The sequence below is a fragment of the Cavia porcellus genome, unplaced genomic scaffold (genome assembly GCF_034190915.1).
Source record: "Cavia porcellus strain 051 isolate PalLab524CR breed Dunkin Hartley unplaced genomic scaffold, mCavPor4.1 scaffold_39, whole genome shotgun sequence".
Taxonomy (NCBI): Eukaryota; Metazoa; Chordata; class Mammalia; order Rodentia; family Caviidae; genus Cavia; species Cavia porcellus.
This window is the reverse complement of record NW_026947522.1, coordinates 1,602,926-1,747,104: the sequence shown is the minus strand read 5'-3', so window position 1 is coordinate 1,747,104 and position 144,179 is coordinate 1,602,926. Positions and strand designations below refer to the sequence as shown.

The following is a 144,179-nucleotide window of genomic DNA, read 5'->3' as shown; positions in this document are numbered from 1 at the left end:
AAGGATGTAGATTGAGGACAGCTGATGCTTTGCTCTACAGGTTTGCATCCGCATGAAGGACCCACTGCTGGCCAGGTAGAGCGTGTCCTCCCTGTGTGAGGTTTTTCATCAGTTGCTCTTTTTTTCCCACATGTCTGAATATATTTTCTTGCTTTGTGTTTTGTTTACAGATTATTGCATATTTTTATTAGTACCTATATACCGTGTATGCTGATTACATTGGTGATAGGTCCATTGCAAATGTGATGCATAGAATGGAAATTAGGCCCCATCTTGTGCACAGTGGTACAATCCAACAACCAGTGACTGTTCTCAAAGTTTTGTGCATTGAGCACACATATCAGGAATAAGACATCGGCAACACAAGGTGCTGCTTTGTCTTGATTGTCCTTTCTTTATGACCAATACAGTGGGTAATGATACAATATTTGGGAACTTAGCCCAACCCTAACCTTAAAAGTCTAGCTAAACCCTAAAGCTAACTCTAACCCTAGAATGTCATTACCAGCATTCTCTGGCCAAATTGAACTTTATGGCACTGATGTGGGAAATGTAATATAGGTTAATTATGAGAATATACAAACTGTGGTGGCTGGGATGATGCAAGAGGGGAAAGAAAAGAAAACACCGTTGTGTAAACATTTGAAGTATACATTCTGGAAGTGGACCTTGGGGAAATTAGCTTCAAATTGAGAATGCACTGAATGCCAGCAAGCTGATTATTTTAAACAACATTAAAATCTTAAATTTTATCTACGTTTGTTCTATCACTAACATATCTCTGGTAAATAAGTGTAGCAGTGAATACAGTAATAAGTAAATCTGGAAAAGAGGGGAATGGAAGGTGTGGTTCAAGAGCTGCCCACAGGTAGACCTCAAGAGATAACTCCTGAGTGGAGGCACCAGGAGGCTTAGATCTCCAGCTGATGGACAAAGGAATCCAGGTGCTGGCTCTTGCTCTGGGATCACAGCTGGTGAGGGAGTTGCAGGTGAAGCTGGCACAAGGTCTGCAGGTGCAACTTCTGCATGGGCTAAACCTGGCCCTGTAGATGCAGGAGGTGAAAAGATCGCCAACTGTCCATGGGCTTCCTGAGCAAAACACTCCCACTGACTGTCCAGGCAGCCATGTGCACCAATACAGCCCCAGCAAAGCCTCCCTGACTGTATTCACACATTGACTGCTGAGTGTGTCATGCTCCTGGGTCACCAAGCATATGGGCACTTTGTTGAGTTCCAAGGCCATCACCTCCCAAAAGCCCACATCTCACACTCCAGGGCAACTTATGTTAGGGCTCAGTCTCTGGTGGTTCAGGAGACTCCAGCTATTTCAGTAGAAGCTCAGCCTGGGGATCCACATGGGCATACATTTCCAAGGGGGCATCAAGCACAGTAGACCTGGGGAGACAGGGAGCTAGCACAGTGAGAGGCCTGGCCTTTCCTGCCACAATGTCTGCACAGCTCACTTGTAGAGAACAGTGCATGGGCTTCCTGTCCAGTCTGTACAACACCCATCCCCATCCTCACCCACCCATAATTGGGCAGTTACAGCCCAAGGAGCTCTTAGAGGCTGACAGAAGTCTCAGTGGGTGGGAGTTCTTGGTCAATTGAATCATACCTCTGCTTTGTACAGGGAATCGTGACACAGTTTCTCCCTGCCCATCCCCAGTGCAATTCAGTGTGGTGAACACAGAGAGTGGAATATTCCCTGTCTTTGCACTCAAGGGCTCAGGGATGACGCTCCATAAATATCTGAGAAGGGAGGGATCAATCAGTGTCTGTCCTGTGTCACTGCAGTCTCTAGCTCAGGCAGTGATGCATTGCCCAGTTCTCTTAGCCTCTGTATAACTCCTTGTTTATGGTCTGTCCCCACATCTAGTGAGGCCTGGGGACCAGAACAATGGCCTTGAGGTGAGCAATATCTGTTCTGCTGCCAAGGGTGACTCTGTGGCCTCCAAAGAACATCAAAACTCAAAAGGGCAGTGGTTGCACTGGCTCTGCTTATAGGATCATGGTGGATGCCCAGAAAAGTGTCTGTACACAGTGTGTCTTCATGTACATTTGTGGGATGATCACATCTATCTACTCTTCCATGACATCTGACAGCCATGGAAAATTTGCTGTTCTTAAGATTTCCTGTGTTGAACAAATGCTGAAGTCCACAAAGTTACTCTCCAATCTCCTTTCCAATGAACAGAACTGCAACCACCAAGTATTGGTCAGTGAATCAGATGGAAGATCATCCTTCAGAATCATCACAGCCTCCACAGTAGGTCTTCATGGGGCCAAGGCCACACTTGGCATGGAGCCCCCATTTCATCCTTAGTTACCCAAATGTCTGAATCCACTCAGACCCCACCCATTCAGCATTGTAAACTAGGGTTGTTTGAGGCCCTTGCATATGGCCAGGACCTGAATCCAAAGGTGGCCAAGTCCCACTGGGCTGCTAAGGTGAGAACTCCCCTTCTCAGCCTTGGTGCTTGTGGGGTAGAGATGTGATCCTTGGAGGAGTCCAGGGATCTGGATAGATCTGGAGGATCTATCCAGAAGGCCAGGTCCATAGGCTCCTTCAGGCTGTGAGGCCCATCTGCCTGCACCGTGCTTCCTGTACAGACCTCTGCCAGACTCTCTGATGCCTGACTTCTGAAATGTGGTGAGACTGTCGGTGGATATGTAATTGGTGTACTGCATGTGGCTTCTCAGGAGGGTTTGGGGATGAAGCAAAGCCCACACTCCAATTGGTCCACAGAGGCTTGTGGTAATGGGCTCACAGGATGGTCTTTGCAGAAAAGGAATTCTCATATTAAAAGTTACATTTCACAAGGCACACTTAGGAATACTAGTATGCTCAGATTACCTTGATAGAGAGGTTGAAAAGAAGTTTATGCATGAAAAAAAGCTATGAGCCCTAAGGTGGCCCCCCATTTTAGAGATGAGAAAAGGAGGCTCATTCTGGATGTCCAGGTCCATTAATGAGACACCACAGAATATTCTCAGTTTTCTGATGAAAAGTTCCCAGGAAGGAATTAAGTTCCTCTTCCATTGCCATGGGAGGCTGAGCAGCTGTGTTCACTGATCTCTTCTTGTGCTCATTTTGCCCAGAGGCTCCTGCAATAGTAACTGCAGAGCCTGAAATCTCCCATGAGACAAGTGCCAGAGAAATGGACAGAGTGGATGACATTTGAGGCGAGCACATCTCTAGCGAGATGATGCTGTGTAAGAGCTGGAGACAGCAGGGGAAAGACAGCTCACTAATTGTCCTTGGACACCAGGCCCAGGACTGGCAATAAGGTGCAATGGCAGAATTCAATCATGACAAGAAATGAAATGACTTTCGTCTGTCCCCTTTCTCCTGCTCCCACTGATATGTGTACAGTGACCTTGCCTGTGACAAGGTAGAGACAGAGTTGAGAGTCTATGGTAGTTGAGCACTTGGAGTCAAGATTCCTTTGGAGCAGGACCATGGGCCCAGTGTTTGAAAAGCCCTGGAGGGAGGTGCTGGAAGGATTGATCTGACACAAAGTTCCTCTCAGTCATCTGTGGGTCTCCATACAGTCCCTTCTGCTCACACACCCTGCACCGAAGCCGATATATGTTGTTACTGTGGGTACCATGTCTGGATCAGGGATGCGGCACACAGGTTCCGGGGTCCATCTCCATGCTGATGTCCTGTAGGCAGCTTGGGTGGGGCAGTGCCCAGCCGCCAACAGGAAGCCTGAGACTCAGACACCACAGGTTTCACTTTGTGAACCCAGATAACCTTATGTTCCTTAAAGACAGACAGATCTGTACCAGAGGTCTACCCAGGAGGACAAGAGATGACTCTGGAGCCTGTGGATAAACATCAGCTCTGCCCTTCTCCTCGAGGCTGCCCTGTGCTGGGTGGGAACTTGACAGGAGCACAGGCTCATGCATCCCAGCACCTGCCCCTTCTGCAGAGCATCTGCCCTTGGTGTCTGTCCTCAGAGCCCTTTCACTGATGATTTAGAATGGGAAATGTTTAGGAGAACTCACAGAGGTGGCCAGGCCTTAATGTACCTGCCCTGTACTTGGTGTCTCTGAGTGGCAGGTGCCCGAGCCTAGGGACACCTGTCCTGGGATCCCTCTTGTCTCTGGTCTCTTGGGAAGCCTATGCTGCCCTTGACATTTGGGCAGTTCCTGGTAAGCATCCTGTAGCATCTTGCCCCAGTGAACCATCCTTTCCTTCATTCCCATGTGGTTTTCCCATGTGGGATCTTGAGGCTGGGGCTTCAAGACCTTGGAAAGCAGCACAGTATATTCACTTTTTACTCTCTTGAACCAAGTGCCTGTAAAGGCTAACTGTTGCCAGAACAAGGTGCCTGGTGACCAGAGCCTTCAGAGTTCTGTTTAGACCAGTTGCCCATAAAGTTGTGTCATGTGCTGGGGTCCACAGCTGCCCTGACCCCTCTGATGCCCCCTTTCTTTTTATTGTGTTCCTTAGAAATGGCAAGTGAAAAACTAGAAAATTGAGTGTGGTTTTACACTTTTCTTCACTTTGAAATTTTTAATACAACAAACATGTAGATGCCTCAGATGTGGCAGGTTGGGTGCCAAGTGCACATTTCCATACAAAAGTTCTTTTCATTGAGAATTAGGTTTCACTTAGAGATCTGTCAAATTTAAGATGAGATTCTTTCCTCGCTTCATGTTAGTTTCATTTCAATTCCATTAGACTGTATGGAGAAGTTCCCAGAATACCCATAATAATTTTCCCAAAGGATGTGAACGTTTCATGTTATAACCCCCACATGTCTAGGTGAGGATTTCTAGCAAGTTTTACTCTCATATGCATATGAATGATTACTTATCCTTAGATGTTTAACTCAACCACACACTGTAGTGTTCCGCACTCTGACATCCTGTGAAGGGGTCAGCAGGTGGTGATTGCAAGGGCTGGCTTTCCAAGGCCATAGACATCATCACCCCATTCTGAGGAAAGACACAAACACATGCATCCTGGGGAACTTGCCTCATAGCAACTGGTATGACATCCTGTCCTCCCATCCCAAATAGACCATGGGCTTTGTGTCCCTGCTAGGTAGTTTACCTTTCCTAGAGGTGATGGCCCTGAGGCTGATCAGGCGCAATGCTCTTTGGTTGGTCTCCTTCAAGTAGTGTCTCCATGCTGGGCTCCCAGTGTGCTGCCACCACATGCCATTGGGGGTCTAAACGAAACCAGCTGTGACTTGTTCACGCACCCCTCACCCATCTGCTGATGGCCATTTCTTCTGTTTCTGGGTCAACTGGTGAAAATGAGCTGCCATAGCCATTCTTATACATGGGCTTGAGTCGATGCAGACTTTTAAAGAAAAACTACTTAAATGTGAATTTACTGGATCATATTGCTGGTTTATGGCGAACTTAGAAATTCTTAAAATATCATTGGAAGCAGTTGTTTAGCAGAGTTAGGTGGTTGCTTTTCATTTCATTTTGATTTGTTTTATTATGGTATACTGCGCTATGCTATGTTATTTTACATTATGTTATATGTTGGTGAGGATTTTGAAACTGTATTTTCTGTGGCTTCTGATTTGACTTTGTATAATCAACCTGAGAAAATATAAGAATATCACATAACTCTGAGTAAGTATTTTTTGGAGAAAATTTAAAAAGTAAAACACAGTCAGCAATGTTGCTACACACCTGTCATTCCAGTACTCAGAGGTTGAGGCAGGGGATTGTTGTAAGTTTGAGGTCATCCTGGGCTACAAGGGAAGATCAAGGCCAGTCTCAACTGCATAGCAGAACCCTGTCTCAAACAAAGAATGAAAGAAAGAAAGAGAGGAAGAAAGAAGAGGGAAAATAACAAAAATACAAAGTCAAATATTGACTGTGAATTCAGAATAAAAACATATGTGAGTTTTTCTAACAAGTGTACTTTAGTCAGCACATGTAGCATAAAGTTTCCCATCATGTAGACATTGATGTGTTACCAAGTTTGCATTGTTTAAATTTTTTTGAATGTTTTACTGAGATGACTGTAGATATGCTACTGGATATACCTTCTTAGGATTTGTGTAGCTCAGTATGAAGAGAATGTGATCATTGGTTTTTTTCATTTCCTAAATTTATATATAGAATCAGAAGTTGATCAAGCAATTGCTATTTTTTAAAATAAAACTAAGGACCATATAAAAGATACTTTTTTAAGTCTATGGAAAGATAAAAATAATTGCAGAATAACAGTGGTTAAAGTACCTTGCACAGTGATTTCCAGGATTTCTTAATGATCAATAATTTCATACATTTGTAAGTTTTTAAAAAAGATTTTAAGACATGGTCTCACCAGTTTTCTGAGTTTCCCAGGCTAGGCTTAAACTCTTCCTCATCCTTCCTCTCACTCCCAGAGGGCTGGAATTACAGGTGTACATTATCCTGAGTTGACAATTGGCAGTAATTTTGTGTATTCATGGAATAAAATACTTGGCTTTGATCTTTAGACTCTTTGTAGAAAGAATTCATCTAGTGAAGCTATCTCCTACCTTCCTAATCCACAGTTTCTTTCATAGTGAGTAAGACTCAAAATCCCATTAACAATATTAGTAGAGTCACTGCTTTTTAACTGTAATAGTGGTCAGCCTGGGATTCAGGAGATCACTCCAAATGCCTTCTGCTGTGGGACTGAGGCTTGGTATCTTTGAAGCACAGTCTCTTTTTCACTGATCGCTCATGGCAATTGATGACAGAAGTCAACTCCCAAGAAAGATGTGAATGTTAAAGCTACTTGCCCCCACTGCCCTCCAGAAGGTCAGGCCAGGGTAAAACATTTTTGCGTTCCCCTTCTACTTTCCAAAATTTTTGTTTTGATTATGATTTTGGTTTTACACTTAGTTTCTAGAATTGAATACAGAGGTTTTGTATTTAGTTCCATTGCCTTCCACTTTTAAAAGTCTTCTATTTTTGATGAGTTTCTTAATAAGTTGCTAAGTTGGTAAGGCTCTCCTTGAATGTATGATGTTCTTGTTTTAGTCTTCCAGAGTGGTAAGCTTACAAGCCACACCACCAGATGTGGTTTCATCATGGTGTTCTTAAAAACTCATTGGCTGTGCAGGGATTGGTGAAAATGCCTGTCATGTCAGCATTCAGGCCACTAAGGCAGCAGGATTCCTGGGAGTTCCAGACAAGCCTGCAACACACTCTGATTTCAGCTCAGGCCAGAGTGACAGAGGGAGTCCCTGACCAGAAAAAGAAAAAGAAAATGTAGGAAAGGACAGGAATTGAAGCAAGATACAATACCGAATTCCTGGTGATTGTATGAGTACTTTTGTATCTGGACTAGTCATTTTAATCTGTGGTCCTATTGCAGTATAAGACCTTTTGGACTGCTGTCACTTTAAAATATACCTTGACACCAGGGATTTTGCTACCTCTAAGTTTAATATTCTTTACATGGCTAGAGGATGTTGTACTTCTTTGTGAATTTTTATATTGATTTTTTGATTTCTAGGAAAATATCAGTGGTATTTTTGACAGGAATGCTTTGAAATGGCTGGTTGCTTTGGGATGCACATATATTATAGCAACATGAATTCTTCCCATCCACCATCATGCTATGTGTTTTCTTCTGTTAGTGCTATTTCACAGATTGCATCAATTTCTATAAATTTTAAACAACTGGTGATTTTCATTAAATTTATCCTAAGTGTTAATTCTATTAGATGAATTATGAAGTGAATTGTGTTCTTTGTATTTGAGGCTGCAGTTTGTTTGAAGCACATAGATATGAATTGTTTAAGACATGCAGATCTTGTGCCCTGCACCCTATATGATTTGTGAATTTGTTCTAAAAGGTTTTCAGTGAGATATAAGTTTCTTATATGAAAGGTTGTGTCCTCAGGAAACAGAGACCATGCTTAATTCTTCCTTTCTGGTATGGAAGCCATTGATTTCTTCTTCTTGAGTAAACTCTAGTGATAGGACTTGGAATACTGTGTTGAAAGGCATTGCAAACCTTGTCTGGTTCCTGATCTGAGAAGAAAATTTTGCCGCTTGTCTGCCTGTGAGCACAACATCAGGGATGGGCTTCTCATGCATGATCTTTGACGTGCTGAGGTCCATTCTCCCAACGCATGGTGTGTGGGTAGTTCTTACAATGAGAAAATGTTGTAACTCAGTATTTTTCAAAGCTATTTTTCCAAATCTATTGAGAGGTTACTTCTGTCTCATTCTGTGAGAGTGACAAGTGACACTGAATGGTTTTTACAGTGGGACAGTTCTTGCATCACTGAGATTGAGCCGAGTGTTGATCGTGGTGCTTAACTGTTGCATGTGCTGGCAAATTTAGCTGACAAGTATTTAGCTGAATAATCTTGCTTATGTTCATTAGGAATATTGATCAGTAGGGTGCTTTCATTTATTTTGTTTTATTTTATTTTTCAATACATTATTGTCTGGCTTCATTCTCAGGTTGACTTTGTCATCTAAAAGAAGTTGGTGTTGGATTTTTCCCTTCAAATTCCTGGAAGAATCCAAAAATGATTATTATTTATTTTTTATTATACACTTGAAAAAATTCACTGGGTCATTTGTCATATCCTGGTTATGTGGTTGTTATTAATGAGTTTTGATTGTTGACCCATTGCCTATATTAATTTTTGCTCTGTTAATCAGTGTGTTTGTTCCTTATGGGTGTGGGTCAGTGACACCAAAGGAGACCACATTCCCATTAAGGGTCACGTCTCATTTTACTTGGGAATGCAGCCATTTACTTGTGTATTTTATATATTTTTGTCAGTAACTCCTTTCAGTCTTTAATTCATACTGTTCTTGTCGGGAGTGTACTGCTGCAGGAAACTGGAGCTGGTCAGGTGTCCGTATCTTATTTCTGGCTTCATACTCTGGCCTGCCTGCAGTGTCCCCATCTCCTGATTTGCTCCCTGTAAACACCTGTCCTGCTCCATAGCTGTGGTGACTCCACATGCGGCAGTTGAAATCTGAACCTGGGTGGAAGACATTCTGTCAAGGTGGGCTCTGTAACAGGCTGACCTTCTTGTACAGTGCTTCCCTGAGTCAGCCAAGGGGCCTAGGGCCTTCAGGAAGGAGATCTGGGAGCAGGGACACACCAGCCCTCTTTGGTCCAGCGTGCAGTGTATCCTGTGTATGCACATTGATGTCAGACACATTTCATTGTAAAAACTGAGACCTTCCTCACACACATCCATGTTGCATCCATGGTTATTTCATGATCAGATTCCTTGGTCTCTTTCCCTGTGGGCACAGAGAGACTGAGCTCAGCATCCCTGAAGCTTCTCCTGGTTCCTGTGAACCACACTGGTGCCCACACCATCTACCTGCAGGGTAGGGAGGATCTTAGTTCCTTTCTCTTTCTAACAGTACTGTGAACAACAAACTTGAAAGAAAAGTTAAGAAGTTATGCAGCTTTTTCTTTATTTTTTGTGTTGTTGTTATGTAGCTCTCTGTGTGGATGAAACCTCTATGCTTAGCTAAACGAGGTCCAGGGACCTGTGTAGAGGTCTGATGGGAGCTGAGGGAAAGGGCTCTGCTCTGCCCCTCTATTTTCTCCCCACTGCTCTTGCCCACCTGCCTTAAAACCTGAAGTCAAATGGGGACACAGCACATCTCAGTGATGTATCCCTGAATGTATCTGCAGTGGGATACTGTGTATATTATACACTTGTGGGCCATATGAGCAGATCCCCTTTTGAATTGTAAGAGTTTGTCTCATATCTCACAAAACAAATGGAAAGGTAATTCCAACCTCAAAGATGAATGTATTTAATTTCTACTTATATCCTATAGTCTATCTAGGATAGTCCCCTTTATCAAAGACAAATATCAGTTAATCTCTTCCAGTATGGTGTAGCCAAACAGAGCTGTGATGCACTGATGTGAAAACCTGGGGTAATAAATCACAGAGGCAGAAAGATTAGTGGTGGCTGGGATGGCAGGGAAGAGAGGGAATGGTGTCCAAATGGGAATGGAGTTGGGGGAAACATTAGGGAACTGGGCAGAAATGAAGGCTGTGCACTTTGAGAATGTGATAGTGCCACTTCCCTGAGGATTTTAATTAACATGAATGAAATCCTATAATTTGTTTAAAATTAATTCATGCCATAATATTTAAAAAGAGTATAGAGGTAAGTGCAAGAAAATGGAAAAAAATAGTGGAGGAGATGGGAAAGTCAGGTTTTCAGCAGGAGCTGGCCTCAGTGGAGTTGAGGAGCTGACAACGGCTGTGAAGCCACTGTTAATCATACCTCTGAGCTGACAGAGATGGGCTTCCTGGTGCTGCCTCTTCCTGTGGTCCCAGAGCTGATGAAGGCACTGGAGATGAATCAGGGTACAAACTCTTCAGCTGGTCCTTGAGCTTGGTGTCCAGCTGACCCTTCAACAGCAGAAGGAGAAAAGATCATCAATTTCCCTTGTTCCTTACAGAGCAAACAAACTTTCCAGTGCATGTCAGAGACAGCTCTGTGCAAAAATCCACTATCAGGAAGTTTCCCACACTGCATTCACCCACTGACTGCTGTATCTCAGAGTTGCAGGGTGGTCCCTTAGCTTTGTCCTCCTCATATACCCTCAAGCCTATACCCAGTCCTTCTCACCCTTGTTTCTGCCTCAGTGTGTTCACAGTCTCCAGCTCAGAGAAGTGAACTTGCACTGGAGGGTCCATGTGGGTTTGCAGCTGCTGCTTAGAGCTAAGAAGCAGGGCTGTGGTTCTGGAGGAGACAGGTGTGGGGAGCTGAGTGTGAGGTCTGGTCCCCCCTCCCAAACTGCTCACCCAAGGCAACCTGCTGAGCCAGACACCTGCCTGCTGCTCCAGCAGTGGAGAGATGAGTTCACTCTATCTCCATCACCAGTGAAGCAGTGCTGGCCCAGACAGCCCTGAGAGACTGACAGATGACTCTATGGGAGAGTCTGTGGACACTGGGGTCACCATCTCTCCCTTCTTCAGGGAAGCTGTACACACATCTGTCTAGAGCTCCCCAGTGGCATGTTGCCTTCATGGGGGATGGAAAATGTCTGCTCTGGAACAGAGGTTGTCTTCCATAAACATGTGAGAAGTGAGGGGACAGAGGAATGTGTCCTGTTCCACCTTTCCTCATTTGTTAGATTGTGCAGTGACTTGCCACCCAGTACTTTGTGCTTCCTCTGGGCTCCTCCTCCACTGTTGTCCATCCTTGTCTAGGGAAGCCAAGAGGGGGTCTCATGTACCATAATCTCAGTGATACATGATCTGCCATTCAGGGTACCCCCACTAGTGTGGAGGGTCAAGAAGGGGGTAGATACATATTTCCTGGTCATTGGATCATGGTCAGTGCCTGGAAAAGTGTCTGGGCATGGTGTAGCTCTATGTATATTCATGTACTCATGGTACCAAGTGGTTCCTGCCCTGATGTCTAAAAGGGGCTGATGCCTCTGCCAGTCCCCAGAGAATCTGTCTCTGAATAATACATCCCAAAGCCCATAGAGCAACTCTCCATCTCCTCTTCAATGAAGAGAGAATGTTTATTCAGTGTAGGGATCAGTGAAGGAGAAACAAACCTTTACCATGGAGAGAGCAGCTCAATGGAGAATAAACATGGCTACTCAACAAGGCTTCCACAAAGCCTTGGCTGGGGTCAGCAATTGCCTGGAAACCCGATTTTTTTCCATAGGGACCCTGTAAGATTGGCCTTAGGTGCAATTCACTGTTCTGAGAATTGTACTGCTACTGGGTGCAATTCTCAATTCTCAGTGAACTGAGGCTGAGAGATATAAGCGCATTTCAAAGACTCAGCTCTAGGTGGCTGAGTCGCATTGTGCACCTGAGAGCAAACTCTCCTTCCCATCATAGGGGCCTATGGGGTGGAAATTTTGGCCCTTGAGCAACCTGGAAAGGAAAAGCTGTGTACAGAAAGGCCTGCTCCAGGGGTTCCATCAGGCTGTGCAGCCCTTTTGCCTGTGTCACCCTCACTGTGCAGACCACTGCCAGGTTCTCCACTGACTGATTTCCAGTCTGTGATGAGACAGTGGGAAGCCTGAAGTTACTGGCCCAGCCATGCCCCACCGTGAGTGTTGGAAGCTGTAGTGATACTCAAAGGTTAAATTTCAGAAGTAGCAGTTAGAAATAATAGAATTTTCAGATCAGTTGTGAGCAAATAAGTCATTAGCTCCTTACATGAAGAGTATCATCCCATGTGGCCTGTGACAATCACACATTCTGGAGATGAGAAAACAGGCTTGTCCTGGGTGTGGGAGTGGGGACCTGTGAATGATGACACACAGGGTACATCCCTGTGGTGCTTCTGAAGAAATTGGGTCCAGTTTCCTTAGCCATGAAAGGCTGAGTGGCTGTGTTCACTCTCTCCTGGTACAATGCCATTTAGTTAGTGGGGCCTCAACCTCTGACCTGAGGGGCTTGGATATTTTCCCTGAAACATGGACAAAGTAGCAAGGGCCTAGGTTTTGGGTGAGTGCACCCCTGCTGTGTGATGATGTGTCAGAGCTGGGGACAGGGTAGAAGCACAGTCACACCAGTGCCAAAGGGATAAATGGGCCCAGGCGTTACAGTGAACTAAAACAGCAGAAGTAAATCATGACAGCAGGTGAAGTGACTTAGTGTCCATGCCCCTATTCTGATGCTCCCACTAATGTGTGGACAGTGACCTGACACCTGGACGAGTTGGCTGAGCAGAGAGGAGGTGATAGTTGAAGAATTAGACCCCAGTTTCCTTTGGGGCAAGACCAAAGGTATGGTGTTTAATACTCTTTAGGGAACTGCTGAAAATGTAATCTGACCCTGAATATTGTGTCCTCTTTGGGCCTCATTACAGAATCCCCTTAGCTCACTCTCTCCCCCTGCTGGCATCTGTTGTTATTGTGAGGCCCCACTGTGGTACAGGTATGTGGATTGCAGCCCTGCAGGGACTAGCTCCAGGCTGATGTCTGGGGCAGCACTGTTGGTGCAGTGACTAGTAGTGTGCAAGAAGCTTCTGAGATCTCAGACAAGCAGAGAATGGGGCCATCAGGACTCACCTACAGCCTCCCAGAGTTCTGAGTATAGCGTACAGAGACATGGCAGCTTCTGGAAGCACAGGCTGCACATAGAGCTGCAGGGTCTGCCCTGCACAGTGAGCTGGGAGGGGCCATGCCCTGTTTCATAACCCTGCTCCCCCATGGTAGGGATGATAGGGACACCCAGGCCCACAGAGCAGATAGTCACTAAGGGGTGTTCACCAGCATTTATGATCCAGGAAGCCCTCAAAGCCACCAGCCAGCCAGTACAGTAAACCAGGAGGTCTCACTTTGTCTGTTTTGGGATTGCCTAATTGGGAAACGATTCACCTATCTAGTGACAGCACAGAAGCCACCAGCCATGTGATGAACCACGTCCTTTAGTACAGTTCCCCAATGCAGCCTTTCAGGCAGCACCTGGGGCTTGCTGGCCTGGTGGGGAAGCCAGGCTTGATCCTTCTGGAAGCTGATCTCGCCCACCTTCCCATCCCCATCTAGAATTTATTCTCACCTTGTGGTTCCCCAAAGCCTAGACCAGCTCAGGCTCACTTATCAGCCCCCAGGTAGCCTCCAGAGCCCTAGTGAATCTCCCTCTACCTGGGTTGCCTGGCCTCTGCTTTGCACCTGAGGCCTGAAAAAACCCCATCTCTATACCTGTTTCCTGCTGGGGACTCATGGCCACCTGAGTGAGCACTTGGATAACAGAGCTTCTTATGTACACAGGAAGGTTCTTTAGAAATTAAGCAGTGAGTCCCTAGCTTCTGGATTGAAGTTTCTGCATTAGAGCCAGGTCAGAAGGCTGTACCATCTCTCACTGGTAGTACATATTGCACACATTACATTTTGTGTCTGGTTGTACCCCCAAAGCCTCATGTAGTCACAGGAGAATGGTTTTTTCAAAAGTTGCTGAAACTACGTTAGTGATGGATTCATGGTCTAATGCTGAGATTAAGGGTGTTTGTGGCATACCTGCCCTAGGGCTGTTACCTGCTTACATTGTAAGGGATGGAAGGAGACTTCCTCTGCCCTCCTCACCTGTTGTTTTTACTGTTTTCCACTGCCATGGACTGTTGCCCTCTGCCATGTCCCACCCTGACTTGAAGCCAGCATGTAATGGACTGAAACTTCTCCTAACAGTGAACTAAAACACCCTCCCCTTTTTAAATTTGAGTGCCTGGTATTTTGCCTCACCAGCAAGAGAAAAGTAACTAAGACAGCACACAAGAGACCCGGCCTGCTATATGTTCCCATGCTCTCAGCCTCAGGAATTCTTGCTCACATTGCTGAATTCAGCTGAGTGTAACCCATTTCCCTTATAGACTATGCATCTGATACCCAAAGGAGCAGTGCTGACCCTGTGTAATTAGAGACCTGCACTTGACCTTGTGTCTCACAGGCCACCTTTCAAGCCTTGTGCTGTCTGAGACAGGGCCTTTGACATGTGAGATCATGGTGAACCTGGACTGATGAAATCCCACACCAAAAAATCCAGGCTCAGGGCTGCTCAGCTCCAAAAAGTAAGCTTCTGTCAAAGTCAGACTCCTCATGTGTTTGGTGTTGATTATTAGTGGGAACATTCCATTCAGAGAGCGAGCTTCATGCTCTATGGGAGCTATGCAGAGCAAAAGAGAACACTATGATGTGGTCTGCAGCCAGGAGCTGGGCAGTGGCTTCTTCCCCACCACAAGGCTCTGTCTACACAGGAAGGAAGCCCTTCTCCTCCTGGATGCACAGAATAGAGTGTTGGGGTCAGTGACCCAGACACTGCATGTGATCCTCTCAACCTGTGCTCTCTATGGTTGCCCAAACTGTTGACCTAGCACTTGGTCATGGCCAAGGCCATGACTGTCTGTGTTGAAGCTGCCTCACAGTCTCAGAATAACAGAGCAGCACTTAATGAAGGTTCCAACAGGGGAGGGGTGAACCTGGGCCCCAAAAGGCAGAGGCATCTATGGAAGCTGGGCTCATTGGGAACCATACCCTAGGGGACCATATTCTGTCACCTGGAGCATGAACCCCATGTCAGGCAGGGTGTGGTGGGTCCCAGGCACAAGATACTGTGGATTCTGGTATGTGGTCAAGGTTTGGGAGGGAGGTAGAGTGTGTGCCCAGGGAGGTTACTCTGCACCCTTTTGCTTCGTGCCAGGCTCCCATGGACAGGCAGAGAGACCTGGCAGATGTCGGGGAACCTCCCTTTCTGTTCTGTGAGCCTCAGGCCACAGACAAGGGAGGCAGCTGCATCCCACCCCATGCTCTTCCAGAGGGCACTAATTTCATGGGCTAGTGGCTAAATGACCTCATGACTGGTAAGTATTTGACTGAGAGCAGAATCTTCATTGGTTGGCATCTGCCTGCATCTTCAGAAATTCAGGCTGCCAGTTGCCTTCCTTGCACCCGGCCATCAACCTGGTTGGTTCATTGTTCCCAGCCCAAGAGGCAGGATTATGGAAGGCTCATCTCTCAAAAGAGTCTTGACAATCATGATAAATGTTCAGTAGTCCCTATCTCTGGGCCCTTTGTTTTGCTGACACTGTTCCATAACTACTAAAAGAACAGCGTTGGGGGTGCACCCTGCAGTGTTCAATGCCAAAAGCATACACTGCCAGAGAATAGCAGAGTGAAGACAGATTCATGACTATTGGCAATTGAAGAGAGCTGCTGAGGTAAGTGTCAAAACTGCCTCCCCAATGCAAGGGCAGCTGGATTGTACTGGAGAGACCTATCATACCCATATGGGGAGGACTGGTCCTCACCTCTAGAGGGAGACACTTTCTTGTTCTCCTGGAATCACATTATAGATCATGCTGCATTGTGCACTGTGCATCAAAATTGGTGGATTAGGTGCCTCATCTCTTGAGCACCCACATTCCACGCTTGAGTGCATTGTGTGTCTCCCTCTAGCAAACCTTTCTGAAGCCTGTGTTTAAAAAAAAATAGTGGAAGCAGGGCATGGTGGTGCACACCTGCAATCCCAGCACTCAAGAGGCTGAGTCCGGATTCTTGAAAGTTTCAGACCAACCTAGGCTACACAGTGAGCTCTAGTCTAGCCTGAACTGCTAAGTGAGACCTTGTTTCAAAAAGACAAAATTAAACTAAACAAACGGTGGATTAGAACACTTCTGAGTAGAGATTTGGGTATTATAATGTGTGCATAGCTTTTTTCTGTTTAACTTCTCTCTCTCTCTCTCTCTCTCTCTCTCTCTCTCTCTTTCTCTCTCTCTCTCTCATTCACTGGCGATTGAATTCATGGCCTTATGAGTCTTGCTTCCTTCCTTGCTCTTTCTAACTCTGTCTCTGTCTCTGTCTCACTCTCTCTCCATTTTTTTTGACTTTCCGTATTCTTCAGCCTAGGATTGAACTTCTGATATTCCTGTCTCAGATTCCTACAGTATGGGAATTGTTGCTGTGCACAACTGTGCAAGTTTCATAGGGTGATTGTAACAAAAACTGTTTACTCTAGATGACTTACAAGTGTGTGTGTGTGTGTGTGTGTGCTCTTTTGGTTGGTTTAAAGTAATTTCTCATTTTTTGGTTTTTTCAGTAGCATGGATTAAACTCACAACATTGCATTTTCTAAGCAGGTGCTGAAGCTGCTGAGTGAAGTCCTCAGCCTAAAGCAATGACTTCTGTGGTTCTCATTACCTTGAGGATGTCATCTGAAATAAGTAAACAATTTAAAGGGGTGTTTGCAGTTACTAGTAGTATTTTCCTTAACCCTCACCTTCCCAAAGAATGAATACTTAACCCTACCCCCTCCTGCATAGCAGCTAAGTGCTTTGGGTATGTCTCCTCCTGGGCCACCAGTAAAGTGGGAGGGTTGGAGGTTGTTCTTGACTGAATTGTCCATCGAGGCAACTTCATCCTCTTTGGTCATTGTTACCAAGTGCCTGCAAGGACTGTCATACCTCAGACACTGTGAACAAACCCGAACGCCTTGTGCCCTGATCCATGGCATTGATGACTAACTAAACCCAAACCCCTGGTGATTACAGCTTTTGAGAGGAGACTGAGTTTCATTCTTCTTCCCTGGCATCATTTCCTAAGCCCTGTGATGACATTTGCCTCACTTCCATCCTGCCACTGTGCCGCACAGGTTACTGAGGTTCTCAGCTGTCCTGACCTGGACTGGAATATGGTTCTCCAAGCAGCAGATGTGACGTTTCCCTGTTTGCTGCTCTGACCACCTTCTGATGGGCATCATTCCCGGGCTTAAAGTCCAGGGCAATAGCATCTCTTGGCCCCACTTTCACACATGGCAGCAATATAACTCAGAGTGTGGCCTCCCTTACTCCCTGAGCCTGAGGGGAGTCACTTGAACTGGTACTGTGCACAGCAAGCTGAAGCACAGGATCAGTGCCAGGTAGCATGGAAAAATCCAGGCCCCTCTGTGTGGCACCATGCGGGAGCTGAGCACCATGAGGGAGGGCACAAAACAAGGGCAGGAGCAGGTGCTGTGGAAACCACAGAGGTGGGCAGCCCTTCTCTGATGTGTGGACCCCAGTGCCTGTGAGGGCTTCAGGATGGGCCTCTTGCATTGAACAAGGGAGTTCCTGGCCTGCTATTTCTTGGTCAGTGTGGCAGTGGACATTATCTCTGTCTGGCAGTGAATTTGCACAACACAGATTGTGTGACTGCTTGACATTGTCCAACCAGGTCCTTCCTTGTCCACCCCAGTCTTCTCTGAACCTTTCAGTGGAGCCACAAGAGGAGCCACTGCATGTGTAGCTGCCCAAAATATAGCTGGTGCAGTTTGGTGCTATCAGCCAAAAGGTATGGTGGGTGACAAAATCAAGTGCCAGCCATTGTGCAGCTCAGGGACTTCTTAGCCTTCTTCTTCCAGCTTCCATTCTCTCTTTCCCCAGGTATCCCTCCATCCTCCTCTTATGCACCCTTCTCCTCTCAAGAGCACACATCTGGGCTTGGGCTAGCCCTGGCTGGACTGCGAGCTGCTCTGCACTCCCCCAGAAGAGAGAATCCAGTACCCACAGGTATGGCTGATTTGTTGTCACCCACAACAAACTAGAACCAAAATGTGTTGTCCTTGATTCACAACGTGGGACTGAGGCTACCAGGAATTCTATTCTTGGCTCTAAGCTCTAGAGTTCTCCTCAGGACATGCTGGTCAGAACTGGGGGATCAAGATCAACCTGACCTAAGGTTTGGGTCCCTGTGTGATGCATGTGTTCCTGGATATGTGGGGAGACAAATGCAAGTGCTCCTGCCTGGCAGAATCCAGGTAGATACAGTATCTTTGAAATGGCTCATATGATATGGGCAGAATTGTATCTGCTCAGGGAACAAAGGCTGGGTATACCAGACCGTGAAGCAGGGCCCTCAGATCTGTACTACACTTTGGAATAAAGGCAAATAAGTGTGCCCCAGCCCAAATGTGTCTGCATGCAAATTCTTGCCCCCTGGGCTCATGCATTTCGTTCCTGTTCTAAGAGCAATGGAAGGTATTATAAGGTGTGGCAGTGTGGTCAGCCTTCTAATCACATGGCTCTGGGCCCCTCAGGAGCTGGATAGCACCTGGACAGGAGACAGGCGGAAGGCTCACTTGTGTACAATGTGACTTTGTCTCAGTGACCAGCCTCAGGGTATGGCTACCATCAATTCTTATTTTGTTTTGGTCACCTAGTTGCCAGGCTTCCATTGTGTTCTCACCTGAATTACAGCAGAATTGATTTCCCAAGTCCAGCTGCACAATGAGGTTGTAGGCCACTGTGCTGGTGTGAGGCAAGCACCTGTGCCACCAGCAATAGGGCTTCTGTGTTGTGAAAAGCTGTGGACTGTGGCAAGAACCCTATGTGTTTTGATCACCACCACATTGATGGTGGAGTCATGATGTACAGAGCAAGATCCCTGCCACTCAGATGTCACTTTTTACTCTAAATTTCCTTCCTGTGATAAGTTACTCAGAAGCTGTGTGCCACATAAATATATGTTCAAGGCCCTGCTAAGCATCTCCATCCAGACTGTCTGGTAGCAGCTCAGCCTTCAAAGCTGGGTGGGAGAGGCAGGGAAGGAGGTGGAGGAGGACAAGTGGCTTTGTCCTCCAAGACAGCAGCTACAGAGGGGCAGGGGCACCTTCAGCTGTCACTGTTACATCCACTTCTGAGCCTGTAGCCTGTGGTCAGAGAGGAGACAGCAGTTTTGAACAGTTTGCTAGAATCAGTGATCTGAACAGATCTACAAAGGCAGGACATTGGAGCCAGACTGAGGGCTCCTCCAGAAGATTAGCCTGCTTTTTGTTTTCACTTTCTGTTCCATGACTCAGTCATCACCAGATATTGGCGGTGTGGATTCACTTGTCTCCAAAAGAGTGGGCTGCTTCTGGGGATTTGGGGCAGTCAGCACACAGTGAGATCTCCACATATCTCTGTTAGGCTGTACATACAGCAAAGTATAAATGTGCATGTTCCTATGATAGAAAGATTGGTCCCAGAAACTCCATTACCGAGGTCTTAACTTGAGGACAGTTGATGCTTTGTTCTTGAGCCTGCATTTGCCTGAAGGACCCCTTGCCTGATGCAATATACACTTCTTTGTAGTGTATATTGATTACACTGAAGATAGGCACATGGTTTATTTATTATGCAGAATGCATATTAGATCCTAAGTGGTGCATGACAGTGCAACCCATTAACTAGAGACTGTTCTCAAAATTGTTTGCATTGATCACCCAGAATTGAAAAAAAGTGGAAAATTTTACTGGGAAAATCTTTCAGATACAAAAACATACTTTAAGTCAAATATATTAGAGAACACACAAATAAAAGAATAGATGAACATAGGAAAACAATGAAAAACAAAGGTTGCCCAACATAGCAAAGAAATGGAATACATGAAAGAGATCCAAACAAGAGTTCAACAAGTTCAATGCTACATAAGAGATATATAAAACCAATGAGATTAAAATTATATGCACAGACTGAACAAAATAGAGGTTTAGAATTTCAGATCTTGAAGACAAAATTGTAGCTAGTTGTCATGAAAACAATGCTATCTTAAAAGTAGCAAGGGACTATGAGAGATCAATCCAACAGGTACAAAATGCATCAAAGAAGAATTGCATGAGATTAATTGGGGTCAATGAGAAAGCCAGAGACAACACAAATACCATAATTAAAAAAAAAAAAACTTCACAAAATAATGGAATAAAACTTCCCAAGAATGATTAAAGAACTTGCCATACAAATAAGTGAAGCATATAGAACTCCAAACAGATGTAACCAAAATAAAACTACACCAAGATATATTATATTCAAGATTCCAGAAATACAGCACAAGATCACAGTATAAAATGCTGTTAAGGAAAATTCACAGATCACTTAGAATTGAAAGCACATCAAATTCTTAGCAATCTTTGTTGTAGCTTGGCATAACTGACATCATCTTGAGCCCTGCTTTTAACTGGTGGCCTATATTTAGCCCAAGAGAATGGAAAATGACTTAGAGTACAAGTCCTGTGAGAAAAGTAGAATGAGCTGCATCACCTGGAGAAAAATTACCCTGCTCAACAAAAGAAACATGATACAGGTGTCAACTAAAAATTAATGTAAGATTCTAGCTCAATTGTTTCCAATAGGATGTCACTTTGTGGTTCTCTGTTTAAAAGCTTTGTAAGTCTCCAGTTCAGCCACTTGTTTGGAATCTGAATTTGGCAGGTAATCTATATGAGTGGTCCTGAACTCTATTAATCAAATTACAAATTTATCAATTTGTATGCTTTGATTCCTTAATTTTTTTCATGAACTTACCTCAGTCTTCTCAACACAAATATCCAAGTAAAGAAGAAAGCTGTAGTTGAAACAGAAGAACAAGTCCTGAAATTGGACAGAAGTACAAGTCTTGAAAGGAAAGAACATCCAATCCAGATTGATGTATCCTGCAAAACTTTCAAAATTAATGGAAATGTAAGATACTTCCATGACAAAGAAAAACTGAAGAAATATATGACTGCAAAACTGACCGTAGAAAAAGTAATGAAAGTTATACTAGAGAGAGGTAAAAATGGCCACCATTCCAAGAAAAGCACAGAAACAACCAGGCAGGACAAGAAATTAAACAGAGGAGAAAAGCACAGAATCAACAGCAGAACAATATTACAACAAAGACAACCCAATACATATCATTGTTAATGGTCATACCTCATCAACCAAAAGAAATAGATGGCTGAAATGGATCAAGAAACAAGATACAAAAATATGCTGTATAAAGAAAAAAATGTTTAATTCAAAATGAAATTCAGAGACTGAAAGGCAAAGGACAGAAAACAATCTTCCATGCAACAGAGGCCCAGAAAAAAGCAGGAGTAGCTATTCTCTTTGCAGACAATATGAACTTCAAACCAAGAATGACCAAAAAGATAAAGAGCCTCACTGCATACATGTTAATGGAAAGTTTTTAAAAGAATAAGATAGCAATCATAAATATGTGTGCATCTAATACAAGAGCAGCCAACAAGATAAGGCAATTGTTAAAATACATGAAAAAAATGCAAGCAAAAAATAACACAATTGACCCAAGAGACTTTAATATCGCACTATCATAAATACGTGATTGAGACTAATAATCAGCAAACAAATAAGAAAGTAGAATTGAATCTGTTAACAAATGAACTGAATAGATGTTTACCAAGTATGTGACCCAACATATCCAGAATAAACATTCTTCTCAGCTGTGCAGGGGAGGTCCTCTAAAACATGCCATATAAACTAGTCCACAGAACATGCTGAAGTAAATGCAAAGAAACTGAACTTACCCCATGCATTTTACCTGACCATAGTGCCATACAATTGGGAAATAATTGTAAAAGAAGGTACAAAAACTTCATAAATATATGGAATTTAAACAACACTCTGCCAAACAATCAATAGGTTACAGATGAAATAAAGGAAGAAACCTGAAAGTATCTACAACACAACAAAAATATAGATGCAAACCTTGGTTCTCATGGGATTCAATGAAAGCACTTCAAAGTGGGAAATTAATAGTACTCAAATTTCTCTTCAGGGAATAGAAAGAGCATAAATAAAGATATACTGTTGCGCCTCACACTTCCAGAAAAAAAAAATGGCATGAAAACCCCAAAGCCAATAAAAGTGAGGCAACTATAGTGATCAGAGAAGAAAGTAATGCAGTGCAGAACATAAAAACAATAAAAAGATTTAATGAATCAAAGAGTGGGTTCATTGAAAGAATAAATAAAATTGATAAACCTTTAGCCAACCACATCAAAAGAAGAAAAGAACCACTCAAAACCATTCATTGAGGAATGAAAACAGTAAGATAACTACAGATCGTGTGAAAATCAAGAAGATCATCAGTATCTACTTCAAAAACTCATTCTTCCCTAGGTTGCATAACATAGAAATGAATCAATTCCTAGATTCATATGAATTGCCAAAGCTGACTCAAGAAGATATAACAATTCTAGCTAATGCAGTATCTGTCAAAGACAAGGTAGCAGAGTGTGTTTGTAGTTGTGTCTCCAACTCCAGTCTGTTTGATAGATTACTGGGTGTGTTTTTCTGCCAGGACTCCAGTGATTTTGTGAGAGTAGCTTTCTAGTATTATAGCAAGTGAAGAATTGTGATGCCTCGTGACTTGCCTCTGTTGCCCAGGAATGTCTTTGGTATTCTAGATCTTTTCTGATAGAGTTATTTCCAAAAGATGAAAAATATTAACAAAAGATGAGAAATATAAAATAAAAAGTGGCCTTTATTCTGAGAACACGGAGAGAGATGACCGGCACCCCACCGCTGGCGTCCGGCGATCTCTCCGGCGGACACGCGGCGTGGGGGCCTGTAAATAGCCTCGGTTTGGGGTGGAACCTAATGCGGGGATTAGGGATACACAGGTAGCCCATTGGTCCTAGGTTTGGCGCCATATGTAAATTCCCAGGGGCGGGAAGATGGCCTCACAGGTAACTTCCTAGGGGCAGGGCAAGATGGGGCTTCCTGCTTCCGGTTGTGGCTTTCCTGGCTACAGTGTCCTGTCTGGGCCAAACCTTTCATTTTCTATTTCCAAATGAATTTTATAAAAGTTTTCTCTATATTTGTGAGCTATACTAATAGTATTTGGATGGGCATTGCATTAAATCTGTATAAGAGTCTGCAATATGATAGTTCTTGAGTTTTCCATATCCTTACACATAGTCTTATTGGTTTTTATACTCACTTGATGTATCCTAAAAGGTATGATCCTAAGAGTTTCAAACTATTGAGTTCTTCTTCTCAAGGATATCAGCAATAATAGATACTTTTTTTCCTATTTGTTTGAGACAGGGTTTCCCTATGGAGTTCAGGCTGACTGTGGACTCACATCTTAGTCCAGTAAATTCACACTGGTAATCCTACCTCAGCGTTCCCACTCCTGGGATTACAGGTTTGCAACTGATGCCTGAAAGAATTCCTGGTGTTATTTGAAAGATGAGGAAACAGTCATGAGATACACGTGTATTCATTAACTGTCATTTCCTTAAAGGAAAAGTGTCCAAATTAACACATAATACCATTGGAGTGTACAGAATCAGAAGACATGTTTCTATCTCTTATGGTCTGAGCATAACAGACTACACTACTGCAAAAATGGGAGACATCACAGCTAGGAATATGTGTCAAATTTGAGCACCAGTATTATGAATTAAGAGAGTATTTATGGAAGATGAGTGAAAAGACCAGTGGAAGATAATGGGAGACCTGGTGAGTTTAGCATTTCATGACTCTAGATCAGGCTTTATTATAATGCTGAACATCACAAATATTGAAATAGTCAAATATTATGTGTGTTTTTACCTAGAAAATATTAAGGCTTAGCACTGTATCCTAGGTGTGTTGTAGCTTGGCATAAATCATACAATCTTGAGCCCTACATTTCACTAGTGCCTTGTATTTGAGCCAGGAAAATGGAAAATGACTCAGTGTATAAGTACAATGAGAAAAGCAAAATGAGCTGTACCCAAAGAAAAAAATTTAACCTGCTCAACCAAAAAAAAAAAAAAAAAAAAAAAAAAGAAAGAAAGAAAGAATACAGGATACAGGTGTCAACCAAAAATTAACATAAGATTCTAGCTACATTGTTTCCAATAGGATGTTCTTTGTGATTCTCTCTTTTAAAAACTCTTAACATTCCAGTCCAGGATCACTAGTTTAGATTTTGAAATGGGGGAGGTTTTGAAATGGGAGAAATGGTTCTGAGCACAGCTATTTAAATTCCAAATTTATCCTTTGTCTGTGTGGATTCATATATTGTTGTTCACAAACTGACCTCAAGCTCCAGAAAGGTTTACTGACACAAGCAAGAACCTAGATTAAATACAGTGTCACCTTAAGGAAAGAATCATAGTGAAAAGGAGGGAAGAAAAAAGACAAAAAATGTGTTATGATACCCACCTCTTTACCCGGCATTAAAGAGGCTGAAACAGGAGAATGGCCATGTATTCAAGGACAGACTACCCGACATAGTGAGTGCAAGGTCAGCCAGAACTACAAAGAGGGACTATGTCTTTAAAAACAAAAAACAAAAATGAAAAACTATAAAAACCGAGGAACAGAGAAAGACTATTAAAAGAAAACCAAAATATTAGAGCTGAATGAAAGTTGACTTAACTAAAATTGGAATTATGGAATGATGTTGCAGAGGAAAGCTGGTCCTGAAGTGTTACCCACGAGGCAGTGAAAAATACAGTTATGAATGGGACCCTATTGTGCCACATCACAATAGTGACCTCCTTCCTCCAATACATCTGCAGTCTACTAGACAGGAGGTCCAAAAGTTCATGGAAATGTCAAACTCAGAGCAAATAAGCAGCTTGAAATCAAGGCTTTGAATCATGGGCTTTAGCAGATGTTTGATATTCAAGCTGAAATAGGAGAAATATAATCCTACCCTGTTTGATGGCAAATTCAGGAAGTTGGTTGGCTCACAGCAATGAAGAATGAAGTCACAAATCAAAAGAAGTTCAATAAGTTTTCTTGGAAAAAAAGACAGAATAGCCCTGCCTTTGCAGGAGGGGTCTTCAGTGTTTAGGCCACAGATTTATTGTCAGTGGTCATTTATACAGCAAAGTCAGAATGTGAGTGCAGTGTGGGTCTCAAACTACAAACTACCTATAAGTGTATAGCTGCTTAACTAATATTATTCAGAAGGGCAGCAAGTCACCCAGAAAAAGTATGCACAAAGAGCCAAGGAATTTTGTGGGAATAATAGCCCAGGTGTTCTGTTCATTGAGTATGGTAATAGATGCCTACCTGGACTTCCTGGGGAAGGTGGTGGTAACTGTAGTACGTTTCAAGCTATTGTTTTTCTCTTTAAGAGGCATGTAGACATGGTCACTGCATCTTCACCTTCAGGTCTGGCTTTCTTCAGCTGTGCCTCTAGCAGGGATTGTTGTATTTAGTTTTTTACATTGATTCCTTTGAGGTTCCATTTCCTCTCTTATTGTATATCAATTTCTGTCTACCTTGGCCTCCTGTAGTAAAATCATAATACTATTTGAATGGATAAAGTGATATTTATACGTTTAAGAAAATATTATTTAATAGAGACCTGGGTTTTAGCTCAGCAAACAAAAGTACCTGCCTGGCAAGAGCTGGGTTGTGATTTTGATCCCCAGGACCTAAAAACAAAGTGATTTAAAATGCAAGGAAAGAAAATAATTTCATTTGTGAAGATGTAGATGAACAAAATTTTCAATTAAATCTGTCAATGACAAATTAAAGAGTGGTAATAGTCATGTTTAGAATCAAAGGTTGTTCAGGCTGGGGATTGAGCTCAGTGGTACAAGGACCAGCCAGGCAAGCACAAGGTCATGTGTTCAATCCCTGGTATGAAAAATAAAATTTCTAGAGTTGCCAACCATGAAATGCTATGAGCACAATTATTGAAATTGACAGATATTCATTCAGTAGCTCAATTTTTCTTTTGTGTTCTACAAAATATCTACACATAACATGGTAAATACAGTGAACGATATACTGTCCCCTATACCATGGGTATTTGCTGAGAGTTGTTTTTAGTTTTTATTTTTTCCCTTACTTGAAACCTGAAAATATTTGGTGATGCTAGATAGACAAACTGTGATAATTATTTTTTCATTTTAATCTTATATTTCACTATATTCATTAAGTACATTTTATTTGCTGCAATTATGCTAAGAGAAGTTGATAAACGATTCTTAATGTTATGGGCAGCTGAGTTAGTTAGAAATATAAGCAGTCAGACAGTGATATAGGGGAATGCCACTCCTGACCTACTATGTTGAGTATAAGTTAAGGTTCTCTAAAATTCAAGAATGAATAATTAGGAACAATGCAGGTAAGAGCAGAATATATTTTTTGAGAGAAATAGATTGACAGGATTTTGCTCTAATTGGGGCATTTCAGCACTGGGATGTGCGACCAGGGGTCTCTTTCCCCTCTCCTATGCAACTTACCTGTGGCATGAAAAGAGTCCCAATCAGCTACTTGCACATCAGCAATGCCACCTTTAAGCACCACCGCAATGGAAAACTATATGTATGGCCCTACATGACATTTTTACTGTGTATTCTCTCTTTTACCATGCCAAAAATCCTATCATTTGGCTCCTTGACCAGTAAGGCAGATTGAGTGTCTCCTGGGAATCCCTCCCATTTTGAGTTCCTTTGTTTTAAAACCACCTGTTTCTTCCTCCTGGATGGTTTACTTGCCACTGCTAATATGCATGTAACAGCAACCTTACTCACTGAACATGGGTGAGATACCTTCTGTTTTTTTTTGTTGTTGTTTGTTTGTTTGTTTTTGTTTTTTTGTTTGTTTCTGTTTCTTAGCAATCTTGTGACAGAAAACACATCCTGCCATCCCCAAACAGGGTTACTAGTTTCCACACCCCTTAGGCCACACAGCTGGAGGTAACATGGAGATTTTTATGTGCTGGGACCCTGCTCTGCTCTCTTTGGTTACCTGCCAAGAAGAATGGGTGTTGGGACTTTGCCTGTCACACTTTCAAAATAGATTAGTTGTGTGTGACCAAGCACAGCTTCCATGTTCCTTCAGGGAGCTACAGCTCTTAGTTCCTGAGGTGAAATTGTTCTCTCAGCTCCCTTATAATTTGGTCATGGGGACCACTTCCTGCCCTTAAGAAAACACTTCTTGGTGCCTGGTTCATAACCTTGGTGCTTTTGGCCTCTAAAAGGCTACAACAACCAAAAGCTGATCTTTTATTAATGCTTTTGTCACAGTGGTGACAAGTTGGCCAAAACCCTTCATCTTTAGGCCTTCTTCACTTTAAGGACGTGGTTTTCTCTCACTCTGTCTTCTGTGATGGCCCAAGTACTCCTTCCTGGCTCACTCTGCTCCACCAGGATCTCTCCCTTTCCCCTCACTTATGATGCGGCTCCTGTCTTTACAGCTTCTCCCCATATCTTTCATACCAAATCCCACTGCTTTCTCAGCCAAAGGTTTCTGTACCCCTGTGTCATCCACTCCTCCTCCTTCACTCCCTAGGGTCTCGAATCCTCCCCCTAGGGTCTCTCATCCTTCCCCTAGCATTTCTCACAAGGCTCTGACTTCTCAATCCCCCTGCTCTAGCCCTCTGTCCCATCTGAGGGTTCTTTTTCTCCTTCCCATGCATTGCCATTTTCTCTGCCTGCCCACCATACTGGGTCTCAGGCATTGCAGTCTTTTGGCAGGCCACATGGTTGCCAGCAGCCATGTTAATTACACACATGCACCTGCTGGGCTCATCTCTACTGCTGCTTTGGGAACAGGCTGGACCTAAAAGATTAACTAATATTTGTGTTCCTTCTTTTTAACTTTCTGAGCTACCTCAGGTTAACCATCAATTAGGTTCCATTTCTGGTATTCTTATTTCACGAGATCTCTATTAATTGATCTATAAGAAGGTTCACTCTATTATAGTTCAAGTTGGCCAATTATATTTGAGGGCATTCTAATTTTATAAGATGATTGTCAGTTCATATACATCTATTGTCCATTTGTCCAATTGTCTGCTCTGTTAGCAGGTTTTTCTTTTTATTTGAGCTCGACAACTTTTTCCTCAACATTTATATTTTCAGATCATGTAATAAAGGTTTCTTTGGATAACAGATTTAAAAGACATGCTTCCACCAAAGTTTCCAGCTGGTCAAAATGATGCTATAAGTGGTTAAACAAAATCCATTGGGGTGAGGCAAAATTAGACAGCACTTCAATTGGTAGACAAGAAAGTGGCACCTGGTAACTTTTTAAAAAATTTATTTTAATTTTAAAGAGATTAAAATAAAAGAGCACTTAATAAATGTGATTGGAACACAACAGTTTAAGCAACAAAGTATTTCAATACAATACAACCTGACATATCAGTAGCTACCATAAAGTCTCTTTCCTTGAAGTAGTTGAGTATATCTTCATACACAGTAGTATCAAACATAACAAAATATTATAAAACCATTAAAGAGCATGAAATTATTACAGATTATTCAGAACCAAATAGCACAAAATGAACAATGGTTACTATATTATCTCATTGTCCATAAAATATTTGTTTATACTACCACACAAAATGCAATCCAATAGGATACAACAAAATAGAACCAATGGAAACAGAAGACTAAAAGGATGTTTGCACTTCAAAACAAGATGATATTAAATCAGCACTGACTACTATGATGTTTTGTTTTTTTCAAAATAACTGTTCAAATAATCATAGATAATAAAATCAAACAACCCAGGATGAAACCATTCTGAGTAATGAATGGGAATATTATAAGGCTCCAAAGCAATGTAACGGGGAAGCACGATTACCACAAACTCTTATGTACTCTTACCATTTCTCACACTAGGGAGACTATATGGTATTTACACATGAACAACCAGGTACTTTAACCAGGTCAGGTTCACTGATGGGAGGTCCAAATAAACACTTTAGCCTCATTGGAAAAAGTTCCAGTAAAGTTCATATTACTAAGACAATTCATTGTTGCTGATATGATGGTATTTTCATGCCTTCAAATATAAAGTTGTGATTGTTTATGATGACAAATGTTTTCTTTCATACCTAGATGTCTTATGCCTTTTTCTTGTGTTCCAGCCTGGTGATTTAAATCAGGCCAATACAAGGTCACCAGTCAAATAATAATTTTTAACAAAAATTTATGTAATGTAATAGTAAGCAGTCCAAAATATGTCACAAATTTTTTCAGTGCTCAAATGTTAAAACACCAATGGTTAATAGAAACTAACACTTCCATTTAATGTTCTATATTAAGTTTACTGCTTGTCCTGTACTGTGTGATATTAATCTGCTGGATGTTTAAAAGCTACAGTTAAGAGATAATTATAAATTCCCTTTGGATTCCTTGTGCTATGATCCACCAGATATTTTCTAGAAAAAAAAGGTTCTATGATGCAGGGGGCAACAGAACAATGAGACCAGGAGTGGGGTTGAGACTGGGGCAGCAGCCAGGTCAGAGCCAGTTCAAGCCTGTCTGTCACATCTGGCTCAGCCCTTAGGATAGGGATGCATTTGCTTAATGTTTTATCTTGAGGCCTGACCCACAACCGGAGGTATCCCGTCTCCCCCATGGTTGCAAGGTATCTGGGCTTTTGAATTGGCCATTTCTAGGACCTAATCCTGTCTCAATGCCTATATATGTCTAACTAACTCAGCTGCCTGTAACAACAGGGCTGGGACTTCAAAGGAGCAAGAGGCTAAATTCAGATTGCTTATAGCCTTGGAAGAGACAATCACCTCTTGCTCTGGGCCAAATCTCAAGACAAATGCCAACAGAAATACAATCAAGTGCTAAGAACCAATAGTCCAAATAGTTCTGCATCACCCTGAAGAAGTCAAGACTCACCATCCCAACCCCCTTACAGGAAGACTCCCTGCTGTTAAGCAAGCCCACTTAGTATGGGACATGCTCCCCCATTTGTTCCTAATTGAATCAATTTTACCTGAGCAGTTGACCCTATTAGTTGAACACAGCTCTATCCTGCCTTATGCTCATCTTGCAAATTCCCATTCTTCCCCTCTTTTGACCCATCTAACTTCTGTTATTACTCTCTAAATACAGAGTCTTTGGCAACCCACTCAGGACCCCTTCTGTCTCCTTGACAGAAGCTTTTTTTCTCTCAATAAATATATTCCATTCTTAAACTCCATCATTCTAAACATTATTCTTCTATTTTAGAGAACAAAAACTCATTCCAGATATATAGTAGATCAGGAGTTTCATTCCCCTCTATCATTAACATGAGCCAAATTAACATAAATATCTTTATGATTTGTCTGAATGCTTTTCACTTTTCATGCAGTTTTAAGTGATCAATACAACTCACAGTGGTTGTATTCCTGGCAATGTATAAAGTTGTATAAATCAGTCATTATAAATGTAAAATAATTGTTTTGAGTATATAATTTAGCAAGAACTAGATATTGCCATGGCAGTAGGTTATCTCGTATAAAAGTGAATGTTCAACTAAAATTGTTCAGAACAATTTCTACATTACTGGCTCCTTCAACAATTTTAAGATACATGAAATGTGTATTTTTGCCTTTTTGTAGAAGGCTTCTATTATGTTATTGAAAGAAGTTTGTACATCTGTAGGACCCTGTTTATATTTTGATGCTTTTTCTGCATTGAAGTTTATATGAAGGTTTATTTTTATCGTAGGCTTAAACTCACTGCATTGACACTGATGGAGTGAAGCAACAGTCCACTACATTAATTTCAATTATATATCCACGGCATTGATCATATGAATTACTGAGGAGGTAAATTAGCCACATACATAGACAAGAATCAGTACTGTTAGCATTTTGGGGGGGCAATAGAGAAGCAGAATATAAGAAAAAGTAAAAGTGGCCTTTCTATGTAAGGAATGTGAGGAGGAGCCCAAAAAAACCAAGGTTTTTTTTTTACTATGTGGTTAGGGGTATATCTGACTTTTGACTAGATGTGGAGATTGGAATAGACGTTTCTGTCATGTGAGGAGCTGACTGGAATTTTCCTCAGGCCCCTGGGAAAGGAATGAGAAGGTTGTAATCAGGGAAAAAGAGGAAGTGGCCATATGGTTAGCATCCCTGATTGGGCCTTCCACCATGTTCAACTACCACCAGGAGGTCCTGTAACTCATTCAAGGGCAAAAGTCTTTCAAGTACATCCCTCAGTTTGAATGATGAAATGAAAATAAAGAAGGTTTGCTATGTGTCTTCCTCCAATGCTGGAGGTAACCATTCACAAGAAATATTTTGAGTCATATCCTTAATAAATTGTAGATACCATAACCAAAATTACAGATCAGTTCACTTTCAGAAAACAGAAGCAGCACTTAAATGCAGGCATAAAGGCCTTCAATGAGAGTATCCCTGAAGATATTAGATCAGCTTTATAGAACACAAACTGCTATTCATTTATCTGAGTTCACTAAAGAGAAAAATTTATAATGGTATTGGTACAGGGGAAAGAAACTCCTGATCTACTATGTCTGGTGTGAGTTTGTGCTCTCTAAAATTAAAGCATAAATTTTAGGAACAACAGAATTTAAGAGTAGAATATATTTATTGGGAAAGAAAGCTGTCTGAGAGAGAGAAGGGGTCCTGAGTGGGTTGCCAAAGACTGTCTTTTCTAGGGACTTCTATAGAGTAAAATCATTTTGTGAGGTGGATTTAAGGTGGGAATACTGGGAGCTCACAAGGCAGATATGCATAAGATGGGACAGAAATATGGCAGCCAATAAAATTAATAGTTCAGGTAAAAGTGATTAAATTGAGATCAAATGGGGAAGCCTGTCACACAGAAACTAGGCGTTTTTATGCAGTAGTAACTCTTCAATTAAGGGGTTCAGAAGGTGACTCATGATTTCACCAGGATGATAGGAATTATTTGGAATAGCAGGCTTTACTTGAATGGTAACTGCTGACTTCCTCAGAGTGCTAGAGAACCATTTCAAATATCAATCCTTACCATATGAATACATTTGCTTAATCTTTTGTCCTGAAGTCTGACGCTTAGCAGGAAGTGTCTGCCTTCCCTATAGTTGAAGGTATATGGGCTTCTGCATGGGATCCTTGGAGAACCTAGCCCTGTCTCACTGCCAACATTATTTGACTAACTCAGCTGCCCATTACAGTATTGTTTGGAAAATTGAATACAAATGTCTTGTGCTCTGGTATGAATGATCGGGGGATGACAGTGTGCAAAGTATTTACCATTGTTGTCCCCTGATTGACATGTTTTGAAATTTAGTTTTAGTTTATTTTTACCATTGAAATCAAATGGAATTGGAAATAAAAAGCCTGAGGTAAATCTCTTTGGTACAAGCACTCCTCTGTGGATATCAGCACTGTAGAAGACAGTCAGCTCCAGAAGTCAGCACTACAGTCTATCATTTGGGATCCAGTCTTGCAGGGAGGGGTTCCTTTCCCTGTTTATTCTTGATTCAGGAGGAGAGCAGTAGAGAAAGACTGAATCACTGATGAAGAGGTGGGCTATATGAACTGTCCAATCAGATGGGCCACAGCAGGCGGTCTCTTAGGTCTTCCTATCTGGGCATTATTTACCCATTGTGAGCACAGTACTGGAGCAGAATGTTTGCTGGATCTCATTTAGTGGTTTCAATGTCATGTGGCCTGATTAGGAAAGAATGACTCATTTCCTTAAATTTTGGGAAACTCTAAATTAAATAAAGTTAAATATTTTTTCCTACAAAACTTTTTAGAACCAGTACTACGCAAATAGTTATCCCAAATCTTCAATATTTTCCAAGCTTGTTGGTCCACTGAAATCTTTTTTCATTTACCATAAGGGAATCACTAAAATATTTTTTTAGGGAATGAAACTATATGCAAGATTCTTCTAGTTGGTTATAAAACCAACTAATTCAGCAGAATAATGTAGGATTATATTTGTTTATCAGAATAAATTTCTGTTATTTATAATGAATTTTTTAAAATATAAAATTATGGATCATGAAATTTCAAAAAATTAGATAGAAAAGTCAATGACAATAAATTCATATAACAGCACCTAAACAATGATCAGTAATTCTTCTGGACATCACAATTCATTTCTCTTTCTCCCATTCATCATGGCTTAAGCATGTATGAAAATCATGAAAGATTCTGCCCAAAATAATAAAGAATATCTGAATCTTAAATTGATTTGTTGGTCTTTTCATATTGTCCTATCCTAAATGTTAATACTGCGTGGTATCCTGTCCTAAACTGCCATCTATTTCTATATAATATACGGTCATGAATTTAAAAATCCATGGTAATCACTGAGTTAAAAAGGATAAGAACTGTGACAAACTAGATGGCACATTGCCCACCTACAGAACCAAAATTGTTTCACAGATCCCTGCAAGAATACTACAGTAGGATAATTTCATCACGAATTCTTTCACTGAAAACTGGGAATCTAATCTTTTTGGCGTGAGGGTACCAGGCACTGAACTCAGAACACTGTGCTTGCCAGGTAGGCGCTGTGCTGCTGAGCTATATCCCTCTTCTCATTTTTAATTACCATCTGAATGTAATGAACCTTTACAGTTCAACACACCTAAAATTGAACACTGCTTTACTTCAAAACTTAAATCTTTGGCTCTCTTTCAGTAACAGGCACTATTATACACAGTTCTTCAAGACAAATACCTCGATACCATCCTTGAATTTTCTCTTTATATTTGTTCCACTTCTTCCTCTATTTTTAAAATAAAACAGCTTAACTCTTCCCCACAAAGTATTATAATTTTTACCCAGAGTATAATTTTTTACTCTCTCTCCAATCATTTCTCCATTCCTGAATAGGATATTTTTAAAATTTAAATTTAATCAAATTACATCTGTCTAAAGCCATTTAAAGTCTAGCTTCCTATTGACTTTAAAGTTCAAACTACTCAGAGTGGCTTATAAGACTATTTATATATATGCCCTGATTACAGCCCCAGATATATCTCTTGCCATCTTCTCTTCCAGCCATTCAAACCAACCAAAACTCAAAACATTTCTAGTCATGGAACATAAAATTCTCACCATATCTTTTGAACATTTTGGGGTTTTTTCCTGGAAAATTGTCATCTTTGTCCTGATTCTTCACTTGTGTATCTGAAAACTCATCCTTCAGCTCTCAGCATAGATATAATTCCCTTCACAGAGACTTTTCTGAGGTTTATATCAGATGATTTTCTTATGGAATTGTCAAAATATATTTCCCATAATAATTATCTTTCTATTTAATCTTTTTTCTTCAAATAGCAATGTTTGATTAAAAGCAAACCTAACTCTAAGAATTCCAAAATGTCACGATAAAATTTAATCATATGTAGAAAAAAGGTTACATTTTTAGAAATACTATATGTACTCCACCAGAAATAACTATTTATGTGCTATCTCCTATATTTTCTCATAGAAATATTTTTAATGACACTTTAGTACTGCCATTCTATGATATCCTTAGTCATCACTCTTTCAATGCAAAATGTTTCAGGTTCCAAATAACCTATATAAAATTTTAGAAACATGAAAATAAAGGTTAAGTGAAAAGCAGCCAAATGAGTACTTAAAATAGGAATAATCAAATATCTTTTAAAGACAATTCTTTCATTTTGCATACCCAGAAAATAGGTTTTAGAATTTGTGGATTAAAATTATATTTATAAAATGCATATTGAAGCATATTTTATTACTGTCCCATACACTTAATACATATTAACAGAAAGTGGAATGTAATTTCTAATGTATTGCAAGAGGTAGAAGGCAATTAAGAGGCAATTTTGGGAGACTGAAAGTTGACATTCACAATCTATCATGGAGGAATTACAATTCCAACGAACTCACTTTAGGAAATTTGGTCAAAATAAACCATTGATAATTTCTTAAAAGATATTCCAAAGGCATTGCCAGAGGCTTGAATTCTTATAAATACAGAATTTATAAACAAAATGATGGACACTCTTCTAATACTGGAGAGCGCCCGGCGCCAAGACCAGAGACACCGGCGGAGCTGCCCTAGGCGGGCGCACCCACGCCTGTAAGCCCGCCGCCCTCCGCGACCTTCTCTTCCCGGATTGGCAGGCGGCTAGCGGCGGTGAGGCAGGCGCCTAAATCCGGGTCCTTAGACGTTCGTCCGGGACGCAGCGCTCGCCGTCCAGCCGCGCTTCCTTCACACCTGCTGGCATGCGTGTGGGCGCCCGCGCAGGGTCTGTAGGGGCCCGTGGGCGCGCGTGTGTGTGCGCTCGGCCCGGAGCGCGGCGGTCTGCTGAGGGTGCTTGTGTGCTCGCGCGTTGGGTGCTCGGCCCCGGGGAGCGACGGCGGGAGCCTGACTCCGCGCGCCCGGCCGGCTCAGGCGGGACTTGCGCCGCAGCCGCCACCGCCTCGCGTCCCCTGAGGGCCGCTGTCGTGCTGCGGAGAGCGCCGGGGCGGGCGGGCGGACGCCGCGGGGGCTGCGAGCGGCTGGTTGGCTGGGGTGGGAGGAGGTGGGGTGGGGGTCTAGAGGCGCGGGCGGGAGGGGCCGGGATGAGGGTGCGGGGCAGCGCGGAGGCGGCCGGCGTCGCCGCGCGTCCCTCCCGTCGGCTGTGGTGCTGTCAGCCGCAGAAGTTTTGGGCTCCGACTGTTGGGAATGGGGAGTGGAATAAAAGGCGTCTTTGCCTCCCAAATTTCTTGCCGAGAAAAAAGGCAGGGTTGAAGATGACAGAGGGTTGGGGGGGGGGTCGCCTGGAAGATGGTGGCAGAGTAAATTGCAGCAACCCCCCCCCCCACAACGTTTTTCTGGAAATAAAAATTATTCTAGCTGAACCTTTAGAAGGAAATCCCGCCTTGAAGAGAGACGCGGATGGTCTTGTTCTTTTGATTCTGGTTTGATTGTATAATAATAATGATATAATACTAATGACGACACTGCCTTTTATTTTGACCCCAGTGCTGTCAAAGCGTAGTTACAGCTGGGGATAAAGCCCTTGAAAATCTGATGTATGAAGAAGGAATACAGTTGCTCTAGGAATGGTCTTTATTTTATGAAGATATGTATTTTAGAATTAAAATTTGACAAAACGAGGCCTTTCTTCTTTTCCACTTTTCAGCCAATGCTCATAAAATGGGGCTGGCTATTACTGCCCGAATATGGAAGAATAAATGATTTTACCCGGTATAATTCTATGTAGTTAGTCAACCCTTTCTCTTTTCCTTTGACTTTCTCAACAGTTCTTAAAATGAAGAAGTTTAATTTCCGAAAAGTTTTGGATGGCTTGACTGCCTCCTCACCAGGCAGTGGCAGCAGCAGTGGCAGTAACAGCGGTGGGACTGGTAGTGGTCCCTTGCATCCAGGAGGGACAGCTGGAGTTCTGAGAGAGGAGATTCAGGAAACCTTGACTTCAGAATATTTCCAGATTTGTAAGGTAAATTGTGCATTGCTTGAGGCCTATTATTTTTTCATTATATTTCTGTGGAGAAACAAGGAAATAAAACATCACAGTAAGAATCGTTGAGATGCCAGCATCAAAGATCATTTTATCTCATAAATTTATGAGATACAAAATCTTCAAAATTATAAAAATTAAAAAAGCAAAAAATTAAAAATTTTTAGATATTTAAAATTAAAATTTAAAGTTCTCAAGGTGATTTACTTCAGCAGTGTTCTGGAATACATATTAAATGTTTTTTAAAGGTAAAGCAAAATAGCATATGAAATTTATAAATGAGATGTAAGGCTTAGAACACCTTCTTACATAATAAAATTAAACTTACAATGCATTAATTGAGACTAAATGCTAACACAGGGAAAGTACATTAAAATAAATGTAATCATGCTAAAATTGATGAATATTTAGTCAAAAACAACAAAATTATGCAATTTGAGTGAATTTCATTGAATTAGAGTTTTGAAAATATTAGCTTATTTAATATGTAAAATGTTAAGTGGTACATGAAACAAACTACGTGGTATGGTTTATAGCTTTTGCTAAGACTTGCTGAAATTAAATGGTAAGCTTTAGGTGTTTGTGTCTAGAGATTTATGCTCATGGTTGGGATTTCTGTCATTACAAAAGTGTGAGGGCCATTCTTATATCTTTTCAACCACTTTGTTCCTACTTTGTGGGAGATGCCACAGAAGGCTGCTGACAAGTGCCTACACCTTGACCGTAGCCTTCACAGCCTGTGAACCCATATGCTGAAACATGTCTGTTAAGTTTAATCTACCACGTCTCAAGTATTCCATTCTACTAGTCCAAAATGAAATCAGATAGCCATTAAAAACAACAGAAGTGTTAAAAATGTGAGCAGTTTTCCTAGGCTAAAACAATGCTTTAATACCATTAATATATTTAATTTGATGCAATTTATTAATAGTATGTAGAATAAGCCATATAAATACATAAACCATCAAAAGAGGATATACGGTACATAGTTAATAATTACTCCATAAAATACATGAATAGTTTCAAATAAATCTAAGTTATTTCAAGATAGGAAAGTAAATTAATTATAATTGGAAGAGGGGAACTTATGGTCAGAAAATTGAAAGTTAAAAAATTATACTTCCAAAATATAGTGGCTTTTGATGTAGACCCATTTCGAGATTAAAAGAAAAGGAATTTAATATGGCAAAAATACAAATTTCTTGTGGTGAGATACAGTAGTGCCTTGGTTTATAATCTATTTGTTTCACAATTTTGGGGAAAATAACTGTGGTTGCATGGGTATAACCACGGAAGTAAAACTTGTGTGTGGAAACAAAGTTTGCTAAATGTTTTGTTTGCAAACCAAATTGTTTGCAAACAGAAGAATTCATATACTGAGGTATTATTGTATTTAAAAATCCATTCTCAGCAATTTCTAAGTATGTGTTAAATCATCAATAGTCACCATTTTTTAAAATGAATATACAGAACTTAACATTCTACCTAAATGAAGTTTGTGATTTTTCATTAACAGCCCTTTTTCGATTAACCACGAACCCCCACTTCCTGTGCATCAGCCTTTGTTAAATATCATTCTACCCTTATGAGATCATGTAGCATTTTTCTTTGCCTAATTTCACTTAACAAGTGAAAGTTCTTTTATATATTATAAATGACAGAATACTTTCTTGTGTAAGACTGAAAAGCGTTCAGTCACACACAAGCACACCCACATACACAGCACTTATGAATAATATTTTCATTATCCATTTTTCTATCAGTGAACATCTAAGTGCATTTCATGTCTTGAGTATTTTGAAGAATTCTGTAATCCATAGGAGAATACAGATCACACTTTCACATAACAGTTTAAATTTCTAGTCACATACCAAATAATAAAATTATTGGATCATATAGCAGGTCTAGTTTTATTTTTTTGAGAAACTTCCACCATGTGTTCGATATCAGTTTACATTCCTTATAACAGTGTGCAAGATGTTACTCTTCTTCACCTCTTTCGAACACTTCTTATCCTTGGTATTCTTGATAACAGTCATGCTGACATTTGTGAATCAGTATCTCCTTGTGTCTTCAATTTGTACTTTTCTGATGATTAATGACATTGAGCATTTTTCACAAAACTGATAGATTTTTTTTTATGTTGTCAATTGAGAATATTATAACTTCATTTAATCATTTTATTCACATTATTTTTGTTTGGTTGGTTATTGAGCTGAAGTATTTTCTAGTTTTGGATGTTAAACTCTAATCACATGTATGATTTTTGCCCACTTCATATTTTGTTTACTCTAAATAAACTGCTTAGTTTTATTTTTGGTGCTTTAAAATTTTTAGTCTAACAATGAGTGTCTAAACTACGGATTATATGCTTTCTAGGAGACATACAGCTAAACAGGTCCCTATCATACAGTGACCTATAACTACAGCTTTCCATAGTATTCACAAACTTTTTCCTCAAATTTCTAAAAATTTTACGTTTTCAGACCTTTAAAACTTCATTTAAAATTTATTTTTATTTATTGCATAAGGAAAACACATAATTTCATTGCTTTGTAGATATCTACTACTCCGGGCATCAGAGGTAGCCATTCTTTTATGCGCTCTTGGAAATGTGCAAGGAGCAACTGTTTGCAAAAGCATAGATGTATTTCTTTTTTTTTTTTTTTTTTTTTTTATTTAAAGAAAAGGAAACGAAAAAAAAATACATGGAGATTAAAGAAAAAAAGGGTAGAAAAATAATACTAAATTACAGACAAACAAAAGGTAAGAAATTGCCAGTTGATAAGTTACAAATTGTCTTCTTCGAAATGGCTGTTTAGGTTATAGAATTAAAGTATTTAGAATGACATTCAAAAAAGTGACCCTACAAACCATTCTGCTCTATGGCCGAACAAAAGCTCCGTAATATGATTATCAGTCCCACCTATTTGTTTTACATCTCTAAGAGGATAAGGTTAATCATATCAAAACAGAACAGAACATTAAAAAAAAAATAAAAAACAATTTAAAGAAACACAGATTTCAAAGCAAGTCCACCGGAGATCTACCTTATCCAACTGTCTCTAGCCTCTTACAAATAGTTGTCCCTAACTTCACCCACTTTCTATACTTATTGCATATTATAGAACTAATCAAATCATTACAGGATGATGGAGTCTCTTTAGGTCCTCAAGTTCCAAATTAGGGAAGACATTTCCAACTACTTTCGCATCTCTCATTCTCTTTGTGATAGCCGTCCCCATCTCTGCATATGCTGAAGTTGAGCTGAAGAAACCAGTCCAGAGTCATTTTAATCAGCAAGCAATAGGTTGCTAGAATTTATATTATAATGCTACAAAATAAGCCTCGGGTTTTTCAGGTCTCTTCCTCAGAGTATTTGTTCCTATCCTCTCTGTATTATAGGGAAAACCAAGTCATAACAAGACAGCGAAACAATTTCCTAGATAAACATGCAATGGATAAGACTTACAAAACTATAATATAAATGATCTTCCGTAGCTACTATGTTTTCTCTTGTTATTTTCAATAGATTTGTCGGCAACACTGGCTTATTATAGTTAAATATACTATCACCTATTTTTATAAAAACTTATCTTTGACTGCATTGTAGTATTTGAGAGCTGTTACTGATTCATACCAGTATGGATATCCTTTACATCCTGTCATGCTCAGAGTAGTTTCCTCTACTTTTAGGGTTGATTCTAACACGCATACAGATTTCAAATAGGATCAGTCAAGGCCAACCAATAGTCTTATGATTCAGATACAATTAAGATCAGTCATAGTAAGACAATGTAAGTAATACAGGATTTCAGCTTAAGTCAATAGGAAAGTAAGGATGGTTACCATGGTATAACCTGCTATTTTTGGTTCTAGAGGTCTGTGTCCTCAAATCTGATATGAGTGGACAGACCAGAACAAATTTAATTCAATCTAAATATGGCACTAGGACTACCGTGTCTTTTAAATCGTTATACACCATTAGCAGTGACCTCTGCTTTTTTTTTTTTTAAATATAGTTTCAGAGCTGTCTCTACCAAAGATTAGCTTACCGTCTCTGCCTCATGTCTGCTACTCCACTTTTCTGCTATAATTTGTCCACCTTATTCCCTCATTCCATGGTCTGCCCCGTACACTGAGGCCTCTCTGCCACTGTAGCTGTAATCCTGATATCTCTTCTTCTCTTTCTCTGTAATGTCCTTCAGCGCTCTCTGTAGGGTTGGATTGGTGGCCATGAACTCCCACAGTTCCTCCTTGTCTTGAAAGTATCTTATTTCTTCATTAATTTTTAGAGAGAGTTTTGATGGATATATGAACTTAGGTTGCATATTTTTTTCCTTCAGGACTTGGAATATTTCTCCCCACTCCCTTCTTGACTTAAGAGTTTGTGTTGATAAGTCTGCTGTTATTTTGATAGATTTCCCGTTATAGGTAACCTGCATCTTTTCTCTGGCTGCTTTTAATATTCTGTTTTTTTGGTGGATTTCTGGGATCTCGATTATTATATGCCTAGGCGTAGATCTGTTTTGGTTGTAGGTAGCTGGCGTTCTGTATGCTTCTTTTATCTGGATATCATTTCTTTTTGCTATACATGGGAAATTTTGCTTTAATATCTCTGTGAATATTTTTTGTATTTCATTTTTGGATGTTCCTGCTTCCTCACTCACATTCTTTATTCTTAGGTTATGCATCTTTTTATCATCTTCCAGTTTTAGAATTGCTTCTTTCTGGTTCCTTGTTATTTTTAAGAGGCTTTTTCTTTCACGTTCATAAGCCCTAAATCTCTCTTCAAGTTTCAGAAGGTTGTCTTTAGTTTCTGTCAAGGCATTTTGCCAATATTCAATGGAGTTTTTAATTTCCTGATTTTCTCTTTGGATCTGTTTCATGTATTCTAAGTTATGCTTAAATTCTTCAGATGCTTCTCTTTCTTTTCTGATTTCCTCAGTTCTTCCATCTGTGTTCTCTTGGGCAGGGCTTGTCATTTCTTTAATTAATCTCTTTATATCTTGCCTCACTTGGATCAGGAGTACATCTTTAAATTCCTCTATGAGATCATGTAAATACTTTTTAATTTAGGCTGATGCTGAGTCGAGCAATGGATGGTTACTGTGCTTGTTCTCTTCAGTGTTTAGTTCTCTTGGGTTTAATTTCTCCTGTTGAACAGCTGGAGATTTTTTTTTATTTTTATCTCTTGTCATGTTTCTGGTTTCTTTCAGACTGTCCTGGAGTTCTCTGGCCCTCTCCGAATTGCTTAGGGCCTTTCAGAAGCGTGCTGGCTTGAGTTTTTGCTGTCCTCCCCAATTTGCAGTTATCTGGGGTAGGCTGGGATGCAGGGGCGGTACAGTCTAGTCTCTAGCCTCTGTGTCAGTTAGTTCATAAATTAGGCTGTACTTTCTGGTTGTCACTGAGTTGTGACCATTCTGCATCCGCCCATTGGGCCCCAAGCAGAGGCCTGATCTAGCCCCAACAGCTCCTGCCAGTTCTCCCTGAATCAGAAGCAGCTGGGTAATGGCACAGGATTCTGCCCAGGTCCCAGCCATTCTCTTCCAAACCTCTCTGTGATAGGAGCTCTAGAAAAGCAGATCTGCCCAAAACCAAGATGGCTCCCACTAAGTTCTCCATGCGGAGCTGAAGCCAGCAAGCAATCAGACTCTGCCAGGACTCAAGATGTCTTCCACCAGCCCTCCCTACAGGGGGTCCTGGTGATGTCACCAAGCTGCGGTTTCAGCCGCCAGGCTAATATGTCTGCACCAGATTCTGTGTTATTGATTTCCCCGTGGTGGCGGGCCAGCTGTTCTCTGGCCAAACCCAGCCGCCGCGGGGTTTTCTATACTCACCAGAGTCCGGTGCAAGTCCCCGCTCCGGGACCGCCACACACCAAGCCGTCCACTTTTCCCCACCTCGCGGCTCAGCGCTGACTGGTCAGATTTCTGTGCACCGTTTAGATTCGAAACGCCAGAGCTCTGTACATCTGCTCTGGTGCAGCGGTGCAGAACTGGCTGCCGCCTGGAGTCTCAATCTGGGTCTCAGTTTCCGCAGTCCCCAAAAGCAACTCAGCTTTTCGTGTTGGGTCCACGAGTCTGTTCGTTGATTTAAGGGCGCGGGATTTGCAGCCTCCGGTCTCAGCACGACTTTAAATCCTCCAGCTGTACTGTCTTGGTTGATAAGAATCGCTATGGGTTTGTCTGGTCCTCTCCATGCTGTCTTTTTTTTTTTTTTTTAGCTTTGAGTTTGAATTCTCTGGAGAGATTCTTCGCTCGATCCCCTAGCACGCCGCCATTTTCTCTCCTCTTTCAACATCGATGAACCTTCACTGTGAGCGTCTGATTATCACTGTGTTTCTCAGGAACTGTCTCATCATCCACCAAACTGGTCTCACCATGAGCAGCTCTTCACGCACACCTCCTACCACAGCCACCAGAATTCTCACTAGGATAGCAGTCTTCAGGGAAAAATGACACCTACAGAGTTGTTCATATGTTTGAGTGCATCATGCTGAGTTACAATGCTGAGAGGAAACTAAAGGGCATTCATCTGATAGGGTTACATTTTTAAAAAGCAGCAATTTAAAACTTCCTCCAAAGTACCCCGTCTGCCGCTAAATCATGTATAGGAAAGATCTGTCCAAGGCAGCCTCAGGATCCCACGCAAACTCTCCATAGATGTATTTCTGAGCTCCATATTCTGTTCAGTTAGCCTGTATTCTTGTTTTTATGCTAGTCAGTTTTTATTATAATAGCTTTAAAGTATACCTAGCATCAGTGTGATGCTTCTAGACACATACTTTTTGCTCATAATCAGTTTGGCTATTCCAGATTTTTCATGGAATTATGTACAATTCAAATTATATGTTATAGACCTACGTTGAATATCATTAGAATTTCAATAGTGATTGCAGGGTCTCTGAAGAGTCCCAGATGGGTAAACATGGCCATGTTACCAATATTGAGTTTTCAATGCATAAACGCAGGACATCTTCCCATTTCTTTGTTTATTCACCAATTTTTTTAATAGTGTTTTATATTTTCAAGTAAAAAGAGCTTCAAGCTCCTTGGGTAAACATATTCTTGAGTATATTTTTTCAGTTATTCTATATTGGATTATTTTCTTGATTTCTTTTTTGAATAGCTAGCATATGAAAAAATGCTACTTATTTTTGTATCCTGCAACTTTATAGAATTTATTTATGAGATCAGAAGTGTTGGGATGTAGATCCTGGGATATTTTTAGGCAAAAAATAGTATTTACATTATAGTGTCTTTAACATTTTTCTTACCTCCTTTGCATGTTTGTTTTATTGGGTCCTATTAGTTATACACGGTGGGAAGTTTTGACATATTTATTCATGTGTGTAACCTACACTTAGCAAGCTCACTCCCTCATGGATTCCCTGTTCCTCTCTTCATCCCCTCCTTGATTTTTTCCTGTAATAGCTTCCTTTATGCTTTCATATAAGCTTGTGTTTCCTTTCTAATTTTTTATTTTTTAGATTTTACATATGAAAGAAAACTTGAAAATTTGACTTTCTGAGTTTTGCTTATTTTACTTTATATAATTATCCCAGGTTCAGTTTGTTTTTAGAGATGACATTTTACTCTTCTTTATACCTCATTAATATCATTTTGTAACTATGCCATATTTTCTTTACTTATCCCTCAGTGGACATTTAAGCTGCTTTTATGATTAAAATATATTTGCAAGAAGCCCTGAAATGTTACTTAGTCACTCGCATTGGTATTCCTCCAGACTTCATGGCACACTCAATGCTGCAGAATTGATTCAGGTGTAAGTTCAAAGACTGAGGTCAAGAGTATTGTCATGTAGACCTTCATGCTTCCCACTCCCGCAGGTGCTGCCATGATAAGCATGCTTGGTTCTGTGCTGCAGAGGAAATGCCAGCCTCATCTTCCTACTTCTGGCTTCCTTTCTCAACCATCATATTGCAATATATTCTAATTGCTTTTCATTTAAGGAAACAAAATGCTGGGTAGAAGCATCAGTTGATAAAACCAGTATTTAATTTACAACAACATCGTACTTTGGGCAAAAGGAACACAGATGTGACTGACTACTTGGGGACTTGACAGAGTAAAGCTGTTTAATTGTTATTCACAACTCTTATACTCTGAAAATGGATTTTTATAATTCATTTCAAAGTACAACAGCTATCAATCTATGACAAAATGTCTGTCTTCTGGAGACTAAAATTGTCTCAATAGCTGTTGTCTTGTTCAGCTTTTAACTCTCATTATTCTATTTACTAAAGACAAGATGACCACTTTCTGACATTGATACAAAATACTGACAGTACAAGTTGAATGCTAGTGAATAACACAGCTGAGGGATGAAAAACATAGAAGATCACTGGCAAATGCCACTTACTCTCTATTGATTGATCAAATGCATGTGTTCACTGTGATTATATTGTGCATCCACACAGACAGTTGCATTATATTGTGCATCCACACAGACAGTTGCATGTCCTATCTAAGATAAACCTTCCAGCATGAAGGGAGAGTTTCAAATGTGGAAATAGCTAAGTAATACTTACAGTTCATCTTCCATTGTGCTAGAAAAACACTGCTCCATTTCTAAGCTGCAATGGTAATGAGCAACATAATTATTCTTTTTTCATTTCATTAAGATGCCCTAATTATCCTGCAGTCCCCAAAAGGAATTTCTTCTAGATTTCAGAAAAAAAATTTCTCTTTGGGAAATTCATTCATTCATTCTCTCTCTGTGTCTGTCTCTCTCTGTTTCTCTCTCCATCCATCCCTCTCTCTATCTTTCTCTTTGAGATAGGGTTTCCCTATGAAGCCTAGGCATGCCTTGAATTCATGATGTTTACAGGCATGTTAGGAATTATATTGACTATGAAAATTCCACTTATTTTCCAAATATTTAATTAAATTTTTGTCTACCAGTCAATATTGGAGTGTTTGTTCCATGAAAATCATAATGAAGAAACTTAAGACCATGTATTCCATATTTATGATCTTAAAAAATAGACTAAAACATACATGTGTACATTCATGCGTGAACACACATTCATACGTCTGGAAAATGTAAAAAAAGAAACAATTTTATAACAGACTCTTGGAGAAATAATCAGCTTCTTTCATTAGTTTCATTGCCTCCACACTCACAAGGTTTCAGTAGAGATTCTTACAGATGTTTACATCCTAGATTTAATAACATAATATAAATATAAAGTAAAATGTTAATTAAAAGTCCATTTTACATGCATTTTAATGTAAATTTTATTAGATTTGTGTTATGGTAAAATACCTGACACAGGCTGTTTATTAAGAAAAAAGTTTTTGGGGCTGGGGATTTAGCTCAGGGGCATAAGCACCTGCCTTGCAAGCAGGCGGCTGTGAGTTTGATCCCTGGTACAGATAAAAAAGGAAAAGACAAAAGAAAAAAAGAAAAGAATTGTTTTTTTTTTTCACTTCACTGTTTTGAGTTTCAAAGTCCAAAGAGCACGTTTCCATGGCAAATGTGGCTTCCTGATCGCATCACCTGGTAGAGCTGACCAACGGGTAGAAGGTCTTCTGAGAGCAAACAAGGGATTTCACCTCGAACAGGTAGCATAAAGAATAATGGCAGCTATTAGCAGCTATTAGGCTAGGCATTTATCAGCTACTCCATGACATGAACCAATGGGTGCCAGAACTGCCTCTGAGACACACCCTATAATCTAGGGAATCCTCACCGAGTGCCCCCTCTTCAGGGTTCCACACATACCCTCACACCCCAACCCGGGAACCAAGTGCTCATTCGCAGTGGACCCTTGGGGGACCATCAAGAGGCACACAAGCCACAGCACAAAATGATAGTGACTTTTTAATTTCAGTGTCTTTATGTTTAAAAACTATCACAAAGTTATTGTCTGAGTAACTCTGAGGCTAATCACAAAATAAGGTGAAGAAGTTATATTGAAGAAATTAACACATGTAACAACTATGAATCTTTCCATCATCTTTATTTTCTGAATTTGATTCACTGTCATGATTTAGATCTAGAATCTGCCCCACTCCAATAAAACTCATTTTTCCAGAGGTGGGATTTGAGGAGGTGATTGGGTCATGGGAATGTTATTCTCATTAGTAGAGATAAATTCATAGCTGAATGTGCCGTGAAGAGAGGTTCGGATGGAAGATACAGGCCTTGGACCATAACGTGGAAGCCTGTGTCTCCCTGTGTCTTCCCTCACCTTCTGCTTCCTGGGTGCCATGACCAGAGCAGCTTTTCTCAGTTCACCCTCTGCCCTCAGGCCCTTGGGTTTTTTTCTTGAAGGGGCCAACCATGGGCTGCAACCATGACCTATGAATAAGCCTCCCTTCCTTTATTTTGTGAGTGTCAGATATTTTGTCACCATGGTGAGAAAAATGCATCAGATATACACAGCATTACAATCTTAGCCTAACAAAATGTGAGAAACACAGTACAATCTAGACAAGCAGTTTATAGTCACTCATTATTCCAGTGCTCACAAAAAAGAAACCTATTTTGAATTGTTTATATACAGTTCTATCTTAAATATATTTTAGTGAAGTGGCCATCAAAATGTACAAAACTCTACCATATGCCCATATTGAATATCACGGTGAACTAAATGCCAAAATTCTACTCTTTGGGAAAGAACCTATTAGAGACTGTTAACCCTTTTCTTCATACTATCTCTTTCTACTCTTCTAAAACAGAATAGTTTATATGTTTAGGAGTGCAGTGATTTTCCAATTTTATTGTTGTTTATTGTTGTTATTATTATTGTTGATTATTATTTATTGTTTAAGAATTATCCCTGCTGGGCATATTTTCATATTAACTGGGAATAATTTCTCAGATTTAAGGAAGGGGTAGGGAAGCTGCCAGCTTGTATAAGAAAGGACTTTGAAGTCAGACATGGTGGCACACTCCTATAATTCCAGCACTGGGGAGGCCAAGGCAGAAGGATTGGGAATTTGAGACCAATTTGGGTTACATAGTGAGTACAGAGCCAGCCTGAACATACATAGCAAGACCCTGTTTCAAAAACACATTAAAAAAAGAGAAAACTTTGGACAAGTTCCCTGGAATTCACTCTTTGAAAGTCTGTACACATATGTCTGTAGCTTTTATGACTCTAGTCCTAGGATTCGATAATTTATTAAAAAACATTAAAAACATTTTGAGAAGTGCCTGAGAAAAACAGACTCACATATTTTAAGTCACTGTATACTAAACTAGAATTATATACATGTGTATTTATATGTATATGTGTGTACTCAGTGTATCATAGGTATCTTCCTTTAAAGGAAATAGACTGCATGCATGTCAGAATTAATAAATTCTGTACATCAAAGGATACAGGATGGGAATGAAGTCTACAGGGTGAGAAAACATTTGTAAGTCATGTTTCTGATAAGAGGTCAACATAGAATTTATAAGTAGTGTTTATAAAATGTAAGAAACACAGTAGAGTATAGAGAAGCAGTTTATAATCACTCTGTGTTAAGCAAACCAGGAGTGATAAATAACTACAGTGAAGATTTTCCATTAGCTAATTGCATGTTCACGAATATTGATACAGTTAAATGACAGAGAAAATGGACACATATTTAATTTCAAATAGTGGTACATAAGAAAGCCTTGTGGAAGGCAACTGGGGTGAAGCCAGTGCCCTTTCTTGCTATGCAAAATAGTAGCTCCTAAAATCTAGCTTCACAAATCTTAACAGGATGGAAATTTTCAGTATTTATATGGAAGGATGTTATTTTCAGAATTCACAACTAGATAACAAATCAATAGCATTCTTACTACAGTGCTTAGTATCCATGCAACAGGTTTTAATTCCCTACTGAGGTTTACACATGTTGTAGAATAACTAATCAGTTTCTGTCATGGTCCACATTGCAGAGTCTCTAGGGAAGCAAGTGGGAGATATTTACTGGTGTAGCAAAGGTAAGAGTTAGGAAGTTCAGTCTGGAGCACATGACATTATAGCTTGTTTCTAGATGTTTCCCCAAATTCTCATGCCAATGGGGAATTTTGGAGGTGGCTGTGTCTAAAGTGTATAATGCTGGAATTACGATTATATGGTTACTGAATTGGACCACTGATTGGTTCATCATATTTCTGGGTGAGATTAAGGGTGTCCCAACCTGGAGTGAGTGCTACCCTCTCTAAGGGTAAGTAGGCTAAAGGCTGATAGCCTAGATAAAATATAAGAAAGTGGGCTATAGCCATCGCTTGTTGGTTGCTTGCAGCTTACTGCCTGCTCTTGTTTTGCCCTAGTCTGTTTCTCTCTGTGATGCCCCTGTGCCAACACCACCCTGTTTCAAAGCCAGTCAACTATGAACTGAAACTTCTGCAAACTATAGGCTAAGTAAATCTTTCCTCCTCTAACTTTGGATGTTGGATATTTTGTCTCAAGCATGAGAAAAGTCACTAGGATGTGGCTATAGGAACAAATAGAGTTAAAATTGAGCCAAAGCCACGGGTGACAGGTCCCAAAAAATGTTGAAAATACACATTAAACTACTCCATCATTTCAAATTTTGTCAACAAGGTCAACCAATTTAATATTATCACCAAAGAAACAAATTTGTTCTTGCATACACCAATTTATCTTTGTTTTCCTTTTTTCATCTACACTTGAGTGTAGATCGCACTCTGTGTCCAGCATTGATTCCTATTTACTGTACATTCACAGCCAAAGCTCTTTAATAGTACTGGGAAATACATGCCGCTCTGCCTATGTAATTGTGTTCCTTCTCTGCTTTGATGACATCAGATCTCCTTGCCTTGTTTATATCCTCTGTTTCCACTCCCATGCCCTCCCCTTGCTTTGGTTCCTTTCCCTTTCCTTTTCTCATCTTTTTCCTGGTATGCATTTGCATATGCACCAGTAAAATCAGAGCTCCATAGAATTAATGGCCACAGTGTCAGCCTTCAACTCAAAAGTCAGTTTTCTAGAGATTCTAACATGGTGGGAAGTTTTCCACATGATTTTCTCATCTCTAACAAAACCCTAAGTGCTTTTGTTTTTCATTTTTTCCAATTATCTAATCGTGTGACAATAATCCCCCAATGCACAGGAACATATCAGTTAAAATGAGTTTTGTTCTGTTGGTACAAGTGTATGGGCTGAGCAAATCTTTTGCTCCAGCTGAGGCTGACTAGCTGGTATTCAGCAGGGACCTGGTCTCACCTGTAGGATTTAAGAGGCATTATTGCCTTCTAATCTGAGAGTAGATGGTGCAATGGCAGAAACGTGAACTGCGCCCCAGTGCATCTCCAGGTGTCCTCAGCTGCTCTGGGAATGGACAGTTTAACCTAAATACTCATGTAGTCAGGCTTTATATGTAGGTGCTAAGGGCTGCCAAGAGCAGATTGTACCCCACATTTGAGTTATGGCCCTGATGTGACATTCTTCCTACTGCAGCCAGATCCAAGATGCTAGAAGTAATTCTCCTTTCTTCAATGTGAGAATTCTTAAATGTGTTTTAGTCTCACATTGGCATCACAATTTTTTCATTTTATTTCATTTAATTTTTCTTATTTTGAAAATTGAGCATCAACTAAGTCAACGACATGTAAACTCACAAAACTAACAAGTAGTGAGCACGGGCTCCTATTACTGTTCTCTTTCCCATCAAAGCCTATGTGTCACACATTCCCTCTGAACTTTAGACTCCTTTTTTCAACTACTGACATGTAATTGTGTAAATTATAAAATCTTCTATCTGAACACAGCTTACAAAAAGGGAATTAAAATATTCAAGGACACACAGGCCTTAACATTTGCTTGCTTCATAATTGGATCTTTTACAATGATATTTTGCCTTCTCTTTGCAGACAATAGGGAAGATTCATAAAATTCACACTTCTCTGTAGTACTAATTTGATTCAATGATTATTTGCTTATAAATTTGTCTCCACTGTTAGGTAATAAATTATTTGAGGACATTTAGTAGCACCTAAATCTCTAGCTTTAATCACGGTGCATAATACAATTATATAAGAAATAAGTAAATAGATATAGTTGGAGTAGGCTTAGTTAAATCAGCTTAATCTACCAAAATGGAAAGATATTTAATGTTATTTCATATACTCTTTGGATTCTGAAATTCTGAAGATGTGTGTAGACAAATAATTCATCAAAAATTATTAGTTATAAAGCAGTACTTCATTGCAAATGATATCTGCTTCTAACCAAAAGAATATTTTAATCTTGTTCTTCAATATTTTCAGCAAGATTAACTTATTTTAGAAAATAGTTACTTTTAAGACATAGCATACATAAGAGTTAGTTCATTGTTCAAAAAAGAAATGATAAAGATAGTTTAAGTAAACAGCATTTTAAACCTTGACTTATGCTAACCAAAAAATGTTTGCTCTCATTTATAAATACAGTTGTTCAAATTTTATCTCTTTTAACTCACAGAACAGCTACTATGAAAGGATTTCAGAGTACTAGGTAACAAATCTTGGATTTTGTGTGTGTTTTCCTTTGGTACAATAATACAATATTTAGATAACACTATCATGTTTTTTTTAACATGATATACATTTAGTATTCTGAGAACAAAACATCTGAAAAATCAAGTGAATTTTTGACTGATGGCACTTGATCTGTAATTGACTGCTTTTACCATTCCAATCACTGGTGACTGTATAAGCTCCTGTAAAGAAAAGGAAATATATTGCTCTGCTGTACATGTATTTTTGTACTAGTACAAAACATACAATTTTAACATATATGCTACTGTAAAGTATTGTTCTAGTTTACAAAGTTAAGTTCAAAGTGAATGTCACATCATTATCAAAATTATTTTCTTCTTTAAAAAGTTTTATTATATATTTGCAGTACAAAATGATCACATTCAGTGTGGGAATTGATATATATATTACTTAACACATCTCATTTATTTTTCCCCTTCCTCTCCACTTGCTCCTTTGTTATGGTCTGCATTAGATTCATATATTTAGAGCATGAGTCTTTATAAAGTTACTTATCATACATAGGGATAAAAAAACAAAGTAGTAGGCTAAAAATCATAAATGTATAAGACAATTTACTAAATCAAGTTACATTGTTTTGGATTATAGTAACTTTTTTCTCTTTTTGCATATATTTTTCATTAGTCAATGACTTATATATTCCTGTAAGCCTAATATTCATTTCTTCCTCTTCAATGATATCCATTTAATAAGTTTAACAACAGTGATGTTTGTTCCAGAAAATTATGAGGCCATCATAGCAAAAGGTGTAGGTAAAAATGTAGCGTATGAGGTAATTATAGTGTCAAATGCAAAGAAATCTAGTAGATTAATATTTATAATAAAATTTGAACAAATATATCTGAGGGATGGATTTACAGACCAACTTTAGAGGACTTTTCTAGCATGTACAAGTTCCAAGGTTTAATTACGTGCACCATTCAAAAATATTTAAATGCATTTTATAATATGATGAAATAGAAATCAATGAAAAGTATGTTGTTGCATCAAAGATAAAACTACATACATCTTAAGGAATAACTTTCTTCATTTCACTTTATTTTAATATGTAAATGTACACACTAACATAGTACCCTGTGATTCCATGGTACCCTGTGATTCTATAGTTTTTCAGAGTTTTGAAATTTGTTATTTGGTGCGTAAGAATTAGAGTTTTTCCAGAAAAACATCTGGGAGGAAGGAATTAGTGAGTGACTAAAGCATTCCAATCAGTGTTCTGTAAAAAATCAGTACATTCTGAATTTAAGAAATGTCTCTTTGATTATTGACACAATTCAGAGGAACTTAGCTCTCAGAAGTTTAATTTGCTCATATCATTCTATAGGAAACAGGGCAATCTGTCCTAATGATTCACCTCCAGTCTCCTTTGTGTAATGGTAATGCAAAGATAACAATAGCAAAAGGTTATAAAAATACCCAGTTTTTAAGAATGATGTAAGTGTTTACTTCTATGTATGTCAGATACATTTGGTTGTGACTGTTTACTGTAACTTGCTGCATAGTTGAAACTATTATTTGTAGATATGAACTTAAACTCTTAGATTTGTATTTATTTGGTGACAATATTCAACTGTTCTAAATTTATTAATATAGAAAATATATCATAGAATTTTTTTGGTAGAGATTCTGTACTGGATCAAGGACTAACAAAATGAATTAGGCTGACTGGTACTTACTACTTCTCAAACATAGAAAAATAATGATCTATAAAGCTAGATTTCACCATTTACAGATCTGAATCTGGAGCTGTTCAAAAAGCAGTAAGTCACATTTTAAACCTAAATGTTATTTAGATTGAAAACACATAAATCTATGCAATTTTATATAGAAGAATCCTAAAGGGAAACTGCCAAGTAATTATTTTGGTGACCATGATGTGGCACTAAATGTGACCTGTCTTCTAAATTTGTACATTTTACACACAGGGAAAATGAATTGCTACCCAGTTATAGGATGATGAAAGACATTTCACTCACTTGCACAAACAGAAAATCAACAGGAGTGTGATTAACAGAATCTCTGAAGACTTTACATTTTAATCAGATCATAATTATTCATCCAAATTTCTGCAAACAAAAGTTTTTGCCTATGATATACAGGGTTCATGAAAGAAACATGGTATTTTGAGGAAAATATAACGGTATTTAAATGTAAAATACTAAAGCAAGATAAGCAAATTAAGATACAGACTTTGAACCTTTTATGTAATTGAGAAATATAATTTTATTAGCTGTGGTTTGGAAGAATACTCACTTGATATGGAGTGATTGTAAAATATTGATTCTCAAAAGAAAAAAAATACTTCATATAAATAATTCACTAATGTGAATTAAACATATTAATTAAGCATATTAAACATATTCATTAATTAAGTATATTAAACAAACTTTTTCAATACATGGCAAATGTTTTGAACATAATTATTTTGGAACCTTTATATAATCTTCAACCTCTGACAGATACCCTTTTATCTCAATGATAAGAATAAATTTATTGACTTTTTATGTAACTTTCAACAAAACATTTATAATTAAAAACCAGTGTATATTTAAATAATTTATTCATTTTCAATTCAGTTCCTTTATGTGTAAAATGGGAGTGTCAAATTTGAAGCAACTATGAAAATTATCATATATTCTTCCCAGGATCAAAAAGAACCTCAGGCCTAAAGCAGAAACCCTGAAAGAAGTTTTATATAATAATTTTTCTTACTTTAATGGAGAAAAAATATCCTCAAGGCAAGTCTCTAGCTTGAACCACATATCCCTCCTGAAAATTTGAATTCTTAGGTTGTAAACTAAAAGGAAAGTGAGTCTGAAGACTTTTTTTTTTGTGGAATAACTCTCTCAAGCCAGAGTTAAAAATATAGAAAACCTACATTGGAAACAGGAATAAGTGGCCATGATAAAATATATGACAGTGCCATTGTGTTGTCCCTAAGAAAAAGAATTTGTAGTAATCTGGAAAGGATAATTTGGGAAGGGCTGAAATATTTCTTATAGAGAAAATTTTAGTCATGAAAACTAACTAGTTAAATAGCACATCCATGCTTCTGACCAAGCTGTTACATTGTGATCATACCTGTGTGTAAAATAAAATTAATGATTGCATTTTACTTACCTTAAATGATAATGTACACCAACTTTACCATACAATTTCCAGTTGTCATTCTATACCACACAAGTCTTTAACACCTGCTTTATAAAAGTCATGTTAGACTTTGTTTTTCAGGTGCACTATTTATGTCACAATATTTTTCCCTCATTTAAATTCTCCCAAAACATACTGTTTCATCTGTTACCATCTTTGCAGATTCACTTCTCTTTCCAGGTTGGATCATATTTAAAAGTTAATGCCTCTAAGCAAGATGAAAGAACTGGATATGTCTGGCTGCCTATCCTTTCTTCTCAAAGATTAATATAAATTAGTTTGATTTTTATTCTTCAATTTTAAGTATAAAAAGAATGCAGTTTGTTTTTGATTTTTGTTGGATTGTTTATATGAGACAGGATCCCACTATGCAGTTCAGGTTGTCCTTGAACTCACTTTGTAGCACTGACTGGCCTCAAGTTCCCAGACACTCTCCTGCCAAAGCCTCCTGAGTGCTAGGATTACAGGTCTATACCAACAAGCCCAGCAGGCATATTGTTCTTTCTATACTCTCTTTCCCTTTATTTTTTTCTCCACAATTTCCTTTGAAATTTATATGAAGTATTTTAATCTGTTTGGACTATCATATCCAATATTTTTTAGGCAAGGTATATAAACAAGAGACAGTTTCTTGCTGTCCCTATATTGGGGATTCTGGGGGCAAAATACTGATTGATTCTGGTGAGGCTTCACGCTGGCTTACAGAACTTTCTTTCTGTGTCTTTACATGGGGGAGGAAGGAGCTATGATCTCTCCTCCTTTTCCTATGAGGACAGCACTCTCACTCTTTGGCACCACTTTTATAACTTCACATTAACGTATAACCTCCAAAGATTCCACTTCCCAGTATGCCCATACTCATGAGTAGATTGTAACCATATGAATTTCTGAGATCACAAACTTACTGACTCTCAATTTTTCCAAGGTGACACAAGGTAGACTCCTGGAGAGGAAAAAAAAAAAAAAAAAAAACACCAAATAGCTAATCTGCACAAATGGTTAAAATGGAAGCAAAGAAACTTTGTAAGCTCCTAAAATGGGAGTGGAACTGACAAACTGGCCAGTGTGTTTAAAGAAGAATCAAATAAGATCTGACCAAAATCAACAAAGCATGACTGACAAATTTACCAAAGATATAAATCAGGGGGCTGGAGATTTAGTTCAGCAGCATAAGTGCCTGCCTGGTAGGCACCAGGTCTTGAGTTTGATCCCCTGTATAAAAGCTATTTTTTTCTCGCTATGCCACTAAGCTAAATCCCTAGCCCTTTCCTTTCTTTTTTATACTAGCAGAGATAGGACCATACAGCAGACTATCAAATGCTCTTAATTTGTTTAATTTTGAGACCAATCCAGATTGGCCTGGAACTTGAAACCCTCCTGATTTAGGCTGTTAAGTAGTTGAGATTACAGTATGTTGGCACCACTCTCAAAGCAAGAATGATTTTGGGGCATAATTCAGCAGTACGCATGCTTTATTTTTATATATAAATGTGCCATCAATTTTCTTCTTATCTGTATGTAAGTATATAGCTTATGCTCTGTACATTGTCTTTATTTCCTTAAGGTTTCTGAGAAAAAAAAAAGGTTATGAAGCTGTCTGCGACTTCATTCCACTTCTTATGGGAAAAAAATGTTATCATTATGTCAATTACAAACATGTAGAAGAGATTGTTCCACCAAAGTTTACTTCGGTTACACTCCTAGAGCACCAGCAAGTTGTGTAAAACAGCGAATTCCAATTATGGTCAGAAAAATGCCTATAAAAGCCTGTTTTTATAGTTTAAGCCCTAAATACCCTGTCTCCCACAGTTATGTAACTCAACAAAATAACTATACTTATAAAAGCTTAAAAAGTTCAGGTTGCATTTTCATATCATCTTAAGGACCTTAGGACTCTAAGAACAAAACTGAGAACATCCACTTAAAGTAGATACGTGTGGTTTCACCACAAAGTGGCAGAAGTTAGTTAAACTTTAAGGAAAACTCAGAGAAGGACCGAGGCATCGAACTCTGAACTGCAACTTTAAAGGAGTACATTATATTTTAGTGTAGTGTGCTATTTCATGCCAATATCTATTGAATAAACAGCATTATTTTCAGATTTTACAGTCTCTACCTTATTAACTGAATCATTGCTATATAACTTATATATGCACTTGCTTTCATACATACCAAGGTTAGGAAGTTTATTTTTGAATGGACTATATAAAACATCAATACAATTATTTGGTCAGGGAAAGTATTCTTTACATTTTGCAATTCAATTTACTTTAGCTGAAGATTAATAATTAATTTCTGAATAATTAAGAATGTGACATTCTGACAACCTTCGCATGTGTATACCTTGATTTGATTCAATTTACTAAACTAATTTACCAAATCCTATTTTGTTACATTTCTTTAGAATAATAATATTTAAGTGTATTAGTTAAAGTTCTCTAGAGGAACAGAATAGAGATTTATCAAGTAGGCTTGAAAGATCAGAAGCAGAAAATTCACAATGACCATCTGTACCATGGAGAGCTGGAAGGTCCAATATCTCTGAAGTCCAAGAGGATGAAAGTGCCAGAAAAAGAAGTATTAATAACACAGCACCATCCCAAACCTAGAGCCCTGGAAGTTCAGTCTAGAGTCACAGGTGTGAATTTACATTGAGAGGTGAAGACACTACAGATCATATCCAAAGTTAAGACAAAGTCAGTATGTTTTCCAAAATGGGACCAATTCCTTTTTCTTTCCCTTTTTATTCTCTTCAAGCTACAATCCTATTGGTTGATGCCAATCACATCCAAGGTGGATCTGCTCCCCCCAGTTTGCTGTCCTTTACATCAAACATCCACGGACACTACGAAAACTCTTTTACAAATCCCTAGATTTTTATTTTTATATTTTTATTAGTACATAGTTGCAGCACATAATGTTTACATTTTTTTGTGGAGCTGATAATCCATTCAAGTCCATATATCATGATTAATGATCACAGTAACTTAATATGTATTTAAATTTAAAATTATTCTGATAATTTTATTTGGTGTGTAACTATCTTTCAATAATATCAATCTCAGTAAAATATCTTGATAAAATGAAGTAAAGGAGCCATTTAGGAAAAAAATTGAGTAGTTTTCTGATACAGTAATAATATTTTTATTTCACATGTGAGACTGAGATGGGCATAATGGTACATTCCTCTAACACCAGCACTGAGGAGGCTGAGGCAAGATAATTGAAATAAGCCACAGTGACACCACTGGACTATGTAACAAGTTCTGGGCTACATATTCTGTTTCACAAAACAAAACAAAACAAAACAAAACTGAGACTTTGTCATCATTTGATGAATTATATCCGAAAGGCTGAGGTTAAATGTAATGTGCAATATATCATAATATTTTTAGAAAATTGAAATGACTGACATATATCTTGAAGTATTATTTATAGTAAAGAAGAAATTTATTTGTCTCTGTCTTTCTGTCTCTATCTCTCTTGTGTGCACTCTCTACCCAAATCACATATGCTACTATTATTTTAATAGCTTAGTGTCTAAAATAAAAATCATCCAATCTTCTAAACTTTTCAAAGCGTGTAGTCTTGTAAGTAGCTATAGGTCTTATTTTAAATTTGAACTATACTCTTTTAGTTAAAATTTTAATAGTGAACAGTTAAAAATAGCTTGCTGTATCCATGTCACTAAATGTCCTTCAAAATATGAAATAAAGTGATATTTGTTCTATCCAAATGACATTTGCCAAGACCTGTGAAGAAACATTTGCATTACATACCAAAAACTTTTTATTAAGAAAAGAATTTTAAAGAAAAAGGTTACTATAGAAATGTGTATCAATGATATTGTTGTTTGCTATGTTAAAAAAAGAAACTGTCCTTCCCTAATATTTCTTCTTTTCATTGGTTGGAAATTCTCCTATCTATTGGAATCACATCTTGTCTTAGTATCAAGCATAAAGTATCTTATAGGAACACTTGTGTTTGGAAAGCCATCAATTTTATAAAACACATTTTAAACTTAGAGAATGCATCTATTCCAAATGGCATTCAGAGGATGTACATCTGAGGATGTACGATAGGATGAAGTCATTTTTCAAAGAAAAGGTGATCTATAAAGTAGTAATGGGTTGACCCAACAGAGATCAAGCCAGGATGACTGTAGGATGACTTGTAAGTTGGGAACGATTTGGTGTATGAAGTGATCTTGAAAGTACGTTTGCAACTGATGAAATTAGAGTATGAAGTCACATGCATGGTCCTCCTGCTTACCTGTGTCCTACCTGCCATTTGATCTTACTAAAACTGCAATCTTGTTAATTGCAATGTCTTCTCATATCAATAGGAGCTATAAATGCCTATGCTTATACTTTAAATTTTGTTGCTAACATAAAAAGAAATAACTAATTAAAAATTAGATGTTACTCAAATTTCAGAACTTTTGTCATCATTCTAGCTTGGCATAAGATTTTCTTGCTATTCCAGTTTTGTACCTGCACACGTAAATTATATTTCCAGAGAAATTAGTAAAGTTATTTTTAAAAAGTTACTATATATGTGACATACAGCTAAATAAATGGAATTAAAATGATACAATAATAACATAATATACTATATAAAATAATACACTGGAATTGTGTGTGTGTGTGTGTGTGTGTGTGTGTGTGTGTGTGTGTGTATGTGTGTGTTTGGAGAAATGAGAAATGGTAAGAGAAAGGATGAAGAGAAAGAGACAGAGGAGGGGAGAGAATATGAGAAGACAGAACGTGAAGCAAATCTTTAGGAAGCTATTTCTTTAATCAATTACATATTTTTCTTGAAAATGTCTCAGGAACTCTGCATAGTAGTTACTTTCAGAAAAGCTGGTATGAGTAGCATCTTTAATAGTGACTCCCAGAGAGGTATATCCTTCCCATCCAAGGAACCTGTGAATATGATCTCAGTTTGGAAAAAAAGACAGTGTTTGGAGACATAAATAAGAATCTCAGAATAAGATCACCCTGAATTTAAAGTGTGCCCTCGATCCAAATATACATGTCTTTAAAGGAAAAGGTAGGAATATGGGATACAAGGATACTAAAAGAATGTCTTGCAAAGACTGGAGATATAGTATATTGCCGAGGACCAATGGATGTCAGACTCCACCAGAAGGTAGAGGGGATAAGGAAGAATTCTCCTCCAGGGTATTCAAAGTAAGTATGGCCCAACTGGTAGTTTAATTAGGGGTTTTCTTTGAAGTGTAATGTGAACTTTACCTATGGTTACTATGTACACTTTGGTTACTATTTAGAGTATAAGAATTGAAATTTATAAATTAAATTGTATTTTTGACCCACATATATAGTTTTGGAAATATTATGGCCAAAGTCTTATAATTACTGAATTTCCTAAAATATTATGGCCAAAGTCTTATAATTACTGAATTTCCTAAAAAGTTTCCCAATGTCAAAATCTTCTTATGAATAGCAGTTAAAAGTAAAAATTCTTGAATAACAATCACCAAACTTTTAATAACAAAGGCAAAAGTCATATCACAAAGTAAAATCAATGCTTTTAATTGGGCTATATAGAATTTATACTTATATACATATAAATATATGTATTATATATACATGGTCAAGTACATAAAATATGTTTTAAATAATATATACATAATTCATACATACATACATACATACATGCATGTATATACAAGTGAGCATCTCAGTGACGCAGAACAAAACTTTCACCAAAATTCAACATATGTTAATAACTAAAAACCTTGAAGCTGCAGAAATATTTTACCTCAAACTGATAAAAGCCATACATTGTAACCCCACAATGAAATTTTCACCGACAATTGGGAAGGAGAAGAGTGTATGCATTTTCCACACACCTGTTCAATATAGTGCTTAAAATTTAGCCAGGCCAGGCAGTTTACATCAGGAAGTAAGTGTGCTATGAATAGGAAAGTATTTGCAGATGATGTGACTACTTACATAGGAGACCCTAAAAATTCTATCAGTAGATTCTTCTTTCAGACATTGTCTTTTGTCTAGCATGTGTTGTAGCACTTTTGTTGAAAATCAAACAGCTATGGCCCTTTGGGTTTATTTCTCTGTCTTCTCTCCTACTCCACTCGTCTCCATTTCTGTTTTCATGCTAGTTCCATGTAATACTTGTTACCATTGTATTGACTCTGCAGTATAGCTTGAATTTCAGCATAGTGATGCTTTCAGCCTTGGTCTTTTATCTTGAGATTTAGCTGTCCTTTGTTTTTTCCATCCCAGATTAAATTCAGGATTATTTTCTGTTCCCAAATGAAATTTAATATCTTTTATCTAGTGCTGCGAAAATCAATGTCAGTATTTTAAAAGTGTTTGCACTGAATCTACACACAATTATTGGTTATATGGTCATTTTAATAATGTAACAATTCATTTCAATTTTCTTTTAGTTTTGTTTTTCCATTTTCTAAAGTCAGCTTCAGTTTTGTTATTCAGAGTTCTGTAAGTTTTAGTTTAAATGACTTCGACTTCCTGGGTAGGTTAACTCCAAGGTACATAATTGAAAGCTATCATGACTGAAATTATTTCTTGATTTTTTTTTCTTAGCATATTGTTTATTAGCATGCAGGGATGCAATTGATTTCATGTATTAATTTTATATCCTGCCTCTTCATTGAATTCATTTATAAGCACTGAAAGAATTCTGATGCAGATTTTTGCTAAAGAATTAAATCATCTGTAAATAGGGATAATTTTACTTCTTTCTTCCCTATTTATAATCACTTAAATTCCTACCTTGTTCAAATTCTGTCTCACAATTTCCATGGTTTTCCTGTAACCTCACAGCACCATGTACTTGATGGTTTGGATGGAATTCCTGGATCAGCCTGTGGTGGTTACCTAATTTAGTCTGCTATCGCTTTCTGAATATATGTTTTGTTGAAAAACAGTATCTTAATCTGGGTAGGTTTAAGTGACAGTAATAAAATTAATGTCAGAAATAAAAACATAATGAGCTACATTTTATTTCAGTTTATATCTACATATTAAGTTTATTACTTCATGAATAAATGTAGTTTTCACAATTAGTTTGGAATATTTTCTATGAAGAATAACCATCTGCCTAAACATTTACTATTCAGAGTGGTAGGTAACTCACAAAAGCAGCACACTTAAAATAATTTTTGACCTTATTTCAATCAACATTTCCAAAACATATATTTTAAATCCTGAAAATTCCCCCAAAGTAAATATGCAATATACATACTCATTTTAAAAATATTTTTACATTTATTGAGCTATACCCAATATAAAACAAAAATGCAAATCATTTACTTGTTTCAGCTAATTGGTTTACATGTAGGTATATGGCTGGCAGGTCATTATCATAATCAAATATTGATGATATACATTCTCTGCTAAAATGTTCATTAACCTCTATGTAATTTGTTTTTAATAAACATCAAGGCAATTTCAGCCATAAAAAATTAAATTATATTTCCAATAGATCAATCTAAATGTTTACATAAAACTATTTTTGCCTGACTTTATTTAGGAATCATAGTTAATTTGACATCCACTTATGTTATGATAAGAATTCATTATTCTTATTTTGGTGAAATATATGATCAGATAGTTTCTGAATTTATGTGTGGGGTTGTATGCTGGCTTTTGAAGTCTTTGTATATATTCGAGATACAAGTCAGTATATATTCTTAATATGTATTTTATCCTACCTGTGATTTGATACATCTATTTCTCATCTGCTGATTCCCCTTTCATTTTCTTATTAGTGATACTCCCTTTAATAATGATATCAATTTTATGATAAAATGCATTGGGTTAAAACTATTTTAAGAAGTATGAAAACAAATTAAGGTAATAAAGATGGTTACACTTCATAATTTTCAACTCAAAGTTTATAATATAATTCATGTAACATTTGTAGCATCAGTATCGAACAGTGAGATCTCTTCCATAAAGATGATATGATTCACAATTATTTATAAGGAAGCTGTTCAATGACTACTGCCTTTTAAAATCTTTTTTAATTTCACTGAACATTTATGTAAGCAAATTTAAGTGAACACTATTATACATAATTATCAAAAATTGTTTGAATTAAATTCCTGTACAACTATAGAAAATTTGAACTTGTGAAGTTTTCGGGCACAAGAGAAAAAATGTTTCAGTATACATAGTTTTCTGCTAGTGCAGGTAAAACAATTTTGATTAGCTATTGCTCGATGCTATGTCATGTAATTCCCAAAGAAGCAATGGGTAAAACTGTTTAGAATAGTTTAATGTCAACTTCCTACTTTAAGTATTCTTTCATGATGAATTACAAAGGTCCTTTATACAATAATATTTTATTTTTATTTATAAGAACCAGAGCAATGTTATAGAAGGTGGATTTCCAGTAGAAAAAATAAGCAGTAGAGCTTAGTTATGGTTGTTTTACTCTTTTTGTAAAGTTTTTATTTGTTTTCATTTATTAAATAATGTGAATATACTGACAAAAGATACGTTTTCATAAAATTTCCTGCATTGGTAATTTTTTTAACTCAGCAATTTTAATGACCTTCTGTCTCCTGAAAACTTTTGTCCAAATAAAATTTCCTTGGAAATAATCCAAAATATATCAATTGTAAGGACAAAATTTGTTCTTTATTTATTACTTTTATGCTTCCTCTCAAATCTGCTGTCCAAACCTTTCTGCAGTTTGTGAAGAAATATACAGACAGTAAGTCTAAATCAAATATTTATCTTATATTCAAGAAAATTTCATACAACCTAATAGTTTGACTGAAATGATAACTTTAATATTTTCTAGACATTTACAAAGCTGGATTGAGAGTATAAGGTATCAAGTAATTGAATATGGCCTATAAAAGCAGTGACAGCATTTAAGAAATCTCAGACTGTTATATATTTAAAGCCATTGAACTCAGAGTCAGTAATAAAAGATTTTGTGAGACAAATAAAATTGTAAGGATCAAGCAACATGTAGTTAGGTAAGTCATCCTCATATATCATCCAGTCTTATACCGATAAGGCGATATATTTACTCCTATCTACTTTTGAAGACCTACAATGTCTCCAATGGTTTGGTTTTGTTCTTTACTGTTTTGTTCAATTGTATTATAACTAATGGTATAGGCAATTCTATTAGAGATAGCGGGAGGCATTGTGGTAACCATTGTTGATCACCTTGTATTATGTTTTCACATTATCTATTATGTCCACCCTTTTGACTTGACCGATTCTGTTCTGTTATGTCACATTTGGTTTTACTCTCTTCCAAAAAAGTAATAAGAACCGTGAGAGCAATGAAACCCAAAATGTGTAATAGTCATTGTACAAAAAAGAGGAAAAGAAAGTGCTCTAAACTATATAACTGCATGTATATTTAAGTGTATAAGACAGAATATGATATCACAGAGTTTTATTGGATCATTGAACAGAACTGTTTGCAGTATCATTGATAGAATGTCCACTTTACAAGCTTTAATTTTGTGACTTGAACAATTGTTTCTAAGATGACAATATGTAATCCATTAACTAGTGATTTCCTACTGTTCATTTTTTTTCTGCAAATCTGTATAACCTGTACCCTTTCTGTGCTTTTTTTTCTTTTCTCCTTAAATAAAAAAAAAAGAAATAACTTAGAAAAAAAAAGAAATAATTTAGAAAATTCTTAAATTTTTCATGTAACAGCCAAAGGAAAACTTTATACTATGCATTTCATGTCTGTCTGCATCTCATTTTTAACAAAAAATAAAAGTATTTTATCTCTTTTAATATTATTGATAACATAATACAAACAACTTCGTATTTGAACTTGAAGCACCATTTAATCATTGAAGCATGTGGTGGATAGTACATATGGTTTGTGGTGAGGCCTATTAAATATATACTTAATAAATGTTATAACTTAAAAGACAAGAAGTCAAGAAGTCTAAAATTCATTTATAATTCTATTGCTTATTTTCTGTTTGATGTGTTAATTTCCCAGACATTTGTTGTGGCTCATACCTAGACATCACGTCACATCCTCATGCAGTCATAGGTTAAGCTTTTGGGACACAGATGAATCTAAGACGTGTGCTGCTGGGATCAAGGATGTGATGTTGGGATTGATTCATGGAGCCATGCTAGGATGAAGGATGCCTCACCTTGGGTGTGAATGCTAAGGGTGGGTAGCCTGAATGAGATACAGCAGATAGAAAGAGGGTAGTTGTTGTGAGCTGCTTCTCATTTACTTCACTGTTTGATGTCTTTTGCCCACCATGACCTTTTCCTCCTGTGAGTTGCCCCTCTGCCATGCTACCCTGCCTTGGAACCAGCCAACTATGAACTGAAGCCTCTACAAACCATGAGCCAAATAGACCTTTCTTCTTTGAACTTTGGGTGTCAGGCATTTTGTTTCAGCAATAAGAAAAGTAACTAATACAATATTCATTTGATTCTTTAAGGATCATTTATTACTAACTTTTCCTGATTTATGTTTGATAGTATATGTGTTTACTTATAATATTAATATCATAGTCTTTTGATAATGAAGTAGTAAAATTAACAATGATATTTTGCTAATTAAGTAAAAATACTACCAAATATCATATTGCTGTGCATTAAAAATAAACAATATCAGTTATAAAAGTAGTACTTTGCATGAAAATGAATGAAATACATGGATTCTCCTATGTTAGAAATCAAAAAAGTATACTGTCCTGTTATTTTGAAACTTCACTAGAATGAAAAACAGTTTTTACAGCTAATAAACATTAAGACGATACTATGAAAAATAGTTGATTTAAATTCCAGACAATTTCAAATCATAAAATATAAATTATAATTTTTACATCTTTACTTTCCTTTATATTTTCATCCACAAAATCTGTGACCAGATCTCCAACACAGAGTTAGAAGTTTGAGCCTCTTGACCTTACAAATCACTACTATTGATGGCCTCAATAAACTTCAGTGTAATTGAAAGATCATGGTTCCCTGTGTAGGTGAACAGTTTAGTGAATGCTTATTTTGTTATATCAAACTGGAAAATATTAAATTATAAGCCAAGTACTTCCTGGATCAATACAGAACACGTCTCAATTATCACAGCAGGATTTCTCAAACTGCATTTTTTCCATATGGGTATCGCTAGTTATGCATAAGTTAATAGTAGCTTGATAATCAAAACAATACAGAGCCTTACTACATCTGTGGATAATGTTAGGTAAGGGTAACTGTGATGTTTTCAAGAAACAGTGACTTTTTAATAAACAGATTTAGCTTTATATTATTGTATAGAAAAATATCTTCAGACATAACTGTTAGATGAATTTTTATTATGAAGTAATTATAGTTGTTATAACTTCAGTAAAATTCAGTATGTAGAACTCTCAGGCATTAAATGTTGGATTGTGCAGAATGAGGCAGAATTTTTAATATTTATCAGTTTCATGGTAATTATACTCAATGTATTTTATGTTAATGGCTTCCACATGTTTAAAAGAGATTTTATCCACTGTTGAGCTTTATATATCATTTAGAATTAATTAGATGGGGATACAGCTCAGTGGCACCACCCTTGCCTGGCAAGCTCGAGGTCATGAGTTTGATTCCAAGTACCAAAATTAAATAAATAAATAAAAGTAATCAGAATTATAAAATACTATAATGATTTTGAAATTAAATATTTTTAGTTTTTAGATGTTTCATCGATATACAATCTATTTTAAAAGGAAAATTGAATAATTTTAGTAAGTTCCCATGATTCTTCAATCACTATCAAAATCTAACTTTATTACATATATAACCTACCAGTAAGAAAAGATAAATGCACACTAACAGGGACATCTTTTTCCTCATGGAATTCCTTCAACAAGCTCCAACATACAACCCTGGAAAAATAATAGCATACTTTTTTGTCTGGTTAAGTCTGTCTGTTGTATATTTCATGTAATGGAAACATACAAAAGATCCCCTATCATAATTGATTTGTTACACTTAACATGATGTTTACAAGGTACATTCATGTGATAGAACCTATTAGAACTTCATTCTTTTTTAGTGATGACAATATTGCATCATATTCCTATATAATATATTAAAAATTAATTCAACAATTGGTGAACAGTTGTGTTGCTTGAAGATTTTGCATTAAAAGGAAAATAAACAGCTCCACAGTGATAGCAGAAGACTTTCATGGCCTATTTCACTCTTATTGAAAAACCTCAGTGGAATTTACAATAAGAAAATGAATTAAACATCACCACGGAGCAATAAAACCTGACATGGAAATGAATTATTGCCTCCAAGTTTTGTTGGCATTTCTGTCTACTTAATTAGATGTGGAATTGCTGGTGTCTCTCGGTTTGAGACTTTGGGTCCTGCAGACTAATGGCAATAGCAGCTACAACACCTCATGGTATCAGCAGCTGTGTACGAAGCTTCCAATTTTCCCTCATGTCAAATTTTCACATTTTTGTCATAAAGGTAGACACATAAATCAAAAACTTTGTTTCCCTATTAATTTTTGTAGCACTACTGTATTATAATTTTAAACCAACCAAATTTCTTGATAAATACAAATCACAACTTATTCATAATGAATATGTAATACATTGTGTCATACTTTTTATGGAAGATGTGAAATGTTGGTAGAAAAGTAAAAACACATGTAAGTAGTTACACTGATTTTTTTAATCTACAATGCTGCAGTAAAGGTAAACATACATAAATTTTGATCTGAACTGCTGACTTCTTTCCTGAGTACGTAATATTGTACATATAATGAGATTTTTGTTTCCTGTGACTCTAACAAATCACATATGCATTTCTTTAAATATAGATTGATGTTTAATATAACTGTCTTTTTGCTTCAGATATCAATTTTCTTATGCATATGACAAATGAAAAAATTAAATAAATTTTGGTGTGTGAGAATTAATTGATATTGTTGATAAAATTTTATAATTTTGAGAGTAGCAAAATGCTCTGAAAGGAAGATAGATAAGACAGGCACACCAAAGTATAACTTAAATTTTTTTCTGTTGGTTTGATATTTTACTGAACACTTTACTTTTTCATTAAATGTTTTTGTTTAACTTTCAGGAGTAGAAACCCATATTTGATGGTATTATAATGATACTCTGGTGAAGTCTAAGTCCTCACTAAAGAAAAATGTAAATGTTTAAAATGAAGCACATAGTATAAACATAATACTTCACATGAAGTACTTTTAGCTGACCTTCCTATTCAAATAATCATACATTCTATTCCATCATAAATACTTGCATTGTACTTCATTATAGCTTTATACGTTAATAGATACAAGTATTTTTAAAACATTATTTTTTCTGACTTTGGGATGTTGTTTAGTGGTAAAACACATACCTTGCATGAAAATAGCTTTTGATTTAATCCTCATTATCACCTTAAAAATCTATTATTGTCAAAAATGATGTCATAGTTTTATTGCACTTTAACCTACGGTAATGTTTTCATTGATGTACATTTTTGTGCATAATAATTTTAAAATTGCATAAATATTAATACTTTAACTAAATATTCTTACATTTATTCTGAAACTTATAAAATGGATAATAATTTTGGTAAGCAAATGCTTCCCTACACAAATATTGTATGTAGATAACAAGAAACCCAAGCAGAAAGACCAAGGAGGATAACTATTTTTCAGATCATTTTCAGGCACATAACACCTGCCATCTCACAAGCACATCAGACATAGACTTTAGAGATGAAATAAGTGCACTTCACAGATACCTAGACTTTGGTAGTTGGTTAAAAGTGTGCCGCTCTTCTTCCTTTTCTGACCACCTGATATGGCAGACAGTTTGTTTCAGTCCATAATCAGCTGGTTCCAAGGGAGGTGGCCTGACTGAGGGGCAACAGTTCAAGGCTGCAGAAGACAACAAAGCAACAACAGCAAAAAGGGGAGAACAAACCTCTTTTCCTCTCTTATATTGTACGCAAGCTCTCCACCTTCTGCTGGTCTAACACTCACACCCTCTGCCCCTCTCTTGCACAGTCTCAGAACTTTTCCCAAGTGAGGACCCTGACCCCGTGCTGAGTCCCTTAAACTTCTAAACTTTTCAAATTGACACAGACAATATCCTAGAGCCCTAAGGGCATGTCCTCTACACTGTAGGATGTAGAAGTGCTGAGTTATCCATATAAGCTGCTAAATTTCTCTAGTCGACGCACTGCAAGGTTTTGGGGAGCAAGAGAGACCCACGGAATATTTGCTGTTAGTGAATTTTGCTGGATTGACATACCTGGTTCAAATTATTGTAAGTATTGGCTCCTACTGGCTTCTCCTCATTCTTTTTTCAGTTGGTGGTGACATTTTAATCACATGGTAGAATGGAAGTCACAGACAAAGCATTCGTGTGCCCTTTTTTTCCACTTATTGCCTTCTGGGAGATGTGTGGATGATGTCTGGTAGATGAAATCTTCATTCCCTCCTCTAAATACATCCTGAAATCTGAGGAGGGAAAAAGCAAATAGTTTTAAAAAATTCATTCTTTAATGTTTGTCCTTACGTTCTCTCTCTTTGTCTCAATCTAGGAATACCAGGTTGAATCAATAATCAAAATTGCTACACATATTTTTTGTGAGTGTAAGTATCATGTACTTTTTTATAGTACAGGCAATAAGGGTGTAAAAAATAAAATTATGGAAAAATATATTTAATTGTACAGAATTCAAGGAAGTCAAGGCATAAAAATGGCATTCAAGAAGGAAAGTTACATATATATCCTATTTAGAAAAGAGGTAAGTTGTAATACTCATAGATGGAAACCAAGTTGTAATTGAATGGGCTCAGTCATGCTAAGGGCAGATAAAAGGATTCTCTTTTCTGAAGGATAAATAACTGTGAGATAGGTCACTTTTTCACCAAATAAATATTTAAGCTATAAACAAAGACAGTGTCCTTTGTGAGCACAGCAAAGCGTCTGTCAAATAGTTTGAAATTGTCTGAATTTTATGAAATTTAGCTAAAATTTCAGACTAATTGTGAAGTACTCTGGGGATAACCAATGACACCAGAACATATTCTTTACTACCTATTAAACTACAACACTACAAAGAATTAATGTACTTTTTCTGTATTTTTATAACAAATAATTAAAGCAAGTAGAGAAAAATAGAGGCAAACATAAAGACAACATAGTGCAGAGACACGGAAACATACAAGGTTTAATTTGAAATGTGACTTAGGAGGGAAATGATTGTAGCCATTTGACTGGACAGAACTAACAATACTTGATGATATTAGTGGTGTGTTTAGCTACTAAAATATATTTTCAAATTACTGCATTATATTCTTTTGCTGTTCTTACTATTCTCTTGTTTGTAGGGAACATCTATACTTGTGTGAGCTGTTCACTGAGAATCTGTAACCCACAGGACAGGCTGAGAGGTCAGCTAGGAAACAGCAGAAAACAGAAGACAAGACTGCAGTGATAGAAAAAGATGGATATCAAGCCAAATGCAACATCACTGCGTGCTGTCGGGCAACAGCAAAGGATCCTGTGCACACAAAAAGAAAGTTGCACAATATGAAGGAAGCAGTAAAAATGAAATGAAGTAGAAGAGACATGCAGAAAGAAAAATGCTCTCGGATGTGTCACAATCATCTTGATTCTTTACCTGGAAAACCTGTATTTTTTCCCTTGTAATTATCTAATATACTTTGTGTCAAAGAACAAGGACCTGAGTTCCACTTAAAGAAGATGAAGTTAACAGATACCTTTTTCGGGTTTTATCATGAAATTAGAAATGAAGATTTTCAGTTTCTGGTAGTCATGAACAGAGAGCCTCAGGTAAGCCCGAGAGTGCAGGCAGATAGTCAGGATGCTCCTGCGCAGGCTCCTCAGGTGCAGCTGTGCTGGTGGGAAAAATCATGCTGTTTAGCCTAACGAGGCAAAACAGAATAAAGGCCAAGGTAATTCAGTAGAGAGGGTCTTAAATGCACAGCTGTATCAGCTGCTGCCTCCTTCCCACCTGGTCTTCATTTTTTCTCTGTGTAATCTGTTTGCTTCCCTACTGGGCCTGCTAAGATTATCTGATTCCAGGCCAAACTGATAATATTTGTTATGAGGCCTGCCAAAATTAATAAAATTTGAGTTTGTCATCTTGGTGTTCCCTGAACTAAAGTTAACTACCTGTGTCAAATCCTAAAGTCCACTTGTTACACCAGCATCAGGCTAAGATGTAAATCTCCATTTGAACTAAGGAACAGCTACACTACATGCACAGAGAGATGTTTGTTTGTAAGTGGATACAATAGAGTGCTTGTTGGTGTTTTAAAAGCCAAAACCTGGAATACTTTTCTTTTGACTTTACATATGGAGAAAATTACGGTGTAAAATGTAGACAAGAATAAAATAATACCAAGATGAGTAAGTCCATTAAAAATGTAGATGAGCAAATGACTTTAGCGTTATTAATGTTGATTGGGAATTTGGCCAAATGAGCATGTTTATACTTGGGACCAATTAAAAGGCTTACCATTTTAATCACTGGCAGAACTGGACATTCAGTGTTTTCCTGGATGACAAGAATTTTCTTTTGTTGTTTTTTCAGTTTGGCTTTGTTTTGGTCTAGTGAACTGCACCAGAGTGTCCTCAGTGTAGAGAAGATAACAATACACTACCACAGTGTTAGTAACAATATCTTGTTACTAACATTTAGTAACAGTATCTCAGAGTCTCTCCACAGCTTGAGGGGAAAACATTGTTGCCATTCCTACCCTGAGGAAAATCTACAGTAACAGAATGTTTCCGGAAGTAGAAGCATCCTACCAGTCGGGAACCTCCACGTGGACCCGACCTCTCAGCTTTCCCTGACTCCCCACCAGGGCAGCTGCTGTGTAGGATCCGCTGTAACGTACCAATGGCACAGGCGTTGCAGTGCGTTGGGGCTGGACTCATGGAGAATGTCCTGGAGCTTCCCAAGAAGACCCCTCCAACATTACTAGGCAAAAAGGTGGATCAGGAATACCCTCCTAAGCCCCGGAAACAGTTCCTCTTGAAATAATTAAATAGATACACATCTTTCAGCTTTGATTTTTTTTTTAACCAGCCTGAAAAGACCAGCTTTCAGATTCCCAAAGAAATTGCAAACACATCTTTAAAAAAAAAATGTAAGTTCTGATTCCACGTAGAGTGACTGAATTGTTGAGTTACTCAATTTAAAGCCTTTGTTTAATTACTTGATTCATAGAAATTCCCTTGATTCACTAATATACAATTTAGTCCCCAAAGGCACTCTGATTTTCTATATTTCCCTCTTAAATTTCAATGGGTATTTTTCTATCACAGTGTTATACATTCTCTTATACGACCCTCTACTTTTTCTTTTTTTCAGTATGGAGATCAAACTCAAAGACCCTCTACTTTGGTAAGTCTTTTAAAATATTTGGAATTTCTTACTTGTGGTTATTTGAAAAAGGTACAACTGTGAAAACACTTACTACTTTTCACAAGCCTAAAAAGTAATATACAGAAAAAATACATGATCAATTATGATATTTAAGCTTAAATCATAAGGAAATCCCCATCACATTTGGAGGAAAAAACTAATCATCACACCAAGAAAATCCTGTCTTCTACTGTTTTGACCAGCTTTTGTTTCATAAAACATGAATTAAGCCTTTTCAATGACTCATTGCAGAGTCTGACATAGTGAGGTCATCTAATGAATGCAGGGTAACAACCATCTTTGAGTGTAGGTTGTCAGTTGAAAGATGCCATTTGCTGTTTCTGTTTTGGTCCTTTGAGCATGATTTCGCTTCATGTGTGGCCCTACCATGGGCTCCAGTCTTCAGCCTTATGTGTGTATTGCTTCTCATTTCATCCTCAGATTTCCTAAGGATTTCATAGCCAAGCCTCGCTCTTGATTTCTCCTGCTCCCCTGGAGCAGCAGGAGATTTGTGGAACGTTCTCAGGCTCTTTCTGTGCAAGATTTTCTTGTCTTGTTTTGCACTTTTTTTTTTTTTTTTGGTGGCCAATAACCCCACTCTTTTTCATACCTCAGATTTTGAAGACTTTTGTGATAGTTATTGTTTCCTTGCATGACTTAAAAAGTAGTCATTTAATAAAACTTTCAAATCTTTCTTGGGTCCTTATTGCCTTCCCAGCCCATTAGGTTTTTGAGTAGAAGCCAGAACAAAATGCAGGGAAGAAGATGTAGATATGCAAAATGGCTTTCATAAAAGCACCTTATGTCACATTTATAACTTCAATACACAGCTGATTCACAGTCCGACAGCATAATCATTAAAGAATAAGAAGGACAGCAGGGACTGCTTGGATGAAAGTACAATGAAAACCTGTTTAATTTTCTTATCTGTAAGTGTGAAAAATGTTTAGTAAGCTGGAATGTCACAAGAGGAAGCCCAGAGAACACAGGGATAACAAACACCAGGAGGACTACGGAAGAGGAAGTTTTATTATTTTCAACATAAGTCTCTCACAGACATTTTCTTAGATTTATGTGTAAGAATTCCACTGGTTTTCCTGTGATAATGGATATTTCACATATATAATTTATATACTGATTTTGTTTCTTACAGCTTATCACTGGATTGTAAACATGTTTTGGATTTTTATTGATATTTTATTTGGCTAATCATCTCATTTGCAAAGAGTGACATATTTTCTCATTTTCTATTTATTGATATATTTTACATTAAAATAGTACCATGTACAACTGTCAAGTAGTTTTACATAATCAATTTTCTGCTTTTTAATTCTAGTTCATTTATTTTTTGCTGATTATTCCCTTAATTATTTGATCATTTTATTGAGACACAATTGATACTATGACTAACACACATTCACATATACAGGTTGGAGTTTGACATGTTTACCCTATTTTTTTTTTCATTTACTTATTGGCCTCACTAGGTCTTTAACTCTGATTTTGAATATGAATATTAAAACACCATTGTAATAGGTGTTTGAAAAAATAATTCCTACTTATAATTCTTTTTAATCTTTTCCTCTTTGTCCCACATGTATGACAAATTTGCCATTAACCATCTTTAGTCTTTTAATTGGTAAATAATTTATTTCTCATTGTTGGACTAGCCTTGCTTCACTCACATCATGATGATACTCTCTTATAAATCCTAAATTTTGTAAAGCAGTATTTGTTTATTTCTGTCTATATCAATGGGAGATATTTGTACAATATTTTATTTCCTTAAAATATTTTTGCTTTGCTTTTAGTTTAAGGCTTTCCTAAGGAGGAAAAGCATCCGTGATAATGTCATCACAGTTTAGTACCTTTCCTTTTCTTGCTTTCTTCTGGTTAATAACCTGAGTAGTGCTTTCTCAGGTCTCCAGGTAGACTTTTATGGCTGCTTGATGAGGTTTGTGAACATGAGCTCTGATATGTCACCTGTGGGGCCTTGTTCTCTTTTTGATTCTTGACCACTTCTCTCATAGGTTCGTCCAATATCTCCTCAGACTTCAGGAGAGTTATTTTTCCTAAACCTCAAGGATTTAAAATATTGTATGTTTTGTTTTGTTTATTTTGAGGTATTGGACATTGATCTCAAGAATCACTGAACTATATCCCCAGCCAAATTTCCAATTTAATTTTTAGAAAAGCTCTTACTAAGTGGCCTGGGATGGTGATCCTCCTGACTCTTTACCCTCTCTAAAGCCGAAATTAGAGGACTGTAGCACCAAAGCTGGCTAAGACTAAGGTCACTTAAATAAAACAATAGCCGTGAATTTTCAGGTGATATTTGTCTTGCTTGGTTATCATAAAAGTTCTCTCAGTGCTGACTTTGCAAAAGTATCTTTTAAATTACTTTGATCATATTCCAGGCTATTGGCACACATTTCATTCCTGGAGATGGTTAGAATATGGTGTTTCTAAAATAGAAGGACTTATCTTTCCTCCTCTACTTTGGAACTAAGATGAGGTAAGTGGACAGATATCTCCCCCCTCCAACAACTTGTGTCAAGTGTTCCTCCAAATCTGTACTGTTACATGTTTTATAGATACCCTGTTGCCTTCTCCAGTGTTCATGGCTATCTTGAAACCTACATGTGGCAGAGTACAAAATTAATTATATCTAGTTTTATAAGCAGCATTAGGGAGCCAAAAGTAAATATACTATTTTCTGAGCGGTAAAAACTTCTTGTTTTAAAATCTATGACCTGAAATTTGTTCTACGAATATACCAAATTATAGATAACACAGGATGAAGAGGCCTCTTCATATCTTTAAGTTATCAATCACAATTTATGAATCCAATTACATACATGAGTTTTAATAATTTTACATTGCCTAGAAAGGTATCAAAATCATTCCAATACTGTGATTATAAAATGGACCAATTTTTAAAACTATGACAGTTTACCTTTGAAAAACTTGAATAAATATTTTGAAAATCAATTGAACTATACTTATAATGAGCAGTCCATTTTGGGTTATTTTGGAATGGGTAAATTTTAAATTGATATAAAAAATTTTGTATCATAATTCTGTTTTATATGCTTCTTGTCTGATTTTCGCAAATGAAATAAAATACAAAGTAATTTAGTTAGGTTTGCCTCGATTATTGAAAATTTTGAAATTCTTTAAAGTATGAAAGCTATTTTTAAAGCCACAATTTTTACTCAAATACTATTTACATGATGAAAAACATTAGTGTATTTAAAAGGAAAATGTACTCTTAAATCACTACATGTGAGTAGTAAAGATTCAAGAATAAATACTATAAAGATCAGAGGAAGACCTCACAAAATTGCAAATAAATCTGCTGTGTACATATTCTTTTCAGATGCACATAGAAATGCTTACTGAGTTTTAAAGGAATATTTCTATTATTTGTGATCAGATAATGTTATAAATTATTTCTTATTGCATAAACTTATTTGTAATACTAGAAAAATGAACATTTAATGTATCACCAGCTTATTGGTGATTTTATTGAATCATAAAATCCTGGGCCTCTGACAGCCCAGTTCCTGGGATTGAGAGAGGGTCACTAGGGTTGGGGCAGGCAGGCCGAGACCTGAGGAGCTGTAGAGTGTGCAGGAGGCCGGGCAGCTCCTTGACAGGCAGTGGGAGCAATGACCCCAAACTCTGGGGCTCAGGCTAGTGCACGCCTGGCACCACCTGGGCACGCGGGGCTGCGGGACCGATTCTTCCAACAGCAACCTGGAAATGGTCAAGGTGATGACAGGGCAGCGCTGAGGGGTCCTGGCTCCTCACGGGAGCCCCAAACCCCGCTCTGCTCCAGAAATGCCAGTCCGGGGTGACTTTTTCTTGCTGGTTAAAAATGTGCCTGCACCTCCAGAGTCAAGGGGTGCCCTTCTCGTGGTTCTGAGTGAGTAGGGAGCCAAGGCCGGCTTGGTGAGGGGGGCCCCCTTCCCCATAGCCCTCGGCCTTGCCAGTAGTTGCCCTCACGCTATAGTAACATTTTTACAATGAATATTTTGTGCTTACTTTTCAACAACATTGCAAAATATAAGTACTTACTACTCAGTGATAAAGTTAACAGTAATTACATCAAAACATGTTTTAAAGATAAATAAATTTTCTTAATTTATTTTAACCTGTTTATTTTCCCATTTGCTGCTAGGCTACTCACTAGCAGTGGCTGTGGCTCTGTCACTTGCAGATTACAACAGAGGAATAGAATTCAAAGGGTTGCTGCTAAGTTTGCTCTTTTCACAGGGACAAAGTTTGCAAGACTCTAAGATAAACAGTATTTTGGGGTGGACCTACTTTTTGTGGTTTCAAGCTTTGAAATCTACCACATGAAAATGTCAAATACTGATCATTATACAGCTCTCTGTTAAATAATGATTAGTGAAAAATTCTATTCATAAGTAAGCCCAAGAGAAGTTTATTTTTGCATTTTAATTTCACATTGAAAACCAATCAGATTTGCCACAGTCTCAAAGAGATTAATATTTATGTAAAATTAAATGAGTCCTGGTAGCTAAATGCACTTTTTGTCTAAATTGAAAATTTAAAAATTGATTTACAAATGCAACATTGCCCATGAAATTTAGTTATATTCAGTTAACTACATTTTAAGTAATACTACTAATGACATTACAAAATTATATTTATTTTTATCCTACTTTGTATACGCATATAGTATATATACTATTTATATGTCTTGTGGAGAATTATTACAAGTACATAACACACTTTAATTCCTTTTACAGTACTCCTTCCCTTCCACCTGGCGATCCCCTTCTCCACTGAGAAAGATCTATCCTCCTAATTCTTATTACCTATCATTTATTTTGCTTTATACATTTTTCCTAACTCATATAAGAAAAGCCATGTGGTATTCAACTTGTGCACTTGTTTAATGTCATTTAACATTTTGTTCTCAGAATGCAATCGTTTTCCTAAAAACTCAAATTTATCTTTCTTTGTGGCTAAATAGTAAAATGCTTATATTCAAAGTACTCAATAGTACTTCTGATGTTTGCATAATTTAAATTCTATTATTTTAAAGTAAAATGTGAATAATTCAAAATTTCTAAGTGGTTTAAAAATATGAAATTTTATATCACCATGGTAACATATTATTAAATGTACTTAATAGATATTATAACACCTAGTATATTGTCTCAATACAATATGAAGTATAATAGTAGTTGTGGGATTTGCTTTAAGAACTGTTACTAGTCAAGGCTAAAAAATAAAGGAAATCATTGCTTTAGTTACTAGCCCATACATTCACATCTAGGAAACATTTATTTGATAACTTTTATTTAAGATGTATATTTTATTGTTTTCAAAAATATATCACTAATAAATAGGCAAATTGACAGTTTTTTTTCTCAGATTGGCTTCCACGTCTCCTTAAATATGTTTCATTTTAAGTAACAGAATAGCATGAAAGTAAGAAAAACATGTTTTTAACAAAAACTCAATATGGTAAGAATAGTAAATAAATGTGAACCAGTTTCTAAGAGTATCTCATGGAGGTATTAACTAGAATGCATAAATCTCTCCACCATAGTTCAGAGATGAGGGGCAGTGAAATAAATGTATTAGTCAATTAAGGTATGATTGTCAGTTCGTGAAAAGAAACAGTTTAATTTTGCCTACAGTTTTAGAGATTCCAGTCTAGATGAGAAAGACTTAATAGTTTCAGTCCTCTGATGAGGAAGGGGCAGCACAAGACTGCATGAAGTTTGTGGTGAAGTAACCCTGCTCGCATCGTGAGCACAGAGAGACAGCCTGAGTCATAATTCCTCAGAGCATGTGTTCATGATGACTGCACAGCACTCACCAAGCCCCAACTCTTGTTTCTACAGCCTCCCAGTCTCAGGAATCACCTTTAACATGTGGACTTTCAGGGAACACTCCAGATTTGAACAACTAAATACTGAAATTGAATTAGAGGACCTAGTCTAAGAATATTATTTAGCTTTTATGTGAATTTGGGCATGTCACTTATTTCTCACTTGCCATTTACTCATATTAAAATACATATAATGATTCTGCATTCGTTTCTGCATTATATAATTGTTTTGTTAATTCAAGTATGAAAAAAGTTTTATAACTTGAAAACTAAAACTCTTATCAAGAGGCTTCCAAATATTAAATATATTTTTGTAGATGTCTTTATGACACTTGCATGGTCTAGGTTGTTAAGAATAAAAATAAATATACATTATATATGATATAGATGAATATATATATATGTATATATATACATATATATATTCTTACTGAAAATGTTCAGTTTACTGATTGTTAGTGTTTAATGTATTTAGAGCATACAATATATTAGGTAGATAGATATCTGAATTTTATGATTGTTTGAGAATCACATTTGTCGCTTTTCTGTTCGGGGGCAAAAATTTCTTACATTTACAATCTAAATGCACAGAGCTTCATTTTGGCCCATACTTTCAGAGATCTCAGTCCCCCTGGGGGAAAAGCATCACAGAGGAAAGCTGCTACACTCATGGCAGCTGGAAAGCAGAGCAGATTACAAAGAGCCAAAGAAGAAACTTTCAGTGACTAATATAGTCCGCAAGATTATGCTCTCTTGACCCATTTCCTTAAACTATACCCCATGTCCTAAAAGCCCATTCAAATACAAACTCAGTTTTAATGAAGTTACTGCCCTCACAATCTGATACCTCTCTAGGAGTCTCTCAGTCCAGTCAAGACTACAGTGAAGCTCAACTGATTGAAGACTATCACTTTATCAATTTGACACTTAATTACCCATCTTTAAACTATGATTAATTTCTCAATAACCTTATATCTTTCAAATACATTTGATCTTCAAATACACCATGACCTCATTCTTCTGCTGGTTCTGCTCCTTGCTTATAACTTTTTGGACCATGTTCCATTTTCCTGGCATCTCCAAGTTTCTGTGGTATCCACTGCAGCTTCACTCCACTCCCAGGGACTCAGCAGCCTCTCAGGATCTCGTAGCAGGCAGGGATGCTGGTCTTACAGTATTTTTGCTCCACTAGACCAATTAATGCATCATCCTTGAACTCCGCCTTACAGAATTTTAGCGTGTGGATAAACTGTAGAAAAATGATTTGTAAGAATATAGCATTTTGGTCTCTTGTCCAATTGTCAAAAGAATTCTCTTTTTCCATCAGAAGTCTAAAGCTTCTTGAGTACAATTTTTATTCTAAATTCTGTTTAACATTCAGAGCTTCTGAGCTACTGTGATAATCATCTATCAGTCTCTGTTTATAGCTTTCTAGGAGTCTGAAGCCCACATCACCAAATCACACATTCCTCCTGAGAAATAGTTACAAAGGCTTCTGAGCCCCCATGGTCATGTGTAGCTACAGTAATGACCCCACTTCTCTATTGGAAATTTTCTGAACTGTTCACTTTTCTGTTGCTGGACAAAACTTCCAAACCTCATAATTTAAAAGAAAAGCTTATTTTGGTTCATATTTTCAGAGTTTTCAAATCATGATTGTTTAATTTTAAGGCTCAAATATCATGGCAGTAGAGCATTCACAGGAAGACAGCTCAAAATACCCCAGAAGGGTGGGAGAACAGGGCAAAACCAAAGAGAGTTGATGGACAGATGCAGTCCCCGAGGTCCTGTCTCTGGGGCCTGCTTCCTCCAGCCGGACCCACACCCTAAAGCCCACTTAGTTGTAAACTCAATGATAAACTCACCCATTGATGAGGTTAGTCTCCTCACAATCCAATCACTTCTTTCAAAGTCTCTTCATCTTTTCAAGTTGGTAATGCAGATGAACAGACACAATTTTAAAAGAATAAATACATATATATAATTTAATATAATATTGTGTATATATCACTCAGTAAAATCTTTGAAAAATTAACAGTTAAATATTAGTCCCAATAGGATAGTACTTGTTAGTGGTTCTGGCATTATGTTAAGATTAAAATTCAGTAATTTTCTTTATATCACAGAAACAACTGACTTTTCATTGTTTATCTTTTTGTTTGTTTGTTTTTGTACCAGGGATTGAACTCACCACCTTGCACTTGCCAAGCAGGTGCTTGTGCTGCTGAGCTAAATCCCAGCTCATTGTTTATCTTTTAATCAACAACATGAGTGCTAATTAAACTAGTATTATTGAATGTGGAAGTATGGAGTTTAATTTAAAAATGTCAGCATGATTTCTTCTTGTGTATGTGTGTATATGTGTGTACCAGGCAGAGTATCAAACTTAAAACCTCGTACTTGCCAATCCCCAGTCCCAACATGATTTCATTTTATTAGTTTTCTTTTTTACTAGAAAGCAAAAGTACTATGTTAAGTGACATATACAGCACTTTTGAATTTATAATCACCTCTGCTCCGTAGCATCATAATTATGTGGTAGGTATCTTGTAATTTTAACATTTGCTAGAAAAAAATAATGGTCTTATACGCGCTCTCATTGTGTTTACCTGCAGCATCAATTTAGATGCCTCTTTGTGCTGCTAAATAAAAATTTAAGTGTGTAATTTTAAAATATTTGCTTTATTGTCAACCACTTTTTTTCTTTTAGTATGTTTGCTTTTGTAGTCAGTGTACTGTATTTCCTGATATGTAGTGTACTTCTAATCGTCTAAGTTATGTGTTAGACAGAATATCCCTCTCTTCATTATTCCCGTCCTTGGACCTGAGCTCTGTCTGGTCAAATGTGGCCAGATGTTACTGCAGTGATGACACAGGAAGACATTTTGTGGCATGATGACATTTCCAATAGGTCTCTGCGACCCAGAGGATTAGAATTTATTGGACCTTTTATTTTTCTTCCACAATGTTGGTTTTCCTATTACATGAATAAAGCAAACATTATGCCGAAAAAGGAAAGAAAAATAAATATCTTTAATCATTGAAAATGACAATTTTAAGGAAATATTTTTGGATAAAAAGAACTAAGGCATTAACAGATAATGGAGCAGGCTATTAATCTTGAGCTGTGTCTTTTGTAGTGCTAAAACATCAATTTCTTTTCAACGATTATTAGTTCATTTTTCTACATCCTTTAAAAGCTGAACTATAGATAAACTTCACAGAAATTTTTGAAAAAAAAATATATCATGGCTTTAAAAATGAATCTGAAATCTCAGATCAGCAGTAAAGTAAAAGGAATTACATCTGAAGCAAGACCCAGATGGAGGTCACTAGCAATTTTCTTAGTTTTTTTTTAATTAAACTACAAATACTATAAATAATCATTCATGGAACTTGAAGGAAATATGGCTTACCTAATATGGTGACCCTGAAGTGACATTCTGGATCTAAGTCGCAATTTATTGCTATAAATAGGAACTAAACAACATGCTTGCTTTGATGGGAGAAAAGTGATACTTAGTGTGTCAAATAGAGCTGACTAAAAGTAATTTAACCATAAGTGAAAGCTATTTACATACAGAATCAAGGTATTTAGCTAATAAACTGCATGTAACTATTTTTAGTAAGCATTAGTTTGTGGGAATATAGCTCAGTGGAACAACGCCTGCCTGGCAAGCATGAGGTCCTGAGTTTAATTCCTGGTACAAAATAATAATAATAATAATAATAATAATAATAATAATAATAAAAGTTTTAGAATTTATTTTTTAATTTTAATGAGATTAGCACTTAGAGCAAAATTTACAATATGCAAATGGCTGCTGAAACACAGTCGCATTATCTTTCTTTGTAGCAGTCATGTAGTTTTTTCCTGTTGGGGCTTTGTTCCCACCTCTTGTCCATCCTTTCAGAAGACTCTGTCCCAAGTGTCAGAATAGGACTATGCGACCACAGTAGCTTCACACTATGCAAGCCAGGGACATCATCTTCATAGGCCAGTGACATGGTACAGCACAGGAAATGGTATTAACAGAAACACACGTAAAAGACTGTATGGAAAATGTACTCTGTTAAAGGCCTTTTTCATTCCACTAATTAAGGGCTAAGATTGGGTTCAGTAGTGAGAATTATATGCAGTTAATTTGGGACCTCTTGGAGGATTCTGTAGTTCATTACTATCTTATCAGGCCACGAAATTCTTTTGCTATATGAAGAAACAGTATGTTAATGGTTTCATAACAAATCCTTTAGAATATAACATCATTTGGCAACTTTTGATGTTCCAAATTCATGAACATACCATCTGACCACTAATTTTTGCACTTATTTTTAATATATGTATATATATGCATGCATATATTACATTTGATATTTTCATATATGTATAGATTTTCAAAGGCCAATGTGTTCAATAATCATCATGCATATTTATTATTTGGTGGTGAGAAGATTTAAGTTAATTCTTAGTGATTGTGAAGTATACAATATTTTTCACTATAGTCACTTACATGTTAATGTCTAGATCTCTTGGACTTACTTCCTTTGTGTAGTGAAAATTGGTATCTTTTGACTGACAACTTCTCATTCTCCCTTGACCCATATGGAAATTATCATTATATTATGGCCAACATTTTTATTAAATGTAGATGTTTGATATTTAAAGCAACTTCCTTTTTATTGATATTATTTGACTACTCACAATGCCACACAAAACATTGCTATGAAATGTGACTGAAGATATCATGACAACTTCATTTTACTATCATTCTTTACTTCACGAGTTACATTTCCTCTTGTTACTTTATTGTTTCCCTGGACATTACCATTGACTTGCTTATGCCTCTGGCTCCTCATACTATTTTCTACTTTAGAAAAATGATAAAGTAACTTTTGAAGAGAGGAATCTTGTGATACTAAAACTTTCTCTTCAGGTGCTTTAAATGGACCTCGGCATTTACAACACAAGTTACTATGTGTTGTGTTGTATAAAGTTTCTTTAATTCACCACAATTACTTCTTGAACCTACTCAATTTCCACAGTGTTTGGTTTTTGAGAAGGAATGCTTTAAATAGAAAACAATGTGCCCAGAAACACACTATCATGAAACTACAAGCATTTATAATTGGGATAACTATCCAAAAATAAAGTTGGAATCAGAAACTAGACACTGATTTATATCCGTGAAAGACAATCAAGCATTTAAAACTCTAATACACTTTCCATTTAGCTGAAGCTCTTTCCTGCTAAGCTTACTTCAAAATCAAGATTGAGAAAGTTGATGTCTGTTAAGCATTCTTCTAAGAGTGAAAAATAATACTTTCACAGGATTTAAGTCTAAAAGCTTTGTTACCCCTATGTTTTTTTGAAAAATTGATTAATAAAATTTAAAAACATGAAGGTTTCATCTACTGGTAAAGATTTTCTCTGTGTGGCCTTTTTAGTTACTACTCATGGATAATCAGATTTTAGCTGTTCACTTAGATCATTGTGTGCTTGACTGTTATGGAATTTCAGACACTGAAGCATAAATCATTTTCAGATATCATTGACTCAGCCTCCAGTGTCTTTCCTTTAACTAAAAAAAAATTAACATCAAGATTCTTTTATTGCATAGGTTGTTGATGTTTCTTTTATCATGATATTGATTATAAAATATGTAAAAATAAATTAGTTTGAGTGTTAACTGTATCTTTTACTGTTTCACTCTCTCAGGAAAGAAAGAAACATGTGTTTGAAACTATAGTCGAGCTGTTTTTAACTTGTTAAAACTTGGTAGTCCCCACTTGGTTAATTATGACTTGTAGTCAATTACTTAAAGAAATATTGACATAGGACCAGAGAGTAATGAAAGTGCAGCTTTTTCACATCAAGTGTTGTTTTTCCTGAAGATTTTCTGTAGAAAATAATTGGCACCCCTTTTGTTGCCAGCCTCCAGTGAGGACAGCTGCTTGGTTAGCAGCACTCAGTATCCACGTGTAATCATAATTTGACAAAAAAGAGTTCAGGACAAGAAGTGTTACAAGTGGATTCTCTTAAAAACGCAATACAGTACAGAGACGGGGGATAGCCAGATACTTTCAGCAGCAGGTAACTAACGCGAGACTTTTCTTCATATAGCAAAAGAATTTCGTGGCCTGATAAGATAGTAATGAACTACAGAATCCTCCAAGAGGTCCCAAATTAACTGCATATAATTCTCACTACTGAACTCAATCTTAGCCCTTAATTAGTGGAATGAAAAAGGCCTTTAACAGAGGATGTTATCAAAGGCACCTAGGAGAGGCATAAAAACATGTTTTAATTGTTCCTATGTATCCTTTGTATTGTGGAAAAAAATACTACAGTCGAGTTAAGTATTTAGCAATTCACCTTGTGGAAACATGAAATAAGTGTTTCATGAACATGCTTACAAAATAAAAAGTGTATTAACATAAATACCTAAGTAATAAAATTGTTGAATATCTAACAGTTACTCATTGTTTACCTCCTTTTTTTAACCTTAAGTGTTTTATTTAGTTTTCATCACATTGTTCCCAGGTGAAAACAATCAGTACATAAAGTTTAGAAATGAGGACAGTGGGAACACTAGAGACTGAAGTGAAATTTGAACAGCTCTCATATTATTGATTATGCAATGAGTCTTTTTTGAGAATTTACATTATAAATATGATGTGGCATAATTTCTGTTACTTTTGTTGTCATTTGGTTTTTAACATGATTATTTGTCAAGGAATCATAAATCTGTTTAATTTGCAAATAAGTGATCATTTTATAGGAGTTGCATAGAATTAACAATTTTGAAAATAATATTTTCTGTGAATTAGGAAAACATAATGCAGGACCTAAAATTTATATTTAATACCAACAGTGTGAATCTGAATTTTCACAGAATCAAATTTTAGAATTGGTGATTAGAGAAAAGCTACTGCTAGTAGACTATGTTATCTTTAATTTGGTACTGTTATGTAGTTTACAATTTTAGGCAAAAGTGTGATTTATTTATTGTTGAAGCTAATTAAATATAAATATAGTTAACACTACTATTTTGGATAAAAATTTTTATTAACTTTGTCACTGACTTGCATGATTCCTGGTTTTTATTACATTTCCAGTGTTTAGTAAACAATTTCTCTGAGCAATAAGATTAAAGATCAAGAACCCACCACACTTGCCTGATTCCTGGAGATCTGTGCTTTATGTTACTTTGGAGCTTTACCCAAGTGAGTTAGAAGGATCATCTCCACATCTTTGCTGGTATTCTGCCAACTGTTTCACAAGAAAAGGGTGAAACAGAAGGGGGATGGCACTGAGAGGAAAGGTGAGGTCAGAGGGACAAGCTGCAGGTGCAGTATGGAAATTACTCCAGGGTTCGCATCTTTTGGTTTTATGATTGTCTGTCAGTCAGTCAGGAAATATTAAAAAGTTCTTGACATTTTAACGGATAACATTTTCTCTTATTTATCTAATGTTAGTGTATTTCATTAAAGCACCTTTTTATTGCTTTTGTCTTCTTTGCACATATGAGGGGTAATAATAGTTTCTTGTCATTGTCATGTTTAAAAATAAATACTTTGTGAAAAAAATGATAAAAATAAAACTATTTTTGGATACAAAATCCATTAAATAGTATATTAGTAATGTTATTTGTACCTAAGATATCCCAAGATAACTACTCTTTCAAATCTCATGTCTGTAATGCATATTATGTTTTATGATTTTAAATGTATTTATAAGCATAAAGATTGTATTTTTTGCTTGTACATTGTACATAAGTGGAAATCTGGTGTTTATTTCACTTTTTTCTTGAAATTTTCTTACATCATTGCATTTAAAAGTAATTTTCATATTACCATAAATGATTTTAATTTACTTATTTCCTAAATTATATTCAGAATTATACACTAATATATTATTTTTTATTTAAAGAAAAAAAGCAAAACCAGTGCAAGATAGATAACCATACTACTAATTTTTTGTTAGCTCATCAAACAATATTTGGTGCTGTCATTGTTTGATTGATCATTTTTTATGCTTTGATTTTATAACTTGAACAACTCCTTGTAAGATAACAATATATTCTTTTACGCAGTTTAGTTTTCCTAGGGTATACATACTATACATACATTCTATTTTATAGAATAGATTCAAGTTTCATATCAGTCAATACTGAATTATTTCCAGAGTATTTTTCTTCCTATATCCCTCATTACTATTGTCTGAAATATTGCACACATTCAGTTTAAAGTTTTGTATCTACAAACTTTCGTATTTTTCTTTGGGAGGACAGATATGAAATGTCTTTTCATATTAGAGCATAAACTTGTTATTAGGATTCAAGCATTAAAATTATTTTGGCTATTATTTCCTCTCTCAGTTACTATTTCTTCTGCTTTGTCTTTTTGAAAGACAAAATATGAATTTTAATTTACTTGTAGACATTATTTTCAAAAGTAACTTTTGTGTTTTTCTGTAATGTTTATATATACCTACATCTCTCTTTCTCTCTCTGTCTCTGTCTCTCTCTCTGTCTCTCTCTGTCTGTCTCTCTCTCTGTCTGTCTCTCTGTCTCTGTCTCTCTCTCTCTTTTTCCATTATGTACCATAACACGTTTCTAAAACTCAGCTGCTTTTCAGACACCATTCTTGAGGTTGTAAATGATTTGATTTTTATTTCACTGAAACTTAAAAATCCTGTTGCAAAAGTAGAGTGAACTTCTGATGAATTCTTTTGTATTTTAAATTCTACTGTGGATGTTTCAGTGGAGAATAAATTCTATTTCCCATTCGGAATCAAGTGGAGGGAAAAAGAGTAAGAAGAAATCAATGAGCACATGCTCACTCTATTAATTGTGAGAAAGATACCATATCAAACTAAAAATTTTCATAGGAGAGGTGGTGAGTAATAGGGCATTGTAGTTAGAAGGCAGAGTCCTGGAAACGAGAGTTAAGACCCTGTGGGTGAAAAAAAGTAGCTCGATACGTTCACTAGCTCTAGTGAAATAAGTAGCACAAAAGCTGCCCCACAGGGAAAGTTTTAACAGCTTTTCTTTTGTGTGTTTCACATCAGATTGACAAGAAAGTTTGTTTTAAATGTGTGAAGCATCATCTAGTAAATGTAAATAAATATGTGATTTTCATTTTACAAACAGGTCAATCAAATCCTAATATATTATATGGATATTTTTCTATATCTAGATGAATTCTATCATTTAAAACATTACTATTGATAATGAAACATGGTAACATTCATGTTTAAAGTAACACTTTGATATTTAGACCTACAGTTTGATTTGAAGTGAATAATGTATAAGCCACAGATATTTTAAATGATGTTAATTTGATTATAATCAAAATCTTTGTTTATCTTTTTTGGGACAGGGCCTTGCTATGCAGTTCAGGCTGGCCTTGAAATCACCCTGTAGCCCAGGCTGGCCCCAAACACATAGGAATCCTCCTGCCTCAGCCTGCTACATGCTAGGGTTACAGGCAAGCACCACCACGTCCAGGTCAAAACATTTTTTAAACACAAGAAAATATATGCAACAGAATAATTTTATTACTCTTAAATATTCAAACTCATTCTTATTTTTCTACATCAAGGTCCTATCAACAGTCTTTACTTTGGTTGTTTCCTAAGTATTGGAAATGTATTCATTAAACCTAAAAGCAATTTTGAATGATTGACAGGTATATCTTCTCATGTAAAAATTTAAAATTGCAATTCAACTACCCTGACATTTCTTAAGTGCAGCATCATTAAGCTAAAATTATCTAGATCAACATTAAAAAATAAGTAATTAAAACATGTTTTAAACTAGAAATATTATGCAACTTAATGAAAGATATTTGCACTAAAGGCACTGTAAATAACTTTAAAATCTGTGTGAAATTAAGAGCACTCCAGGATTGAATTTGTGTATGTTTACCTTACTTAAATTTGATTTTGAATATATTTTAAAATTTTTTTCTCAACATTTTATCTTTATCAGCATGATTTTGTAGCACATAATGATCACATTCTTTGAAGGGAGTTGGTACAAATATAATTAACACATATTTTGAAATAGTTATGTGAAATATTTTAAAATATTGGTTTCTAACATTTTATATTATATTTCTTATTATATTTAATTAATTTAATTTAATCTTATTTAATTTAATTCTTATTATATTTTATATGTCTTATCAAATAATTTTCAGTATGAACTGTACATTCATGATCATGTTTATTAACTAAAATATATTGTACCAAATCATCAAAATTATACAAAGCCAACTGAATAAAATGTATTTTAAAATGAATAATTTTAATACATTTTCAAAACAAAAAGATCTAGTTTACTGATGAATCAAAAGTGGCAAATATGGCAATGATGATATAAAAGCATCAATCTATATAGGAAATACTGGTTTTTTTGTTTGTTTTTTTACTTCTAGGAGTTGAACTCATGACCTTGCACTTGCCAAGCAGACTGTGTGCTGCTGAGCTATATCCCCAGCCTGGGGATATTTGCTAAATCAGTGTAAAACTCAACTACAAAGAACATAGTGTACACTGTAAAGGCTTTGACCGCAGAGCATTAGTCATGCGTGTGGAAAGAATCCTTCAAGGGCTTTTGTTCACCTGTACCCACTCATTTTGTCACTTCCCATCCCATTTCTCATTTCACATGCTGCTTCTTCACTTGAGTCTAGTCTTTGTGAGAACTGCTTAAGTCAGTCAGAACCTTATGATGCTCAAGGAAACAGCTGTATTTAACGTAAGAATTACCTATTGAGTGACAGTAAGGACATCACAGGAAGAAATTCTATTACGTTTGTAGATATGATTTTAGTTTCAGAAAAATTTGAATCTGTAGATAAAGAATGAGCTGCACTTCACAGGAACAATACTAAGTAGGACACATTCCAGCAGTCTTTATAAAATCTCTTAATGTAGATGACTATTTAGGGAGGTGGAGCAATGACAAGGCATTGGGAAATATTCTTTGAGTTCGTAATTTTGTCACATTTATTATTATTATAATTTTATATGTATTCCTACATAGTGATTAAAGGGAAAAGACCTAACAAGAAGACAAGATCTGTGTCCCTTTGTAGGGAAGGTAAGATTTATAGGACAATGTTGGACAGCTTTGCATCAGATGTTTTCATATTGTTTATGGGAAAATGCTGCTCATGGCAACTAGAAAGCCACTAGTGCCAACCGATATACATCTTTTAATTTTTCATCTACTTGTTTAGAGGATTGTTCTTGTTGAAATTCACAATCTGACTTCAGTAGAGCAAATTATTTGCTGTCTTCAAATGTTTAAATCCACTACTCTTAAAGGAAGCAAGTAATAATCCCATGTGGATGCAGGTGAATCTAGTAGTGTTCATGATTGGTTCATTGTCTAGCACTGGGATTGGTGGTGTAAGAGCTGCCAGGGGTGGAGCCAGCACACTCTAACGGTAGGAAGAAGGTGTGTTTTCCTTCTTTTTCTGTTTGTTATTACTGTTTGTGGTGGTCATGAACTGCGAGCCTACCATGCCACTCTGCCTGGGAGCTAGCTCAGTATGCATTGAAACCCCCAAAACTGTAAGAAATAAACCTTCTCTTCTCAATTTTGGGTGTAAAGTATTTTGTCTCAACAATGAGGGAAAGGTAACTAAGACAGAATCTTAAATGTCCCCAAGTGCTCTATTGTTACAGATTGTGGAACTGTTGAGAGATGGCACAACTTTTATGTGGTATGTTGTTTTAACTTTTTCTTGGAAAATACCCAGAAGGAGAATAGCTGGTTAGAAATGAACCTCCTTTTGAGGAATCTCCACAGTGATTGGAGCAGTCTACACTCCCACCAACTGGGCATAAGGGTTCCTTTATCCCATAGCAATGCCAACATTTGTTATTGATTGATTTCTTCATGAAAACCATTCTTTTTGGAGTGAGATGAAATATCAGTGCTTTTTAAATTTGCATTTCTCAAATGACCAGTGATGTTGAATATTTTTTCATGTATTTACTTGCCATTTGTACTTCTTTATCTGAGATGTGTATATTCTTCTAAAATGCCTTTATTTGGATTACATCTTTGAATTTAGATATCATATTTTTTTTCAATTCTTTACATGTTCTAGATAGAAGTTTTTTGTCTGAGGGAAACTTAGATAATTTTTTTCCATTCTGTGTGTTTTCTTTTCACTGCATTGATTTTTTTGATGTGTAAAACTCTTTAATAAATTGAGATCCCAGTTGTTGATTCTTTGAAGTATTTCGTGTGCAGTTTACATTTTGTTCATCAAATCACTGCTTACCCGTCTTCAAGATTTCTATGTACATTGTCTTCCATTAGATTTAGTTTTTCTGTTTAATATTTAGATCTTTGATATATTTTGATTTTAATTCATTTCATGGTGATAGCATGTGTCTAGTTTTAGTGTTTGGCATGTAGAAAGCCAGTTTTTTCAGCACTATTTATTACAAAGCCTTTTGCCCAGTGACCATGTTTGACTCCTTTGCCAAAAATGAAGTGGCTGAATGTCTTTACAGTTCTGTACTCATCTTCTACTTTAGTATATTGTTCCTTATGTCTTTTTCCTTGCCAGTACCATACTGATTTTATTAGAGTCCCTTTGTAGTAGAATTTCAAATCTAGGATCGTGATGCCTCCTGCATTGCCTTTGTTTCTCAGGATTGGCTTTGCTATCCTAGATCTTTTCTGTTTCTAAATGATTTTTAGAAATGTTTTCTCTATATCTGTGAGGTATGCTAATGGTATTTTGATCAGAATTGCATTGCAATTTGTGTAACAGTTTTGGGAGTATGACCATATTTTCACAATATTGGGTCTTTCTATCCATGAGCAAAGCATACTGTAATTTGTAATTTGCAGTATACAGATTGTTTATGTACTTTCTTAGATTTATTCCAAGGTATTTCATTTTTTTGGATGCTATTGTGAAAGTGTTATTTCTACAATACTTCTCTCAGTCAATTTGGTTTTTGTGTACAGAAATGCTGTTACTTTTTGGTACTAACTTTGTTTCCAGCTATGCTACTGAATTTACTTATTTAGTCTACTCATTTGGTGGAGTTTTTGGGGTCTGCTACGTAGAGTATCATGCCATTTACAAATAATGATAATTTAACTTATTCTTTCCTATCTTTGTTTTATTTCTCTCTCTTGTCTACTGCTCTGGTTACTGTTACCAAAACTGTATTGAAGGAGTGGTGATATTGGATGACCTTCTCTTGTTCCTGACTTTATAGTGAAAGCTTCCAGTTTTTGTCTATTTTGTATGATATTGGCTATTGGTTTGTCATAGATGCTTTTTCTCATATCGAGGTAGAGACAGTTTATACTGGTTTTCTGTGGAGTTTTTATCATGAATGACTATTGGACTTTATCAAAAGCATTTTCTACATTTATTGCTATGACCATATGATTTTTGTCTTTGGCTCTTTTGATGTGGTGCATTATGTTTATTGGTTTGCATATACTGACCCATTCCTGGGATGAATCCTACTTGGTCATGATGTATAATCTTCTAAATGATTTGCTGCATTCTGTCTGCCATTTTATTGAGAATTTTTGCATCTATGTTCGTTAGGGAGATTGGCCTGTGGTTCTCCTGTTTGGTTGAGTTTTTCTCTGGTTTCAGTATCAGAATGGTGCTTGCCTCCAGGAATGGGGTAGGGAGTGTTGTTACCCTTTCAGTTTCATTACAGAGTTTGAAGAGTATTAACATTAAATCTTCTCTAAATTTCTTCTAGAATTCAGCCATAAATCCACAAGGATTTTTATTTGTTAGTAAGTTTTTAATTACATATTTGATTTCAGTAGTTGATAGTAGGTTATTCAAATTTTTTGTATCTTCTCGATTCAGCTTTGCTAACTGGTGAGTTTCTAGGAATCTATCCATTTCTTCTGTGTTTTCCAGCATGAGTAAAGGCCTTTAAAGTGATTAATGAAGATCTTCTGATTTTCCACATGATCTGTAGTGATTTCATCCTTTTAATTTCTCATTGCATACATTTGAGTTTTTTCTTATCTTTTCTTGATAACGTTGGCTAGGGTTTTACCAATTTTGTTGATTGTTTCAAAGAACCAACTCAATTAATTCTTTGTACTATTTTCTTAGTCTCAATTACATTAAGCTCTACTCTGATCTTTACAATTTCTTCCCTTCTATGAGCTTTGGTCTTGACTTGCAGATTGCTCATTTGTGCTGTTGTGTTTTCCTGAAATGAGAATTCACTGCCATATTTCCTTCTTAGGATTGCTTTCATCACATCCCACAGGTTTAAGTACGTTATATCTGCATTTTCATTTAACTGTAGATATTGTTCAATTTGTTCTTTAATTTTATCTGTGACACATTGGTTGTTCAAGAGGGGGTTATTTAATTTTCGTGTGTCTATGTAGTTTTTGTAGCTTCTTTGCCATTAGTTTCCAATTTCATTGCATTATGTTCAGATAATATGCATGGGATAATGTCAGTTCCTTTGCACTTGCTTAGGCATCTTCCATGGGTAGTACGTGTTCTATTTTGGAGAACGTCCCACGTGCAGCTGAAGAGAATGTGTATTCTGATGTTGTTGGGTGGAACCCTCTGTAAACATCTATTAAATCCATTTGTTAACAGGTTTGATTCATTTCTGCTATTTCTTTGCTGACATTCTGTCTTTTGATCTATCCCTTTGTGATAATGGGTTATTATGCCCCTGTTATCCTTGTGTTACTGCATATTTGATGTTTCCTGTCTATTGATATTTTTCTTGTATACTTGGGCACTCCCATGTTGGATGCATACATATTTAAGACTGTTACCCCTTCCTCTTGAAATTTTCCCCTAGCAAGTATGCAGTCACTTTCTCTATCTCAGTCGGTCATTTTTGGTTTTAAGTTCAGTTTATCTGTGAAGAGAGTATCTACCATTTCTTTTCTGAGTTCCTGTTGCATAGAGTACTGCTTTCAATATTTTGACTTTCAGAGCATGAATTTCTTTTTGAGTTAAATGTGTTTCTTGTATACATATCTTTGGATCTTGTTTCATAACCCATTCTGACAATTTTTTTTTTTTGGATTAGTGAATTGAGGCCATTTACATTGATGATTATAACTGATAAAGTATTGGCCTAGTTTTTTTGTGTTTTTTTTTTTTTTTACTTGTTTTTCCCTTTTCTTTGTTTGTCTTGTCCAGTGGCTTCTTTCTATTTTTGTGGTCATTTTTATCTCTATCTAGTATGTCTTCCAGTAACCTTTCTAGGATTGTTTTGGCGGACATGAATTTCTTCATTTGTTCTTTGTCATGGAAATATCTTATGTCTCTTATTTTTGAAAGACACTTTTGTAGTTTATATCAATCTAGGCAGCAAGCTGTTTTAATTTGATTTTTAAGGACTCAAAAACCTTTACTGAGCTCTCCTTGACTTGAAGGTTTGTATTCAGAAGTCAGTGTGATTCAGAAATAAACTTTCCTTTATATGTGACCCGTATTTTTGGTCTAACAATTTTTACCATTCTGGGATTTTTGGGGGGCTGAATTTCTGGAATCTTGATGATTATATATTTGGGTGTATATTTATTTTGGTTATACCTTTTTGGGATTCTATATGCCTCAGTTACCTGTATTTCGGATTCTGTCACCATGCTTTGGCAATTTTCTGCTCTTATTCAAATAGTTTCTTTTTATATCACTTGTGTTGACTTCTGCTTTTTAATTGATATCTAATCAGTTTTACCTTACTTTTCTTTGTATCATCTTGGAGGTGTTGAACTGTTATTTCATGGTTCTCTGATATTTTTAAGAGATTTTTTTCATTTTTTATCAGTAGCTACAATTGTGTCTTCAGGATCTGAAAGTCTATCTTCATTTTTGTTCAAGCTATTTTGCCAGATTTCAATAGAATTTTAATTTCCTGGATATCTCTTTGTATCTGCTTCATGCATTTTATGTCTTATATTATTCCTTCAAAATGTCTATCATTTTCCTATGTGCATCTGTGTTCCTTTATTCATCTATGTCTTCTCTGAGGTAAAAAATTCCTTCATTAAGGTTGTCATTTGTTACATTAGCTTAGAGATTATTTCTGATCTGATTTTCTCTATAGCCTCATGGATTTGTTTCTTTACTTTACTTGGTGTTTTTACAAAAATTTAAATTATGTTTCTTCAATGTCTTCTATGTCAGTATCTCCTGTACTTGTTCCAGATGGGCTGGAGGTCTGAGACTGCATTTTGTTTTTTATATTGTCATTTTAGCTTCTTGGTTTATATTTCAATCATTTCAATCCCACTAGTTCTGTCAATCCTTTGTGTGTGTTTCAGTCAGTGTCATACTTTGGCTAATATTCACCTACTTGCTGAGCCCCACACTGTAGGAGACAGGCCAGTCACCTAAATTCCTCCTGCATGGTCAGTTGGGTTGGTCCTGGATTCTTCCTGAGCTAACCAGCCTAGGCATATTGATATGATACAAACTTTAGCCAATATTGTTGCTGCAGGTTCATACATTTCCAGGCCACTGGACTTGCCTGTCCATGGAGTACACTACAGCCGGGGTCCTACTGTGTTACAGGGGATCTTGCAGACCCAACCAGCTTCCCTTGGGTGGTGGGAAGGTTCACCTGCACTCTTCCAGCCCTCCAAAATCCTCCAGGTGGGGAAAGATGCTGCTGAGGCCTCTGCCAGCTGATCAAGTGTTCAGTATAAACCTCAAATCTCTATCTTCTTTATATTTTCAGCCTAAAATAATAAGAAAATTTCAACCAAAAAAGCAAATTTTAAAAGTGAACAAAACATAGAAAAATGTTCTAAGACAAGTGTTTTAAGTAGAAACAAATTATGTGCCTATAATGGACACTATAAAATAAGAATTTTTGTGAGAATGGCAATTCCCATTTTTCTTCATGATCTATCATGGTAGCCATGAGCATTAGCCTCTTGTGCTTCATGAGCATTTGAAATGCAACTAATACAGTTGAGGAATTGAGCTATAAATTTATTTAAATTTAATTTATTTCAATTCAAAATTCTTTACTAATCACCACTTTACAGTGGGCCCCCATGTACATGGTATCTACTTCATTACATTATATCTGGTGATGATGTTTTCTAATTTTCAACATTTTTAGTGTGATTGGCATTATATAACAAAGCATTTTACTGGATTATTTGCTGTTTCTTTATTAGAATTTCAGAAACACTGTTTATTTTACTTATATAGTATGCCTGCATTATATTACATGGTTCATTTTGCTTAAGGAAAAATGCATTATCTGGTGTGAACAATGATTATCATAAACTAAGCAAACCATGCACATTTTATATGCAAAAAGTATTCTAATTTAGAGACTTAAAACTAAATAATATTTTTACTATCTAAATTTGCAATGTTTTCTCTTGTAATTTTTTTTGCATTATTTTTCACAGCTTTTATGGATGAGGACAAAAGATGAACACTATTTAAATTATTAGAATATGAATGATTATATTAATTATTATTTCTATCCATGTACCATTTTAAAGAATGTTAAATGATATTATGTACAGAAAATATGACATTGTTTTAGCTGATAATAGCATGTTTTCCCCTCATACTTGTTTTAAAAGAAATTATTGGTACTTCAATCATTTTGTTTTTGACTCTTACTAGAAAGCCTAAATCATGTATTATTTCATTAATTTGTAATATTCATCTACTTCATGAAAATATATCTGTTTAATGATTTATTTTATTTTCTTTAATTTTTCTAGAAAATTGCAATTTCATAATATTCATTTTAATGCATTTGTTAACCAATGATATTTTTTTCATTCAAAATTCATCTCTGACTTTCTAGTTCATAATGATAAATAGGTCTATATACACTTAAACCCAGTTTCTACAGAATCAATGGTGAAATTAATGGCAAAGTAAAATATTTTGACCAAAGAATGAATTAGAATAAGAAATAAATTAGGTTCATTCTAGAAAGATAAAGAACGCTGACAGAGAGACATGGACCACTGAGCAGAAATGAGTACAATCAAGACACTATGACAGATGTTTATTCCCCTCTAATGGCACTTTTTTATGATATAAAGAGCCAGTTTACATATTCAATGCTTGGATGCTGGAATATATAAGTACAATTGATTTTTAATTGTTTTTGATTTGGCTGAATTTTCTTCATACTATTCTATTTGATGTTGTTTATCTTTCCCTACATATGGGGTCATCATTTTCTAAGATATGTGCTTTATTTTCTATTTCATATACTTGTCACTTTCTTTTTTTGCTTCACTTGCTACATTCTTCTGTAAAGATGGTAGAATAGAACAGGTGAGGTGAAGTGTAATTTCTTACTTTTCATAATTGAGCAAAGAGTACTTAATTGACCAACATATGGGTTTCTTCATGTGAGATTGATATCTTCTGATTACTGAGATTTTCCAATATTAGTAACTATTATATTACATTCCCAATAACAAAGAGACTCTACTCAATAATTTCTAGTGATGCTGATTATAATAAATATATATATATGTATAATCTTAAAAGCAAACTAAAACTAAAACTGTTTACAAACTTAGAATTCTAATGTGATAGGTATTACATTTACACCCCCCCCCTTACTTTCTTTAATCATCAGAAACTTTGTACTTTTCATCTGTTCATAGATTAGATGTAGTTGTCACCTGTGGACATCAAGTGTGGAAGATCCTTGGAATTATGCTTTCCACCATTTGATCTCAATTCTGAGTTAGTAGACAAGTGGTGAAGATTCACTTCCTATGACCTCACTCTGCCAATTTCAACGGTGATTCTTTCTCAATAAGTCATTATAATGTGAATCTGGGAACAGTATCAGTTTCTGGTGTCCACTCCCTGGAAAGCTTTCATTTTCATTGATTAAGCAGTAAGGCTATAGTTTTTTCTAATTTTTTATTGGTACATTTAGTATACAGTGATAACATTCATCATAGGAAAGCTGAGCCTATATGTGTACCTCCTGCTGCTCCTTTTCTTCCTGTCCCCTCCCCTCCCTGCAGTCCCTCTTCTCTTCTTGATTTACAAGTTACATTTCCATTGTTTCCTTCTATTCTTTCTCTCTTGCCACTCCCAACCCCAGTGCCTTGTCCTCCTTCTCATGTGACCACTGTTTTCCCTTTTCCCAAAACCTGTTAACATTTTGATCCTTATTTAAACTTTTGGCTTCTCACACCACAAAAACCATGGAATATTTACAGCCCAGTAAGGACACAGTCAGCACTGGGTTGGGTTAGAAAGCAACTGACATTTTCCAGTAGCTTACTTTTAATGTCTAACTATGGAATCTCAACATGTTATGTATTTATTAAAGATGTTAAACGCTGACAATACTAGAAAAACATATTTTAAAATTTTAATTTTAATTAATAAATTGATGCTATAATCATTAATATCAAGAAATTGTTAACATTTTTAATTATCAGTGAATTAATACAGTCAAAAATTTCAAATTGCTTCTTAAATACTTGTAATATTATATAATTCTCAATGAATACAGTCAAAAATTTCAAATTGCTTAAATACTTGTAATATTATATTTTATACAGTAACATTAAACTGCTAGTCAATGAAACTATTTTCTTAGAAGTATCAGATAATTGGAAATCTGCATAATGTTTCTTTTATTTTAAAATCTGCATATCAATTTTTCTTTAAAATTTTGTTTGCTGGAGAATTAATAAGTAAGAACATGAATGAGTAGAATAGTATTTATGACATAATAGATGCAAAATGACACACAAAAATAATTCTCAAACTCATAAATGTATAATTAAAAAGTAATCATAGTACCTAAAGTAACTGTTTTGCTGTTTACTTATTTACTTTTTATTTTAAATCAGTTTTATTGCTGTATTTTATATATACATGATATCCACATTCATCATGGAGGAACTTGTACCTGTAAATGATGTTTTCTTTTCTTTGTACTGAGAATCAAACTCACACTTTCCAGGCAGGAGCTGTTAAACATGATACATCTTGACTCCTCTTTATGTTTGTATTTTTCTCTCTTCCCTTTCACTCCTTTTCCCCTGCTTATTTACAAAAGCTTTGTTTCTATTTTTCCCTCCTTTTCTCTTTTTGTCCTCTTCCTCTCCTCCATTTCCCCATCCCCCTTCCTAATTTTCACTTCAATTTGAACATTTTATTCCTATTTCACACTTTCTATTATACATTTTGGCCCTTATTTATACTTTCAGTTTCTCACACCAGAGGAAAAAAATTACACATGTGTGCACAATTTATTTCATTTAAGAGTATCATCTCAAGGTGCGTTCACGGATAGAGTATCATCTCAAAGTGCGTTCACGGATATAGAAATGTTTCAAATATCAGTCACATCCATTGTATAAAAAACTACATGTAGTTTATTCATTTATAGGCTGATAGGAAGCTGGGGTATTTCCAAGAATTAGCTATTATGAACTGTGCTCCTATAAACATGGGTGTGCATATATTGCTGTGGTATGATGCTTTTAATTCTTTTGGTAAGCAACCAACAAAGCCTAGTTTTAGTTTTTTGAAGGATCTCTCTGCTGGTTTTCATAATTGTTGCACCAGTCTATACTTTCAACAGGAACGGAGATGGTTTCCTTTTCCACATAGCCCCACCAGAATTTGCTATTTGTTGATTTCTGATTAGCAGCCATTTTTTCTAGAGTAAGATGGAACATCAATGTTATTGTAATTTGCATCTCTTGAATGACCACAACTGTCAATTTGTTTTGGTATATTTATTTGCAATTTCTAATTCTTCATCTGAGCAGTTATGTATTCATTCCAAATGTCCATTTCTGGAATGCATCATTAAATTTGCCAGGTCTGGGGCTGGGGATTTAGCTCAGCGACATAAGGGCCTGCCTTGCAAGCAGGCAGTAGTGAGTTCGATCCCTGGTACCGATAAAAAGGAAAATTATTTTTTTAAAAAATTTGCCAGGTCTGAACTTTTTAAATTCTTTACGTATTCTAGCTATCTAGCTAGTGCTTTATCTGGAATATTTTTCCACTCTCTGGTTTCTTCACACTCTGTTGGTTTCTTTTGTTGTGCAAAGATTTTTAATAAGATTAGATCCCTTTTGTAAGTTCTTTGTGATACTTTCTCTACAACATTCATAATGTCTTTTCCATATCATCATGAGTTCTATCTATTCGATGTTCTATTCAGTCTTCTAGCAGATTTCATGTTTCTGTTTTAATAATTAGGGATTTGATCCAGATCAATTTTAGTTTAGTGTATCATGAAAATATGGGTCTAGTTTTAATCTGTCAAGTGGAAAGCTAGTTTTTCCAGTATAATTTATTAAGTAGGTGTATTTTTTACAATGAAAGTGTTTGGCTCCTTTGTCAAAGATAAGGTGGCTGACTGTGTTTGGAATTGTTTCTGTATATGCTAGTGTGTTCCATTGATTTATGGGTCTGTTATTTCCCCATTACCATACTGTTTTGTCACTGTAGCTTGATAGTATAATTGAAGTCAAGGATTGTGATGCCATCCTACCTTGCCTTTGTTTCCACGAATGGGTTTTGCTTATCACTTCAGCTTCCAAATGAATTTTAGCATTGTTTCCTCCAAATCTGTAATGTATGATATTGATATTTTGACCAAGACTGCATTAAATCTGTAAATCATTTTTACAGGATGGCCATTTTCATTGTATGTGTTCTTTCTTCCCAAGAACAAGGAAAATCTTTCCATTTTTTTCATATCATCTTCAGTCTCTTTTTTTTCTGAGTACTGTATGTTTCAATGTAAAGTATTTTACTTCTTTCCTTACATTGAAACTTAAATATTTAAATTTTTTGGATGCAATTTTGAAAGGTGTTATTTCCATAATTTTCCTCTCAGTGAGTATCCTATTCATATATAGGGATGTTTTTGATTTTTGCATGTTGACTTTCTTTGCAACTACAGTAGTGAATTTTTTATTAAATTTGGAATTATTTTGGTACTGTTTATGGGGTCTTCTATGTAGAGTATCATGTCAATCACAATACTCACAATTTAACTTCTTCTTTTCCTATCCTTATTCCTTTTAATTTTTTCTCTTGTCTAGTTGTTCCAGTTAATGCTTCCAGAACTATATTAAACAGGATTCCTGGCAGTGGACACCCTTGTCTTGTTCCTCATTTCACAGGAATTCTTTCAGTTCTTGACCATTCAGTATGCTGTTGGTTTGGCTGTTGGTTTCTCATAGATCTCATAAATGTTGTATCAGATAAAGATTATCTATACCAACTTTTTGTTGTTTTTCCCATGTTTGCATATTTGACTTGTCAAATGCTTTTTATGCATGTGTTGAGATGATCATGCCATTTTTGTCCTTAGCTGTGTTAATATTGTGTATTAAATTCATTAATATACTTATTTTCAACCATCCTGCATCCATTGGATGATCCTTGCTTGTTCTGTGTAATCTTGATGATTTGCTGTATTCTGTTTGCCAATATCTTATGAGGATTTTTACATCTATATTCATTTGGAAGATTTGCCCGTATCTCTGTTTCTTCATTAGGTCCTTTACTGGTTTTGGTTTCATGGTGATGCTTATTTCCAGGAATGAATTTGGGAGAGTAGATTCACTTTGAATTTCATTAAAGAGTTGCATGTCTCTGAAATGTTATTTAATTTGCATGTTTTTAAGTAGTTTTATTGGTTTCTTTTGCCAGTGATTGCCAATTTCATTGCACTATGATCAGACAATATGCATGGAATAACTTCAGTTCCTTTAAATTTACTCAAGCTTGTTTTATGAACCAATATATGTTCTCTTTTAGAGAAAGTTCTGAATGCATCTGAAAAAATATGTATTCTGATGTTGTGGGATACAACACTCTGCAGGTATCACTTAAATTCACTTTTTCAAAAATTTGATGCATTTTTGAGAGTTTGTTGATCTTTTTGGTCTAGTTTATATCTGACTATAGAGCATTGAGTCCCCCCATTACAATTGCATTAGTGCTTATCTGATTTTTCATGTATTTAATATTCATTTTTTATAGTTGAGTACACTGGCATTTGGGTTTAAATTGAGATGACTGCTGTAATTTTGGTGGGCTTTCCTTTGTAAGTGAATTGTTTCTTTATGTATGAACTTTTAATATTCCATTCCTGTGTTGAATTCCTGGAATCCTTACTGTTATACACCTTCGGGTAGATTTATATATATATATATATCTTGGGTAACTGGAGTTGTATGTGTCTCAGTTATCTGTTTGTAAAATTCTTTTTACATGCTCAACAAGTTTCTGCCATTACTTCTTTGGATACATTTTTATATTATTTGTGCTGTCTTCTGTTTTATCACTGACTCAGTCAATCTTAAGTTATTTTTCTTTGCATCATCTAGCAAATGTTGTATTGATATATTCACAGCCCTTTGCTATTTTTAAGAACCCTTTATTTTCATGACCATGATATAATCCTGTCTTCCAGATCTGATACTCTGTCCTGATAATGGTTCATTCTGCTACACATATTTCAATCCTGGATATCTGTTTGAATCTGTTTCATGGATTACATTTCTTTCTTATGTTGGGATTTTATGGCTTGCTTCATTTTCCTAAGCTCCTCTATTTTTTTCTTTCTCTTTTCTAGATTCACTAATCATGACCTTTATTATGGTCATCATCTCTGAAGTGAAACTGAGTTATTCACCAGGCACAGCAGTTTGCAGCATCCATTGTTCCATTCTGCTGGTGTGTTTCTCTTTGGAGCTCTCTGTAGTCACCAGTAGTCAATGTACCTCTACAGGTTTGAGCCACCCCTCCCACACTACAGCTCAGAGAGAAAGTGCCACTCCTCACTTCCCATGTCTGCACTTGGTCCCTCTCCTTTCTCTCTCTGCGGGCCCTAATTCTCACCTTAGATACTTGCTCAGTCCTGGGAAGCCACTTCTCTCTTCTTCCCCTTGCGCTCTTCTAGCATCTGGATTCCAAATATCAGAGAAGATGTGTCACCATCCTCCTGCCATCCCAGAAGGCCTCTTGCTTCTTTAATCCTATATTAAACTAAACTATAACACAATTCATAAACTACTTTCTTTGTTTGCAGAATAGTCAAATACTCACAGGTGCATTTATTTTAATATCTTATAGATTTGTGGATTTATCATCATTACTTTTGAAGCTTAAAGTTTGTAATATGTATATTAGTAATAAATGGTAGACTTTTTAAGTTCTTATCTATCAGCGGTGTGGTGGGGGTAATGCAAGAACAACTTTTATACAAAACATCAGAACATTTAGCACTCCTTTTAGTGGTTTATAACCCTGGTTTTAATGATCTTTGCAACACGCTGCAAACAAATTGATAGCACATTAACTTTAGTGTGGTAAGATAACTTCATTTGATAACAGACACAATGAGAACATACGTCATGGGAGACTTTCACTAAGTGAAATATAAATAATTTTGAAAAATAGTATTATTTTCACAGAAATGTAGGATGATTTTATAGTGGCAAACTTATTTAACTTATTTCTGCTTTTCTTAGCCATTTACATACCATATAATAAGGTACATTTAAGTGCTAGTGTAACTCATAATTTTCATGGAATCACATCATATATTTTTCATGCAATACAAGCAAATCTTTATTATCCAGTTTTTATTGATACCAATGCATTGCTTTTATAATACCACTTCTGTTCTAAATATATTTCTTTATAATAGTTAAAATGTGCTTTAAAATGTGGAATATCCATTTAGCTTTAATATTTTTTAATTGAAAGTATGTGAAATATAAAATAACAAAATGGAATATATCTTTGAAATTGTCCTTTTTCTTTCTTAACATAAAAAGCACTCAAATGAAAACTATTGATTATCTAAATAGCTTTAAGAACATATTAAAACACAAAAATCTAGAGGAATATATAAATAATGACAACTATTTTGCAAAGTTGTAAATTTGATGGCAAGTTTTAGATTTTATTGGGTAATTCTTTTTGAATGAATGGATAAAAGCATGCATATATTAAACAATTTAAGAACATTATTACAGAACTCTTTTGTATTATATATCTAATTCCTTAAAACTGTTGCAAATGTTTTCAAACATGCATTAGCACAATATGATTTAAAGTAACATAGGGCTATAAGTTTAAATATTTCTAAATTATTATATGTATGTCTAATTGTATAATTCTTATAAATAAAAACCAAAAACCAAACAAACACCTTTTGAGGAGAATACATCCAAGCTTCCTTCTTTCACTTTCTCTTCCTTTACTCGGCCTATTCTCTGTCTTATTTCTTCTCACCAGTCTGCCATCTCTTGTCTTTCACTGGAATGTGTGAAGCTTGTACTTTGTGTGTGAGCTTTCCACTAGTGCTCAGATATTCTCACTAGTCATACACCATGGATGGAACAGTTCTAGAGGTGAATCTACAGATCTCTCACTTCCACATAAAAACTTTCTTAGCCCTGCTATGCAAAATTAAGACTTGCTATTTCAACCACACATATTAAAGTGTCCGGTCTAGTTCTCCATATTATCTATTTTCCCTTTAAATATTGAAAATTTTACCATGATATTTTTTCATACCATTTATTTTGCTTTTATGCACAGTGATATTTGCTTGTTATTCACCTTTATTGCTTATCTTTTTGTCTGATCTGAACGTAAGTCTGTAGAAGAAGGTTTAATATGAAACAGAATAGCAGAAATATCAAATAAAGTATCTGTAACATAATGACACTCAGATAGCTGTCAAGTGAATAACAATAAATCCAAGAGAAACATAAGTTACAGTTAAAGTTTATATTCAATAGTAAGTAATGAAATTGTCATTATAGACTAGGATTTTCTTATATTAAGGACCTGATGTGACTGAACTAAGCAGTATACCACATCAAACATCCTCACTAATACCGAATATATTTTCAGACTCAGATGAACATGCTTCCTGTGCATTCGTTTTTAATGGCAGTAATATTATGAAAAATCTACATATTTGGAAAACTGTAGGTGCACAAGCCATCCATTTCAATGTATTTTGCGCTATCAGTTGAGCAACTAGATGTTTTCTTTCATCAAATAGAAGTTATCAAACACTTGAATCATGGATCAACAGATATTTTCTGTGGAAACAATTCCATAGTTTATTTGGAGATGTCCAATCTATTTCAATTCTATTTATGGCAGATATGAAGAAAAATCTTTTTGATATACATTTCAAAAATACCATTCCTATATTATAATATACTATAATATTCATATATTACTGTATTGATATGGTAGTGAAAAAAGAAATTTTTGAGCATAAGACTTAAAATAGGATGATGTAGTCAGAAATTTGTAAGCATTTTAATTGAATGAGTTCTGTTAGTATTTGCAATGGAAGATCAAGTGATTTATCTTTGTAGCAGATGCATCTTGAGTTTTTCAACATGAGAAGATGAGGAATGGATAGGCAGAGCTGATACAAATACAGTACTCTTGACAAATTTTTTCATTTACACTGCATGTATTTATATCTGAGAGGTTTTATGGGTGCCTTTTTGCCAAATATGAACATGCTAATTAGAATTAAACTGTAAAGAACATTTTTTGAAAGGTAAATTCAATACATTTTATGTAAAATAAATTCTAATAAAAATATAAAAGGTCTGCTTATAATTGAAAAAATAGTTACATGCCTGAAATTAACTGAATAAATTGATATCAAAATTAAGAAAACTGCTGATTTTAAAACTATCAGATGTAGAGCTATAAATACATATAGTTTATTATTTGCTTTACTGGGTGCTTCTCATGTGATTTAATGTATATTTAATTTGAAAAATTGACTTGATTAAGTGATATATTACAGTATTATGTTTATTTATTAACAGAAAATATGTTTACTATAAACTATTAGTTTCATTTCTAGGAATCAAATTGTTTTTTAAATTGCTTCTGTTTTGCTGTTTGTCATATCTGAAGCAATGTAATAAATTTTTCATACATTATTTTTAATACTTTAGCCAATATATTGCAAATGAAATAGAGCATATTTCTGTAATTCTTAAATTATATAAAGAGAATATATATACTTTTAAGCTTCCCATTCATTGCTTATATAAATCCATTTTACATATATAATAAAACATTCCATTTAAAATAATTTTCTGATTAAGCCTGATATTATGAAACATGAGTGAAAAACAAAGAAAATTTACAATGTTGTATTAAGTGAAAGATATAAAAATGCTGATAAAAATATGGAGAAAAATGAATTTTTATTTGATGATTTTAATTAGTATAGGTACTCAGGAAAATAGTAGAATGTTACCTAACAAAAAAAATTTTAATACTGGTACTACCATATGATCCACCATACTCATTCATGGGTACACATCCAATGGAAATGAAATCTTTAGAAACCTAAACTTTCATGCTTATTATAGCATTATTGATGAGTCAAAAAACACAGTCATATAGGCTGCCTATGAAACAGAGAAGAGATAAAGAAGTTGTGGTTAATATTGAAAGCAGAATTTTTCCACCACAGAAAGAATGCAATGCAGTCATTCACAGCAACGTGACAATTAGAGAAAATTAATTATCCTAAGTGAAATGTCAGTCAGAGTAAGACAATGTCTCATGTTCTTATTCATTTGTATAAGATAAAAATTCAGTGGAGTAGAAAATAAAGTGATAGTCATAAGGGACAAAAAGGTTAAGGGATGAGAACTACAGATAGATCAGATAATGCATGCCAAAATACAATTAAATATGAGCAACTAGTTCTGGTGTAGGATAACACACGGGATAACTTTAGGAGATAATTTATGCTTTACTTTTAAAAAACTGAATATGAGAGCCCAAAGTTTCCCAATACACATAAAATATAAATATGTTAGGAAATGACAATCCTTAGTGCCCTGAGTTTCATCATTACATATTTTACACATCAAATTATTTTATACATAAAAATAGTTATGCTTCAATGGATTTCATTTATATGTATAAGCTGTATGTACCAATACAATAAAAATGAAAAATTGAAAATTCAGAAAAGTAAGATATAAAATTAATGTACATGGCAATAGGATTGCAAAAACAACTAATAAAAATGAACTCACTCTGTGAGTTAATGCCTGTAAACCAAGCAGTTGAGCAGGCTAAGACAGGCCTTTCATAGGTAACTCAGTGAGATTTTTATCTCAAAGTAAAAATGAATGCACAAAGCTAGGGTAGGGACATAGGTAACTGCAAATTCATTCTGACACACACAAACGTGTGCATGTGCACACACAAGCACAAACACCCTCCAAAGCATCAAGAATAAAGATACAAGACATAAGAAGCTAAAAAGAAACAATAGCACTACATTGCTCTTGAAAAGCAGTGCAAATAAGAAAACAGAGAAGTATCTTTATGTACTAAGAAATAAAGACAGTGAATGTTCCATTGTATTCAAAAACAGTGTTTTGTAAAAAATAGGTAAAATAAAAGCTTTTTGTGAAATAAAAAGCTGAAAAATTAGTCAATGAAATGAATTTAAATGAAAGATTTGCTGCTCACTGTGAAATGGAGAAAAATGAAATGATTGGAATATCCAAGAAATATAAAACAATTCATAAAGAAATAAGAAGTATAATTAAATATCAGAGACTAAAACTAGAACAGAGAAGAAGAAATACTTGAAGTAACAATAAACAATTATTTTCAAAATCAATGTAAGAAAACAAACCATAAGTCTAATTAATTCAGAGTTGCAAAAAATAAATACCAAAAAAAGAATAGCAAAACATGTAATCAGGTCAATTTTAACTTCCTGGAGGGAGAGACACACACATACACACATGCACATCTCAAAAGAAATTAAACCAGATAAAAAACATTTCCACTAAGAAATAAAGAAAATACATCAAAATTTTTTACATTTAAGCATGCTAAAACATACATCAAAATTAGTAGTGCTAAAATAAAAAGATACATCAAAACAACACCCAGTATCCATCAAAGTTGTCTTTTGTCAGTAGCAGATCTGACTTCTAAATATATTAAATTTTTCATAATAAAGAAAACTTCTGGTGAATGAATGTAAAATATGAATTTATTTTTAACTTTTAATTGATCTAATAGATAATTATTTGAAATAAGAGCAAAAATGTATTTTGTGATATTAAATATGAAAAAGTCAAATCAATATATTGTAATGAATGAAAAACTATTATGTCTTCACTAGCAATGTAGCACTGTAGTACAAATTGGAAGAGGACTTAAGATTTCGGTCATAGACTTAATGTGCATTGTCCACACTAGGGCAAACATTAACACAAAATTTTAATAAAAATGTGTAAGGCTTGTACCCATATATTTGTCATATTAAAAGTTCCACTAAAATAAGGGAATCTAAAAGTACAGAAAATAAAAAGAAAATAAAAATCCTCAATAATAGAAAACAGACAGGGTAGCTTTTGTCTGCCTGGGTGTTGGTTTGTTTGAACAGTGTCACACTAAGTCATTCAGTTGCTCAGGCTGTGCCCTAGGTTGTGATCTCCTTGCTTAGCCTTCCAGTGTGTTGAGATTACAGGAAAACACCACCACAGTCAGGTAGATATAATAGATTTTACTCAGATAGGACCTATATTTGTAATCACTTGAAATATAATGTTCTAAACATACAAGTCAAAAACAGAGATTTTTAATTGGAGAAACATACCACCTAAAAGACAACTTAGATATCCAGACTCATGTAGATTAAAAATGAAGAGATAGTGATAATTGTTTCACTCAGACACTAAAGCAATCTACTCTGGCTATACTAATTTCACCTAAAGTAAATTTCAGGAGGAGAATAATTTTTAGATGTAAAAAGAGTCAAAAGATAACAATAAAAAGGATCAGTCTTTCAAGAAGACAGAGCAATCATGAGGTTATGTGCATCTCACAGAAACATGCCCAAGTATGAAGACAAAAAGCAATAAGACTGCCGGGAGAAATAAACAAATCTGAAGTTACAAGTGGAGGTGTCAACAGTTCTCATGCCATAATTGATAGACTCAGCAGGCAGAAAATCAATAAGAGTACAGTGACATCAAATCTTGCAATTAAATCTACTGGATCTAATTGACACTTGTAGACTGGCTTATCCAACAGCAGCAGACGACACATTTGTCTCAAGTTCGCATAGAACATTTCCTAAGGGGGGGAAAAACACTTCTGGACCACAAAATACACCTAAACTAATTTAAAAGAACAGAAATCTTATGAAGTGTCTTCTTGGAACACAATGATCTAAAACTAGAGATCAATAAAAGAAACATAACTGGAAAAATAAAAAATATTTGGATTAATCAGCATACTTTTCAGTAGACCAAGAGTAAGTGAAGTCTCCAGAGATAAAATTAGAGAACAAATTTAGTATATGGCAAATGTCTATTTTTATTAGTTTTATAATTATTCCATAAACCCAAAATTATTTTTAAAATAAAGGTATTAATTAGTTGACGATATTACTTGGTGGTAGAGCTATTGCTTAACATGCATGGGTAAAATCACCAGAACTACCAAAAAGTACAAAAAAAAATGTTTTTAAAAGTAAATCTAGTCAATACAACAATAAAGTTGTAATAATATAATAAAGAATATTTTAAAAGAAATAGAGGAAAAATAAAAGGACAAATACAAAAAACCAAAATAATAAAAAGTTACATTAATAGATAAATGAAAGCAACCTGAAAGTTATAAGAAAGAATTTTTTAGAGTAACACAGAAAAAGTAGGATTCAACTGTTTTTCCTGTCTCTCTCTTTTTTTACATTGCTATTCAAATCTATTAAGAATTCTCTTGTCTTAAAAAAAATGAAAGAGAGAGAGAGAAAAAGAAAAAAGAAAAACAAATAGGAAAAGAAAAGAAATGAAACCAAAAGAAAAACCAACCAAGCCTAGGATCTTGAAGTAGCTAATTAGGATTGTAACCACATAGTATCTGGTTGGTTCCTTTTTGATGAGTTGGTACAGGCTAGAGCTAAGTACAAAAGTTTATGAATGCTTTGAAAGAGTAACAAAGTGCAAAGAGGATGACTGCAGGAAGGTGCCCAGAGGAGACACCGAGCACTGACAGCTTCAAAGAGCCTCAGCCACCTGCACCTCCTGGAGACAGAGGTGTCCCGTGCCGAGGTGGGTCTGGGCCTAGCTGTGCAATGGGGCAGCTGAGTGGAGAGGTGCTTGTGTCCCCTGCAGCAGAGTTCCATAGTGTGTTTAGTGTTCTTCTGCAAACTGAAATGAGGAGTCGATTTTTCTGGCTGAAATTTATACTGAAGACTGGTCCCAGACCTTGTTAACCTGGGACAGTGGGGTCCTCACAGCTCCCACAGGCAGCCGGCTCAGAATCCGGCCCGGGGACTTCTCACGCTCCAGGGGACGGCTGGGAGATTTGTCCCTCTGCAGCTCTGTTCGCCCCTCACGGTAGCGGTGGGGTGTGCTTGGCTCCCGGGGGTGGCTGGGGTTTTCAGGTGGTGCTGGGCTGGAGGCCACATGCTTGGTGATGTGCTCATTGTACGTTGGGAGGCCTCGCTTGTTGGGGCTGCTGCGGGAGGTGGAGGGGACCTGGTGGTGCTCAGTGCCGGTCTCCTTCACAAGGTTTCCTTTGCAGCAAATAACCCTTAATTTATCCTGGTATGAGGAGGCCAGGTAAATCGCTCCCGAGGAAATTGCAGGGCCCAGGTAGCTTGGGTTTGGGATTTCCAAATAGGCTTGGGCAGGAGTCCCCAGTGAGCAACGTGCCTGGATCTCAATGACAAGTGAGTTGAAGTGGGTCCTGTCTCTCTTTATTCCCTCTGTATATGTAATTAAAATTAAGTTAAAACCATAAACATATCTAAATAACAATGGAGAAACAAAGCTAATACTAATCAATACCTAATAATACTGGCATATGAACATACAGCAACGCAGATTTGGAAAAAATAATGCTACTACAGATAAGGAAGGTTATTTTATAATTAAAAAGTTTTAATTTATAGATGGTACACGTAAACACAAAATAACTTTGCATCTGCTAACAAAGGTTCAAAACCAACAACAACATATGATAGTAATACAAGTGGAAAACATGGTGCCAGCCATACATTTCTTTCAACTGATAACAGAATAAATATACAATAATTTAGCTAGGAGTTAAAATTTTAAATAATATTATCAATTAATTTGACTAATTACAATTACATAAGTTTGATCAAAGTTAGAAGAAAACATTTTTAAGTTTACTCAAAAAGTTTGCAAGGGTAGATCATATTTTAGGTTGTGACACAATGCCCATAAATTATAAAGATATGTGAAACATGTAGATTGTCCTCTGATTAAAATCAAACAATAGTAGGAAGGAATATAAATCTGAGAACACAGGCTGGAATTTATTTCACTGTAGCATGCACCACATAGTGCCTTTAACCACGGATTCAATCCCCAGCATGGCATAGAGAAAAAAGGAAAGAAAGTAAAACACCCACATACACGGAAAGCAATTAACAAAATTACAGTAACCATGATCAAAGCAATGAGAAAAGTTAAAAATGCAATTAAAAATTAGTTATAACTGGGTAAAATGAAAATAAAATTACCCAAACAATTGTTGTCATGCATTTGAGAAAATACTCATAGAAAACTGAATAGCAATTAATGTTCTTTTAGGAAATCTCCTATCATAGATGTAAACCTACTGCAAAAGAAACTTGAAACAGAAAAATCTAAATATATGTACACAGTAAAGAAATATTATAAAATAGTACATTAAAAGGAAAAAAACCAACAAAATCAACAGCTATTTCCTTGTATTGTAGTGTGTAGTTGTTAGACCTCTATGCAGATTATTTTTTTTCAAAGGAGAAAACATAAATATGAGTAATACAAAGACAGTGTTATAGGTTGCATAAACATAGATATAAATGAGAATTGTACAGCCAAGTTCATAGGAATATAATGAGTCTTGGTTACTTTAGAGGTTGGATGGGAGAACCACTTGAGCCCAGTGTTGGAATCCATGTTGCACAAAATAGTGAGATACCAATTTGAGGGAAAAATTTAGCAAAAAGAAAAAAAATCACATAAGAGATTGTTATGGACAGGCTTATGTCATTTAATTTGGTAACTCGGGTAGTGTGGACAACTTGAAGAACAAAAGTAAATTCACTCAAGGAAACAATAGTATCCTTGTATACTATTATCAACAAACAATAGTATCCTTGTATACTTATATCAAAGACTTTGAAATTCCACTTTAAAGCTTTCCCACAAACTAAACTCCTTACCGGTGAACTTCTTTGAAAATTTAGTACATATTTAAGGAAAAAGTAATACAAATTATAAACAAACAGTCTCAGAAAATTTAAGAGAAGTCACTTCCTACGTCAAGGTCCTGAGTTCAATCTCCAGAACAAAAAAACAAACAAACAAAAAAACCCCAATGAATAAGCACTAATTACTCTGCTTTGGTGCTTTCTGCTTGCTTATCACATATAAGCCTCAAATTGCCAAGGATCAGGGCCTGATACTTTGTAAATGATCCCAATCAGTGCTAGATGATGTAAAAAAGATCTGTCTCAGAATCCTGGGTGTCACTTCAGTGTTTCTGTTTGTGATTGCACCTTAACTTACTGTGCCCATTATTTGAGATTCTTCTCAAAATCATTTACTTAACAAATGAGGAACATTTCATGATGAAAAGACAATGTTATTAATTATTATGAGAGTATTCTTATTTTCGAACCAACAAAAGATAAATTTTTCTAATGTCATGTAGATTTTTTTCCTTAAAATCAAATATTTATATCTTTTAGGCAAATTTTGTATCACATCTTATCTCAGAAAAAATGCTATAGATAGTATTTATTTCTTTTACTCCTTGCATAAATGTAAACTATTATGCACACATTGTAACATTCATATGTATTTTTGCCTAACTGAACATAACAAGTGTGATTTGCATTCCATATTTGTTTCCATATTTGTTTCTATTTTTACTCAAGCAAAATAAATTAATAGTTAAATTATCAAATAAACTGTTTTTCAGGATGATTAATGCTGCACTAAAAAGACTCAAAATACACATCTGAGTATGTTTCCCACTTTTCCATCCCTCAGAGAATCTTCAATTTATATTTTAGAATTAAACTTCCAACCAATTTGGCACAAATGGCAAATATGAGTAATGTTTTTTCTTTATCTATATCTTTTATATTATCATCTATATCTACTCTTTTAAGATAATTTATAATAAGCAACTCTTAACTATGCTGTTTTGCTTTTGCATAATGTTAGATGTGTTTTTCTAGTAATTCCCATCATCAAGTTGATAAATGGATCTATGCCTTAAAAGAAGTACAGTCATTGCTGTTGTACTGAGCACCAAACTTAAGAATGTTTGCTTCTCAAACTTGATGTCAGCAAATCCAAAAGAAATCTAAATTCCACATTACTAAATTGTAAGAGTCTACAGAAAAGCAATAGAATTGATACATCATATTCCAAAGGGAATAATGAATATATCATGTTAAGATAAGGAACTAAATACAATAGAACCATCATTCCAAAATAATAATGATCAAGCTGTGTTTGGCTCTGAATATAATTTTGCACTGTAAAAAGTTGAGAAAAAATAAAAATTGACGAACAAATATGCATATGTATACATTTATCTATGTATACCTTGGTGAGACAGTAACAGAAATATACACATGTGTATCTTGCTTTAAAATTTAGAGCAACATCTCCTAGTGGAAATTGGTGATGATGATGATGATAATGATTATACCCTTTGAGGATCCTATGGTCTTTTATCTGTCATCACTGACAATTTTTGTGACTTAATGTTATGTTATGGAATAGAATATGAAATCCTATGGAATATAGACTTTGGGCATCTAACATTGAATCTCATGTTTTCTACAGGGTGTCAGTGTAATCTAGAAATTGAAACAACAGAAAAAACTTACAAGTACTGCTATGATATTGACTTTGTGAGAAAATTTCTGAAAAAGTACTTTACACAGTTTGGTGTAATAAACACAAAAAGAAACTAATTGTTCAATAGCATTTTCCTCCTTGAGATTTCCTTTTACATAAACAATATATTACATTGAATCATTCTTGGTGGCAACTTTTTATATCCACACTATTAAATATTCTTTCCATTAGCACTGAAATTCTGGCATACTCAGCTCAAGCTTTTGTTTTATGATTAAAAATCTATCTTACTATCAGAAGTTACAGTCCTTAATTTTGGTATGCATTCTTTAGAAATTAAAGAATTATAAAAAGTCTCTTTTCTCCATACATCATAATGGATTGATAATGTTGGCACATAAATAAGCACACTGGAATACTTATTGTGGTTAAGAAAAGGTAGAGTTACGTTTCACAAATGATTTTGTGTTATATAATTGGAAAGTGGAATAATAGCCAGAACGAAGGAGAATGTAGTTATAATTGCAAGTAGTAGTTATGGACAATAATTACCTAGTGTGAAAGCTTTTCTTGTCTACATGCTAAAACAGCTTACAATTCCCTCTATTTTAATAAGTGTTTAATATTGGATTTTATATATATTTGGGATGAAAATTATAGTGAATTATTAATCACATTTGCTTTTGATTTCAAAACTGGAAAACCAAGTGGTTGTTGGGATGCAATATTTCATAAGGGCTTTCCTTCAGTCTTATTTTCTTGCTTTCTATTCTTTTAAACTCTTTCATTTTCTTTTAAAGAGATTAAGACAAAACAGGACATAAAACTTTTATGCTCCATCCAGCTAGAATGAAGTCTCTTTTCACGTATTGTTATATTATTTCAGATTTTAGTTATAGGAAAGAAATCATTTTGTCCTTTCACTTTCTGTCTGATATTTAGAATTGAAAAGTTTGGGGGGAGGGAAGCAAGGGAGGGAAAAATTCTGCGTTTTCCATCGATGTAGTTACTGGTAATATTATTTTTTGATTCTCAAAAAAATCCTCGGTTTTAGTGTTTTCTGGTTGTGGTGGTAAAAATGCTCTTCATTGACTAGTTTCAAGCTATCTACATGATTCTGAATTCAGTTAGAAGGAGCAAAACAAAGTTAATCTTGTAAGTCACTGCAACCAAGTTTCAGTACAAGACTTTGTGTGTGTGTGTGTGTGTGTGTGTGTGTGTTTCAAATATTGAAGAGAGAACAGAGGGAAATGTACAATGACTACCATTGTTGTGTAGGCCATGAAAGACATAAATACTAAAATTAATAAGTAGGTAAGTGAGTCAAAAACTTCCAGAGTACTAGAATTACTTAGAAAAAGTAATATCATGGTATAACATAAATTAGTTTGGGGGCTCTGATGGAGGAAATATTCTTTGGCTATTTTATTGGTAAAGTCTATTTTGTGAAAGTGCTATTTGGTTTTAAACTTATGTGATATCAGGAATATGCCATATAAAATATTCAGCTCAGCAGTATTAAAATAGCCTCGAGGTGACTGAGAGATGGAGAAAAGAAGCAAGGAGGGATGCAAAGCATGAGTTGAGAAATAGGACAGATTTCATGCAGCCCACTTCATGTATGATTATCAGTAAAATTTTAGGCCACAGGTCCACACTGTAGTAAGTGTTTACACATACCTCTAGTGTGACAGTTTTAGGGAAAGACTTTCAGAAAATTATGAGGGTTTCTGCATTTGGCATTGAGGGAAAAAAATAACAGCATATGAGATTTTGTTCCCCCAAACTTTTAACATTATAAAGTTATATTAGGGCATTTTTGTTAGCTTTCTTTCAGCACCAAATGACAGCTTTCTGCCTGGCCCTCAGAGGAGCATGGAGCATTCGAGGATAAGAAGGGAAGACATTAGAGCACAGGCAAAGAGATGACGATGCCACAGAAGAGATACAAGATGCACTTTTTTTTTTTTGTCTTTTTCCTTTTTATCGGTACTGGGGATCGAACTCACGACTGCCTGCTTGCAAGGCAGGCGCTTATGCCACTGAGCTAAATCAAAGAGTAGGTATCACAGCTATATTTTTATAAGAAACTTATAATTTAAAATGTTCTGAAGAAATCAGATTATGAGGTAAACATTAAAGCAAATTAATCAATTCACTGAGCTGACTGAATTTTTCTTCCCTGGACACTGAAAGGGAAATGCCTTTCTGAAGACTCAATCTAGGCCAAACATCAAAGAAAGTAAGAATTTATTTACAAATATTGAAAATGTATAAAATCTTCCAAAAAATAAAATATGGCTACTGGGGAATTGGTAAATTAGCTCAGGCTGTCTGCAGCAAAAGACAATGAAGTTTCCACTGAAGTACATGTTCCTGGTCTTCTACTCGTGCTCCATAAAAATGTCTACAGGTGAAAAGTAGACTATGTACTTATTAACAAGCAGATATGCTTTTCTTAATCTCTTGCACACTAAAACTTAAGAACTTCTAAAATAAGAGTAAAACTTATGACATAAATATCAAACATTTTCTCTATTGCTTTTACTTCCCTTGAAAAATCTTTGTATAATGCAGTATGAAAGATTAGACTGTCTGTAAAATGGGACTTTACAGTCAAGATATCCAATTAGGAGGGAGAGATCAAAATTAAACCACATAAAGGACGTATCGAGAAATGCTGTCTAACAAATGCTTGCTGATTGGCTCTGTATGAACTGTGCAAAGGAACAACACATGATGAAAGTCAGTCTGTTTTCTGCAAGTTGGATCGCAGTGTTGACAGCAGAAAAAGAAAATGGGAAGAATTAGGAGGATTGGACAGAGAGTGCCTTCAAACTTCCCAAGGAAAATGGGATAAAGAAAATACTTCATCAGCAAGGTTCAAGTCCAAGGTGATGAGCAGGAAATGTGGAGGGAAAAAGACTCTGAAAAATAAGGAAATTAGCAACAGAAGAATGGAAAAGTAGAAAAAAGTCACCAAGAAAGGGTCCAACAGTACCCAAGAATAAAAGGGCAACGCAAATCATCCATCCTTCATCAAATTGCCATTAATTTAAGAAGAGGAGAGAATTTAAAAATAACTCACTCTTATGTTGATTGTGAACTGTTGTAAAAGTTATATTACTGCAAAAACTTCTTAGCAAGTAAAAGCCATGGAAAATGTGGCCTACATATCAAAAATACAATAAATGATACAATGATGTTTTTCATCAGCAACTAACAAAATGCACATCACATAGATCAGCTTTTTGTCCAAGCAGAGATTATGCTGAGGGCTTCCTGTCCAGAAGGATGACTTATGGAGATATGACAAGTTGGCAGTAAATTACTATGATTGGGAAATGCCTTGGCATTAGGGCGCCCGCAGTTAATTCTCTACAAGTGAGGAGGCTGTGTTTTAAAGAGCAGTGAGTAGGGCAATGACAGAGTTCTCAGAACTAAGCTCAGGAATAAGAATACTTTGCTATCTAGCTCCTGTTTTTGTCCATCCACAAATATTTGAAAATATTTTCCTTTCTTCCTAAAATACAGATCATGAAACTATTCATGCAGGACAGCTAGCCATGGCAAAAACCTGACTACGGTCTGGTAGAAGAAACAGAGATTTACAGATTGAAACATTTATCTATCTTTTTGCATGTTGACAGTCATTATGTAGTTTATGGTACAAATACTTTAGGAAAAAAATATAGTATAGTAAACCAATAGTGTCACACTTCAATTACTATACCTAAGACCAGTCATCAAACTAATTTATAGAAATTGATATAATAGGGGGCTGGAGATTTAGCTCAGTGGCATAAGAGCCTGCCTTGCAAGCAGGCCCCCATGAGTTCAATCCCTGGTACCAATAAAAAAGAAAAAAGCCAAAAAAAAAAAAAAGAAAGAAATTGACCATATATATATATATAATATATATATATATATATATATATAATTAAATTTGGTTTATTTGGAACAACTAGTAATGCATAGAAAGGATCGATTCTGTTCTCTTTCTCCCCTTACTGGGAAAGAAGCTGTCTGAAGTTGGTGTGTGCAAGCAATCATAATTCTAAGTAACTTTCTATGTCAAAAATATACAGGTTAATTGCACTGCAAGCACATTATATTTGATATTTAGCGATTAACTCTTATTTACTAAAGACATTAAAATTTTAAAAGAGAGAAACTCTAAAAATTGGAATTTAGGGAGTCAGCTTATGATAATTTAACTTTCTTGAAAATGTCATACTAGAGAGATAATGAAGAATTTATGCAATCTTCCAAATATTCCCTATCACTGGTATCTGTATCTTTACAGGAATACAAATGATCATGATATAATCCTTCATATTGTTAAGTAGATGTATACATATAAAAATATATTTATGTATCTTAGGGTTTTATATATATATATATCCTAAAAATCTATCTATCTATCTATCTATCTATCTATCTATCTATCTATGTATCTATGTATCCTTGAGTCTATCTAAAACCATAGACAATTTCAGACACAATAAAGAGGAATTCGCTAATAGAATATTTTCTCATTTGCTGTTATGTTTTACCAATTTGTCCTCAGGAATTTCATATCTAAAATGTTACACATATACTTTAGAAATATATTCACCTTAGGAGAAAAATGAAGCCATTCTTAATGATGTGAAAAATTCTCTTTTAAAATCCAGGTACTGAGAAAATTATTTAATCCACTCTTTTTCACCAGGAGCAATTTATTTAAGAAGGAATATTTACTTCACCTGTTATATATCCCTTATCAGTTCACCATATGTTATGAAAAAATGTCCATATAACACACCCTGAATTATACTTCTACTATTTAAAAAAAGACAGTTTTGTGTTCATTTCTGAGTATAGAACAATAATTTTTAGACAAATCACAGGAACAAAAATAAACCACACAAATAAAAATAAATCCTTAAAGCATAATTTTTATTGTACTAAAGTATATCAAGAGAATAGTAAATAATATTTTCTTTTATTACACAGTCACAAACTTCCTAACTTAGATGGTAAAGTCAAATGCTTTGTATTACTCTAGAATCAAAATATTATTAACTTAATATATTTAAATCAACCTCACATCTTTTATGAATGAGCAACATATTAGAAAATAAAGTCCTAAAATGAGTTTTAAAATATAATATTAAATGCGACAGAAAAATAAATGTCAAAAGGTGGTGAATAGGTTCCTAGCATTGGCAAAATGTTTGCAAGTTTATTTTCACAGATATTAAATTTATATATTTTGTCAACTCTAACAGAAAATGTTTTGGCAAAATGTGTTTTATGGTATGGTTTGCAGGATAACAACTTCTATGTAACACAAATTAAGATAGTGACATTTTAGACAAAATAAGATCAGAAAAGACCAATAAGTGTTACAGGAGTCTCTCTCTCTCTCTCTCTCTCTCTTCTCTCTCTCTCTCTCTCTCTCTCTCTCTCTCTCTCTCTCTCTCTCTCTCTCTCTCTCTTCATGCTAGTGATGCCCTTTTGGTCTAGGATAAAAAAAATAATTTTCAGTGATTTAAATTATTTTATAACTTCACACATGTCCAAATGTGTAGAGTTACAGATTCTCATATTTAGTGTCCACTAACACCAACACTAATTTTAATCCTTATTGTATAAAGTCCCTATTTCCATTGTCCATCTAATGTATCTTTTGAACTTTTAGAATATTCATGAAGTTCAATTTTGGGGGAGTTTTTGCTGTCTATCACAGTCCAACTTTTCTGTTTGTTCTAATAATTGACAACATAGTTCTGTTTGAATATTATCATACTGTTTTCTGATTATATACCTTGCTACAAACTCATAAAATAAGAATAATGTAGTGTGTATTATATTTCATATGCCTATACAAAAAACAGACAAGCAGACAAGTGTAATTTTGTACTTAATGAGCATCTAACCTATCCTTCGTAATATCCATATGTCTGTTTATTATCACTGAAACTTTACAAAGGAAATATATACTTAATATTACATTAATGTATGGAATTTTTTGTATTTACTCTTTAATAATTTCAAATTTTTATGTCTTATATATTGCTAAATTAATATAACCTCATAATAGTCTAGTATCTTACGTTTTTATTTTGGCCATGATATATTAGAAAATATGTTTGCAAAGGCAATATTAAGGAGGTAACACTTTTTTATTTTGCAAAAACTGTGCTTCTTGTAAAATCATGGTATATTTTAGGTGAGGCAAAACCATAGTTATGGTTAGAAGCAGTAAATCAAGCTTAAGCCACTTATATCTGTGTGGTTTATGACAGATAAGCTCCTTGTCCAGCAGCTCATGTGTGAGCAGAGTTGTTTCACCCACAGATGATTTATTTTGGGTGATCTACTTGTCCAATGAAGATTTATTGCAGAGGATCCACTCTCCACAGTGATTAAACATGTGCAGTTGGCATGTACAGAAGTCAGCAAGCAAAACCAAGACAAATGGGCATAGATTATCCGACCTAGAACCACTGAACCCAAGCATGAAGCAGAAATATGAGCGATCTCTTGTGAAATCATAGGAGTCCTCTTTTAATTATACAGTTTTATACTATTTCATTACTCTATAAAATGAGATTATAAAATTAGGAATACTATTGTCACTTTCAGTGGATCAAATACTGTTTTGAATTATTGAACATGAGCTGTGCCAATGTGCGCTGTTTAGAAGTTTTAACTGATCTATATATTGTCAGGTTAGGAGTCATGTCAGTCAGATCTCTTTAGTCTATGAACTAATGAAAGATTTCCTCTTGTTTTGTTGGTTTAGTTTTGTTTTGTTTTTGTCTTTTTGAGACAAGTTTGGGCTGGCCTTGAGGTCACTGTGTAGCCCAAGATGATCTTGAACTCACAACGATCTTCCTGCTTCTGTCTCCCAAGTGCTGGGATTATAGGCATGAGCCACCACAGTTGGATAATAGAAGGTTTTCAATGAACATACTTACATTTATAAAAATATTAAATTATTGCTGTAATTTTTCTAGTAGTTATTCTTTATTCTTGTTACTTATTAAATTGTTATTTATCAAATACTATAGATATTAAGTAACCTTTTTCAAAGAAATTCAGACCTGTATTTATATTTTCACATGGTTTGTCACACAGCAGAACTTTTGAATTATATTCGATTTCACAACATAGAATTTTTAATTTATAAATTATGCTTTTTATTGTATATAATTTCAGCTAACACATTATCTTGTAGATTTCTCTTATGTAATCATCTAAGAATTTTATATTTTTCTATTTTATGTATTTACTTGAAATGTACAAGGCATCTGTGGTTTTTTTTCCCATCTTTTTGAGACAGAGTCTTGCTATGCAGTTCACGTTGACCCTGAGCTCACTTTGTAGCCCAGGCTGTTCTTGAACTTGCAACAATCCTCCTGTGTCAGCCTCCTGTGTGCTAGGATTACAGGTGTGTACCAAGCCCAGCCAATTGTGTTCTTCTTTCTTAAAATATTAATGTAGATGATCAGTCATCTCAGTGTGTGAGGACAATCTTTCTCAGATAAGTTTACTATACCTTTGCGAATGTTTTTATGAGCTGTCTGAGCCTTTTGTACCATTGATCTATTTGCCAATTCTATTCCCCCACCCCCCCAAATCAAACTTTTTGATTATCATAGTTTTGTAGCATAAATTAAGTCAGATAGTGTCCACTCTCTAACTTTGCTGTTCTTTAAAGTAGTGCTATAGTATTAGATATTCTGATTCTTGTGTTTCTTTTTAATTTTGTTTTTGTTTTTGTTTCGTTTTTGCAATGCCAGAGATAGAATCCAGGGCCTTGTGATTACGAGACAAGAACTCTACAGCTGAGCCATATCTCCAGCTCTCTTTATAATTCTGAATCTCTTTGTCAACACCTAAATATTCAGCATCTAAATGTAATCTGAGTTATAATAAACATTTAAATTAGAAAGAATGGATATCATGATGAATTTGAGTATTTTTATGATTTTTATTTATATTTATATTCATAAAAACACTGTCTCATGGTTGGATTCTGGAAACTTTTGTTTTAGTTTACATTAAGCAAATTTTTAAGCATTGTATTTCTCTGTTTTTACTTTTATAAAGAGTCAACTGTTAAAATCTAGCTTATCAATTTAAATTTGGAGATATATATATATATATATATATATATATATATATAGTGATGCACCATAATTGAGACAAGATCAACTTTCTACACTCAGAATATTCATTTTTTTCTTATATGAGATTGAGCATCTTGAAATCTAGTAGGCTCCGAAATTACTGATTTACTCTTTTACACAGTAGTTTTACCTTTTCTGTAATTGCATACATGCTGAGCTTTATAACACATCATATTAGGTTTAGTTTCATTCTTATAGCAAAGCTTTTGTAATTCTTAGCAGACAATGTACCATATCCATACAATTGAGTAGTTATTGATTTGAGCGAGATTTCTACCCAACAACATCATTTATGAATAAAAATATTTCTTCCTTCTAGTAATTACACATTTAGATTGTATTTCATACCCTCTTACATTATCTAGGATTTGCATTTCAGTATTGAAAAGTAAAAATCAGAGTAAATATTTTGCTTTCATTTTGAATTTAGTGACATTTGTATATTTATTTATGCTGAATGTACTTTTTCATTTGTTTGACTTTCAGTACGGTGAATAAAGCCAGTTTGGATGATTGAGCTCATAATTTTTAACTAATGTCCACACTCATAGTGTTTAATTAGGGTAAGTACCTATTGAAGGAATTGCTGAATCATTTCATTAGTGTATTTTTATGTGTATAAATTACCACAATAATTTCTAGAATGATTGTACAGTTATTCAAATCATCCACCAGATCTGATAGCTCTAACTCACTAGAAACACTTGGAATTACTAGCCTCTTTAATTGTGGCAATTGTCGATTATACATAGTGCTACTTCACTGTGGATTTAATTTGAATCGTATTAGTAACAGGCAATATTGAACTCTAAAATTTTTACTCATTCTTACATCACTTTGGTCAATATATCTTTTTAAGTGCTTTTCTCATTTAGAAAAAAAAATTGACTGTTTAGCTCCTTGTCACTTACTTTTAGGATATTTTTACCATATTCTGTCCTTTTAATTTCCTTGGATATTTGAATTTTGTACTCTTGCACTATATCTTCAAATCCACTTCCACGTGATGTACTAGTTGTTCTGTTCTCTTAGAAATTTGCATCCTTTCCTTCATCCTAAACACAACTTGAAAACTAGAGCTCTGTTTTATAAACTTTTCTATTATTTATGACAATATGCTAATTTCTATAGCAATGGATTATTCATGAGTAAAAGTTTTGTCCAATTGATTGTTGTAATTGTCTTTAAAATCAGGAAGAACCATGTAATGAATGGTTTTGGGTAGTTGGCAACCACTTGAAAAAAAGTAGCTTTCTCCAGCCTTAGACAGTTAAATCATTTATTGTTATTCACATATAGTAGATCAATGAATTATGCATAAAAAGTTCAAAATGTGAGAAACGATTATTTTCTTTTTTCTTTTCTTTTTTTTTTTTTTTTTTTGTCTTTTTCGTTTTTATCTGTACCAGGGATCGAACTCATGACTGCCTGCTTGCAAGGCAGGCGCTTATGCCGCTGAGCTAAATCCGCAGCCCCGAAATAATGATTCTTGAGAAACAATTTCCCAACATAATTCAAATAGTGAATAAGCAACAAGAAAAAAATGAATACATGAAAATATATTTAAGATATTCAGTTATTTAATCCTCTTCTGAATAAAATTTAGAGTCACAATAGGAAAGAAGCATAGATTAGAATTTATTAATTTTTCAACCACTATTTTAAAAAGATTTGAAAAACTTGTTGCTAATTAGGAAAGTAAGTGATCTCTCTCTGTCTCTCTCCATCTCTGTATATATATATATATATATATATATATATATATATATATATGTATTTATATATATACTATATATATTTATACATATACATATATATTTACCTATAGATAGGTAATAGATATGCTAGCTTACATATCATATATGTGTGTTCATATTTATCCCTGAATTCAAAATTATCCCAAATTGATAAAAATATAAGATAAAAAGAGCTGTTCCTCAAAAATGAAAAAGAATCAAATTACCAGTTGACACATACTAAATTCATTTTTATTACCTTTCAAATAACATTGAAAATTTGGGCTCGTCTCCCTGCATTAAGTGCTATGCTGGTCATGTGTATAACTACAGGCTGATAAAATTATCCACTTGGTTTATGACAATTTCTTTTAATTGCTTGTTAATGTGACATAATTTTAGCTAGCTCTTTCATTGCCATTAAGCAATGCATCCTGTAATCATCAATGTGCAAATATTTATGTGTTACATGTGACATAGTTTGGATTTAGAATGCCTCAGAAAAGTTTATGTTCTAAAGACATGTTCCCACCATAAAGTATTGTTGAAAGGTGATGGAAGCTTTAGAATTTGAGGACTGATGGAAATAGGCCACTGAGGATATAATGGACCCTGATACATCCCCCAGCTTACCGCCATAAGGTTAGTGGCTTTGCTCCTTATACATGCCCTTCCATGGCGCTCTGCCTCCCCATACACCCAGAAAAAGATTAGCCAAATGAGTATGGATTAAAACCTCCAAAGCCATAAGATAAAAATTTTATTTCTTTGAGTTGTCTCTGTCAGGTATTTTGTCACAGTGATAGAAAGTTGCAACATATGATGAAAGTCAATGGAATATTTGTATGTTTTTATTGAATTCCATAATACAGCCCTCTTTTTCTTTGCAACTATTCTCCAGAAATTCTCTAGAATTTCTCTAGAATTCTAGAAATTCTCTAGAAAATCATAGAAGAAATACAAAATGATATTTTTGTAAACATCATTTATCACATTTGGTAAACTGATTCAGAGAATATAAAATGTATGGCAGACACATCCAGTTGATTGTCTAATAGCCATTCTTTCATCTCTTTCCTGGTAGTAAAAATTTTACTCCCCGCCCCAGGTATTGTGTTTCATAAGCTCCTTCGGAGCTATGGAAGAAGAACAGAGTGGGTGACATAAATGTTGTGCAATCCACTCTTTAAGTGTGGGAATGTAATGCCACCATAGCTAACTTGAAAATAATATTTAATATAATTTCTCACTATATATGATTGTCTTTTTTTCTAGTAATGAATGTGAAAGTATGTGACACATTGTCAGGTACTCATAATGCCATTCTGAAGGTGGCTATAAACATACTGGGAAAATAACTTAAGTATTTGGATATTTTATATTGATGTGGTTTTCACTTTCCTGAAAATGCACAGCCTGTAAATATCATGTCATGTGAGTTAATATTCATTTTATTGTTTGTATTAGCTACATCAAAGAGAACAAAACTGACATAAAACTGTAAATCTGTGAAAAAACAAAGAATTGCTTACCACTATGAAACATTTTGCTTCTCTTAAAATACTAAGAATGGCACCAAAGAATATTATTTTGATATGGAAGACAAATCTAGGCATGATGATAAATATGCACACTTATGCATAGCATATGTAACATTTGTCTATGCCTATTAATGTCTATGCACTTAAGAAATACACTTTTTATGCATGCAGGTATATGATATATCTTTAGAGCACAGACAAACTTTTGCAGACACATGCACTAAACGAACAACCATTATAAGTATAGAAAGGGTCACAAGGACTAGGATGTAGATTTCCTGAAAGTTTTCTATATAATAATGTGCAACTTAAAAATATTTATTGCATATACTGAATATGTGCCATATGAGCATGCATTTAATTATTAAACATTAATATAAAAATTTAATCAATACAAATATGAATGCAAACATTATCAAATTAATAAAGCTAATTATGCAAGTGTACAATAATGCTGCACAATATATAAAATTGAATATGTTGTTTAAGAATGATAAACATATGAGCACTTAGCTAGATTATTACTTCTATTAGATTGTAGTAGATTGCACACTATCAAATAGTAAAGGTAAAGAATAGGATAAGAAGAGAAACTGCTGCATAGGCCACGTGGAAGAGGTTTCTAGTCTCATCCATATGATTTTTACATGTTTCATGTCTGAGTTATCAGGAAAGAGAAGGTCCACTTGCCTCCCAGGAATCCATCAAACACTGTCAGTCATAGTCTCTTACTTCATATTCCAAATTTAAATGCCCTGAGCAATCTTTATCCTTAATAGTTGAAAAGTTCAGGGTTAGCATAAGAAGGAAGTGAGCACTATAATGATTTAGGTACCCTTTGATGTACTAAAGTGCTAATTTACCAGATGGTACCCTAGAGTTTTAATACATTTCTGGAGGTGCCTAATTAATCCCATATTATAGCAATTAACAATAAAATACTACTTTGCTTCCATAAATTTTGGAGTGAATTTTGTTAACAATTTCAGTGAAATAACCTATATTTTATCATTGCTTTACATTTTTAAACACTGTTAATCTATTCATAGGACTTTGTTGATTCATTTTTCAAGCTACTAAGTTAATATTATTAAATTATGGAAGAAAATGAATCATTACTAGCCTCATGTTCATTATATGACCTTACAGCTAAATTGAATCCCGGCAGTTCAGATAATAAGCCTATTTTAAGATGGCCTAATACAATATGAATTGTGCTATAACTTGTTTCTGAAAATTGCACATGGGTTGATTAGAATATGGGTTAGAATGGTGTGACTTGTGCTAGACTAAATCATAAATTTTAGTTAGGGTAAAAAATAAAAACAAAGTATGAATTTGTAATAAGAGTGGTGCGTAAAATTACAATTAAGTTGTGTCTAATGATTAAACTAGTAGATATAATTATAAAGTTAAATTAATACAACCATAATACTGAATGTATTAATAATATATTTGGTACTATGAAGATGCTATTTTACTTTGATAAAATTTTAGATGTGAGAGTTTTCTGTGCATCAGAATTGCTCCAATTGACCTTTTTAAAAAAGTGAATTATGAACACTAAAGTATCAGGGCCTTGAAATGTTAACTTATAAAGTAGTTTCAATTCTTACGGTTGACTTTGGTAAACTACTTATTAATTTAATTCAGTTTTTCTCTGTAATATACTCTTCATCACAGTTAATACCAACTTTCTATCACTCTATACAGTTCTGAAGTTGTGAGACCATGACAGCCCACAAGATTGTTAATTTAGTTCTTTAACATCTCTCTCACCTATATGTGCCATGTATGTATATGGATATGTATTTTGTTTCTAGTATCCCTACCTCTGTATTTTTTCTTTATAATATATTTATTTTCTGGATCTCTTGTTCTGACATGCACATTTAAAGGAATCCTAACATTTGACTCACAACTTTTGATGATCTGCAGAATATTTCATTGCTGGCTCACATTTTCATTTATGTCATTTGCCATCATTTATACATACAAGACATGTGATTGAGGAACTTCAATTTGCTGCAAAGTGAGCAGAACTCAATACATGGAAAAGCGAGCCAGTCATTTACAATCTGATTACAAGACCAAAGAGACAGACTCTTGCTTGGAATAAGCTGGTATGATATGATTGTAGGAACATGTTTGTGCTGAATACTTTCTTTTTCTTTTTTCCATACTAGACATGGAATTCTGGGCTTTTGAATTGAGCTTTACAACCTTAGGTGACTGTAATCATTTACTTGCGTGTGTGTGTGTGTGTGTGTGCGCACGCGCACATGTGCCTGTGTGTGCATGTGGGTATATTAGACATGGTATCAGTAAGTCGTTAAGCTGCCCAGGCTGGGATCATACTTGAAATCATCCTGCTTACACTCGGAGAAGGCTGAAATTACAGGTCTGTACTGCACTTAACTCTAATGAACATTTAAGAGGTATATAGTCTAAATTAGAATGCATTATAGTTGTGAAATGTGCAGTGGCTTTCAAATGCTTACGACACAAAAAATTAAAATGTGTAAAATTAACTCTTTCTGAGTTATGTCCTCATATGTGATGCATGGTTTCAGTCCATACCTCTGCTCTGTGAGGTTCACACCTCTGTTCTCAGACTTAATATTTACTTACTTATATTCCAATCTCTCCACAGTGGTTCATATGTAATTTTTTACAGTATATTTATTTTGCAACATTAACAGTTGTGCTTGGCAGTTATTAGATTCTGAAAAAAAATTAATCAAACTTTATTTTCTAATAAGTAGTGCTTATTTCACATGTAAGTGATATAGACCTGTTGTAAAAATTTTATAAATAATTTATTTTTCTAGTTTAGGAGATATTTTTACAATCGGTATCATTTCTAGATATCTCTATGTTTTCATTTTATCTAGACAGTAGTTACAATGTTTTCTCTAATTGCTGAAGAAACTCTCATACCAAACTAATTTCAATTCCATACATTGTGTCATCTGCTGTGTGTCAGCTTCTATTTTAAGTGGCACAAATAGGCGGCAAATGAAGAAAACAACCCTGTTTCCAAGTATTAAATTTGAGATAGAGCATGCAGAAAAAGCAAGAAAAAATAATTTAACTCAGAAATGCATCAACAACAATAAAGTTAACCTTAGCTTTAGGTGATATGATGAAGGAAGACATCTGTGATAAACTGAATTTTAAACTGAGAAATCTGCTGAAAAGGAACAGAAATACAATGATATCATTAAAGTTCCTAGCTGAAAGAGGAAGGTATAGGGGACCTGAATCATTAATAGGGCTGGCCTGAATGAGGAACACCATGGAAACCAGTACAACTTGAGTAGCATTAAGTGATTATGAGTAGAATAGTGGACAAGATCAAATAAATGGGCCAGCACAGCTCATGGACGGGCCTATGCCTTAGGTGAGCATTTGAATATACTTTGTAAGGGCAATATAATATTGTTCCTATTTTTGACACATTTGAAAATATAACATTTAAAATGTGTTATTCCATTGCATAAAGGATGAATTTTAGCACGTGTGATTTGTTAAAATCAAGGAGATCATTTAGAAATTCTTTTAGTAAAACAAAGGCAGAAGGTGATGATTGAAAAAAAAACATTTTCAGTGGAGATGAAATTCAGACAGTGTAAGTTTTTACACAGTTTAAACCTTTGCCCTATATATTGGTCCCACTATGTATTAACCAAAGAATCTTGTTTTCATTGAATATATTTACACTTTTCTAAGGTAGATTTATACTAAATTATATTTTTCTATGCATTTTTGGTAACCTTAGACAAGTAGCGTAAATCTTACACAACTATGAAGAATGAAATACTAAGACTGATAAATTATTTTCTAAGCATCAAATTGTTAATTAATTGGGATAGAATTCCTCATTTTGAAACTATAGCACCACTTTTAATGCATAATATCACCTCTCCTTTACTAAAGAACCTATCAAATGAACAAATTTAAATTTAATTTTGGCTTGTGTAAAGATGCCTTCCCAGCTCTCACGCAGTCATTGGTGGGGCTTTTAGGTGACTGGATCTAGAGTGCGGGATGCTGGAATTGATTCATGGTGCATTGCTAGGGCACTAGGAATAAGGGTGTGAGTGCCACTCATCCTATTTTGTCCTGGATGAGATATAAGGGATAGAAAGAGCTATGGGTGTCCCTTCTTGCTTTTCTACCTGAACCCTTCCATGAACTGTTTTTCCTCCCCAGTGCCTGTTGACATGACACCTCCCTTGGAGCCAGCCAATTACAGACTCAAATCTTTTAACTGTGGGCTAAAGGTATGTTTCCTCCTTTATTTGGCTGCTGAGTATTTTCTCTCAGCAACAAGAACAGTAACTAAGACACTAATGAGCAGGTTTAAATTAATACTGATTTATAGATACAGAAATGCACATTCGCACATTACATGCATACCTTGTAAAATAAAGAAAAGATGTGATCTAGGTCATTCTCATCTGAATCCCTGCCATCCCCTTAAATGTGTCACTCATGGCTTGCCATTGTTATAGGATTCCAGGGCATTCAGTTCGCACAGTTCAAGGAGATCATTAAGCTTAGTCCCCTTCAGTTTGCAAGCTCTTCCTCAAGAGTTCAAGTTTCACTACTTCCCTTCTTTACCCTTCTTCAGCATCCTCAGAGGTTGGATCCTTCATCTCTGCTCTAACCTCAATCCGCATAATAATACATTGCTGAAGCTTATAAATTTCTTTGAATTTGTTTTCCCCACAGACACAAAATGCCCTCTTTTGCCTCTCTCACCTAATTATATGTCTTCTCCATCAAATCTTAATGTTTTAGGAACATATCTATATCAAATATTCCTACACTTTGTGGTGACATGTGTCTCTGCTGGGCTGCTAGGGGTCCTTAAACAAGTCTGTGCCGTAGTTGTCTGCACAATGTCACTGTTTGGAGCCTCCTGTGTCCGTGTGTGCATGTGTGCATGCACGTGTGTGTATGTGTGTGTGTGTAAACAATGTTGAATGATTAAATGGACCATGGTTTTGTCAAGAAATATGACATATATTTATTAATGACAATAGAAGTGGATATAATAATAAGAATAGCTCAATAAGAATTGATTTTAAAACATTGTGTCATATAGAAGTTAACTACAATGCCCTCACTTTAGCTACTTTTATTACTCTTCTTCTTTGTGGAGACAAAAATAACTTTTGATCAAACTTAAAAATCATAATTAAATCACTTTGAGTAGCTGTCTCCTCAGAAAGTTTTTTCAAATCATTATGTAAGCCTTACTAATGCAAAAGGAATAACAATATATATTTGAAGTTTCAAATATTATTTGGTAAAATAAATCATTTTCATCATTAAGATCACAGGCCCCATATGTGTTTATTTCTAATCAGTTTTATTTTAATTGAGTTTATCTGAAATCTATCTTCTTATTCTTAATAGTGTATTGAATTTTTCATCTGCCATTTGACCTGTTACCAAAGAAAATATATCTGCTTGCTCACCTATGAATTTAATATTAAAATTTGTCACAACAGTAAATTTTAACAGAGATTTGAGAGTTAAGAAGAAATGGTGAAATACAGTTTGAGGGCAAATCCTTAAAATGAAGACTTTCCAGTGACCTTTTATTGATATATTGTAATTCCTCTTTGTCCTCCATCTATGAATAAATTTCAAATTTTCAAGTTATTAAGTTATTTAAGCAATTGATTTGGGTAATTTCATGTTTCACTAGTTTTATGACACAAAAGTTTTACAGTTCACTGTCATCTATCATTAAATTTTTTCATCCAGTCATTTCTAACATAAACGCATGATAGAATATTTTCTTGCTGAATTCTCCTGTCAAGTTTGAAAAGTCAGTTCAAAGAGCTATAGCTGGGAAATGGGAGCATAATTTCTTATATAAATTATGACAGTTTATTAGAAATGTGGAAATTTTAATGTATAAGCACCTTATCTAATATCATATGCCTTTGTGCTGCCAAGAAATAATTATCAGAGGAAATATTTTCCTTTATATTTTTCTATTTTGTATTCTTTGAACAAGTATTGCATGGACAGTTTACTCACTAGCTTAGAAATAAAGTTTATCAGAGCAACAGTGGAAGTTTGGACACTAAAAAGAAAGAAGAATATAACAATTAATGTTGGAAGCAGTGAAAGAAAAATTATTTGCCAAACAGAGGGCTCGATCCACTGCACGATATATTGAATCTGAGTTGTTAAAAAAATTGACCATTTGTCACTTACTAACAAGATCTAGCAGTTCTTTAATTTTTCACATGTGCCCAGTTTGTCTACAAGCTAACAGATGACAAATTATCATTGTGATTATATATTTTTAAAATTACACGAGACAAATAGTATATTGGAGAAGTTAGTTAATTTATACTGTCAGTAGAGTCACTAATTTGAAGAAAAAAGTCAGTCTGAACCCAGTAATTATGTTTTATACCTTAAGCCACAAACTCCAATTTACAGATAATCCTGAAAATATTTTAAAATTCTCTTTAAAATCTAAAATTTTGAATAAAGTAAAATAAAGAAACAAACATAAAATAGTTCCAATTTTTCAGAGTAGGTGAAACTTGGAAACAGATTTAACAAAACACTCACTAAAAACTAAGAACTGCTTCAGAAAGTGACGAGAATGGTGGAAGAAATATGTTTAAAGGAAAGGAGAGAGTTTAATGGGAATTAATGTTTATGTGCTTTTTACAGTGATAGTTTTACAAATTTAAATGTATACCTTATTTTTTTATTATATTATGTACACTAAAATTAATAAACAATTTGAGGGATCCACAGGGAATAATAAAATGAATTTTGTTTTTCAATTATATTCATTGGATATTTATATTCAATTGTATTCCTCTGTAGAGATGTTAAATGCAGAGCTACAACACAATTTTCAAAATTTTTTTGTTGATTTTATGAATAAGACAAGTTATCTTCACTAAACACAAATAGCAAAATCTTAATAATTCAAAGCAAAGCAAATGTTTTCAAATGCAAAGTTTTAAGTGATAAATCAAAAAAGGATCAAATTATACTTTTAATAAGATATTAACAAAACATTATTAAATTTTTTGCCAAAAGTGAAACTTTTCTTTGATCATTGTCTGTAAATCTTACCATATATTTTAAATAGCTACTGAATATTTCATTGTAATTAAATGACATTCTAGGTAGCATGTTTTACTGATTAGCATGAAACGCACTCTAGATTGAGAAAACTCCATATTCTTTTGAATGACCTTATAGCTTATAACCTTTTGATATTTTTGGTTACTAGCCTATTATACAGTTTTATAAACTTTAATTAAAAAGTTGAGCAATGCGTAGTCTTCCTTTGATGGTGAAGATACATGATATACTATACTACTTTGATCACCTTTTATCTAAAATTCAAAATTATAACATGATTTTTGTAAGGAAATTTCTCTCTCCTTTATGCATTCTTTTAACTGCAGCCAACAGTACAACACACAGAAACACACACAAGCCACACATTTGCCAAGTATGTCCTGCTATTTTTTTTGTCTTCACATTGTTAGCATTTGTGTGTGTGTGTGTGTGTGTGTGTGTGTGTGTGTGTGTGTGTGTGTGTATTTTACCAGGTGTCACTAGAGTAAAATTATATGGAGAATGTATAATTTGCTTGCATTCACTTTTCTTCATCTGTTCTTTTAATGGAACAGTTCATGGATATGACTGTGTAGTAATTAATGTGGAAAGATACAATAGATTTACTGATCTTCAGGATAATATTGTCAACTCACTGACCTATAAGCAATGCATTTATTATCATCCCCATGTTAAAGACTACTCTTATATTTCTGTTTTTCCCTTGGTTTGAAGTAGAGCGTCAGCAATGTCTAATGCAGGGAAAAGTCTAACATAAAGCAACTTATTTGGGAATACTAGTTATTGATCTTGAGCTACTTAAACTGCCTCTGAAATGTTATATCTCTTTTTCTCTAACCAGTGCCACATACTTTTTTCTTTTTCTTTTTTTCTTTCTAGAGAAACAAGACATTTGGTTAGAAAAAACATTAATTTTTAGAATGTAATAATATACGATTACAAAAATCTTCACTGCTATCTACTAATTTTGACTTTATACTTGGAAATAGTGTAGTTTTGCTTTGAATTGATAATTTGGTTGATTTTGACTTTAGAGTCTTTGATTATGGTGAGGAACAGAATATCAAAATATCATACTTAAATAAATTTAGACTATTTAATGTGATTGAAACCCTCTTTGAGTACACAGTTGACCAATTTTCAAGGGTGCAGTAGTCTGTATTTACCTGAATTTTTACACCTATAAAATAATTTAATCATTTGCAGTAACTATAAACAGCAAATATAATTTTTCTAAATATAAAATATCATTATAACATACAGAAGTAAATATTATATTGCTATAAAAATACAAAAATATATTTATGAATATTTTGGGACCTAAAGTATAACTTATAAAGTCATGGGATGTTTATGCAGGTTTTTACTTTGTATATAGTGTGTATTCTTCAAAAAGAATAGCAAATTATTGACCAGTTACATAAATTGTGCAATCAATGCATAACTATTAATAAAATAATATCAACTATTCAACAAGGTCAATTTTGTACTTTGTAGTAGGAAACCCAGAAGGTAATAATAAATATCACAATGAAACATCATCAGTAGAAAAATGTTAGAAAGTTTTAAAATTCTACATTTTTAAATATATTCTAAGTATAAAATTTCAATGATAAAAAATTTCTTGACAAAAATGAATCCAGAATAACTGAATAGATAAATGGACTCTTCAATGGTATATAGACTGCAGTGTCCTCTGATTAAATGTATGTGACAGCACCGAGTGTAGTTTGGTTATTGCATTTACTTTAAGAGTGCTGCCAGTTCTTACAATAATCACTAGTTTTGCATTCTCAAAAATGAACCCTGAAGAATGACTACAGTGTTCGTCATTTTGTTTTATGGTACTCATGGCCTTATGGCATTTGTTCTCCCTTCGGGAGTTTGAAGTTAGTAGAAAACATTTAACAAGGAATTGCATCCAAGGTCCATTAAAGGCACTAGATTTTATACTTTGCCCTTTTTTTCTTCAGCATTCACACTTTGCCTAGCATATTTTTAGAGTTAGGAGAAATTCATGGAGAATCAGCCTAAAAATATTTATTTTAATACTGTAAAATTTAAATGAACTTCCAGTCACTTCCCAAATGTGTTACAGAAAAATTTGGATAAGACTGAATCTACAAAACAAAAGATTGAAGGGGGGAAGCAGAGAAATCAATAGTAAAAAAATAACTAATTGAGTCTTTTACATGTATCACCTCCTCATGATGAATTTAATCATTTTATAAAGACTTTGTGCATACATATGCACATTTGTAAATATACAAACACATTAACTTGTTTGTATTTATCTTAATTAACAAGATATTTTTGTAATCAATTTTAATAAACTATGTCTTAGAAAAACACAAAAATTAAATGAAAGTTACAAATTCTTGAAAACTTTTCTCATCATATTTATACAATCTTTATACTATTAATATGCCTCACCAGAGCATTATATCTGTAGATGTTTATGAAACTATGTATATAAACCATTATTACTATATCTACAACTTACTTTTGAATTCATTCTGGAAGTTGTATATTCTAAAGATTAAGACAATATATGACCATATACACTTCATCAGAACTCAATATTTTATCACCCTAAATATCCTTTGCTGGCTAAGTATCCCTCTCCCTCAAGCTCTAATCATTTCTGAAAACCATTAATCATTTTACTGTCCTTGCAGATTTCAGTATTCCACAAAGTCATAGAGTTGGAATTAGTATGTTGACATATTTGTTTGAGTACTCCAGAGGAACAACATAAGTAGAAAATACAAACATTTATTCAAGAGGATTTTTTTAGTAAGGTTACAGAATGAGAAGCAGAAAAGTCCACAGTGATTATCTGTGTGAGGGAGAACTGGAAGATACAGAAGTTGTTCAACCCAGGATGATGGACAAGAAGGATCAAGGACACAGCACCAGTCCAAGATCAAAAGCCTGGAAACTGACTAGCGTGACATCTGTGTAAGTCTGCACTGGAAGGCTGAAGAAAGTAGAAACCGACAACCAAAGGTGATGGGAATCTTAGAGCTCTTCCAAACATGTGACTATAAGCATTTTTAAATGCATGTTGTCATTTATCATTGTGTTTGTTGAGACTTTTGCTCAAATCTTTTGCCTATTTTTGCAATCAGAATTTTTTTCTTACTGTTATTATAAAGGAGTGCTTGCACATTTTGGAATATTGCTTTCATTAGAGGTTTACTGAAGAAACATTTTCTCTCAGTCTGTGGAGTTGTGGCTTCATTTTCTTATTGTTGTCTTTTGCATGGCTGGAGCTTTCAGTTTTAATAAAGTGAGTGTTTTCAACTATTTTTTAATATCTTTGTTATTAGAGATATCATCAAAAAGTCACCTAGGCTTTCTTTTAGGTTATCCTCCATGAGTTTTACAGTTTTGAAGTCTATTTTTAAGAACATGGTCCACTTTGAGTTACTTTTTGTGAAGTTTATAAAGTTTATATCTACATTAATTTGTTTTACAACCAGATGTCCAGTATTTTCATGGTCATTTATTTAAGTCTACCTACTTTGTATGTGTTTTACCAATACACAGTTGATTATATTTCTGTGTTGCTATTTATGGGCTCACTATTGCATTCATTTATCTCTTTGCTTATTGTCTTGGTTACTTTTTACTCATTGCTGAGACAAAATATCCCACAAAGTGGGAAAGGAAAGATTTTTTTTTTACAGTTTTTGGTGGTTTCAGTCCATACTCAGTTGGCTCCAAGGCAGGGTGGCATGGCATAGCCGCAGTTCATGGAGGCTGCAAACAGCAAGGCTGAAACCAGCAAAAGAGCCTGACACACCGTCTTCCTGTCATTACATCACATCCTGGCTCCACCCCTCTGTGGGTGGAGCACTCAGACCATCAATCCAAGCACTAGACGATGAACCAATCACAAATGCACGATGCAAACTCATGAGGCCTGGGGGACACAACATACACCATGACACTTCCTCTTTCACCAGTATCATGTTATTCTGAACACTTTTTCTTGATAGTTACATTTAATTATTAACAACTTTTTAAATTTTTTTTTTAAATTGTAAGTAGGCAGATTAAATCTCAAATTGCTTCACCAACCCATTAAAGTATCTAAAATTACCCGCAGCTTCTATTAAAATGCATATTTATTTTGAGAAGACTCATTGTAGATTTAGTACTGTGCATTGTAAATAAGCACAGGATGATGGTTCCTAGATCATATTTTTAAAAATAAACCAAAATAGCAAACTAACTTTGAGGCTGTTTAACCAGTGACTCTAGAAAATGTTCTTCTCTATTATACACATATATACTTTTTAATAAAAAAGGATAGTCTCTAAAACTTTTAATAAAATAAACACATCATCTCAAATAATCATATATCTATATTTTTACTTGATTTAAAACATATTAATATATGTTTTATATATAAATGATTCTTAACAGATGAACAAAGCTCCTGTAGTCAGACTTTATTTTGGAAGTCATTGTGGTCAAATAGCATGTTCTTTGATTTAAACAGTATTTTATTAAGCTTATTTAAATTTTATGTATATAAAATTGCTATCATTTTTATGTAAGCCCTGGGATATCCTAATAATACATTTTGTCTACTTGGTAATAATTTATTGACGAGTAAAAATTATTACAATAATTTTTAGTATAATGAAATATTTGTCAACCTCTTGGGTTTCATAGATTTAGTAAATCATTTTCAGGAATATATAAAACTTATTAAAGTAAACACTAAAAGTAAGCAGTCTCAATACAAAACTAGAAAGGAAGAAAAGAAACCTAGAAAATGGATTAGGAGGGTAAAGGTCTAGTTTTTAATTTTAACTGGAAAAATCATAGAAAATTAGATTTATAAAACTATATAGAAATTTTACCAACTTATTTCTTGCATCTGATTGCATTATTGTGTTTTCAAGAAACATCATTTTCAAATTAACCTCCATTAAATCTCAAAGTATCCACTTGTTTTCAGTGACTTCATAGCTTTTCATGTCCTCCATTTTTTGTGTTTGAGTGTTGTAAACTATGATGAATTGGAAAAGATTGATTTCACTGCACATTAGATATTACTTGACTAAAAAAATTATATGTAATTAGGATGTTTAATGTAGCTGTTTTCAAATGGTTGGTAGATGTAGTTCCCTTCATCAGAATGATTAAACTTGCTTCTTCAGAAAAAAGATGTAGAGAGACGGCGACATGAACTACAAAAGCTACTCACAGAAATAATCCAGAAGAATTTTCCTAATTTAGCAAAAGGTAAAGATACTCAGATGTATGAAGCATTCAGGACCCCAGCCACCTACAACCCAAACAGAGCTACACCCAGGCATATAATAATCAAAATACCAGAAATCCAATATAAGAACAGAATATTAAAAGCTGTCAGAGACAAGAAACAGATCACTTACAAGGGTACACCCATCAGAATTACATCAGATTTCTCGGCACAAACCATCAAATCACGAAGAGTGTGGGGGGAAATAATTCAAGCTTTGAAAGATAATAACCTCCAGCCAAGATTGAAATGTCCTGCACAACTATCCCTGGAAATTGATGGAAAAACAAGGTGCTTCCAGGATAAAGAGGAACTAGGGGAATATGCAACCACCAATCCAACTTTACAGAGAATACTTCAGGATATTCTAAAAAAGGAAAATACCAAGATTCCAGAAATAGTGGCAGAGAGGCCACAATGAATGGAGCAGAAAGCGAAATGAAGAAGACAAACTTACAACAAATGACAGAAAAAGAGCTCAACAGAAATGAGGCAGAGAAGACTGGATGATAGGAACAGCTATTTTGGAGAAAACAACATCATAATAGGTAATGCTGATTTAGTATCATCTTGTTTTGAAGTCTCATCAAGCTTTTGCTCTTCTGTCTCCATTGGTCTTAGCATGTTGTATCTTATTGGATTTTATTATATGTGATAGTATAAACAAAAACCTTTATAGACAAGGAGATTATACAGAAACTGTTGTTCATTTTCTGTTAGTTGATTCTAAATACCCTGTAATACTGTCATTCTCTTGAATGGTTTTACATTGTTTTGATATATTTGATGCTACAGTATATGAAGTTATACTCAAAGATTTCAAGGAAAGAGACAATATGGTAACTACATTTATGTCAGGATTATCTTGTGGTAAAACACTATTTTGCTTAAATGGTTATGTTTTTTTCTGCGCTGTTTTGTTGTTATGCCCTCTTTTATCTCAATCTCTATTTTATTATTTACTTTTTTATTTTTATCCTTTTAATTAAGGGAAAAATAAACTAAAAAATAGCAGGATATATTATAGTAATCCACTTTGATTTACTATTAACTTGATTTGAAGCCCTGTATTGCTCTCACCATCTTGTTTTGACTGATGTTCCTCTATTCTGTTTTGCTTGATAGTATGAGGTTCGAAAGTATAGGCAACAACTATGAAGATAGTGGGATTCATTATGACGCCCATTCTGGTTGACTATTATCTACTTTTGAAGACCTGTAATGTCTCCAATGTTTTGGTTTTGTTGGTTTCGTTCTTTACTATTTTGTTCAATTTTATTATAATTGATGATATAGGCAATTCTATTAGAGATAGCGGGAGGCATTATGGTAACCATTGTTGATCACCTTGTATTATGTTTTTACATTATCTATTATGTTCACCCTTTTGATTTGACTGACTCTCTTCTTTTATGTCACATTTGGTTTTACTCTCTTCCAAAAAATGTAATAAGAACTGTGGGAGCAATAAAACCCAAAATGTGTAATAGTCATTGTACAATAGAGAGGAAAAGAAAGTGCTCTAAACGATATAACTGCATGTATATTTAAGTGTATAAGATAGACAATGATATTACTGAGTTTTGTTGGATCATTGAACAGAACTATTTGGTCTCACTGTTTGAATGTCCACTATATAAGCTTTAATTTTGTAACTTGAACAAATATTTCTAAGATGACAATATGTAATTCATTAACTAGTGATTTCCTACTGTTTATTATTTTTCTGAAATTCTGTATAACTTGTACCCTTTCTTTGCTTTTTTTTTCTTTTTCTCCTTAAATAAAATTTTAAAAAAAATAGATGTAGAAATGATCTGTTCATATCAAAACAGTGTCAGAGGTCCTACAGTGTTCTCATTATGAACACATGCAAGCTAAATGTCACTGTTTCATTATGTATCAGCCCGGTCAAAGACAAGGAAAAGTACTATTATATGACCCGTGGCAACAGGACAAACTGGAGATTCCACTTTTGTATCCAGAAACTTACCATCTTCAGGATCCTCAGGGATTTGAAGATACATGATCCATCTGGCCACTAAATGTGTTTCTTTCACGTGATGGCAAAGCTATTATCTTGGGAACTCATGGTCCCAGAATTTCCCAAAAAGACAACATGGAGTAAAATCTACCAATTCAGTGGTTTCCCTTATCTTATTCTCATTTTCTCATTTCTAAGGACGTGGCTTAGAATATAGAAGACTCAACCCCTTGCTCATTATTGTGACATTCTGCCCATTCCCCATACTTCTCTAGTCTGGAAAAAACATTTCTCCTTTTTCCTTCTCTATACTCATTAGGTATACCTGACTTCTGTACAACATATAATCTCCACACTGCTAAGAAACACTAGAAACTAAACTGGTCTACCTCAAAATCTGATATAGAAATCAAGGGAAGCCAAGTGATAAAGGGTGAAAACAGACAGCATAATTTCTTTAACATGTCAAAATATCATTTCTTTTTGTATAACAAATACAACAGATACAACATTTCCTTGTGAATATATAAGACTTCCCAGGAAACTTCAATAAAAGCTTAAGTGCTTTGATATAATTGCATACTGTATTTTAAGTAAGTTATTTTGCCCTCAAAATTTTAGCAGAAGAGACAAAAAGCATAAACATTCTGGCATATCTTGTTTGACTGCAGAATTTCAAGTTTCTCATTTATCACTGTAAAGCAAGGACAATTTTATGACTTTTCTGTATGAGCTGCAACAATCAGCTACATACGTAGCTGTACATCACTCTTAAAAAAAGATTCTTCAATATTTTTCCCTTTAAGTCAAGCGCCTTGTTTCTTCAATAAACTTCTTGTTCAAAATGAAGAACTATAAAATAATAAAACCTTGTTTATTTAGCAATATTTTAGTTTTCAAGCAGGTTTAAAATGTGGCCTTTTGAAAACTAAGTGTGAGGTTATATGTTTTTCTTCTTAATTTTAAATTCCTTTAATAAAAACCTTACAAATAGTTCCAGAAAAAAGTCTACTGACAGTTTTAGTAAAAAGTGCTTTTCATGTTGCATTAGTAAATTTCAGTACTTTAAATTTTATGTTTTTAAAACTGATTTGAATTATTTTTAATACTGTTAACTGATATTTTAGGAGGCCAAAGTAATATAAATAAGTTAATGTATTTTGTAAAACTATTTGTTCAGTATAGACAATATTTTATCAGCACAGAAGTCAGAAATGATAAAATTGTTGAATTATACCACAAAATCCTTGTTATTAGACACATAGATCAAATACAGAAACACACTTAAACATTTATGTATTTAAAATGGAGAATTTATTCAGCTTTGATGAGGTCAGTAGTTAAGGAAATTAATGGTATTGAATAAATAGTATTCAAAAGAAAAAGGAGAACTGTAATCTCTGGAGAACTGCACAAGAAAGTACCAGGCTTAGTAAAGTAGCAGAATAAGTGATGACAAAGTCATGGATAAGAAAATTTACTGTGATTTTTTTGAGAAAGTGAAGATGAGACGAGGCAGGGGCACTGGATGAAGGATTGTTCCATGTGAAACAAGCCCAGGGCTTTGGTATGTAGAAATTCTCTAATTGCTGGCCCTGGATTGTAGGAAAGCAGGAAGATATTATTTCAACCTGTGTGAGCTGAATAAAGGGCATAGTTCACCATACAGGATTTGGAATTTTTGGTTTGCATATATTTCCATGACAGTCATTTGGTATTGTAGGAAGTAAGTATCTCTTCAAGGAGCAGTCCAGGATTATTATATGTGTGATTACTGGGAAAGGATAGATAATCATAACGTTAGCTAACTCCTATGTGACATATAATAAAATCAAGTAATACATATAAGTTACATAATAAATATATTATAATGCTTTATGCATTTAGTAATATGTAATGTTTCATTACACATTCACAGGGTTATAATTACTCATTTTAAGACCAACGGCTTCCTTCCATTTGTATTTTATTCAAATACACTGTTTGCCAGTTTCCATCATTGTGACAAAATATTTACGTTAAAAATGTAGTTAAAAATTAGAGTCTTACATCAGTTGATAGCATCAAAGATTTCAGTCCATATTCAATTGGCTCTGTTGATATGGGGCTGTGGTGGTGCAATACACCTTGGAAAAACATGTGGCAGAGAGGTATGTTCAGTTCATGGCATCTAAAAAGCAAAGAGAAAAAGTGGAGGGTTTTAGAATTACATATCCCCTTTAAGGCACTTCTGCTAATATCTAACTTCTGATGTCACCATTTAAAGTTACAGGGCATCCTAAGTCACAGCCTTTAATGCATGAGCCATTGAGGAACATTTAAGATATAAACTAAAGCATACACTATAAAAAATATTTTAAAATGGCTTCTTATGTTGAATTATATATATATATATATATATATATATATATATATATATATAAAAACATATATGTTGTCCATATGCTTTGAAGTTTATATACATTATGAAATAAAAAAATCTAGCTAATTAGCTAGATTTCATTTCATTGCATTATCATTTTTGTGATGAGAACATGATCAATTCAATTGTATTTGTTTCATATGGAATTGAGTAGACAAAATTCAGAAATAAAGTGAGTAGTCATTACAAAAGTGTACTTTTTCTGAGTGAAAAAATGTAAAATGATTGTATTTGAGCACACCAGGCATAATAATTTTGTACTTTAAATAGGTGGTATTTAACATTTTGCTCACTAGGAAGCATTTAGGAGTCCTTACAAAGTGCAGAATTAGGTGAAATTGCAGACACAGTACTATTGATATTTCAAAAGCTCAAGAAACCATTTTGATATTAAACTACAATTAGAATTTTCATTATAAGACACTTTTTTGATTATAAGACACAATAAAATCATTAAATCAGTACAATAGAAATCATTAAATCAGTAAGAAATCAGTACAATAAAAATCATTAAAAGTACATTTTTCCATTAATGAAAGTTGAAATAATAATATAGTTCTAACTGAGGGCTCAAATATATTTCTATATATAGCCCTATAATTAAAATGCTGAGGTATTCTTCTGCTTTCTGAAACAGAGGATTCCAAGTTCTAATTAGGATAACAGTAATTAAATTATTGATTCAAAATCTTTGTGTATTCATGCCTTAATTGTCATTTTTTAAACTTGAACTTTAAGCCAATTGACAATGTTTATGAAAAGTTTCATTGTACTAATTTTATTGCAATGTAAATACAGGAAAAAAGTAATACATTATTACAATAACCATCAAAAGGTTAACTCATTAATTAAAAATACTAACAATCCTTACTCTTGCTTCAATTGATTTTCAAACATTTCTTCCACAAAAATAACTTTTCATTATGCACTGTGATATAGCCAATGATTTGTGTATAAACATTGAAAGAAATGAGTGCTAGAGGTTCAGTATGAAAATTAACGGTATGTGAACAGCGGAGGTGGTCATTTATAAGTGTCCTTCAGATGGCTCCTGGGAGCATCACCAATTACTCTTCTTCCTCCTCTTCCTCTTCCTCCTCTTCCACAGCAGGGCCAGCAGAGCCCCCTGAGTATGGAAAGCCAGCAGGCCGGAACTCAAACAGGGTCATGGTGACCCGTTGCCACCCCACAGTGCTGCGCATGGTGCTGGAGGCCCTACAGGCAGGAGAGCAGCGCCGGGGCACCTCAGTGGCAGCCATCAAGCTCTACATCCTGCACAAGTACCCCACAGTCGATGTCACCCGCTTCAAGTACCTATTGAAGCAGGCCCTTGCCACAGGCATGAGCCGTGGCCTCCTTGCCAGGCCCATCAACTCCAAGGCCAGGGGTGCCACTGGCAGGTTCAAGCTTGTCCCCAAGCATCAGAAGAAGCCGCAGTGCAGCAGGAAAAGTACTCGGACAGGGCCTGCTGGCTCCAGCAAGAAAAAGATTGCAGAACCATGTGAAGCAAGAGCTTCCCGCAAACAGGGCAAAGCCCTAGAGACAGCCCCTCAAGGAGGCTGCAAGGCGAAAGGCACTGGGCCACAGCAGGTTGTAGCCAAGAAGGACCCCCCAAAGTCAGCTGGGGCTTCCTCAACTGTCCACAAGCTTGGCAGGAAGCCCAAGGTCTCAGGCAGCAGAGCAGGCAAGAAGACAGGAGCCCCTGGGAAAACTTCAACTGCAGCCTCCAAGGCTGGAAAATGTGCTGCCTCCCTGAAGGGTACAAAACCCGCAGTGAAGGCCGCCCCAGGGCCTGGACCCAAAGTCATTGCTGCCCCCAAAGCCGCCACTGCTTCCAAGGCTGGTGCCCCCAGGACCAGGACTCTGTCTCCAGCCAGGAAGGCTGGGGGCCCCAAGAACCCCAGGCCACTGGTCAAGAGGTCATAGTTATTGTACTCAGAGCTCAGCAGCTATAGGCCGGTGGGACTGTGGGTGGCTGGGCTGGAGTTTTTATTCCTCCAAATCGTTGCACTACTAATTTAACCCTAACTTATTTCTCAAATCATGACCTAGTTATCAATAAAGACACTGATGTATCACCAAAAAAAAGAAAATTAACATTACAAAAGTCACACATGCTAACTTAAAATAATAAAATGAATTTGGAAGTACACATATAAGACTGTATTAACATGCTCAGATTCCAAATATTTTTCATACAAATTTTGATAAGTTTGACATGTAAAATAGGAGTGCTGCTATCTCATATTTCAAGTTATTTTTCCTCCACAATAGTGATCGTGGATTTTAAATCACATGCTAAGTCTAATCTATTAATACCACCTGACAAGCTGAATCAATATCACTACCGTTTTGTGACCCACAGTGAATTGATCTGCAACTGATAACTCCCTGACTTTTGTGGCTCAGAATGATGCAATTCCCCCATGAATTTTTCATTCATTCATACCAAAATGCAACACAATACTTCCTATATTCCACTAAATGAGAAACTTAGATTCAACATTCTATTCTAACAATCAGAAAAAAAATAACTGAAGGAAGAGGACAAGCTCTATCTGTTACCAGATTGAGAACTGTAAAAGAAGTGAAAGCACAGGACAACGAATTTGTCCTCAGCACACTTAGAGAGCCAGGTGAATACAGACAACCCAGTGAGTTACTTCAGGATCCTACAAATGTGGCCAAATGTCAGGGTAAGAAACTGTGAATTGAAGTTGAAGAATTTTTGGAAGTTCAGTGTCATTCTGAGAATTAAAATACTCAATGAGATTTAGCCACAATACTTTTGTGTTTTACCTAAACAAGTCTCACCTGGTTCCTATAGTAAATACAAGAGAGAAACTCTATTGTAGATTTAAAGATAGAAAAAGAATTATTTTGACCAGCATTTTCTGTACCCAACAAAGTTTTCTCAGTATAAATTATTTTACAAAAACTGAACTGCTTGGGTTTTTTCAAAGCTTTACTGATATGACATAAACAAAATATCTCCCTCCAATCTTCCATGTGACAAAAGAAAAATACTGACCCTTGCTTTTGTTTTTATTCTAGCCATTTTATTTCACTTCACGAATCTGTGGTGGTGGTTAAGGACTTATGTAATGTAAAGGTTACATGCATAGCTTCTCCAAAAGATAAGCGAGATATAAGACTGTAAAGTGTTTTCCTTCCTGCCCCTGCCTATAAGCCATTCAGAGTGCAGGTGGGGAGAGCTGAGATGGAAGCAAAGGCCCTGCCTGTGAGCCAGCTGGTGCATGGGGTGGGGTGAGGAGTACAGCTTCCCCTATGAGCAGCAAACTGACTCGGAGGCACTGTTGTTTGACTGACTTAGCAAGCCTAAACCAAGCAACTATTTAGAGGACAACAGTATGTAATATAGTAACTGTGGTACATTTCCTACTGTCTTATCACTGTTTAGATGCATTTTATTGCTGTTTTATTCCCCTTAAATTTAAAGATAAGGAAAAACTGAAGGAATTAGTGGGATCCAAAATGTACAATAGATATTGTGAAGGTGAAAGGGGAGGAAATGTCTAAAAAGGGAAGGTGGTAGCTATAGTTAATTTCCTATTAACTTGTTTTGAAGTTCTGCATCATTTTCATTGTTTGGTTTGGTTTCATT

The 144,179-nt window shown here is 35.3% G+C and overlaps 1 protein-coding gene and 2 long non-coding RNA genes across 25 annotated transcripts; 1 reads left to right on the top strand and 2 right to left on the bottom strand.

The window, feature by feature from the left end:
* The first annotated feature begins 35,010 nt into the window (after window positions 1-35,010).
* On the top strand, window positions 35,011-143,039 carry LOC111756598 (histone H1.8-like). 23 transcript variants are annotated; one of them, XR_010045683.1, is made up of 11 exons: window positions 35,033-35,162; window positions 36,163-36,356; window positions 68,618-68,669; window positions 69,411-69,876; window positions 71,138-71,198; window positions 71,423-71,455; window positions 73,894-73,991; window positions 120,940-121,016; window positions 122,729-122,831; window positions 125,444-125,522; window positions 127,946-136,529. XR_010045683.1 is itself a non-coding variant. In XM_063243611.1 (8 exons), the coding sequence occupies exon 8, from the start codon at window positions 141,722-141,724 to the stop codon at window positions 142,478-142,480; it is 759 nt and encodes a 252-aa protein (XP_063099681.1). In that variant the 5' UTR covers window positions 35,033-35,162; window positions 36,163-36,356; window positions 68,618-68,669; window positions 69,411-69,876; window positions 71,423-71,455; window positions 73,894-73,991; window positions 127,946-128,016; window positions 141,663-141,721; the 3' UTR covers window positions 142,481-143,039. The 23 variants fall into 23 exon arrangements, 3 of the variants coding, with proteins under 3 accessions (XP_063099681.1, XP_063099682.1, XP_063099680.1); XR_010045681.1 differs by having other exon boundaries at window positions 121,863-122,831; XR_010045684.1 differs by having other exon boundaries at window positions 121,863-125,522; window positions 127,946-128,016; window positions 133,546-136,529.
* Window positions 35,946-42,957, bottom strand: LOC134474817 (uncharacterized). Its single transcript, XR_010045698.1, has 2 exons — window positions 40,433-42,957; window positions 35,946-36,401 (listed from the first exon to the last, which is right to left on the bottom strand). It is a non-coding gene; the product is annotated as an uncharacterized LOC134474817 (long non-coding RNA).
* LOC134474818 (uncharacterized) lies at window positions 64,212-71,143 on the bottom strand. The gene is made up of 3 exons (XR_010045699.1): window positions 69,804-71,143; window positions 68,326-68,534; window positions 64,212-67,949 (listed from the first exon to the last, which is right to left on the bottom strand). It is a non-coding gene; the product is annotated as an uncharacterized LOC134474818 (long non-coding RNA).
* Window positions 143,040-144,179: the final 1,140 nt, after the last annotated feature.

What these genes read in the sequence shown, in the direction of transcription:
- LOC111756598 (XM_063243610.1), top strand. Translation starts at nt 141,599, where the DNA reads ATGGCTCCTGGGAGCATCACCAATTACTCTTCTTCCTCCTCTTCCTCT.